Genomic DNA, 121896 nt, shown 5'->3' on the forward strand with positions numbered 1-121896 from the left:
GCTGATTTCACTGCAGCATCTCTTGAATACACCCCCTCCTCTCTCCTTGACACTACTACCACTCTAGAATGGACTCTTATCACTTTATGCCTGGACTATTGCAACAGCCAGTGGTGGGGCTTCCCACCTCAAATCTCCCCATCCTCCAGTCCATCTTGCTTTCTGCTGCCAAAGAGATTTTCCTAAAATGCATGTCTGACCTCATCACTCCTCTACTCAGTAAACTCCAGTGGCTCCATATTGTCTCCAGGACTAAAAACGAAATCCTGTTTGATGTTCAAAACCCTTCCTAAGTTAGCCTTCTCTTACCTTTCCAATTGTATTACACCTAACTCCCCACCACACACTCTTTGATCCAGTTACACTGGCCTCCTGGCTGCTCCATGAACAAGACACTTCATCTCTTGGCTCTGGTCATTCTCTCTGGCTGTCCCCCATGCCTGGAATGCTCATCCTACTGATCTCTGCCTCCTGGCTTCCCTGGCTTTCTTCACTCCCAGCTAAAGCTAAAACCTCATCTTCTACAGGAAGCCCTTCCTAATCCCTCTTAACTCTAGTGCCTTCCCTCTGTTAATTATTTCCTATTTATCCTATTTACTAGTCCCCTCCATTGTGAGGGGATTGTGAGCTCCTTGAGGGCAGGGACTGTCTTTTGACTCTTTTACCATCCCCAGTATTTAACACAGTACATGACAGATAGTAGGTGCTTGATAAATGTCTATTGGTTGACTAACTGAAATGTTATAAATACACACATACATACATACATACATATGTTGACATATACATTTACCTCAGTTGCTTCTGCTTCTCTGATTGGAAGACTAGAGGGCAGAACAAAAAACTCGTCCCATAGCTTTCCTTTATAGAGGGCTCAAAATGTCAGCCATCTATTCATTTGTCACCCACTGGTCTGCTTAGTTTTGACTTCATCATGCCCCCTTCCTCTGGCATTCCCCACCCCCTTTTTAACTTCTCTTTATATAGTCTTTCCCAACTGGATTGCAAGATCCTTTAGGGAAGAGACTATTTCTTTTTCTTATTTGTACGCATAACACTTATCACAGTGCCTGGCACATAGGAGACAATAAATGTTTATTATATATATTAACATGTACCTTGTAACATATATGTAATACAAATGTGTATTACATGTCTGTTTTTTAATAATAGAATTTCAGTTGACAGTGATCTATTCCAGAGGTTCCCAGCATACGGCTGGCCAAAACCCAACCTGGTCCAACAGGGAGCCCCTGCCTTCTAGTCATGCCTTCTTTTCTGGGCCTCTGTGCCATCTTAAATACCAGCCTAAAGTTCCCTCAAGTAACAGGAAAAGGGTTGACATGAGGCTCTGCATCGTCTGTGGGCTGGAAAGAAGGGGTTACGTATGGCCAGAGACTTTTGGCTTTTACTTCTCCCTGTAACTCCAAAGCATGTCTGACAGGAGGAGCTGTTTGGAACTCAACATAGTTAAAATATTGGGAGCTATCAGCCCACCCCCTTTACTGCAGTTTGGTGACAGTTTTCCTTGCAGTTGGAATTTTCCTGTATTTCATGCATTCCTTGAGAGCTCTTCCCCAGAGTTGTTCCACAACACACACAAAAATAGTGAGGGGCCTATGTTCTATATCAACTCCTTCATTTTATAAATTAACTAATGGGATCTATGTGGTTAGGTGATTCAAGGGGTCACTAGTTAGTGGCAGAACTAAGCCTGGAGATCCATTTATGCATTTCTAGTCCAGAATATATTTAAATATACCACACTGCCAAAAAAGACAGTTGTATGACAGAGACCAGAGAAATTTTATAAAACCTATCACTGTTCTACATACTTACATATTTCTGATTTACATGACTAGATATGTTTTATAAAGAAGAAAGTAAAGATACAGGAATTTTTTTTAATGTATCAGTATTTTTTGTTTCTATATCACCTTCATCTCCAAACATATCCGTCCCTCACCCCGACCCCCACTCACTGATCCATCCCACATAACAAAATATAAAAAAGGGGGATGAGGGATGGCGGGAAGTTCAGCAGAACACATCAACCAAATATCACAGTACATACAATTTCCCATATCTGTAGTCCTCTCCTTTTTGGGAAAAAGAGGGAGAAAGGTACATTTTCTCATCTTTTCTCTGTGCTTTGATCATCATAGTTATGCAGCTTTGTTTCATTTTGCTTCTATTCCCATTTTCATTTTTCATAATTGTTGTAGGGGAATTGGTCCCAATCCCCAGCCTCATATCTGATCCCCGGAAGCAAGGGGCTGACCAGCAACAAGGTACTAAGCTAACTGAAAAAATGTGGTCACAACCGATGATTCCTTTATGAAATGCAATCAAGTTCCTTGACTGAATTAAAAAGGAGGCCTGCCTATGTAGCTGAACAACGATTAAATCTAGCCCAGAGTGGCCCTAAAAGAGAGCTGAACATTCATTTCAAGGGAGACCAGGCAGGAGCCCAGCTCCTCATGGAACTAAAGAGGAAGTCCTAAGAAGCCACACAGAGCTGGGAAAAGCAGTACAGATCGAGGTAGCTGATGCGAGGAAAGCGCGCCAGGACTCTGAGAGCAAAGCTGTGTGGGCTAATAATGCACAAACCATACTGAAACAGAAGCCCGGCTACGGAAACCACCCCCTCCCCAGCCTACAATACACCCTCCCCCCAAGTCAGTAATTCTGTATTCCATTTTCCCCTTGGACTCCCTCATGGGCATCTGGATCGTCTTCCTCTAGGCGCAGGGAAAACGTTTCTTAAAAATTTGCCTTTTTTTGTTTTGCTTTGTTTACTCTGACCAGGTGGCACATCTGTAATCCCTGTTCCTGGGGCCGAGGCTGGTGGATGGCTTGAGCTCAGTTCTGAGCTGCAGTAGGGCTAACCTGATTGGGTATTTCCACTAAGGGCAGCACCAATATACTGAGCCCCTGAGAGTAGAAGGCCACCAGGGTGCCTAATGTGGGGCAAACTGGCCCAGGTAACTAAAAGGTAGCAGGTTAAAGCTTCTATGCTGATAGGTAATGGGATCTGGCCTATGAAAGACCACTGTACTTCCAACTTTGATGAGATAAAAAAAAATTTACTGTGTGTTTATAAACATTTATAAACACAGGCATTTGCTAGCCTGGGGATGCAATTTGAAAGAGATAATTAAGGGAGATCATCCCAGAAAAGGAAAGAGAATTAGAACAGCTGTTTCGTCAGAAAAATGTCTAAAACTGGGGGCTCTGAGCTAGAATGGAGAATTATAGATTCTGTTGCTACAACTTTTTATAGCAGAAAGGAAATGTTTTTACAGGGAAACCCATCTAAGCAATGAGTACCTATTTGTGTGGGTAAATAAAAGATTCAGCTAAACCTCTCTGCTTACCACTGTATCTCACCACTATTAAAAAGTCACATATATTGTTTTCTTGTTTCTACTTACTTCACTCTGCAAAAGTTCATGTGGAAGAGGACTTTCCCCCCCAACAAGGTCCACTATTGCCAACTCCTGTCTCTTCATCTATGATTCCAACATCAATATCTTTCCTAAGACGCCACCTATGACATAGATGGGTATTTGTCGGAGAAAAGTTCATTATTTGAAAACATGATGCTGCTTCCCTTCCTTCCAAATGGGTGGGAGGAAGAGTGAGGAGAGAAGGAATGAGGACTACAGGTGTGAAATATCATATATAGTCAGATGTCGGTGTCAGTGGGTTTTGCTGAAATTTTTTTTCTTTTTGTTTTTTAATTTTTGTTACAAGAAAAGACTCACTGAGTGGGGAAGGGAGAGAAGTAATAGATTCAGAAGTGAACTCGATGTAAGAAAAAAAATTAATAGACTGTAGGATAAAAAGGAAAAAACCACCATAACTCTATGCTGTCCTCAACTTTCTGTGGGATAGTCCAGATCAGGCATTCATACACATAAAACAAGGTTTTGAAAATAGAATATTAAAAAAACCTCTTTTGTGATATTAGGCTAGTGAATGAAGAGATTTTAACTCTAAAACCACTGGACGGAACCAACCTTGCCATTAAGAAAGGTTGCTTCCTCTTAGCTAATTCTGGAATCCAACTCCGTCTCATTCACGCCCCAAGATAAAGCTTATTGTTACTAGAGCTTGGAGCTGTTGTGGCTACTCTCTGGAGAGTTTCCAGTAGCTTAAGACCAAAATAACAGACCAAGAACTATGAATTGTTTAATCAGGTCATTATAATAACAAAGGTATTAAGAGACTTCATAGATACACTAAATGCTAGAGCTGGGAGGTCCCTTAGACTTCTAGTCCAACCCCCCTCTTAGATGTGAACACTGAGTCCCAGAAGAGTGAAATAATGTGGCAGAATCTGAGTTCATTAACTTCAGAATCTTGAGAGCCTCTCACTTTTTTCTCCATTCTTAGTTGTCTTTGTTTTATCTTCCCTGACCCTCTCCTCCATCTTTAAAAGGCCATAGGAAAGAATTGCCTCATTTTTGTCTTTTTTGTTGTTTTCTGCTAGGCAATGGGGTTAAGTGACTTGTCCAGGGTCACACAGCTAGTAAGTGTCAAGTGTCTGAGGCCAGATTTGAACTCAGGTCCTCCTGACTCCAAGACCAGAGCTCCAGCCACTGCAGCACCTAACTGCCCTTTGAATTGCCTCATTTTGAAAAGTCATTCATAGAATAGGGTTGTGTCCTCTAGTCAGTTCTAAACTGTGATTGCCTTTTGTGGCTCTTATAATTTTGATTCTTCTAAAACTGTGAGGTTCCCTGATTCAAAGCCCTATATCACCGGAAGAATGCTGATATTGAAAAGGAGGACTCTTGTGGTAAGCAAGTAGCATAGGACCATTGGAAATAATGCAGTTTCCCAGGGACTGTCCAACATGATTCTTATTCAGTTCTGGACCCGTCTGGAGAGTCTATCTGTTCTAGACATATATACTCAGTGAACTGTCCATCCAACTACACATCATCTGGGCATAGTAGGTGCTTCATGGTTATTGGTCCACATTGGATCTTCATCCATTTAATTTCTTCAGTATGCACAGCTAAGCAGATCTCTTTCAAATGATTATGCATTTCATCAAGAAGCCTTTATGGAATTTGGGGACTTGATTTAGTTAGTATAAATGTCAGCTAACAGAAGCATTTGGAGGACTGGAACGTCAGTGTGGAATCTCTCTTCTATTTGCTCTCTGTAGAGGACAATCTATGACACTGGCAACTGCTATAGGTGAGCACCTCTCTTTTGTCAAAATTAAGGTTATTTAGCAGATTGTTGAATCTGTCTTGGCATTTTGTGGGCTTTTAACATGCCCTGAACACCGAATAAATACTTATATTCCATAGTCCTTCTGTATGGACAAATGGCAATTGACACACACATCCCACATAACAATAGGAGATTCATATCACGTTGCTAAATCTGTACACTTATTATTATAGTTTGTTTTAATAAAACTATTCTATACCTTACATAATGCTTGTCCTGAAGAATCATGGAGCAGTAAATGGAGTGCTAGGCTTCTGGGTGTGAATCTTTCCTCTAATAATCTGTGATTCTGGGCAAGTCACTTCATCATTATGATCTTCAGTTTCTTCATCTTTAAAATGAAGTTAATAGCACCTACTTTACAGGGCTCTAAAGCTCAAATGAGCACATATGTAAAGCACTTTGCAAACCTTAAGAGCTCTATATAAATGCTAGCTATGACTTCTGTAATGGAAGCCAACACAGACCAATGGGTCACCATGGTATGGAATGAGGAAGCAGCATTTGCTACACTGAATAAAATCAGGGTTAGGTTATTGCAGTAACATTCCCAGTGGACTTCACAATTCACATCAGCATTATGAGACGCTTCTGGTCTTAGGCTTCAATTACATATAGGGCGCCCTTCCCCCACCCACCTCTTGCTGGAGGCTGATTATACATCAAGATGTCATAGCAGTGATTGATTTCTGTTTAGGCAGAGGTTGGCACAGCTCACCCCTGAGTTCTGTGGTCCTGTAAACTTTTCCACAAGAGAGAGCTCTTGAGAAAATTGGTTCCCAAAGAGGAATCAGTTTCCAGTCCTGGCTGCCAACAGCTAGATGTACGATCCTGGTTAAGACACTTAGCCACTCCAAGCCTCGGGTTCACGTTTAAATCAGAGATGACAATACTGAACTGCGCCTACCTGTGAGGAGTGTTTGGTCAGTTACTTGAGTGTATGCTCCTTGAGGACAGAGACTGTTTCATTTTTGTCCTGGTATCCCCAGCAGCTGATACAAAAAAACATGCTTAATAAATGCTTATTGATTGTAAAATTCTGAAGAAATGTGAATTCTTGATGAGAGAATATAATGTAGTGGAAAAGGAAATTTGAAGTCGAAGACCTCAGTTCCAATCCCAGTGTGGCCGCTTACCACCTGCTTTATTTTTACCACTGGTAAAACTGAAGGGGTTGAAGTCCATAGCCTTTCTCTGATCATATGCAAATTCTTTTCTCTTTTTGAAATTCTTCAAAAATTACAAAGTGGTCACTAGGTGGAGCACACATGCAATTATGCTTAAACTAGATCTGAAAGAGAAATAAGTAGTTACTTCCTGTGGATGGATACAAAAGTATGAGCTCCATTAAGTGCTTGCATAAACGAGTGTCCATCAGTTGGGAATGAAATAAATAGAAATAGAAACATGGCGCTCTCCCCTACCCCATCCCCAAAGTAGAAGCTTTTACAAAGGCCTGGCTTTAGTTCAGGAATGAAGGAGGGTTAAGGAGGAAAAGCTAAAGTTTGGCTGGATTCACAATCAACATGACCCTGGAACTAGGTCTTATGAATCAATTTTCATTTGTTAACATGAAGAACAGTGACTGTGGAGGGTAGGAAACTTTATCCTCCTTTCACAAAGCCCAGCCAAACGAAAGCTTAATCTAATCAAGGCCCTTCTACTATAACCTTTGCCAAGGTGTGATTTAACAGGCCTAACTCAGCAAAGTGGTTTCCTTTACATTCTTTCCACATCTCTCCTTTCCCCTTTATCTAAAGGGCGAGATACCTGGCCTAGTAGTGGAGCTGATAATGTTCACCTTTGGATATTCATGATTTTCACCAGATGAGAGGATGAGAGAGAGAGAGAGAGAGAGACAGAGAGACAGAGACAGAGACAAGAGAGACAGAGACAGAGAAAGAGAGAAACTGAGAGAGACAGAAATAGACACAGAGACAGAAACAGACAGACAGACAGAGAGGGTGACTGAGAGTGAGAGAGAGAGAGAGAGAGAGAGAGAGAGAGAGAGAGAGAGAGAGAGAGAGAGAATCACCTGTTTTGCCAGAACATAATCACTCTGCATGCAAACACAGAGGTCACATTCTTTGGAAGGGGAGGAGAAGGAAACACTGGCCTACGGGGATTAGTAATCTTAACCTTGGGTATTTTACTGAGTGGCCTGACTGCTGTGTTAAGACTAGTGATTGATTACTGGAACATTACTGAGTTGCTGTGGCCTGGACAGTTTAAAAGGATTTCCTTTGAGTAAAATATGGAAAGTACATGCATATATGTCCTATGCTATTCTCTCCTCCCCTCCCCTCCCCACAATAAACTCTTATTGTTTTTCAATTGCTCTGATTTAAACAAATGAAAATTGGCCTAGATTTTAAAAACAAACCAATAATAAATAGGTCTACCTGGTACGATCTCTGCAACTGACATGCTTCTATCTCTGGGGTGCTTACATGCAGGCAGCCTCTTAATTTCTTACAGACTCCTTTTGAACGTGGCAAGCAATGGCTTCTAACAACCAGTATGCAGAGCAGCGTAGCCCATGTGCCCAGGATCACAAAATCACTGATTTCAAGCTAGACAGGACCTTAAAGGACACCAAGTCCAATCCTCTCATTTTACAGCTGATGAACCTCAGTCCCAAAGTGGAAACTTACCCAAGGTCACCTAGGCGAAAAGTAGGAAGGCCAGGATCAGAACCCAGAGCTTTTGATTCTAAGGCCAGTACTCTTTAGTCAGGTGTGGCATTTGAAGCCTTTCATAAACTGGCCCCCACCTACTGTCCAGGTCTTATTTCCTACTTTTCCTGCCTTGGCCGTAGCCAAAATAAGCTATTTAATTGTTGACTCCCAGACATGCCTCAGTACACATTGGTGCCCTCATTCACTAACCTAGGACAAAACTAAGGGCAGTGGGTGAAAGTTACAAGGAGCACAATTTAGGCCTCATGAGATTCAGGTCCCCTCAAGAAGCAGTGGGTTTCCTCTCAATGGCCACCTTCAGGCAGAGGCTGGAGGACCACTTGTCCAGCATGCTACAGAAGCATTACTCTATATCTGAAATACACTTCCTTAATAATCTTCCTTAAGATGTAGCTCAGGCCTTTCCATATCTCCCCCAAATGCTACTTCCCTCCATGCCAAACAACCTTGTATTTAAATATTTTGCATATATTTGTATTTATTATCTTTATATTTATGCTGTGCATATAGTTATAAATACTTGTTGCCTCCCCCATTAGGATGCAGGCTCCTTTAGAATAGAGCCAGTTCATTCTTTGTACTGGTGCCTAGCACTGTGCCTGGCATCTTTAATAAAGGGATTGATTGGCTGATGGCATATCATCTTCCCAACTAGGCCATATATTCCACGAGTGGAGAGGGTACTGCCTTTATTGTCTTTTCATCTGTTACAGCTCTTAGCAGATGATCATGTTGGTTGAATTACTAAATAGTCTCTCTAGCAGGGCTTCTCAACTTTTTCCACTAGTAACACCTTTTCACATTTCAGCAGTGTTTGTTGGCATTGAGTGGCATGAAGGCATGCTCAGTGCGAAGTGTGCATGCTGTATATTCAGAACCAAGGCTGCAGTGAAGTTGCATGATGCAACATGGGTAAACGCTCCAAGAAACACCTTGGATTCATTATGTATTTGATTTTTAATTAATTTTTGGTCATTGCACTTTTAGAAACCTTTTACTGTTGCCAAAATTTTTTGTAACCCACAGTTTAAGAAGCACTGCAGCTTGAGCATAAAACCATGGATTTAGAGCAAAAAGGTAGTTTAGAGGCCATTGAGTACAACCTCATTTTTTCCCAAATTTTTAAAGACATTTTTATTTAAAGTTTTGAGTTCCAAATTCTATTCCTCCCCTCCCTGAGATGGTAAGCTATCAGATATAGGTTATACATGTGCAATTATGTAAAACATTTCCAAATTAGTCATATTGTACAAGAAGACGCAAATAAAAGAAAAAGAATGAAAGTGAAAAATAGCATACTTTAGTCTGTATTCAATCAATATCAGTTCTTTCTCCAGAGGTGGATATGCTTCATCATCAGTCCTTTGGGATTGTCTTGGATTATTGTATTGCTGAGAATAGCTAAATCATTCATAGTTCATCAAACAATATTGCTGTTACTATGTACAATGTTCTCCTACTTCTGTTCACTTCACTATATACATCAGTTCATGTAAGTCTTTCCAGGTTTTTCTGAAATCATCCTGCTTGTCATTTCTTATAGCACAATAATATCCCGTGCACAGCTAGGTGTCACAGTGGATAGAGCACCGGCCCTGGATTCAGGAGGGCCCGAGTTCAAATGCAGCCTCAGACATATAACACTTACTAGCTGTGTGACCCTGGGCAAGTCACTTAATCCCACTGCCTAGCCAAAAAAACCAAAAAAACCCCAATAATATTTCATTACAACCATATATACCACAGCTTCTTTAGTCATTCCCCAACTAATGAGCATCCTTTGATTTCCAAATCTTAGCCACCACAAAAAGAGAGCTGCTATAAATATTTTTGCATGAATAAGTTTTCCCCCCCCTTTTTTGGATGTCTTTGGCATATAGACCTAGCAGTGGTATTGCTGGATCAAAGGCTAGGCACATTTTGGGCATAGTTCCAAACTGCTCTCCAGAATCAACCTCATTTTATCAACAAGGAAACTGAGACCCAAAGAAGCTGTGACTTGTCCAGGCTCACAATCCTGAGACTGAATGAATCATAATTCACAACTCACAAAGTGGCTTGTGGGTAACGGGAGAACTACAACTAAGCAACCAGTAGGTAGTAGAGAAGCCAAACTAATTTAACATATCATATGTAAGGAGAAGAGGCACATTTTCAAGGCCTTTAAAAGCCAACAACAGCCTGAGTGGGTAGCAATACCTGTAACTTCCAGGGTTTTCCAGATGAAGTGTGTCACCATGGGAGGTGTGATACACTAGCAAAGTACTGATGCAGTGTGTACCAAACATTTGCAAGGTCCCAGATAGGCGGCCCTTCAACACGAGTTATTTTAACTACATGGCTGCTTAGGGCATGCCATCTTTGGAGATCATCTCTTAGAAAACATGGTGCTTTGTTGCTATATAACCTATACCTCCCCCCTCAATTGTGAGGCTCCTGAAAACTACACCAGGTTCAAGGCATACTTGAGTTAACATCCACTCTAGTCCACAGCTCACAAGCCCCCAGTGTTAGTTGTTGTTTTTTTTTAACCTGACTAATCAGAAGACACATTAGTTCAAAGCAGAAAAACATTTAAACAGCACAGCAAAGAAGATGACAGGAAAGTCCCACATTCCCATAGATTGCCACTGGAAACCACTTTCCCCTTTCCCTACTGAGATCTCCGGTACCTTTCCCCCTCCTGTTGCCTTTTCATACCATGGAAGGGAGCCCCAGGCCATTTATATGGGTTGCACCAGCTTCTCAAAAGCTTTCTGCCTTCTTTCCTTCTTGGCACTGTGAGAGTAGAAGAGGTCAGCCACCAACAAGAAAAAGGGGCGTGTGTATGGAGAGGGGGAAGGGGAAATGACCAAAAACCAAACAGTGGGAATCACAGCCCAAGAACTGCAGAGTACTGAAGGTAACAGTGTGGCTTCTGGTGACCACTGTCCTGCTACGAGGAAAACCCTCCTGCTGCTGGCCTAGACCATCTACAGTGAAGGAAAGAGCTTCCCAAAGGGTGCCCCGAAACCAGCTGCTGCTTCTCCTACTAGTCCTTCTGCAACTAGACTTGGCAGAGATTAGGTGTGGAGACCATTCCCTTTCTACTGATGCTGAAGAGATTTTTTCCAATGTGCTTTATGCGTACATTAGAACAGCGCTTCTTAAACTTTCTTAAACTGTGGGTCGCAACTCCATAAATTTGGCAACAGTAAAAAGTTTCTGAACACACAACCAAAAATTAATTAAAAATCAAGCACGTAATGAATACATGGTGTTTCTGGCAGTCCTTGCCCATGCTGCATTGGGCAACTTCACTGTGGCTTTGGCTCTGAACACAAAGCAAGCGCACTTTGCACTGTGCATGCCCTCAGGCCAAATAACTGCCAAAAAAAGTGAAAAGGGGTCTCCAATGGAAAAATTTTAAGAAGCCCTATTCAAATATAAGCTCCTCAAGCAATTTGGAACCATGCCCAAAGGGCTATAAAACTGTGCATACCCTTTGAGCCAGAAATACCACTACTAAGTCTGTATCCCAAAGAGATCACAAAAAGTGAAAAAGGACCCACATGTACAAAAATATTTATAGCAGCTCTTTTTGTGGGGGTTAAGAATTGGAAATTGAGGGAATGTCCATTAATTGGGTAATGGCTAAACAAGTGTGGTATATGAATGTAATGGAATACTACTGTGCTATAAGAAATGATGAGCAGGCAGATTTCAGAAAAACCTAGAAAGACTTAGATGAACTGATGCTGAGTAAAGTGAGCAGAACCAGAACACTGTACACAGCAACAGCAACATTGTGTGATGATTAACTATGACAGACTTAACTCTTCTCAGCAATACAATGATCTAAGACAAGTCCAAAAGACTCATGATGGAAAATGCCATCCACAGCCAGAGAAAGAATTGTGGAGTCTGAATGCAGATTGAAGCATATTATGTTCCCTTTCTTTTGCTTTTTCCCTTTTGTTCTGATTCTTCTTTCACAGCATGACTAAGGTGGAAATATATCTAATATGATTGTATACATATAGACTATATCAGATTGCTTGCCATCTTGGGGGGAGAGGGGAAGAGAAGGAGAAAAAAAAATTGGAACTCAAAATCTTATAAAAGTGAATGTTGAAAACTATCTTTACATGTAACTGGAAAAAATAAAATACTATTAAGTGAGAATTTTTTTTAAGTGGATCAAACAAATAAACAAAAAAAGCTCCTTGCCTGTAGGGGCCAACTCATTTGCTGTATTTGTATCCCTAGCACCTTGCTGATAACTGGCTGCTTCTGGCTTTGCCTTTTACCCTCCTTCAAAGCCTCCAAGACTCAGCCATCCCTCTACTACAGACCCTTGACTCTGACCACCCCTTACACATTGTGGTCTCCCTTTGCGTACAACTTTCAGAGCCCCAAAGCAACATGGAGGATGTCATCTTCAGTGCAGAGGATGGAGCAGGGTGAGGTAGCATAAGCTCTATACAGAGAATACATAGTCTGGGCCTACCTTGTCCTGCTGCACGGAACCACCTAGGGAAGCATAGAATACAGGATTGCAAGGTTCATATGGGCCTGGGTCACTGAATTCCATTTTTTGCTGCTTGTAGGTAAGCTTTGCCTAGGCAGGGGTGGGGAACCTGCAGCCTCAAGGCCACATGTGGCCTTCCAGGTCCTTGGGTGTGGCCTTTAGACCGAGTCCAAGTTTTACAGAACAAATCGGCCCTTTGAATCCCAACTTCACAGAACAAATTCCCTTAATAAAAGCATTTACTAGCTATGTGACCCTGGGCAAGTCACTTAATGGCTGTCTGCATCAGTTTCCTCAACTGGGGTAACACAATGATCATTTATTAAATGTGCCAGGCTGTGTGCCAAGAACTTTACAAATATCTCACTTGATCCACACAACAATGGGTGAGGTAAATCTGTTATTATCCCCACAGTAACTCTCCCATGTAGGTCATTTAAAGTTATCCCCATTTTGTAGATGAGGAAATTGAGGCTCTACACAAGGTTCAGTGGCTTGCCGAAGCTTACATGGCTATTACATTCCAGGCCAAGATTTTAAACAAGATTTGAAACACTGACTCCAGGTCGAGAGCCATTCTTCTCTATCAGAGGACATCATTCACATAATTCTTCTTCTCTGCCCTCAGTAAAAATGGAGAGTGGTGGGTCATTCTCTTCCACTCCTAGAACCTGCTTTTGCTCCTGGATAAACACCACTCAACAGCACCTCATGTAGTTTCTTTGCCAAGCCGTTAATAACTTTCTCACCTGGACATCATCCAGATTTTCTGCCTCAAATTATGAGGTCCCAAACAGGATACGGCCTAACATAATAAACTAATAATTCTTCAAGTGACTTAAAGGAACAGCACAAAATATTCCTTTAAAGAATTAACCCCTAACCTGGGTAGCACAGAGGGTAACAGAAAACTAGATGGGGTGGCATGAGCTTTGTGGACATCTAGGCAGCAGCAAGGTGGTCTTGGGGGTTTGCCTTGTTTGTAAGGAACCTTCTTCTCCTCCCTCAGAATATGTGGGGGGGGGGGGTTTCTTCCAGTGAGTATCAGGGCCTCCTGAATTTCCTCAGGTGAGTAACATTTAAAAGGGAAGCTGCCAGTCATAATTCACTTAACTTTGCCTTTTAATGAATAGTTTCTGGACAACACAGTCGAGGAGTTTATAAAACACATACTTGGCCATGATTGGTAATCGTTCTAGCTGTAGCACTGTGTGGTGGAGATGGGCCACAAGACTCATGTTGCCTCTTCTCTTCTGATGTGACCCCTTCCCACCAGAGTGTTTTCTGTCCCTCAAGAGTATGGGAGTCTGTGATCCAGGCAGGCATGCCTTAGAAGCAGCTTCTTGATCCTCTGCTTGTGAGACTGCTCTTTGGAGGAATCCAATCATATTCTTCCTTATTTATATTTTTTAAAGAATAAAAATAAGACACTTTGCAATTTTTTTTCAGGAGTAAAAATTCTAGACTTTCAGAATGCAGCATTAGAGGGAGCTGTAAAACTGAATCTCTTAAAAAAAATAATCCCAGCAACAGCGTAACAATTTCCTCTATCAGCACCAAATGAAATGACGTGGGTGAATCTCTTATCAGTGCCACCTGACAACATGTGGCCTCTTTCCCTCTTGATTTTCCATTAGTTCATCTCGCTCTTTCCCCTGATGTTTTGCTTCATAGCACTTAGCATTATTCCCCTATTTGGGTAGAAGCCTGAGGGACCAAAAAGGGATCTCTCTGATTTCGCTGTTCATTCCACCTTCACCTACTTTACTAAGAAACATAAGAACATAAATCTAGACCTTCAAAGGACCAGAGGTCATCTAGTCCAAACCTTTCATTTTACAGATGAGTAAACTAAGGCCCACAGAGACCAAGTAATTTGCCAGAGGTCACAGAGTTTACAAGTGGCAAAGTTGGGATTTGAACCCATATTCTAAGGCTCAAACACTTTGGACCTCCATTTCCCTATCTGTAAAACAGAAATAATAAATCCTTCCCTGACTACCTCACTGGCTTATGATAAGACTCAAATGAGACAAAGCACAAAAAAAGAGCTTTGTAAATGTTAAGTAGTAGATGAACAAAAGTTAATGAAGAAAACAGCCCAGGTCTGAATCCCTCAGGAGTCATCCTGCCTGCAATATTCCCAAATGGACTCAATTCTATGCCCTACCAACTGTAGGGCTATTTCACAAAGGCCCCTTACCAGCTTTCAGACAGTAATTACTTTGGGGTCATTACCATTTTGGAACAGATTAAAATTCATGACCTCAAGCAAGAAAACAACTCCCTACTAATCCCTATCAACTTTCCTATCCTAACTGGAAGTTTTTGAAATGAACATGTCTCACTTTCCAACTTATCTGAAAATAGTTTGCAATGGCTTCCCATTTTTAACGAAGAAATTAATCAACCCTTTCTCTCTCATTAGTACAAGGCCAAGAGCCCACGATTCTTCAGCCTGATGTCAGTTCTTCATTTGTCCAACATTTACAAGCTGTTTCAAGTATCTAAGAAAATACTGATAGTTATTCTCAGCAATACAATAATCCAAGACAACTCTGAAGGACTTATGATTAAAAATGCTATCCATCCCCAGAGAAAGAACTGATGGTGTCTGAATACAGACTGAAGCATACTTTTTTTTAAAAAATTGTTTGAAATGTAATTGGGGAAAAATAAAATTAAAAAATGAAGCATTGAGGAAAATTAAAAAGAAAAAAGAACATAGTGAACAGGAATTTCTATTCATCACAACATGGTCAGGTCCATTCTTTGGCAACTTTTATTCTGTTTAAATAAAAAGAAATCACACAAAAACAAACACTTGGGTAGAAAGAAAAAAAGATTTATTATCCAGGAGTTTACTGACCTGACCAGAAAACACAAGACGTCATAATTTCCCACTTCCTCCAATACTACTTACCTTTAGATCAAGACTAGGACCTTCCAACTGGCAGAGTGTGTTGGCTGGGGCTCAGGGAAATTGCTACTTAATGCAGTAACGACTTCGATTTTGTTTTGTCTGAGGTAGGGGGGAAGGGATCTCAGCCTTAGAAGGCTCAATGATTATGATTTCCATGTTAGAAACACTACTCTTGTGTCCTTTTATAGGAGGGAAAAATAAGCAAAATGCTCATAATAGAGCACTAGACAGAAAGTTAGCACTATTAGTTCTAGGCCAAGCCCTTTACTTGTTATGACTGACCTTGAACAAGTTCCCATGTCCCTAAAGATGAAGGCAAGATAAACCAAATCAATCAGAACTTGTGAGTAATTTTTCTATCCCATTCCCAGCACATAATCAACAACTTTGATGGGATTGTATGGTACTTGGGGGGAAGGGTAGGAAAGAGGTGGCAGGTACTACCTCAGCAGAAGAGCAAGTTAATATGGGTAAGGTTCAGTTGGCTATTAAACTAATCAACACTTTATTACGTGGAGTTTAATTTTATGCTTATTCATATGCTGTATCCTATTTTATTTCTCACTGTTCAACTCCAACTTAGGTCTAGTTCACTGCTTGTAATTAGACTGTGAGATTCTTGAGGGCAGGAACTGTCTTTTGCCTTTCTTTGTATTCTCAGGGCTTACTACAGTGCCTGGCACATAGTAGGCACTTAGTAAATGTTTGCTGCTTCCACTAAAGGTTATGGAAGGCTAAGGACAGGAAACTCAAGCCAATCAATTCTGCTCCTTGTATGAGATTCACAAAGCAGTTTCAGATTAAATTCCAGAATTCTTACTTCAGCACATTTTTCAAAATCATATCAAGACATCATAGTTAAGTTGGTTGGGGGTTTTATAAAGAAAAAATGTTTATGTGCAATTGGTAAAATAAGGGAGAAATATATGACCAGTTTTAAAGAATAAATAATATTTCAGCTATACCCAATAGAATCCTCAAACTCTTTTACTGAGTATTAAAGACCATTACTATTTAGTCCTACTTCATAGTTTCTTCTCCATTTAAAAACTATCTCTAGTAAACTGACTCTGGAACCAACAGAATTATTTTTTCCACTCCAGTCCAAGTCAAATTATTAAGTCATCTTCACTCATTTATTACTACCTGGTACCTTCAACTTCTTCCAGAAGAGGCGACTGGATCACTAGGATGGTTTGCCATCCTTAGCACAGTGCCTGGCACATACTAAGTGCTTAATAAATGTTTACTGATTGATTTGCCAAGATGGGTTGGTAAATTGTTTACCTTTATACATCTCTACGCCTAAGCTTCAAATTAAAAAAATGCAAAATCTGGACAGGTTACTATGCTGTTTGAACCTCTGTAGAGACAGTGAAATCCCAGATATGATCCCTCTTGTTTGGTGCCAGGTTTCTGAGGTTAAAGAAGGATGAATTAAATTATCTGTTCCCATTTTAAACGAAAGTAATAAAGTAAGGATATTCTAAATATGTGGAATCAAGCAAGATTGATGTTAAATGTGTGTCCTGGAAGTCATTTGGCCAACATGGATTAAACAGGATTTTCCAAAATATTTACAAGTCTGAATACTGACACATTACATAGAGTACATTATGTGAGTTTTGTTTGGATCTATGATTTTACTGGTGCAGGGAGCCCCCAGTACAGAAACCCTCTCTAGCAATGCACATTGGCAGATGTTTGCAATTTGGAGCCTTGGTGAGTCACCTGGTATAAGAAGAGGTTAAATGACTTGTCCAAGGTCACATAGTCAGCATGTGTCAAAGGCAGGCCTTGAACTCTCTGATCCTTTTTCCATTCCACCCCTCTGCTTCTCAACAATATTACTGTCCCCTGCTTGGTCATGTGTCACAAGGTCAGCTGTAAATGTGGGAGCACTTGGATAATCTCAGTTTCACACTGGCTATTCTCCTAGACTCATGGTCTCCAGATAAAGAACAATGAAATATACCTATGATTCAATTCCAAACTGCAAAATAAGCTTCTTCTAGAGATCAAAAACTTGCCAAAGTTTATGGCAAAAAAAAAAATTTGTGTATTCAGTCCCCAAAGCCTATCAAAGGCTCCCACCATGTTTCTAGAAGGAAAGTGACACCCCATGTGATGCTGGGAGCTTGTGTAAGAGTTAGGGCAAGACGAAAGGAAGGATGCACACACACACACACACAGTGGTCAGTGTTCTTCTTCCCAGCAAATGTCAGCATGTTCAGGGGCCTTCTGCTCAACCATCTTCACTGCCTACAATCACAGAGGTCATATTTTGGGTCCAGGCCTATGATTTTATTGGTGTGGGAATCTCCCATTAAGGAAATTCCTTCTGCCAGTGTTAACAGGCAAGTGTTCTTCAACTGAAAGTGGAGGAAAGTTGCCTGGGGGCACTCAGAAATGAAGTGACTCACCCAGGGTTAAACAACACGGATGTGTCAGAGAGGGAACTTGAATCCAGGTCATCTGACTCCAAGAACAGCTTTCTATCCGCTATGTAACACTGCCTTTCACTTGAGAACACAAGATCCCATTGGATCTTTCAAATGCCCAAGGGAATAACTTGCCAACCTCTGACATGTAAGCTCTGACAAGGGAAACCGAAAGGTTTCAGTGATCTGCCACTAAACTGGCTATTGGTGAGCCCATTGTCTCATTCTCCCAAATGGGAGTCATCACCACAATATGCCATCCTTGGATTTCCTTGAAGAAGAAAAAAGTGTGAATTAATACAGAGTGTTATGTGCCTCCTCCCTCTGAATGAAGCCTGATCTAAGACAACTCTTATTTATGTGATTAAATATCACATAAGGAATCTTTCTTATCTTCATAAGCAAACACAGTGAGACATAGGAAAGAATCTGATCCAATTAAAGCCCCATTATGCCTACAATGATTTATTCAAAATAGAGCACAATTCCAAGTATCTATTATTCCAAAGCCTACTAGATGTCCTATTATTCTTTGATTAAGAATACTGGACCATCTGAACTTGGTTCATTCAAGGCCATTCACCAACATTCCCATATTTAGAATGAACTAGGTCTGACTACAGACCTTGAATGTCACATTCACCAAAGACTGGCAAAAGGAAAAATGGGGCATGAGTACACAGCTGCCCCTCCAAACTAAAGGCACTTCATGTTTAAAAGACACAGCACTACAGAATCACACTGAGCTAAATGGGATCCCGCTGTCCCATTCTCCCAAGTGGGAGGCACAATCACAATATACCATCCTTGGATTTCCTTGAAGAAGAAAAAGTGCTAATGAATACAAAGTACTATGTCCCGCCTCCCCCAGAATGAAGCCTGACATAAGACAACTCTGATTTACATGATTAATATCCCACAAGGCTCACATATGTAAAAACATCTTAGCTAAAAAATAAATCTGTCATAGATTCTTCTTCTGAAATCAAAAGTCTTCTCTTTAAAGACTGCCCCCCAAAATAACAATAAAATTGCAGGTCTCTTCAAAGACAAACCACAATAATAAAACATTGGCTACTAACACCTTGTGTCAGTGATTGGATCTCGCAGGGAAGGAAGGGTCCTTTGGCTGGCAGCTAATGGGTGCAGAAACTACCAAAAGTTGGGCAATTTCATCTGACAAGAGATTGGTCACTTCAAAGCTCTCCAGGAAGCCCGGTGCAGGCTGGACATCATTCTTCTGCTGACTGGCACACGAGGCCTCCTCCCCTCCTTGACTTTTATCATGTATCCGGGAGACGGCTGGAGGCACAGCGGAACCCGAGGTTAGAAGCAGAGCTGTCTGGTGTGTTCTGGCTGCGGGCAGCACAGCGATACCTATAACAATAGGACTGAGCATAGAAAAAAAAGAAAGTCCATTTTTATTCTCTTTTGAAAGGCTCTAGACTGGCCAAAGCACCCACTCAGTAAAAAAAAAAAACTTAACACAAATACTGTTTTTATGTTAAAAAATACTTTTATCATAAAAACTTTACTTCTCTGACCCTTACCAAATATGAAAAAATTCTGAAACTCATCACACCCTATCATATATAGGAAGCATGGGCTTTAGGGATAAAAGAAGGCATTTAACCCAATTTTTCTTTGTTTTGCAGAAGAGGAGACTGAAGGCCAGTGAGGTCCACAGGTTTCCCATCAGACTGGCTAAGGCTGTCTAGCTAGTAAGGTGAAAAGCTAGGACTCCAACCCAGCTCCTTCTGACTGCCATGCCAATGCTTTCTCAATAATTCAGACACATTTCACACTTTAAGGCTTAGAAAGAGCTTTCTTCATCACAGCCCTCTGGTGATGGTAATGTATTATTATCCCCATTTGACAAGAAGGAGAAACTAAGCCTGAGAGCACAGTGACTTGCCTGGGTTACCAGGCTAATGTGATTAAGCTGGTGGCATTTTCCCTGGAGAGGGTGCTCTTTAGGGGAAAGAAAAAGAACACTGTTTGACAGAGGCCAACTTGGCAGGCATCCAGGAGAGAGGCTCATCCTTTGTCAGGAACACTGGCGTTTACATCCTGCCTCTGATATAGAGTGACTATGCAAACATGGGCAAGGTCTCAGCATCCCAGGCAACTCTTTAAAACTAAGTTATAGACAAGGCAGCTATCTGTATCAGTGGAGGGAGTTTCCACACCAGAAGTTCTTCATAAGGATGAAATCACAGGTCCACACCTGCAATTATATTTTTCTCATAATTATTTGACATTAAAAACCAAAACATTGACTAACTGCCAATAAAGCATTATTACATGTCTATTTCTTCCCTTCACCCTGAATTCATGACATCTTCTCCACCAACCTCCTACCCCTTTTACTCTTTTTCCTGGTCAACACCCAAAATAACGCCTCCAAATGAAAATAACCCTTTATGTAACCAATACATTTGTTTTTTCAACTACAAAATTGGGAGTGACTAGTGACCTCTCAATGTATACACATTTGGGGCTTTTGACTAGATTTAAAGTTCCTTCCTGTGCTAAAATTGTTCCAGTTGGGAATGCCAAGAACACCACCCTTCCACCACATGCTGAGAAGTTAAGTACAGGATTCAGATCCTGTGTCTGGATGCTCTTTATAGGTCAAGCTTCTAATTTAATTTTGCCTGTTGTCCCAAAGTAGAAAGCTCCCGCAAATTTGCATCAGGAGAGCAAAACACACTGATGCAGATATAATCTTCAGAGTCTGTCTTCTGACTCTTCCCCTATCGTCCATCCTACCATCACCTACTTAGTAATAATGCCCTTACTAATCACCTGGTACACATTTTGCATTTACTTATCTGTGCACAGGCTATATCTATCCCAGCAGAATATAAGCTCTTCGTGGACAGGATCTATTTCATGCTAGCTTTTGTATCCCTAATGTTCAGTCCACTGGCATGCACAGATTAAATGCTCGATGAATTGAACCGAAGCTTTAGGGCACAGAGCAGGCCTTTAAAGATAATAATAGCTAGCATTTACATGGCACTTTACAAACATATGACTGTATCCTCATAACCACCCTGCGAGGCAGCTGCTGGTGGTAGTGGTGGTGGTGGTGTTAGTCTCATTTTACAGATGAGGAAATTGAGGCAGACAAAGGTTAAGTGGCTTGCCCATAGTCACACAAAAAAAGGAAAATTCAGGTTTTCCTGATGCCAGGTCCAGCTCTCTATCCACTGAGCCACCTCAGGCCAGGTGCCACACTACCTCATCAAATGGAATGTGCCAGAACTTATACAGTAGGGAGAAGGGGAAAGATGTGAGATGTTCCCATAGAGGCAGAAAGAGCAAAATAGATACTGCACTAGCTATTAAAGTTACAATGTGGACTGAGATGAAGCCCAGAGAAAAAACACTTGAGATCTCTGAAAATAATGTGACTACAAAGGATAATCATTTACTGCATCAAGAAGAAAAGCTAAAAATGCACTCACTCCTGGGCTTTGGCCCCCTATACCATCGTCAGGCATTTACTGGAACTGGCAATAGCCCAAGAAAGGCAGCAGGTCTCAAAGGGGATAATTAGCAAAGGAAGCTACCCCCAGCCCCACTTCCCTTCCATGCTGGCTGGGCCACCCCTAACAGTGGTTCAGCATTTGTGGGCTAGGAATCTAGAGTTGGTAACATTGGGAGAGCCTAGGGACAAGAGGGACTCTTCTTGAAGTCAGGGATGCCAGGAATGCCCAAGGAGGCAGGCTGGGGCCTGGTGAGGCCTACTACAAGGGAAGAATGAGGCAATAATTCAACACCAGACAAAGTATCAGACATTGTACCAGTGGTATAATGGATCAGAACTTGAGTTTAAAACCTGATTGTCACATGTCGATTATTTAATTTGAGGTAAATCACTTCATTTCTTTGTGCACTTCAGTTTTCTCATCTGAAAAGTGGGCATAATAACATTCACACTACTTCATAAAGTCATTTAGAGGTTTAAATAGGATCATAGTGTAAAGTTTTTGACATCTCCAAAGGATATCTATTTTGTTCTCTCTCAATGATCATTAGCAGTTTCAGATAATAATTCAAAGCACAAATAAAAGGAAGGGCACAGTTTAGGGGTGTGCAAAAAGAATAGTAGAGGGAACAGAAAAAGCCAAGAGGATAGGTCCCAACCCAATCCTTCCACCCACAACTGTTACAGTGATGGGAGAAGCACTTTTAACCTAGGAGAAAACAAACTCAACTTGGAGTCTGAAGACCAGTGTTGAAGACACGACTTTTGTATTCTGGGCCACCAGATAACTCCTACAGGACCCTCTGATCCCACACTTCCCCATTGGTGGAATGCCAATAATAAAACATCTCACCCACCTCACCCCATAGCCACCAAGATCAAATGAGAAAATGGATGAAGGGGTTTTGTTGTTTTTAAGAAAGAGGAATGTATGACATATGAAGTACCATCAAGCATAAGGTGATCTTTATTCTCACTCCCAGAGGACCATGACTTGCAAGCGAATTGGATTTAAGTGAAGGAGGGCTGTGTCACAAATTAACAGAGGCATTTAAAACCCATGCCGGCCAGCTGAGGATCTAACTGTATACTATCTTACACTCTTACTACTGTTTTATGTTAATAGCTCCTTAACAAAACTGTAAGACTGCTCAGGGGCAGGGATCACATCCCAGGCCTCTTCTTTATCACCTACCACCATGCTGAGCACATAGTAAATTCTTTGCAAACAGAACATTTCAAAAGCTTCCAGATCCCTCACACTTTTATGAACTCCATCCCCCAAGCCTCCCATAACCTAAATAATAATAATAACTGACATTTGTACAGCCCTTGAAGGTTTGCAAAGCACTTTACATATATTATCTCATCTGATATTTATCGCCTTTTGAGCTAAAATCCCTGAGTTTGGCAATAAATCATTTTTCTTTTGCACCAAAAACATCTAACAATGAACTTGGCTCTCCCTTAAACAAGAGGTCATGAACACCATATGATACTGCACAGAGGAGTTATGAGGAAATTAACCTTGGAACTGGAAATCCAAGTTTTGTGAACTTGGATTTGTGAAAATAGGCCAAGTGTATAGGTTTAACAACTTCTCTCAGAAAAGTAGCACATTCCCAATGTTCAGAGAAATTACCTCCAAGGTTGACAGAGAAATTCTCTAGGGTAGGTACATCCCCCCCACCTACAAGCAGGCATGGTTACTGGAATCACATAATCCAAATTTGTTTCCGCATTTTTCCTATGGATGAGAAGGAATGCAATGCTAATAATTCTCTAACTAGTACAGGGAGAATGAAGAGAAAACGTATCTGAAAGAATCAAATCTAGAGGATATATTTCAAGGAAAATACTTGTCCTGATGTGCTACGAAACTCTCAAATGAGCAGAAGGTATGCCTGTATCTAAGTACAATGAAAGCCTCACTATCTTGCTACTCTCAGAGGGTTCTCATGGGATCACCAATAGGGATCTTTCAGAGTCTTGGTAGGCAGTATTGCATAGTGGGAAAACACTATGGTCAAGAGACCTGGTTTTCAATTTTGGCTTTTATACTTACTAGCAGTGTGATGCTGGACAGATCATTTGATTTCTCTTAGCCTCAGTTTCCTCATTTGTAAAACAGAAATAGTAGCCATAGCAACTACATCATGGGGTTGTTACAAAAAAAGGAAGCAAAAAAACTCTGTAAACCTAAAAGCCCTTAAGTATATGTGGAATTATTCTATTAGCTCTGTGAAAAGCAGGACATGTTATAAAGGCCGTGAAAACCAAGAAAGAAGTATGGACCTGTTACAGTAAGGCACAGGGATTTGGAGTCAGAAGACCTGGGTTCAAATTCTAACTCTGTCATGTACTATCAGTTTGACCTCAAGCAAATCACTTAACCTCCATGAGTCAGTTTCCTTATCTGTAAAATTGGGGGGGGGAGAGTCCTAGATCAGGCTTCTTAAACTTTTTCCACTCCCGACCCCTTCAGCACTTCTTAAAGCATGACCCCATATGGGGTCTCAACCCACAGTTTAAGAAGCACTGGTCTAGATGGCTTCTAAGCTCTCTTTCACTCTAAATCTATTATCCTATAAAATCAAGAAATACTTAGTGATATGACAATTTATTAGGCAGAATAGTTAACATGTACTATTTTATTACAATGTCCCTCTGAAATTATGTATATGGAGATATCCTGTCTCATCTGACCCACTTACCAAGACAAACTGCTAATTTTTCTAATTCAAATTGTTTCTCCCCATCTCTGTCACAATTATACATTGATGTAACCCCAGAAGATTTGTGAGACAATTCTGAGAAGCTGGAGCACATCCAAATGAAGGTGCCCCGGCTGGGGAGGGCACATGGCATGCAACGATTAGGGGAAGGAACCATGTTTAACCCTCAGGACAGAAGACTCAACAGGGAATAGTGAGAGTGGTTTCCAAGTGTGTGAAGACCTGTGATGTACAAGAACAATCCGATTTTTTAACGCTTGCCCCAAAAGGCCAGAACCTAAAGCACCAGGGAGAAGGCACAGATGAAGATTTGAGTATGAAGTAAGAAAACATATGGGGCTTGACGGAGTTCCCCCTTTCTAGAAAGATTCAAGTAGAAGCTAGATAACCACTTCTCAGAGACTGTGCGAAAAGGATTCCTATGCAGCTAGAGAAGGGATCTGAGAGCCTCAAAGGTCTTTGGCCAACTAAGCCAGCATCATGGCTGCCTTCCCAGACTTCCCGTTGGATTCTAATGAGTTCCTTATGGTGCTGCAAATACACGCATAAATGCAAAGCCCCTTTACTAAGCCACTATAATAGAAGAAGCTTAAAGCCAGGGTTGGAGAAGGCTTTTACTGAAGGTTCAGGCTGAGGGAATGGCCATGAGTTGACCCAATTTTATTATGGGCACATCCAAATCTACTGAATATTAGAAGAGGGCTCTACTGAGCTCTCTTGTCCACATGCCATCCTTAGGAGGCCACTCACCTAGAAGACAAATTCTACAGGAACCTAGAGGAGGAAGGCCTTCCATGATCAACTCGCCATGTTCTAAATGCAACCACTTCTCAAAATAACTTTCACAGTAAGCAAATAGTTTTTACCACCCTCAACTTCCAAATCACTTTTTTTTTATTTTTAGGGCAGGCCCATCACTGGGGCTTAAAGCATACTTTTTTTTTTAAGGCAATTGGGGTTAAGTGACTTGCCCAGGGTCACACAGCTGGTAAGTGTCAAGTGTTTGGTCTGAGGCCGGATTTGAACTCAGGTCCTCCTGACTTCAGGGCCGGTGCTCTATCCACTTCGCCATCCAGCTGCCCCTAAAACATACTTAAGACAATTTTTCTCACACATCTCCCAGCTGTCCTAATGTACATAGTCTTACAAGTTAAAAGACAGAATGGTGTGGTGAAGAGATTACTGGGCTTGGAATCAGGAAGATCTGGATTCAAATCCTGCCTCAGATACTTCCTCGTATGAACCTCCAACAAGACACTTAAGAGGGCACTTAGTATCATAGCTCTAAAGCCCAACCCTCTTATTTTAGAGGTGAGGAGACTAAGGCTCAAGGAAGTTCAGTGACTTGCCCAGGTAAGTGTATATACCTAGGTCCTCTAACCACTCCTCTTCCTACTGTTCCATACCGTCTCCCTTCCAAATCAACAGACATTTTCTGATTCAGTTTTGCTTTTTTTTTTTCTGTCACTATTTTGGGATCATGTGCAACAAGGCAGAGAATGCACATTCTCCATTTACTCCACCACTGAAACACAACATTCACTTACAGTGACACCCAATCAGCATGACATAATCCTTAGGTACCCACAGAATCACAGAATTCCGAGATAGAAGGGCCCTCAACAGCCATCTAGTCCCATGTATACCTCCAAAAAGAATCCTACCATAACAAACCCAGAAAATAGCTGCCTGGCCTCTGCCTGAAGACTTCCAACGAGGGAGAGCCGACTTCTTGCTGATGTGGCCTAGCCCACTTTGGCAGTATTACTGACATCAGGACTTAACTTAGCTCTTTGCAATTTCTATCCACTATTCCTAATTCTGCCCTTTGGGGCCAAACAGGTCAAGTCTACTCCCTCTTCCATGTGACAACAGTACTTGAATACAGCCATCCCCACCCCCTAGTCTTCATTTCACAAATCTAAACTACTCCAGCTCCATCAAGTGATTCTTGTACCCCATGGAGCAACACCCCTAACATCCTGACTGCTCTCCTCTGGACATGCTCCATTATCAATATCCTTCATGAAATGCAGCTGCTGGGGCTAACTAAGCGCAGTGCTCCAGATGTGGTATGACGAGGGCAGGAAGAACCGGCCCATGGCTACAGAAGACATTTCAATCACGGAGCCTAAATGGGATCAGATCAGTTGCTAAAACCCCTTTCTTCTCTTCTCTCTAGTTTTTGCTTCAATCTAAAAGATCATGAACTCAACTTATAAAGGAGGGAAGAAGTCTTGCTACTAATTCCTGCCAGTCATCACAAGAGAATCAGTATCCTCCCCTCCCTCTGCCCTCCTAACCCAACACTGGCAAGTGACACCACAAATCCATTTTCTAGAGATAAGTGGTTCACTTGAAATTCTAATCTTTGGCAACTAATGGATCAAGTAATTAAACAGTTACATGGCCTAATTCTGAATGTTCCCATTGTAAGCTTATGAGTGTATGTGGGGTTTTTTTTTAATATCCACTTTTAGCACAAGAAATGATTCTTTAGGATGAGAGGTCTTTGGGTACCTTAAATTGGGTCACTTTATTAATCATGAAAAAGGAGAGAAATTCATTCCAGCATAAACTTAATCAAAATAGTTAATTAATGTCTGACATTGATTTCACCTGAGCCAGATATTGGTGCTGAAAATGTGATCTCAGAGATGGAAGCAATCTAATAATGAGAATGGTCTACCAACAGCAGGGCTCAGAAGTCAGGCAGAACAACACACAGATAGCCTCATTTTTATGAAAAAGGCCTCCGTGCTAGAATAATTTTTAGGACAAGAACAGAATACAACACACACCCTTGACTCCTGGTAAGAAATCTGCAGCCTCTGACCAGAAAACATGGTATAGAAATATTTATTAGAAAATAGGGTGTGATGCAAGAGAGAGTTTATGCTGACTGACACAAGAGTTAAAGGTCATCACAGGGATTTACCCAATTCAATTCTATAAACATTAAGTGCCTACCAAGTACCAGGTACTATATGCTGTGGATACAAAGATAAAAAATAAATTCCTGCCCTAAAGGAGTTTATGTTCTATTGGATGATATAATATGTAAGCATAGAAGTAAATTTAAAACATTTTAAGGAAACAGAGAACGTTAACAATTGGAGGGCTCAGGGAAGACGACAAGCTTATTCTCCCATCTCTTTATCAATGTCTATTCATCTGGAGGAGTTATTTACAAAGATGAATAACCTTTAGTTTACAAAGCCAAATGGAAGAGGCAGAGACAGTCCTTAGGGATGGTGAGGTCTTCCAGATGCTCCTGTTAGTGGATGACACTGTACTGACTGATCATGCCCCAGAACATTACAGAACCTGATAAATGAGCTCAATGATCAAAAGTCAAAAGAATTTGGTTTATTGACATTGGAAAGCCCAAGCCAAAGAAGACTGGCAACGCAGCTAGACAGACAAACTTTACAATTCCTCCATTGGTGCATGCGTCTCCTCCAGACGCTAGGCATAGCCAATGAACCTGAGCTGGGAGGGGAGAGCTGGCTGGATTGCCGTTAGCAATTTCCAGTACTTTAAAAAATACAAAGCTTGACACAAAGCAAAGGGCCATCTTTTTAACATAATAACATGACAATATTCTTCCACTGATATTGCAAGTGCTATGATTATCAGGGCTATGAATATCACAGCCTCCGAAAAATCAGTTGATGGAGAAACAGTGGGCAACAGAGACAAGAGGCTGTTACACATTACCAACCTGAACAGAGGACAAGTTTTATTTAACCTGACAGAAGATTCAAAGTACTCGCACCTGAGCCCACAAGCAGTCAAAGATAACTCCTAAAATGGGTCCTATAAAGTTCACATGACTTTCAGTACCATTGAAAGAATATATCCAAGTAGCTTCTCTTTCAAGCATTGTCTCCCCTCCTAGAGGACCATATGGATTTGCAAATCTGTCTTCAGGGAACTATCACTACTATCATCACCACCACCACCACCACCACCACCACCACCACCACCACCACCACCACCACCACCACCACCACTACTACTACTACTACTACTACCACTACTACTACTACTACCACTACTACTACTACTACCACTACTACTACTACTACTACTACAAAAGTTATGATTGGCTTCTTCTGAATGGGACAAAGTAGATTTTGTTTGTTTACTGCTTATAGACTTCACTGAAATCTTTGGGATTAGAATGAGGATCTGACAAGGACAGTGGGTGCTCCTGGATGTCTGGGCTCAGTGCTTCTGCTCCTGGAGAATGAGTCTGTGTCTCTCCCCTGTGGGTGACTCTGTTTCTACAGTTCTGTCTCTCTCTTCACCCCTAAGTAGCACTTCATGGGAAGGTATTGGCTTTTCTTCCTATTGTAGCTACCTCTTTGGGGGAAAGATACTGTTTTTTGCTCTCCTCCCTACATTTCTTTTTCTAATGAGAACTCCTGACCCTTTTAAAGGTTCAGGCCTATGGCCAACTCAAATGAATTTCCATATCAACATGGTGTCACTTCTTTCTCATTGCTTCTCCAATTCAATTATTTCACTATGCTTTTCTTCATAAATTCCAGGGAAGAAAGTGAATTCACACTCTCCCAGAGAGCTTACTTTGCACAGGGAAAGGTCAAGTTCATACTGTGTCCCTCCTCTAAGGCATACATAGACACCCCATATTTCACAGAAACCCATCTGGAAATCCACCAAATCAGTCTAAGTACATATGTACATATAGCTTGTAGCTGAGGAATCCAAAAGCAATAAAGAATTCTGCAAGTGGGGAAGGGCAAGGAGAAAAATCATATGTGGACAGGATTTGGGAAAATGGTTTTATGATTCAAAATCAAAACAATGGATGTTCAACATAAAGTTTGTTGGCTACTACCTGATTTATATTTGTATTCTCAATGACATACTCTATAAACTTCCACCCAAATGAGTAAATGGGGAGGGAATTACTTGTTCAACAGCCTCCAGAGTACATTTGCCTTTTGGTGGGAACCTAAACCACAGCATATGACTATGAGCCTAGGGGAGAAAATATGTTAAGACCCTGTAACAAAGAGGAAAGCACCAAAATGTCAAAGAGTTGGCCCAATGATGACTCTTAAGTTTTGTTAGCTTCTGAGTGGCCTTATAACTTACTTGAGTACTTTCTGTATTTTCTGTTTTTGTTAATTGGCTCTTGTAAGCCCTCTGCATCTTCTGCATTTTCTGCGTAGTTTATTAAAGGCTGTCCTACTTGAGATGACTTTAGCTCCTAGAGTGCTTGTGCGAGAGCTGGGAGATCCTTTTATCCACATTTGAGAAACCAAGACAGAACTATAACTAAGTTTTATTTTGGAGATTTCCTTGGAATAAACTGTAGGCTGGAGGCAAAGGAAAAAGCAGTCTTTTAGGAGGTCTGACCCTATCTGTATAAGCCCTGAGATTTGAGGAATTCAGAGCCATAGATCACCAAGGTTTTATTATGAGACAGAATGGTACAGTGGAAAGAGCTAGCCTTGGAGCCAAAAGAATAGGTTAGATTCTTCAATGTGTAATAATTTAATTTTCTTATTCTGGATCTTACTTTCCTCATCTAAACAATGAGAAATCTGAGCTAAATAACTGTTAAGATCCTTTTGAGCTCTAAACCTGACCTAATGAACAGTTTTAGAACTAGAAGATTTACAGTATTCTTCCATGCATAAGCACTGCCTACATGTGGAAATAAAATGAAAAGAAATTCTGTAGGCAATTTAAAGAAATTAGGCTTATCTTCTTTTCTACTGAACTCACTCCCATTACCAAATCTCTCTCCTTAACTGGGAAAATAATATGGGCCATCCCAGGTTTCTCATGAGTCTTGGATCCTCTATCTATAAAGTGAGGACAACAACATTTGCATTATTTATCTACAAGTGCTGCTGTAAAGAAAGTACTTTTGCAAACAATGAAGCACTAAATGTGGGCTAGCATCACTTCACTTCAGGTCAAGTCACGTTCCAAATTCTTTCTGCCTTTGGCACATGCACCACAAGTTACTCCTACAAAGGAGCAGTTCTGTCATTGACAGGGTGAAAAAAAGCAAAGCAAAAAACCCAAGTGCAAACAAAAACCCACCACAAACCACGTAGGTTTCACAAGGCACACATTTTATACCTAGAATTATTTCAAAAGTTAAGCTAATGAGGGTTGCCAAAGTCTTCCACCCACCGTCTTTTTTTGTTAAATTCTCAGACTAATCCCAAAGATTTCAGTAGAATCTCTAGAATCTAGTAAACAAATACAATCTACTACTCCTATTCAGGGAAACCAACCATAACTTCTTTGGTGGTGGTAGTAATAGTAGTAGTAGCAGAAATAGTAGCAATAGCCAACACTTACAGAGAGCTTTAAGATTAAAAAGCACGTTTTGCACAATAGCCCTAGAAGGGAGGCAGTCTAAGCATTATAACTCTTTTTTTGCACATGAGAGTGGGCTAGATGACTTTCCCAAGGTCATTCAGCTAGTAAGCCCTTAAGTACATAAACTATTAGTAATGTACACTCATTTCGAATAAGTTTCTGAAACAGGACTGTCTCCAAATAAAACGAATAGAAGAGAAACGGTATCTGGCATTAATACGGGCAATCTTCTGTGTTCCTCTTCATTAGGCTCTCAGGACCTCCCCAGGCCATTCATAGCCTCGACTTTTGCATCATCAATCACATCCTCGTGGCTGTAACAGAGCCAGCTCAGTTTGGATGAGCAGCAGGACAGCTAGGCTGGGCTATTGTCCCTACATGGGAGTCAGTGCTGGCAACTCCACGAGCCTGTCTTGAAATACATGCATTTTCCCAAGTGACTTTTACCTTATGGCACATGTATGATCCTCCCTTCTTCACTCGGTCACTCCCAGACGGGGGCCCTTTCTGTGGATGGAGAGAGGACAAGATGTCAGGCCAGAAAACAAGACTGTCCGTCATCAAGTAAAGAGAGGGCACTCCAGCCCAACCACCCATTTCTCTTTCCCTGAAGCATATCACTCACATGGAGCTTTGGCTCAGGCTATTTCTGCTCCTCCTTCTCTCTGCCCCCAGACCCTGGTCACCGTTTCCTATGCTCCTCCTACCAAAATCCTATCAATCTTGTAATGCCCAACCTAGTACCTATTTCCTCTATGAAACCTTCCGTGATTGCTCCAACCTACCCTCCCTGTCTCTAAATTTCTCTTTCACTAACTGTTAACACTTAATCACTGGTCACTTTACAGCAATCACTCAGCCAGCAAACAGATACTAAGTACTATGCACTAGGCACTACCCAAGGCATTGAGGATAAGAAAACCAAAATTAAACAGTCCCTCTCCTCTCCTCTACTGGGGAGACAATACGAACATGTATGTGTGCTCTCATGCTCGCTCGCGCTCTCTCTCTGTCCCACACACACACATACCCCCCAAGGTAACTGTTGGACCGGGGGAGGGGGATAGAGAAAGGCCACATGTAGAAAGTAGCCCTTGAGCTGAGCTTTACAAGGAAGCAGGGATGCAAAGTGGTAGAAGTGAAGAGCAGATGCATTCTGGCACAGTAGGCAGTCTGTGATGAGTGACCTCATCAACCTCCAGACTTTAAATATAACACAATCTTAGATGAAACTCTAGCATTCAGAGTATTAAGGAGTGAAGGAAGTGAAAGACTACGGGCCTCGGACTGTCATCCAGGTTGTTTTTTTAACATCTCATGTATGAATATCTCGTCTCCTCATCTAGCTGAACTGTAAGCTCCCAGAGGTCTTGGACCCTTGTACATACTCAGCATACAGTAGTATACTGCAGATGAGCTGCCTGAGAAGGTCTTTTTTTTTTTAAAGGCAATTGGGGTTAAGTGACTTGCCCAGAGTCACACAGATAGTAAGTGTCAAGTGTCTGGTCTGAGGCCAGATTTGAATTTAGGTACTCTTGACGTCAGGGCTGGTGCTCTATCAACTGCTGAGGTCTTCAGATCTCATACTGGATACTTCTGGGCCAAACCAGACCCTGCTGGCCTGCTCCTGCTAGGAAGGGTGGGCATGGGATAACTGTGCCTTCATCACTGGGCACTGAATGTGGACATCCCAGAAGCTTAGTTGCCAACATGAGATTGTCATATTTGGGGAGCCAGTGGCAAAGCAGTCTACAAAGCAGATATAGCTCACACAAGCTCACTGTGTGGGGTGAGGTGGAAGCAGACACAAAGTCACTTTCTAATCTCTGTGCAGAAATGACAAAAAGAATCATGCAGCTGCCCACTTGTTTACTAGAAGCAAGAGATGCTTGGATTCCCTCTAGGAGATGGTCTCCTGTCTTGTCTATCACATACTGTTAAAGAGTTAGAAGAGTCAAAAATGTAAGGCACCACATGTATTCTAGGAACAGCTGCCACTGACTTTGAAAACTTCAATTCAGGGGAAAAGGTTTAGGAAAATCTGTGCTGATCTACTTAGGTGAAGAAGTATTCCCGTCAAACCTTTCCAGCTCCTGGGGAACTGCCTCATGTCAAGCAATATACTTCCTGTGGCAGGTGAGGCCCAGTTTTTTTAGCTTTCTTCACTGCTTAATGCTGCTACTAACAGAATTTCATCTAAGATCACAAATTGAATCTCATAAATTCTCAAAGGCTTAATTATAAAAATTAAGCTTTAATGCTGAGCTATTACTTAGTTCCGGACAAATTCTTTGCACCTCAGGTCTCCCACTGGTAAGACAGATACAAGAAGACCCTCAGAGGTAGGGAATTTTTAAAAAATAACTGAGCAGGCGTTTCCTTAACATACCTGATATGTTATAAACACTTCACTAGAATCAGCAAGGTAAGGTTCATAATTCTAATTCCTCAGCAACAAAGTAAAAATAGACTGATTTATAACCTCTTAGCTCCACCACAACACTTACTCAAAGTCAAGTACATTAAATGTGATGCAATTAAACTCATGTTTAATGAACACTAACTATGTGTAAGTCACTGTCCTAATTAAGACACACATTTCTTGCACTCAAGGAGCATATAAACTAGTTATAAAAAGGACATCTGTAAAAGAAGCTAGAATGCAAAATAAGTCCTTCCAAAGGATACAAATGAAGTCAAAAGGAAGGAGAGATTTTAGCTCAGGCAGTCTAGGCACCAGGAAAACTACATCGAGTAGTGGCAGATGGGACAGGTTAGACAAGGGAAGGTGAGGAGCCTACTAAGAAGCTACTGTAACAATCTAATGACTGGTAACGGAAGCTTGAACTGGGATGGTGGAAGTGTGGTGTAGTGGAAAGAACACTGGGCAGGGACACCTACCAGCTACGTAAACATGAAAAATTCTCTTGGCCTGCAGAAACTTCAGTTTACTTATCTGCAAAATGGGATGAAAGCACCTCCTCTACCAACCTCACAGGGCTCTAGGGACAAAACCCTTTGCAAGCGTGAGTTACAAGAAAGAATGAAAAGGAAGAAATGGATGAGACATATTAAAGAGGTAAAATTGCCAGGACTGGACAAACTGATGATGTTGTGGGGGGAGGGAGTCAAAGATGATGACGCATTTTCTAACATGAGAAAAGCAATTTCTGATGCCATAAATAAAAACAGGGAAGTCAGAAGAAGAACAGGATTTTGAGGGAGATTTGGACACTTGGGTTTTGAAGCACTGGTCCAGTCTATCCTCTACTCAGCTTTCAGATTAATCTTCCTACTGCCTAAGTCTGATCCCGTCACCCTCCTGTTCGCTAAACTCTACTATCACTTCCAGGATGAAATCTAAAGTCCTCTGTTTGGTTTTCAAAGCCCTTCGTAACCTGGCCCCCTCTTAAATCTTCAGTCTTCTTACATCTTACTCCCCTCCATGTCAGTCTGTGATCCAGAGACATTAGCCTCCATGCTGTTCCATCAACTAGACACACCTTGGTATCTCCCTATCTGAGCATTTTCAGTGCCTGTCTCCCATGCCCAGAATGCTTTCCCTTCTCATCTTGGCCTTCTGGCTTCCCTGGCTTTCTTCAAGTTGCAGTTAAAATTCCACCTTCTATAAGAAATCTTTCCTGATCTCCCTTAACACTGGTACATTCCCTCTATTGACTACCTCCAATTTACTCTCTCTGTAGCGTGTTTGTCCATGGTTATTTGCATGTTGTCTCCCCTATCAGACTGGGAGCTCCTTGAAAGCAAAGTTTTTATTTTCTTTGTATCCCCAGCACTTGGCTAGAATAGGTGTTTAATAAATGTTTGTTGACTTACTAGTGACTGGTGGGACATCTAGTGGGAGATGTCCAGTAGAGTATGAGCATTAGAAATTAAAAACTGGAATTCAATAGAAAAGTCAGAGTAGAAAATGCAGATTTAAGTCACTCACATGGACAAGCATTTCTTAAGCACTGACCAGGCAAAGGCTAGAAACGCAGGTAGTCATCAACCTGTAGGAGGCCTTGATTACCAGGCTACAAAGTTGGTATTTTACAAGAAGGAGCTACTGACGGGTTTGGGGCAGGAGAATGAATGACATGGTCAGATCTGTGCATTATGCTATTATTTTGTCAGCTATGTAAACAATGGTTTGGAGAGGGAAGAGTCTGGAAGCAGGGTGACTGGTTATGAAGTTATTAGAATTCTGATGAGAGGTAACAAGGGCCTGAACTAAGGTGGTGGCTATGTGAATAGAGAGGGGAGAGTTCAAGAGATAGGTTAGAGGTAAAACTGATAGGACTTGGCAAATGATTAAATAAGAGAAAGAGGGAGGTGGCAGCCATTAATGACTCCTATTTTTTAAGCCAGGGTATAGTGGTGCCGTGGACAGTAATAGGGAGATTAGGATCAGTAGGTCTGGAGACAGGAGTGATAAATTCAGTTTACGACATGCTAAATTCAAAGTGTTGTGAGACATCCAAGTGGAGATGCCCCTCTGAAATACGGAACTGAAGTGTGGGGTCAAGGTTTGGAAGAGACTTGGTGAAAGAATAAAATGCAGTCAAAGGCAAAGGTGAGATGTCAAAGTGAGTGAACAGACAAAGAAGAGAAGCGAGCCAAGGCCAGAGTCAACTGATCGACCATGTACCACTTGTGTGTTTGGGGCACTCCAGACACTCTCTGTGATCTCTGACCTCTCCATTGGGAAGGAGGTCATTGGTGGCCTTCAGAAAGGAGTTTCACTAGAATGGTGGAAGCAGAAACCAGGCTGTGAGGAAGCTGACAAGTGAGGGGGTGATGAAGAAGCAGAGGCCCTGAGGGGGGATTATTTTTTCTAGAAATCTGGCAATGAAGAGAAGGAAAGAGACAGAGTATCAGCTGAACTCTGAATTCAACAAAAATGTCAATTAACAGATATGAATTCTACCACGTACATTTGTCCCAATGGGACCACAGTAATATATATTATTAAAGCTTACATATATACATGTATGTGTGTGTATGAAAAAGCTTTTTTGTTTTTTTCCCAAATCATCTTTGCTTTACTAACTTTTTTCTTTTTTTATTATATTTTCTATTTTTTATACTTATATTTTTATTTTTTTATTTTAAATTTATTTATTTTTAGTTTTCAACATTTACTTCCAGAAGATTTTGAGTTCCAAATTTTCACCCCATCTTGCCCCTACCCCAACCCCAAGATGGCATGCATTCTGAATATCTCTTCCCCTAGTCTGCCTTCCCTTCTATCTCTCCCCCCCATTCTCTTATCCCCTTCCCCTTCTATTTGCCTGTACAGCAGGATAGATTTCTATACCCCATTTCTTGTATTTCTTATTTCCCAGTTGCATGTGAAAACATTTTTTTAAACATGTGTTTTTAAAAAACTTTGGGTTCCAAATTTTCTCCCTTCCTCCCTCCCCACCCACCCTCATTGAAAAGGCAAGCAACTCAATATAGGTTATACGTGTGCAGTTATGCAAAACAATTCCATAGTAGTTATGTTGTGAAACACTAACTCTATTTCTCTTAATCCTATCCCGCCTCCCCCCCCCATTTATTCTATTCTTTCTTTTCACCCTGTCCCTCCTCAGAAGTATTTGTTTCTGATTAGCCCCTTTCCCAATCTGCCCTCCTCTCTATCATTCCTCTGCTCTCTTGTCCCCTTCTCCCCCTATTTTCTTGTAGGATAAGACGTATTTCCATACCCAATTGAGTGTGTATGTTGTTCCCTCCTTAAGCCAAATCCTATTAGAATAAGATTCATTCATTCCCTCTCGCCTTCCCCTGTTTCACCTCCATCATAAGTGCCTTTTCTTTTTTGTTTTTTTTTGTGAGATAAATTACCCCGTTCTACCTCTCCCTTTCTCCTTCTCCCAGTATAATCCTCTTTCACCCCTTAATTTTATTCTTCAGATATGACCCCTTCATCTTCAACTCACCCTGTGCCCTCTATCTATCTATCTATCTATCTATCTATGTGTGTATATACATATATACATATATATGTGTATGCATGTATATATATACATATATATATATATATATATATATATATACACACACACACACACACACACACACACATACACACAGATATATATAATTTCTCCCTCCAACTACCCTAATACTGACAAAGGTCTCATGAGTCATAAATATCATCTTTCCATGCAGGAATGTAAACAGTTCAACCTTAATAAGTCGCTTATGACTTCTCTTTCCTGCTTATCTCTTCATGTTCCACTTTAGTCTTGTGTTTGAAAGTCAAATTTTCTATTCAGCTCTGGTCTTTTCATCAAGAATGCTTGAAAGTCCTCTATTTCATTGAATGACAGTTTTCTCCCCTGAAGGATTATACTCAGTTTTGCTGGGTAGGTGATTCTTGGTTGTAATCCTATCTCCTTTGCCCTCCGGAATATTATATTCCATGCCCTGCGGTCCCTTAATGTAGAAGCTGTTAAATCTTGTGTTCTCCTGATTGTGTTTCAATAATACTTAAATTGTTTCTTTCTGGCTGCTTGTAATATTTTCTCCTTGACCTGGGAACTCTGAAATTTGGCTACAATATTCCTAGGAGTTTTCCTTTGGGGATCTCTTTCAGGAGGAGATCTGTGGATTCTTTCAATTTCTATTTTGCCCTCTGGTTCTAAAATATAAGGGTAGTTGATAATTTCTTGAAAGATGATATCTAGGCTCTTTTTTTGATCATGACTTTCAGATAGTCCAATAATTTTCAAATTCTCTCTCCTGGATCTATTTTCCAGGTCAGCTGTTTTTCCAATGAGATATTTCACATTGTTTTCTAATTTTTCTAATTTTTCATTCTTTCGGATTTGTTTTATAGTGTCTTGATTTCTCATAAAGTCACTAGCTTCCAATTGCTCTATTCTAATTTTTAAGGAAGTCTTTTCTTCAGTAAGCTTTTGGACGTCCTTTTCCATTTGGCCAATTTTTCTTTTTAGGGCATTCTTGTTCTCATTGGCTTTTTGGACCTCTTTTGCCATTTGGGTTAGTCTATTTTTTAAGGTGTTATTTTCTTCAGTATTCTTTTGGGTCTCCTTTAGCAAGCTGTTGACTTGTTTTTCATGATGTTCTTGCATCACTCTCATTTCTCTTCCCAGTTTTCCCTCTACTTCTCTTACTTCCTTCTCAAAATCCTTCTTGAGCTCTTCCAAGCCCTGAGACTGATTCATATTTTTCTTGGAGGCTTTGGATACAGGAGCTTTGACTTTGCTGTGTTCTTCTGCTTGCATGTTTTGATCTTCTTTGTTACCAAAAAAAGATAATACAGTTTGACTCTTTTTGCGAGGTTTGCTCATGATCCCAGCCAATTACTTGAGTTATAAACTCTTTATTAAGGTAGAGGTCTGCTTCCAATGTGGAGAATGTACTGTCCCAAGCTTCGGGGGTTTGTACAACTGTTTTCAGAGATACTTCTAGAGACCTGTAAATTTTCAGTTCTTCCAAGGCAGTGTGATAAGGGGCGAGATGTTTACTCCTTTCCTGGCCTGTGCTCTGGTGTATGAGTGACCACAAGCCCTCTTTTCTGTCGTGGAACTGTGAGGAGGATTTCCTCTTCACTGCCACTACAAGCTCCACCATGCCAGCACTCCTCCACACCCCAAGACCACCCCTCAGAACTATGAATCAGATCCAAGCACGGGCAAAGCAAGAGATTCCTGCCTCAGCACTGGCAAAGAGATCCCTACAATCCCTCTCTGATCAGTCACTCAATTTCCCCTCAGTCTGTGGGCTGGAAGCTCAGGAAGCAGCTGCCACACTGGGCAGCACTCGGATCTGGGGGGCTAAAACCTAGCTTCTCTCTCACCACAAAAACAGACTTTTCCCACTGACCTTCTAAGTTGTCTTTGGTGTTCGTGGGTTGAGAAGTCTGGAAACTGCCACAGCTGCCCTCGATTCAGTCCTCTGAGGCCTGCTCCAGGTTCACTGCAGCCTGCGTGCCCACGCCAAACTACACTCCTCTATCAGCTTGGCGCAATATACCTTTCTGATCAACCATCCAGGTTATCTTGGGCTGGAAATTTGTTTCACTCTGTCTTTTTGTGGGTTTTGCTGCTTTAGAATTTATTTAGAGCCATTTTGATAGGTATTTTGAGGGGTTTGGGGGACAGCTCAAGCAAGTCACTGCTTTCACTCCACCATCTTGGTTGTGCCCCTCTGCAAAAGTTTTAACAATGTAAAACTGTACTAAAACTTTTGGAACATCCTGTATGCATACACATACAATATCATACATACATATACACATACATACATTTGTAAATAGTCTAATAGTGCAAAGAGCTTTACAAATAAAGCCATTTCCTTGGCAACAATATGACAAGTAATTACAAATGTCTAACAGGTTGTTTTGCTGAAAAACAGAAAAAATATAATTGAAGGAGAAAAGTCTCATCTCATACATGCAAAGGAAAGGGCAAGCAAATCACTGTCAAGGCTGCCTGCCCATCACTAGGAAGGCTGTGTCTGCAGGATGTATGAACACACTGCATTAGTACCTGTCTATCATGCCTTCCATTAACTACTTTATCTTTCTGCCTATGCAAAGAGACACATTGTAGACCCATCAGTTCACCCAGAAAGTTCAAGTAAAGGAAAACACCGAACATGGGGGCTTTTCAAATCACATAAAACAAGGAAACAGCCCTGAATCTTTAATGCTGCACTCAGATGTAACTGAAACACTTAGCAATATTGCTGCCTACGTGCTCTGAATATTTCCCTTCCATATGTAACCATATGGAATTAGTCAGCCTGGGATGGGGGGGAGAGAGAGAGAGAGAGAGAGAGAGAGAGAGAGAGAGAGAGAGAGAGAGAGAGAGAGAGAGAGAGAGAGAGAGAGAGAGAGAGAGAGTCTACATTGAGTACTGGGAACACAAAGACAAAAACAGAATCATCTTTGCCCTTAAGAAAGTTCTATTGTAACTGAGCAGTGAACAGACATTGACAGGGACACAATCTGAGGACGAATGGTAACAGCTTCGGAGACTGAGGAAGGCCTCCCCAAGTGGGCAGCAACTGAGCCAAGGCCTGAAGGTCGTCTACTGTACTTTTCCAGGGTCAGATCATACTTGGAGTTCTGTCCTCAGCTCTAGAAACCACATTTTAGGAGGGACAAAGAATCTGTCCAAGGATAGCAACCAGACTGAAGACCACTGAGTATATGAATCATTTGAAGGGACCAGTGATGTTTACCCTAGAGAAGTTAAGATTTAAGGAGAATGTGATATTGGTATTCAAGTAATTGAAGGGCTACCTTGTGAAAGAGGGGATTAGACTTTCTCAGCTTGGCTCCAGAGGAGAGAACTAGGTACAAGCTATAGGAAGGATTGATATATTCCATTTAAAAAACAAACAACAAACAACAAACAAAACCTTTCCAAACAATTCAAGTTTTTTCTAACGCGGGCTACCTGGAAGAGGGGTTGTTCACTGGAAATTTTCAGGATGAAGCTGGATGACTGCTCACTGTGCCTGCTCCAGCCCACATTCCTGTTCAGTGAAGAGCAGGGCTATATGAAGGACTTCAGAAGTCTCCTCCAACTCTGATATGACTGTGTGAGAATCCAAAAACAGTGACTGGACCTTGATGGACACTTGGGAGCTAAGCAACTGCAAAGATGTCACTTCATCGCCAGGCCTGTTTCCTCACTGATAAATTACTGGGCCGGCCTAGAGCCGTTTAAGTGGCTCCATGGCCTGTGTCCCCGGAGCACGGGACTTCACAAAGCACTAATGGCTTAATTATAAAAAGAGCTCAATGCTAATTATCAGATCTCCAAAAAAAGAATGCAATCATGAGTCCTCGGGGCGCAGGATGACAGACAGGAGCTCTGGGTGTAGCATTCATTGTCACTGGAGGGACACTCATGATCCATTTCAAAACAGCAGGAAATGGCGACTGCATAAAAGCCCTCCAACTGAAGGGACGCTGTGGAAAGTGCAAGTAAGTAAACCATGAAGAAGCCAGTTTGGCTTGTTTAAGGAAAAGTAAGTATGCAGTTGCAAATGCCTAACTGGAGCCTCACAAGATTAGCGTTCTGAGACTTAGCCAGGAGTGACAGTCTCTGACATCAAAAAGAGAAGAGACCCTTGCTAAAAGTAACAGAAGAGACAGACGGGAGCTCAGAGTGAGATAAAAATCCATCAACTCTAAAATACATGGGAATATGATTCAAAACACACACACACACACACACACACACACACACACACACACACACACACAAAGGCCCAGAACACAGTGCTTTGGCTCCATTCACAGAAAGAGAAAACTCTTATTATTAAAGATCCAGCACCATTTCCATTACCTTTCCATTAGGTCTTTAGTATAGTGATGAACCTATCTCTAAATATAACAAAGCACATTCCCTCTAGAACATTAAACAATGAGTTCTGGCCTCTGTCAAAGGATTACCACCACTGCACTAATGACATTTTTTTTTTTTACACAATGACTTCTGTTCAAAGGCACCATCAGCTTTAGAAAGAAAGCTACTTGATTCCAGCAGTACTCCTTAGTGTTCTTGGGTCCCTGCAACCACCCAAGGATTCTGGTAGAACCCCTAACAAGTTGGGAAACATGAACCTTCTCCCCTGGTTTTTCCTTCAAGTCCAAGAGAACCATTACGCAGCAAGCCAAAGGAGGAGCAACAACTTGAATCCACATTTTAAAAACCCAAACAAACAAATAAAACCCAGCACGCATGTGGGAATGGGGGCCAGGGGCTGGTCTCAAGGATGAAGCTGCTTTCACATGTTTTGCAAATTCCAAGAAATAAAGCAAAGCAAGCAGCCCCCACTCCAGGTCTGTATTCTCTCAGAAGCAGTAGACTAATACCAGACCATAGCAGAGGTGTGCCTAACCTGCTCCCTTCTCATTCTTCCTCCCCTTACACCTTCAAATCCCATTAATTAATCCAAAGGACTCAGTCACCATCTCACAAGACGGTCTCTTAGAAAACAAGAAACAACAATCTCTTGATAACTCAATTTCCCTGAAGGCCTCACCTGCTCACAGAGGCCAGATGGCTTACAGCCTTTGAATTCCAACATCAGAGTGACCCATCACAGTAACCATCTGTCCTAGTTTCTCAAAGAACATCCCTCAAAGCAAAGTAATGTCCTTGTGAAACATCACCTTAATTGTGAAACACCCAGACCCTATGCAGCCCTCTTATTCTTCAGATTTATTTGGACCCTACCCCAGAGGCAGCTCCAGTGCCAGGCCTCAAGCCAAGGAACAAGGGGCTATCCAAATTTATCATTCCGTCCAGATCCTGGTGGCCCATCTTTACCAACCCCAAAGTCACTGTCCTTCCTTCCTCAATGAATTCAGTGCCTGGCTCACAGTCTTTCTTTCCACTCCACTTCTGCCTTCATACTAGGGCACTTCAACATATATATCTCAACACACATCAGTATAAACTGATGCTTCCTCAAATAATCCACTCAATTCCTCTAACCTGCTCCTCCAGTCCATCTCAGCCACACACAGAGAGGGTCACATTTGGCCCTGCCATCACCCACAAGTGTTCCACTTCCATATCTGTAAACTTGAAAATTCCTTTCTCTAATTCTTATGCCTTACAGCTCCTAACCCTATTCTTTGTTCTTATTCTGACTTCCATTCTCTCCACGCTTCAGGTCTTTTCCAGGCCGTCACTCCAGCACTGGCTACGCTCTCCTCTCTTTCCAACAAACCCCTGGATGAGTTGTTTTAAATACAGCTTTGGGGGAGGGGTGGGGCCTACAAGTTCTCCTAGACCATCACCCCTACAGTGACTACACTCTCCTCTCTTCTTTATAAACCTCTTGATGAACCATGTGACTCCAAACTATCCTCTACTCTCATGCCCCTCAGAGTACTGGCACTCATGCCGAACCAAACCCCAACCCTGGACTACTCTCATCATCTGCTCCCTTTACTTCTATTCACATACTGCTAGAAGAAACCAGAAGAAATCACATACCTATGCAGAACCTACCTACTGGACTGTTTCTGGCCTTTCTTTTAGCACAGTACTGGGGCATAAAGTAAAGTGCTTCCGACATCTATGAGCCAACTGTCCAACAAAGCAGATCACAGCAGCTTGATAATGTCAGGGAAGCTGGCAGGAGAGGACATAAAGATGACCTTCCACCTCAATCTATCCTGACGCCGCCAATGTTGCCATCGGAGGGTTTTCAATCTGTTCTAGGAACTGCAGGAATCAGGGAATGAATTTCTCCTTGAGAAGCTTCAGCTGCTTCTGCCATCCACTATTCCACAGCTACCTTCAGAAAAGACCAAGATTTGTTATTTCAATTTCACCAAAACAAACAGACCTCATTTTCTAACATTTCCCAGAAAACCTAGCCATCTTGGGAACAGCTGAAAAAGGTTTTAAATACAACTTTTCCAATCTTTAGACAGGGGGCTACTCAACCCCAGTTCCGCACACAGCAATAATTACTCTGAAATATATTTAGAGGAACTTCAAACAGACCAGTAGTGAAAGTTCAGAGCGTCTTTCCCAAGGCACTAAAATGCCACAAGCCAAACCAAAACAAACAAGCAAACCCCAAACCACCTGAAGTATACCAAATCGAGCTTTGTCTTTAAAGGGCACAGGGAAATATGAAAGTCTGAAAGGTCACGCTGGGCCCCACCGCCATCTCTGTCTGTCTGAGAATAAAGGCATACTGGGACATGGAGTCAAAGTCTGGTCAAGCCTTCAACTTGTCAGATCATACAAATCCCCCACAGGTATAGTCTCTACAGCTGAAGCATTCAGGGAAAGGAAAAACAACAATTTTGCTGTGGTTTCATAGCAGCACTTTGTTAAAAATGAGGAAAGGGAAGGAGGAGGAAGGGAGAGAGGAAGAAAGAGGAGAAAGAAAAAAAAAGGGGGAAGGAGAAGAAAATCCTTCTCTTACTGGGCAGTGGCAGAGGACACTGTAGAAACTGTTATTACTGTCTGATTAAGAAGTATTTTGCCATTGTAAAAGTTCTGGAAAGCCACTTTCTAGGTGAAGGGTAATACCTTAGTTATCAAAAGATAATCTGGGAGAAGGAAAGGGAAGCTGGTTAACTAAACCTAATTAAGCCTGGAGCTCAACACCTGTTCATCATCTCTTCTCCACAAAGGAGCTGGAGGTATCCCCTCAGACTAGAGCCAGGAACTCCACAGGAAGTGCAGAAGGCTCAAGTTTTGAAACAGGAAGAAAAGCCTGTCTGTTCCTGAAGATAAAGAGGGAGCAAATGCAGCTCCAGGAAATGATGGCGCCCATCACTTTGGCCACAAGGCAAGAAGCCCCAGATGCTAGCCCAGAATAAGAGGAGGAAAATGCTCATCTCAGCCCTGGTTAGAGAATAAACCGACAGGACTGAAGGGAAGGAAAAACACAGGGGAAGAGGTGCCCCTTAAACTATGCCAGGCTAACCACTCAGCGGCTCCTGTGGTTGCCTCAGGAGAGGGTTTCTGAATGCTGGAAGAGTGCTAAGGTAACTTGAGAACCATTTCCAACCCAAACAAGATTCTCTCTTTAAAGCCAGCCTGTCCCAACATGGAGAGCTACCTTTTCGGTAAAAAGAAAACAGCATTTCTTCCACATTCCCCATTTCACTCCTGCTAAGTGAACAAGAGAGTTCCTGTCTCAAGCACCATTAATCTGCTTTCTCTCTTCACAATGAAATGGCAGGTGGCTCACCCTTTCCCTATGGACAACACATCTTGACATACCCCAGAGCAAGGCATTTCCCTCCAAAGTCCAGCATTCTCAAGTCTTTAATACCCAACACTGGCTCCACTGAGTTCTGGCTCTCCTGTGTGTTTTCCACATGCTCAATAAAATCCCCCACTTAAGACTTCTTATCTCCTTCCTGAAATTCACGTCTGACAAACCTACCTGAAGTTCATGAGTATATCACAGAAAACCACTGAAGCCCAAAAACCAAATGAGAGAGACAGTTATAAAGCAAATACATTCTTTAGCTTTCGAGGAAACCCAATTATTGCCTTTTTCTAAGCATATTTCTTTTTCCTAAGAGAATCAGCAGGGAATAAGAATGAACTTGCACTGCAAAGCACCTACATATGTATTTCATTTGAACTTCACCCCAACCCTGCAAAGTAAGAGCTCTTGTGTTACTTTTACAGATGAGAAAACTGAGGCTGAGAGACACATTAAGTGATTCAGCTAGGCTCACAAAGCTAAGTATCTAAGGCAGGATGGACTTGAACTCAGATTTTCCCTCCAAGTCCAGTGCCCTATTCACTATATAAGGGATAGAGAACCAGTCTAGAAGCCAGGAGATCTAGGTTCGAATCGCACATGTGACTCATTCTAACAGAATAACCCTCAGCAAGCCTCAGTGTCCCCAGACAACTCCTAAAACTCTAAAACTACAAAGAAAATGCTTGTGTGCTTTGGCAAGAAGCCTTTCCTCAGAGCTCCCCATAATAATCAATTCATAAACCCAGCCTCTACCCGTTTTTTCCCCCTAAAGCAAAAAGGTGAAAAAAAAAAGGGCTGCACTTCTCTCAAGCCTTTTGCAAAGGCTTTATTTCACTTGTTTAAAAACATGTTTGAATTCCACACCTACACACACACATACACCAAAAGGAGTCAAGGGAGAAGACCAGAGCTGGACAACAAAGAAGAGATGATAGCTAGCCCAAGGTCCTGGAAGATGCTGAACAGAACAGACTCAAAGGCTCAGGTAAGCAGAGCAGCCTTAGAAGAGAGTGGAACTTCTATGAATAGAGGGAAGGAGAGAACTGGTGGCAGTGCTGAGAAAGTATGAAGAGCGAAGGAGAGTTAAGTTACTCTCACCCAAGACAGTGATTGGACTCACTGGCGAAAACAAGTAGAACACAGCAAGATGCCCAGATCTGCTACAGCTAGAGGGTAGGTAGGTGAACATGAACAGGGATTATCATAGGATCAAAGATATGGAGCCAGAAGGGACCATACCAGCCAATGAGGACAACCACCACATTTTACATTTGAGAAACCTAAGGCTAAGAAGTTTAAATGACTTGCTCAGCACAGCTAAGGAAACATAGTAAGCGTGTTTCTAGGGCAGAATTGTAACTCAGATTGTCTCAACTGAAGCCCTCTGAGTGTTTAATTGTTTTAGACCTCTTCTTCCCTTGGTCACCATCCAATACATAGTGACCCCAAGAAACCAAGTGAGAGGAAAAAAGAAGGGTGCTTTTAGACAAAGCCCAGTGATCAAAGCACTATTTCTATGATGGAAGAAATATAAGAGTCAACCTCGGGTGAAGAGTTGTCTGCAATGACTAAGCCAACAGTTGACAGTTTTGTTGGAGTTTGTTTTCAAACAACAAAAGCCTGTGTCAAACCTGGCTGCTAATAACTGGTCTATTTTATTCCATACATGCTGTAATGTAGGAAGAAGCTATTAAGAGAACACACACTGGAATCCTTTAACAAAGTGAATCATTTCCCATTTCCTACAAATGATAGTGATTTTCTTTCTAAATGGAATTTCAAACAATGCAGCATGTTTCTACAATTTCAAAGCACTTCCCTGCAAACTTACTCTCAAAAGAAAAATGGCCCTAGGGCTCCAAACTGGGGTGGATTAGTTTGAAAACAGAGAGTAATCACTGTTTGCTCCACAGCTGTATCCTGGGTACAGCCTTATTCTAAACCAACATATTGACGGCAACAATAAGCAGAATCTCACCAAGAATTCCAGCTTATTGATTACATGTGCTTCAGGGATCTTTACAAACCCATGATTTATATGTCACAAAATAATGAAGGTGGAAAACGTCGTGTTACATACTCTAGGAATGGCTCCAAGCTGGGCTGGAATGGGGGAAATGAGGGAGGAATGATGACGGCCTGGTAAAGAAATCACGGCTAGAATTTCATTTTACTTAAGATTTAATTTAGTCTTATTTTTTGAGGCTTATAGTCTCCGCATTCAGCAATTCCTATCCATTAGCAAGTTATGGAAAGCTGAAGCAATAAACTTTTACTAAATTGCATCTTTAGTGAAACATTTTAAAAAAACCACCCACAAATGGCAATCACTTCAATATATCCTGAGGTTCCCCTGTGTCTGATAGTAGAGGGGTGCTGGGAATAAAAACCAAGGCCAGGAAGCTAAATGATACATTTGCTGTTCCTCAGTACTTTTCCCTGAATAGAATAGAATGTAAGTTCTTAAAGGACAGAGTCTATTTCATTTTTGTTGTTTAAACATTTTGTAGGTGGCAGAGTAGACTTGGAGTCAGGAAGAACTAAATTTGAATCCTGCCTATGGCACTTACTAGTTGTGGAACCCCAGACGAAGTCACTTAATGACTCTCTGCCTCAGTTTCCTCATCTGTTAAAAAGTGGATAATGACAATAGCTACCTCGCAGGATTGTTATGGAGATCAAGTGAGACTGTGTGTAAAGGCTTTGCAAAACTCAAAGGGCTATATGGCAGCTCTTTCAATCGTATTCCCAAGGACTAGCACAACCCCTGGTACATAGCAGACACTTTATCCATCATGGTAGAGACTAGCTTTTATGCACCTCCTTCCCTAAACATCAAAATAGGGCCTGTGAAAGGAAGAATTATTTGTAACTACAAGCTACCAGATGGACTGTGTTCATTTCCATGTCGCTAAAGAGGTGTTTTAAATAAAGCCACATATATAAACAAAGAGTTTGTAAGCTTTTTGGAATAAGAGATCATTGAACACATCATTTATGCCCCTCCTACCATGCTGCCATCAGAAAAGTAATCTTTCCTTAGTTCAAAAAGCACTCTCTATCACTCTTAATTCGATAGATGCTTCTCTCATAAATATTCTTGGGTGGGGGCAGGGTGGGGGCTGGGGAGTGGTTTATAATGACATCCTGACAGCATGTGGCCACTGCCACACACCGAATGTCCATGGTTCATTTCTCAGTCTCACTACATGACTAGTCCTTGTTTTTTCCAGTCATACACATTGCTGACAGCATTCTATTGGTTCCTCCTTCTTATATGATGACAGTCTAAAATACAAATCATTATTTAGCTAAAGTCTATTTGGGATATGTCAGTCCCCTTCCCCCCTCCACTAAAAGGCAAGTTTCACAAGGGAAAGCCTGTTTCTTAATTGTCTTTGTATCTGTCTCCAGACTTAGCCCAGTGCTTTGCACAAAGAAGGCACCTGAGAACTATTTTTTGAATAATGAATCTCAATCAGGATGGATGGATGTGTTAAATATATACGCATATGTATTTCATGGTATATTTTACTTTTCATCTGATCTCATCTTGTTGAACAACCACCTGTCTCTATACTATTGCCCAAACTTCACAGCATATGTCTGTGCACTCCCAGTGGTGCTGTAAACAATGAAATATCTAATCACCAGATTAGTCTAGTAAAAAAAAAAAACTTAACAGAACTATGTTTCAAATTTCCTGTCAATAAAATGACCTTCCCCAATGGCTTTATTTTATATTATAGGGAAGGGAGAAGAATATAGGAGATAACATTATGGAAGTTCACAAAAAGGACTCCATAGACACTTAAAGTAGTATTACATTACTGTTCTGTTTATCACTGCTTCCAAGTTCAATTTATTAAATCAATAGTGCTGAAAGTAGCTTAACTAAGTAAGGAAAGGGAAGAAACAAAATAGTGATACTAAAAAAGAACTCTAGAGATGACCTTCCGTGATCCACTTTATATCAAACTTCACAAGCAATTCAGTGCACATATCTGGGAGAAACTACAGCACTATATAACAGATCACATACCCTAAATCATTGTTTATTATTATAGCTTTTCTTTAAAGTGCCGTTTTGATGTGTGTACCACACTGTAAAATTCTATTATGTCAGAGTAAATGGTCTTGCATTTCCAAAGATGGGGCCTAGCCAATGCTGCCCACATCTCAACATCTAGAAACGTGGGTTCTAGACACAGCTCTGCAAATGACTGTGTGGTCCTGGGCAAAGTCACATGCACTCATCTCTACCTCCCCCGCGGCACTGCTATTAGGGCATGACATAAAAGAAAGAAGAGCATTATACACATTTCAAATGGGTGCTGTGCCTTCTAATATTGTTTCCAAGTCTAGCAGTGAAAAAGAAAAGAAAGAAAGAATGACAGCTGCATGGGAGAGACTGATCAAAAAGTCTTCTCTTTAGGAACAGGAGGCCAATTATGTTTGTGAAGCCAGTGAAACAGGATTAGAAAGGCCTGGGCTGTTCTGTTTTTATTCTTCCCAACTACAACCTAGAAGCCTGGACCTGACAGGAAGCTGTCAAATTATCCTATGCACCCTAATATCCACCCCAAAACACATTTTGACTCAGGTAAAATGATCACCAAGAGCAGCTTTGAAAGGCAAAAGATGTTTTACACATAGTAGGCCCTTAATGATGTCATTCAGATTTACAAAAGGGCAATGTGAAGCCTGAGAGCTATAAGAGGAGTTCAGGGGAGGTATGAGGGGACAGGGTCTTTCCAAGCAAGCAGGCCCAATGCATGTTTGTGAAGCCCTCCTGCCTCTTTAGCACCAGCTGGTGGTACTGTCTGCCTTGCCCTCCCCAGCTGCAGCCCAGTCTCCACTGAAGCACAGGCCTACAGCAGCTTCCTAGTTTGTTGTACCCTAGTGACTGTTTTCATAGACAAGGCACTGAAGCAGAGAAGAGTTAAGTTGTTTACATAAGATATCACTGCATTCTAGAAATACACCTGGGAAACACTAATGCACTGTTGGTAGAGCTGTGATTCGGCCCCACCATTTTGGAAAGCAATTTGGAATTATGCTAGGAAGATTATAAGAATGGCCATATCCTTTGACCCAGAAATTCCATTGCTAGACATATACCCCAAAGAGGTCAAAAACAGAAAAAGTCTCATATACACCAAAACACTGGTAGCAACAAATTTGTAGATGCAAATGTCTAGAAACAGGCACATATGTATCAACCAGGGATGGTTAAACCACTTGTGGTGCATGAATGGTATGATATTGCTTTGTAAGAAACAATAAATATGAAGACTATAAGAGTAAGGAAAGACATTCATGAACTGATGCAAAGTGAAATAAGTAGAACCAGAAAAATTAATGTGCATGTGTGTATACATACATGTGTATGTGTGTTCATACATATGGGTACGTATACACATGTGTGCATATATTTTTTATATATAGACTTTAACAATGTAAATGGACAAATTAACAAAATGTAAACAAATACTAATAGTGTTAATCAAGTTTAGTCACAAAGTAAAGGAGAAAATGTTATCTCCTTCCTTTCTTTGTAGAAGTGGGGAACCACAGGTGTGAAACATTGCACACATCATCAGACTTGGGTGACGCGGTTAATTTTGTGAATTGCTTTTTTCCCTTTTCTTTTAAATTCTTTGTTACAAGGAATTCACAATCTACTGATTCCCTGGTTCCCCACTTAATTACCAGTCTGTTATTGACCAAAATACAATATTAATCAAGATAACCAGTAACCACAGTGAGAAAGATGGTAATACAGTGTTGTGGGGGGAAAAAATCATGAGGCATGAATTCTAGTCCTGACTCTGGTTCTACAACCTTGAAAAGAAATGGAACCTCTTTGAATCTCAGTGCAGGGATTTATAAATAGGGGGAGGGGGAGGGAACAATATTTACACTAAAGAAATAAATCACAAGTATATAAAAGTCAAATGATGTCATATGTGCAAGCATAACTCACTAGATAAATGAGCTCTATTTGTATTAGAAGCAAATTATTCAGTCCTCAATTTAATGCTCCACCTGTTGTCCCAACCCATTTTGCTGGTCTACTGTTTCTAAAATGACCCAAACCTTGCAGCATATGGCAGCTCTTTCCCTATGCAGCTATAAACTCTGAAACAGCTAATAAAAATCTTTATATTGAACAAACCAATGTAAGGAGAACAATTTACAAGTCACTCACTAAAACCCCCAGCAAGTTATACAATAGAAATTCTCTAAACACCAAGCTCATGAAAGGAAGGAAAAACTAGACTTGCAAAAAATAAAACAAAATGTTCATTGTGGATTTTATGTTTACTTTCAGCATGAATCAGAAATTAGAGTAACAACACCTAGCCTTTATGTAGCACATAGAGATTTGCAAAGCACTTTACAAATAAATATTTACAAACTGAGGCCAGATTTGAACTCCAGGAGTCAGAAAGTACTGTGTTCCAAAAAGGCCTCAGACACTTACTAGCTGTGTGAGCCTGAGCAAGTCACTTAATCACTTCCTCAGTTTCCTCATCTGTTAAATGGGGTTAATAACAGCACCTCCCAGGGTTGTGAGCATCAAATGAAAAAATATTTGTAAAGCACTTAGCACAGTAGCTGGCACAAAATAGGTCCTATATAAATACTTACTACTACTGCTACCGCTCCGACATCTACTCCTCTTCCTCCTCCTCCTCTACCTCCTTCTCTTTCTCCTGACTCCAGGTCCAGCACTCTAACCACTGTGTCACCTAGCTGCCTCTAATTCAGGTTGGAAAAGAAAGCAGAAACTGCTATTAAAGAAAGAACATGTTGCAAGTGACTGAAAGCAGTCAGGGAACTTGACAACTATAAAATGTTGTTCTCTTTTCTCAAATCACATCGGGGAGTTTATTGAAGCTGGACCTTTATAATGGGATTGTGGAAGCATTAGCGCCTTTACCAAACCATTCTTATAAGGAATGAGAATAATATATTTAGCCAAACAGCTAAAGAAAAGTGAAGAACATAAAATAACGATTCATCCTCTTCAAAAGTTCCTCTTCATTGCTTCCCAGTGGCAGGGGAAGGCTCCTGAGTTTTCAAGGCCAAATCAGCAGAATTCATTTACTCTAACCCTAGAAAACTTGAGAGACTCAAGTACAGGCCTACTGTCAACTGGTCACAGAACATAATTTAGTTATGTTCAGAGAGGCCTATCAGCAGACCAGCCACAAGATAATGAATTCTCTGGCCATGTCAAGTCTTCAAAAATATCAAGTTACTTAGTGTTTACAATCTTCACTGATAGAAGAGTTATCCATGCTGAGGAAATCACAGATCCTCTAAAGAGAAAAGAAATAGCACTGGTGCTTTACAGTTAACAAAGTAATCCCAATCTGACCTAATTAACATCACTAATTTCACCCTGGCATTTTCCTTCTGGATTCTCAGAAAGGTCTCACTGAAGTAAAAAAACTACTTGAACTAACAAACAACTTCAGGAAAGCCGCAGGCTATAAAATAAATCCACATAAATCATTGGTATTTCTATATATTACCAACAAAGCCCAACACCAAGAAATAGAAAGGGAAATTCCATTTAAACTTACTGTATACATTATAAAATATTTAGGAGTCTACCTGCCGAAACAAACCCAGAACTATATGAACACAATTACAAAATACTTTTCACACAAAAAAAGTCAGATCTAAATAACTGTAAAAACACCTCATGGGTAGGCCAAGCTAATATAACAAAACAAAAAATAATAATAATAACAATTCTACCTAAATTAATTTACTTATTCAGTGCCGTAACAATCAAACTACAAAAAAATTATTTTACAGAGCTAGAAAAAATAGTAACAAAATTCATTTGGAATAAAAAAAGGTCCAGAATATCAAGGGAACCAATGAAAAGAAATACAGGGGAAGGTGGCCTAGCCATTCCAGATCTTAAATTGTATTATAAAGCAGCAATCATCAAAATTGCTTGGTACTGGCTAAGAAATAGAGTGGTGGATCAGTGAAATAGGTTAAGTATGCAATCACGGTAATCAATGACTATAGTAATCTATTATCTGATAAACCCAAAGACCTCAGCTTCTGGGATAAGAACTCACTCTTTGACAAAAACTGCTGGGAAAACTGGAAAAAAGTATGGCAGAAACTAGGCATAGATCAAAATCTCACACCATATACCAAAATAAAGTCAAAAGGGGTTCATGATTTAGATATAAAGGCTGATGATACTGTAAGCAAACTAGGAGAGCAAGGAATAGTTTACCTATCAGATTTATGGAGAACAGAAAAATTCATGACCAAACAGGAGATAGAGAACATTACGAAAAGCAAAACGGATAACTATGATTACATTAAATTGAAAAGTTGTTGCACAAACAAAGCCAATGCAACTAAGATTAGAAGGAAGGTAGAAAATTGGGAAAGAATTTTTACCACCACTTTTCTCTGATAAGGGTCTCATTTCTAAAATACATAGAGAATTAAGTCAAATTTATAAGAATATAAGTCATTCCCCAACTGATAAATGGTCAAAAGATATGAACAGGCCGTTCTCAGATGAAGAAATTAAAGCCACCTATAATCACATGAAAAAATGCTCTAAATCTCTATTGATTAGAGAAATGCAAATCAAAACAACTCTGAGGTACCACGTCACACCTTATCAGATTGGCCAACATGACAAAACAAGAAAATGATAAATGTTGGAGATGTGGGAAAATTGGAACACTAATGCATTGTTGGTGGAGCTGTGAAATGATCCAACCATTTTGGAGAGCAATTTGGAACTATGCCCAAAGGGCTATAAAAATGTGCATACCCTTTGACCCAGCAATAGTACTTCTAGGGCTATATCCCAGAGACATCATACAAATGGGAAAAAGACCCACATGTACAAAAATAATTATAGCAGCTCTTTTTTGTGGTGGCAAAGAATTGGAAATTGAGGGAATGTCCATCAATTGGAGAATGGCTGAGCAAGTTGTGGTATATGAATATAATGGAATACTATTGTGCTATAAGAAATGATGAACATGGGGCAGCTGGGTGGCGTAGTGGATAGAGCTCCAGCCTTGGAGTCAGGAGGACATGAGTTCAAATCTAGTCTCAGACACATGATACTTACTACCTGTGTGACCCTTGGCAAGTCATTAACCCCGATAGCCTCACCAAAAAGCAAAAACAAAAACAAAAAAAAAGAAATGATGAACAGGCTGACTTCAGAAAAACCTGGAAAGACCTGTATGGTCTGACGCTGAGTGAAATGAGCAGAACCAGGAGAATGTTATACACAGTAATAGCCACGTTGTGCAATGACTAATATTGATAGACCTAATCCTTCTCAGCAATACAAGCATCTAAGACCTCTCCAAAGGCCTCATGATGGGAAATGCTATACACATCCAAAGAAAGAACTACGGAGTTTGAATGCAGACCAAAGTATACTATTTGCTATTTTTTTTTCTTCTGTTGTATTTTGTTTCTTCTTTCTGGTGGTTCTTCCTATTGGTTCTAATTCTTACCTACAACATCACTAATGTGAAAATATGTTTAATAGGAATATATATGTATAGCCTATATCAGATAATGCGCTGTCTTGAGGAGGGAGGGGGAAAAAAATGTAAAACTCCAAAGCTTATGGAAGTGATTGTCGATAATTCAAAATAAATTAATTAAAAATTAAAAAAAAAAAGGTCTCACCCTAAAAAGTGCTGTCAGATATTCAAATGTTTGAAAAAATTTCCATTACTTGTGACTTTTTTTTAAGGGGGGGGTGATTACGGTCCAGATGCACCATACTAACCATGACCACTTGGAAACAACAAGATGGAAAAGAGCAGAGAGATAAGAGCTAGAAGCAATAAAAAGTCATACCCCAATATGGGATAAACCCAAGAACAAAAAATAGCCAGCGAAAGGACTCTATATCTGACAAGGACCCGGGGCAGTAAGGAAGGCAGTTAGGCAGAAATTTGGTTTAGACCAACATCTTCCAATATACCACAATGAGTTCCAATATATGTGAAATGACTATAAATGGTTTCATCATAAAAAATTAGAGATAAATCAAAGGAGGTACTTTCTACAACTCTAGTTACAATGAAGATTCAAAAACAAAATAGAATAATAAAAAGCAAAATAGACAATTTTGACTATATGAAATTTAAAATCTAATCAGAAAAACAAAATATAGCTCAAATATTAACTGTGATAGGAGAAAATCCTTACATTGTATATCAACATATATAGGGAATTGAAACAAAAATGTAACAACACCCATTTCTCAACAGATAAATGGCTAAAGTATATGAAGTTTTCTTTTCTTTTTTCCCCCCTGTTACATTTACTATTTGTTTTTACATCATATTCATTTCTGAATGTATCCCATCTCCTACCCAGTAACCATTCCTTATACCAAAGATTTAAAAAGAAAAAAAAAAGGCACTTCAGGGGGAAAAAAAAGTTCAAGACAATTAAGCAACATTTCAAAGGCATGTTCAACATTCCATATCCATAGTTCTTTATCTCTGCAATGAAGGGAAGGGGATGTATTTTCTTTCTTTTTTAAATAATTTTTTATTGATATCATTTGTTTTCATATAACCTAGCTTTCCCTTTGTATCCCTTCTCTTCCTCCAGGAAAGCCATTCTTTACAACCAATAATTTTTTTATTTCAAGAGAAGAGGGGAAAAAAATCAATAAAACCAACCTAAATATCAAAAAATCTGACAATATATACAAAGTTCCACACTCAGGAACTTCCCCCGACCCCCTATCTCTGCAAAGACACAGAGGGAGGTATCTTCTGATACATCTTCCTTGGGTCCAAGCTGTTTGTTTAGAATTTTATAACATTAATTTTCTTTCTATTAAAATAACTTTTTGTTGATATTTTTGGTTTTATATCACCTAAATTTCCCCAGGTCCTTCACCCTCCCCCCACTACTGCAGCCATCACATATAATTTTTTTTAAAAATTTTCTTAAGAAAATAGTGAGGAAGAAGAGGGAAAAAAACAAGCAAAAATATCAACACAAATACTGCACACCTGTGGATCCCACTACCCACCCTCCCCCAGCCCCACCTCTGCAAAGTATCATCTCATGTCTCCTTTGGGGCAAGGCTTATTCCTTGTAATTTTGCAACTCTCACGTTGATTGTTCTGTAGTTGTGGTTCATTCCATGTACACTGTTGAAGCCATTATGTAGTATACTGCTCTCTCAGCTCTCAGCTACTTCACTGTCCATCACTTCATCTAAGTCTTTCCATGCTTTCTACATAATAATAGTAACAGATAGCAATTATATATAGCACTTTAAGATCTGCAGAGTACTTTATGTAGATTCATCATATTCATTGTTTCTTATAAAAATAATATTTCATTATATTCATGTACCACAATTTATCTATTCCCCAACTGACAGACATCTACTTTGATTTTTCAGGGAAAAAAAGTGCTGCTACAAATATTCTGGTGTATTAGGGGACCTTCTTTTTATCAATAACTTTCTTGGGATGTATACCTAGCAGTGAAATCTATGGGTCAGAGTATAGACATTTTAGTTACTTTATTTGTATATTTCTAAATTGTTTTCCAATATGGTTGGACTAATTCACAGGTTCACCAACAATTCATTAGGATGCCTGATCTTGCGCAACCTATTCATTCCCATCTTTAGTCAACTTTGACAATCTGTTGGGTGGTGAGGACTGTTTAGAGCATTCTTTCATAAAGGTGTCAATTTGATATTTTTCTTTTGAGAACTGTTAGTTCTTTGACCATTTATCCATTAGAGAATGGCTTTTGGTATTATATTTTTCTATTAGTTGTTTATATATCTTGTATATCAAATCCATATCTGAGAAAATTAGTATAAATTTTTTTCCTAGTCAACTACTCTTTATTCTAGATGTATTCTGTTTATGCAAAAGCTTTCCAATTTCAAGAAGTAATTGAAATGACCTCTTTTATCTTTTGTAATTGACTCTATCTTTGTCATCTTTAATATTCAAGTCAGAGATTCATTGTGAATTTATTGTGGAAACTGGTGTAAAAGACTGGCCTAAGTCTAATTTCTGTCAAACAGCATTCAAATTTTCCTAGTTCTTATCAAAGGAGTTCATTTCTAAGAAATTTATATTTTCGGATGTATCATACACTAGATTATTGAGTTCTAATTTATATGATTCTTCCTTGTTTAGTGTATTTCACTGATATGCTTTTCTATTTTTAACTAGTACCAAATGGTTTTGATGACTACTGCTTTATAATACAGTTTGAAGTCTAGAAGTGCTATTCTCCTTTCATTGATACCTCTTCTCATTATTCTTAAAGATATTCCGGATCCTTTCCTCCTCTAAATGAATTTCTTTTATTAGTTTACTGAGTTCTATAAAGTTTTCCTTTACTAATTTGATGAGTATAGCATTAAAAGCATAAATTAAATTTGGAAGTAATGTTATTTTTATTATGTTAGCATGGCCCTGACGAGAGCACTGAATATTGCTCCTTCTGTATTTCTTCAAGGAGGATTTTGTAATTCAATCTCTACAAATATTGATTGAGCAATGGTAGACTGGGCCCCAAATTCTGTACAGATACCACACTGACTTAGTGCACTGCAGCTCAGAACTCCAAAGATCAAGAGATCTGTCAGCTTCAGCCTCCCAGTATTTTTAGGGAATTATAAACATAAGCCACCATGCCCAGCCTCCCTAAGATTTTCTAAATAAATCCTCATGTCATCAAGAAAATAGGGATGTGTTTTTCTCTCTTGCTTGCCTATCATTACATCTTTAATTTCTCATTACCTACTTTCATTTCTGGAATTTCTAGAACTATATCAAATAACAGCAAGGAGAGTGGGTATCTCTGCTTTCCCCTGCAATTACTGAGAAAGCTTCTAGTGTATCTCTCTTGCATATGAGTCTTAATTTTGGTTTTAGAAACTTTGCCAACAACTATTAAACTTATTAATACTAATCTGAAGACTGACAAGAAAGATGCCATATGTCTATTTGCTGGTTGAAATGAGATAATTCTCTTCCTTTTCTACTTTTTATGATATTTAGAAATACAACCTCCATGGCTATACTTTGTATGTTTTTAGCATAAATGAGTTAGACTTTGCCAATGTTTTTTTCTGCATCTATGGATATAATCATGTTGGTTTAGATGTTTTTGTTTTTAATATGATTAGGTTGATTGTTTTCCTAATGATGAATCATTTTTGCATTTCTGGTTAAAAACCCAACTAAGTTATAATCATTGATTTCTTAGATAAACTGTTATTGTTTGTTGGACAAGATTTAATTTAAAAAATTTTAATTAATATTCATTTATGATATTGGTCTATTGTTCTTTATTTTTCCCTGGCTGAGATATCAGGGCTATATTTGTCTTATAAAAAGAGCTTAGTAGAGCTGTCTTTATCAATTTGTTGAGAATAACTTGTATAGTAGTGGTACCACTTGTTCTTTAAAAGTGTTGAGGATGAATGTAATGGAATACTATTGTACAATAAGAAATAAGCAGGTAGATTTCAGAAAAACCTGGAAAGATATGTATGAACTGATGCAAAGTGAAATGAGAAAAATGATGCAAAATGATGAAAATGATGGCAAAATGAAATGAGGAAAACACTGTACACAGTGAAAAACAACACTGTGTGATGATGAACCATAAACGACTTAGTTCCTCTCAGCAATACAATGATCCAAGACAGTTACAAAGGACTCATAATGGAAAATGCTATCCACATCCAGAAAAAGAACTGATGGACTCTAAATGCAGATTGAAGCATACTATTTCACTTAACTTTATTTTTTCTGTGTGTGTTTTTTTTCCTTTTGGTCTGTTTGTTCTTTCACAACTGTGACTAATATGGAAATATGTTTTACATGATTGCACATGTATAACCTATATCAAATGGCTTACCATTTTAGGAAGAGGAGAGGGGAGGGAGGGAGAAAAACTTGGAACTCAAAATCTTGTAAAATGAATGCTAAAAACTGTCTTTACATATAATAGGAAAAAAATACCATTAAAAAAGTGTTGTAGAACTAACTCTCCTGTGAATCCATCAGGACCAGGAGTTTTATTGTTTTTTTTCTTTACAAACTGCTTTTCAGCTAGTTCTTTTTCTTTTTTCTGAAAACTAGATTATTTGAGATCTCTATTAAATTATTCTGTCAGTTTGGGTATTTTGCATTTTTAAGGCAATACTCTATTTCTTCTGTATGCTCAGTTTTATTAGCCTTTAACTGTATATACAGGCTCTGATAATTCTTTTAATTCCTTCTGGGCTTTTTGTAACTTCTCTTTGTTCATTTGCTATTATGTTGATTTAAATTTCTGCCTTCTTTTTAATCAGCTTGACTGAAGTCAATCAATAGCTAGTATTGTCAAAGAATCAGCTTTTTGTTATGTTTAATATTTCTATACTCCTTTTCATTTCCAATTTATCTATTTCTCTTCTAATTTTAAAAATCTCTTCTGTGCTTATTTTGGGTTTCTCTTTAAAAAAAAAAAGTATGCTCAATTCATTAATCCTCTCCTTTCCTACTTTATTTCCAAAGATCATTTATGTTAAGTTATATGGGAGGTCGGAGGTTTACTCTGAAGCCAACCTTGGTCATTATGATTATGTAGCTTTCAGTTTTAGCCTTTTTGTTCTGTTCTTATTGATAACAGAATAGTTTATTTTTAACTACAAAACGTGTGTGTGCACACATCCACCCACACACACACACACATACCCCAAAACAGTCCAGATCAGTAATAGAAAATGAAAATTAATAGAACTGCCTTAAAAAAATTAGTAGAACAGCCTTAAAAAATTGGCAAAGATAAGAAAAAATGAAAATGGTCATTGTTGGAAGGGCTGTGGAAAGCCATGCAATAGATCAAAGTTTCAACAAGCAAATTTAGGTTTTAACATCAGAAAAAACTTCCTAAAAACTAGAGCTGTCCACATTTGACAAGGATGAATTTTAATAAATTCAAAACATCAACTGTACAAATACAAGGTAGGAAAATGTGGTTCCCTGATTGATCATCAGTTTTATTGAGCTGATGAGGCAGAGACTGAAAAATGGACACCCCTCTCCTGTGCCCTATGATCTATGCAATCATACACTATATCCGTCTGATGCCTACATCAAAGAAAATAATAGGACCACTGCACTCTACAAAGCTGAGAATCTGCCTGGAGCACTGTATCTACTTCTGGGTGTGATATTTTAACAGATTCATCAACTCCCCAAAACATATCCAATAAAGTCAAGATCCAAAGGCACACCCCTGTTTGCAGGTGGGTAAAGGTCCCTCTTTACACTATTTTGTATCATGATGGATAGGCTTGGGGCCCAAAAACAAAGCACCCAATTTATGCCTTTTATCCTGATATCTCTCATTAAACAAGACTCAAACTTAAAATGGTTGTTTCTGCCACTTTTTCCTCCCACCCTGACCATAACCACAGATCACAAGCAACCTGTCAACAGCTGTCTGATGCTCAAATACTCAAATACTCATGATGCTAGATGAGGTTCTAGGGTCTAAGTTTTCATACTTGGAAACAGTAGGACATCATCACTAGTCAATTCAGGAAGCAAATGTAGGTATAAAACAATAGAGGCAGAAAACCACCTCTAACCAGTTACTGAGTAGTCTGTGACTAGTGAAGATAGAGAATATTTGAAAACTTCACATCCTTGGAAGAAACATACAGACAGAGAGCTAATACCCACTCAGGAACCAGATGGCCAAAGATATGGATTCCCACTATGCCAGAAGGCTGCTCTCCTTCCAAGCATACAGATGCTTTTTATCTGTGAAAAAAGGGAAAAACTACCTCCACGTCTGACTGCAAATAACCGCTGGTCCTACATCTTGCCAGTGGATGGTAATGTCTCCTGTCTCCTGGCTGTAGAGCCAGTGAGGATTTCATAACCTTCTATTCTCAGGGGGAAGGGTTATCTTTGACCTCTCTGTCTCCCAAAGCATAACAGAGAATCACAGTTCCTGAAGGAGTCCCTTTTCATCTTTAACCAAGGAAGCACATCTAAGACTTGGATTATTTATCAATAGCCCATGTGTTACACTCTCAAGAAAGGCAAGCACCACAAAGCAAAATTTATAATCACACCAAGAAACCTGCCTGGGGCACAAAAACCTGAGCTATGACAACCTCTACAAAATTTCCTGAGTGGCAAATGACAGCTGCTCACCCACCAGTGAGGAAATCTTGAGAAGTTATTCCTCCTTTTCCAGTAATTTCTCTTGCTTTTAAAAGGCCAAAATGTATTAAGTATGCCAGGTCCCTGTCTAGCTAGTATTAGCAGGAATAGAGATGCCTGAAGGTGGGCTGCCTAAATGCCTGGGCTTCTTATTCAAGGACATTCTGTATATGACTTTTCAATCTGTTCACACGATGAAATGTATTTGAGGATATTCTTTTTTAACAATTTATTATGGTTTCTTTTTAAAATGCTTTATTGTTGTCTTTTGTTACCATATCAGTCACTGGGGGAAGGGTGTTGGGGGAAGGGAAGAAGATTCTTCCCTTCACCCTGTCCACGGAGAACACTTTCCTCATGAAAAGAAAAACAAAAATGCATGCATAGTTACCTCACCTGAGGACATGTACAACATTCTGCCCTGGTAGTCCCCCGCCACCTCTCTACTATAAGGAAGCAATTATGTTTCATTATTTCTTTGCAAGTACCATCACTGGTTTTTCAATTACTCAGTTCAGCTTCTTTTGGAATGATCTTATTATTTATTTACATTGTTGTAGTCAGTGTGCATGTTCTTTTGTTACGGTTTTTCACTCTATATAAGTTCACATAAATCTTATCAAACTTTTTTTTAATTCTTCGCATTCATTTCTTACTACACAATAGTATTCCATTATATCTACATGCCAAAGTTTTTTCAGTCTATGAATGATGAATTTTCAATGTGTATTCATTTATTATTGTTCAGTCATTTCCAGTCATGACCCCATTTCGGGTTTTCTTGACAAAGACACTGGAGCAGTTTGCCATTTCCTTCTCCAGATCATTTTACAGATAAGGAAACTGAGGCAAACAGGGTCACACAGCTACTAAGTGGCTGAGGCCAGATGTGAATCCATAAAGATGAGTCTTCCTGACTCTAGGCCTGGCCCTCTATCCCCTGAGCCACCTAGCTGCCCCCAATGTGAATACATACACATATACAAATACACACACACACACGTACACATACCCTGCAGTCACAGATTTCATTTATTCTGCTACTTATTTTCTTTCTTTCTTCCTGCAATATCATATCAACTCTGAAACTCACACCTCTTGGGATCCTTGCTCTCTCTGACTGGAGAGGGTAGAGTGTGGACATAAGAGAGCTCCTCCCAGATCCTCCACTTAAGGAGGGGGCCCAGAGCAGCTCCCCATCATTTCCCACCTGCCTGTAAGACTTCAGCATAATGCCAGCCTGCAGGTTCATTCTCTCCCTCCCTTCCTGTCTCTCTGTTCTTCCCACCCCTATCCCACCACTCCTTAAGGTTTTTTTTATGTGTTATCTCCCTCCATTAGACAGTGAGTCCCCTGAGGGCAGGAGCTGTCTTTTGCCTTTCTTTGTATCCCCAGAGCTTAACACAATGCCTGGTACATAGTAGGCACCTAATAAATGTTTACTGACTGACCTACCCAAGGTGGTAAATCAGATGCATTCAATGTCCTTCCTCAACCACATTATAAGCAATTTGCAGGCAGAAACAGTGCATAATACTTCTATTGCCCTTTCCTATTATGCCTAGAAAATTGCTAAGTTTCTTAAATGAGTGCTTAGGAAATACTTTTCAATTAACTGAATGAACTGGATTGGAGAGTCACCTAATTCATCATTTAGAGAGTACCCCATCCCCTCACAATATTCTAGAAGGCTGCAGCCTTGTGCTTGCCTTCTAACCACAAAAATGCTTTTTTAACTGTGAAAAAAGGAGGCCTCCTTACCCTGGAACATCTCTGTGCCATGCCAACCCCCTTCTACCATTGGTGAGTTTCTCCTGGTCCCTCCATTTGGGGGAGGGGCCCAAGCCAGTCAACCTTTATTCTTCTCCTGGCTGTGATCCTGACTTTCTGAACTTCACCACATCTCAGCTGAAGTCACAGTACATAGGCCTCCCATCCAAGAACACCCATCCAGCCCTACAGCTTTCTCATCCTATAATATCTCCCCCCATCACCTTCCCATTGGTGAGTTCTTGCTAGTGCCTCCATTTTGGGAAGCGGCCCAAGCTAGAGAAGCTTCATTCCTCTCCTGGCTATGCTTCTGACTTTCCAGACTTCAACAACATGCCCCCCATTCAGGTACCTTCTCTACCCCTCCTAATCCCTGCCTCTTTTCAGCTCCCTTTTATGTACATACTTCTTCACTAGAATATAAACTCCTCAAGGGCAGGGCCTATTTTTTTGATTGTCTTTTAATCCCAGCACTTAGCACAGTACCTGGTACATAATAACTGCTTTAAAAATGCTTGCTATCTGCTTTGCCTGCCCACTGTCTTCTGTAAACTCAAGGTTACTAACCGAAAGCCTCTACTGAATAATAAAAATTCACATACTCCTCTGCTCCAAAATTTTCAATAGCTCCATATTATAGTCTGACTAAAATGCAAATTACTCTGCCTGAAATTTCAAGGTTTCCACAACACGGCTCATTTCTTTCCAGAATTATCTCCCACTCTGCACCTGTATTACTATATATGGGAAAGGAACAATGAATTTTCCAGCTGCAAGGAGCTCCCAGGGAGGACCTTCCTCTCCACTGCTGCTTGGAGCACTCTGCCCTGGGTCATAGAGATCACACGTGTCAGAGGTGGAACTGCACATCAGGTCCCCTTGGATCTAAGGTTAGTTCTCCTTTCCACCACACTGCCTATCAGAATACTCTCTAGTCCACCCAAACTAGATTAGTTACGGCTCCCCAAATACACCGCATGTCCTCCTACCTTTGCTCATGTACTCCTCTCAGCCCAGAATGCCTTACCCCCACAGATCAAAATTCTACTCAAATTCCAAAGCCCTATTCAAATGGCACTTGTTATGAAACAAATGTCATTTGTTATGTATCCTGCCCCCAACTCAACAGATGGTATCATTCCAGCCTCTTAAGTTCCAAAGTACGTGACTGGTCTCTTATGATACTCATGACATGTTCCACTGAATAATCATTATGTATCTTTATCTCCCACCTCCTTAAGGACAGGGACCAAATCTTTTTATGTACCCCACAGATCTTAGCTCAGAGATTTAATCATAATAGGTCCTTGCCTATGTACCTAGTACCAATGAACTGAATGGAACATCTTCTTGGCACACTCCCCCAGAGAAGGCAGATTATCCTACTGCTTTTCCCCCTAGACAGGATGTATACAGAGCCAGCCCAGCAAAAAGGTTCCAATATGGAACGCACCTTCAGAAAGGGTTACTTACAGGATCAAGGGTTTCATCAACAGAATGATGAATGGTCCACCAGTCTGAGGTCCACTCCCATGCATTCCCCACTATGTTGTACAGACCATACCCATTTGGAGGAAAGGCAGTAACCTATACAAAGTAAAGAATTTGTTAAAATTTTCATGTTTTCATAAACCCATTTGGCTGAAAAAAGCACTAAATTAGAGCTCTGGCTCTCCCATGTAAATATTAACATCCCTTTCATCAGTCAAAATATAATTTGGCCAACAAACATGAATGCAAATAAAGATGCATTTCCCAGCTTGGGGCCCTGAAGGGGAATTTATAAATCCGCAGAGAGTTTATACTTAATGTGGTATAAAATACCATTAAGTTATTTCTAACAGAAAAATTTATCACTGATCATAAAACAAAACTTCATCTAACAGAGGAGGGCAGGAGAGGGATGTTTACTCCATCTAAAACATAAAAATGAACTCGGCTGTGAATCGTCTCTGATCTCAACTGGACCCAATACAGTAATCTGAAAAGTCACAGGAGCTGGATCTTGCTGTCAACTTCAGCTCTCACAGCACAGACAGATAGTGCCCATTTCTGAGCCCTAAAGCCCCAGCCCCTAACCATCTCCCCAAACCCTCATCATGAGTGCAGGCTTCAAAGCCAAGGTCTCTACTTCTCCCAGGCACTGTTGCCAAGTTATGGAATAATCTTGGGGCTTTTGCTGACTCTCAGTCCCTAGGAGTCGGAGATAAATCACAAATATACTTTAAATACATTTCCAAGGCAGACTAGACAGTCTCCTATGCAATTTCACATAGATCCAAAATACTAAAGGCAACAGTTTGTTTTCTTAAGGAGAATGGGGGGGGGGATGTACCAAAATGGTAACATTTTATTAGCACAGGACATATTTAACAATAATTTACATTTTAACATTGATGTCTATGTCCATACACACATATACATCTACGTGAGTGCGAGTATATGTGTATGATGTTGTTTAGTGGTTTCAGTGACTCTTCATGGCCCCTTTTAGGGTTTTCTTGGCAAAGATAATGGAGTGGTTGGCCATTTCCTTCTCCAGCTCATTGTACAGATATGGAAACTGAGTCAACCAGGGTTAAGTGACTTGCCCAGGATCGCATGGCTATTAAATGTCTGAGAGAGGATTTGAATTCAGGTCTTACTGACTCAGCTGCTCGTGTGTGTGCGTGTGTGTGTGTGTGTGTGTGTGTGTGTATACACACACACACACACACACACACACACACACACATTCAATTCTTGGATGGAATTTAACAACCATTTCATATGTGTGCATCACAGAAGGCTTCAGGTGAGATAACACCTTGGAACTGGGACTTTACATCTACAAGTAAAGCTAACAGTGACAAACTGGGGGTAGGGGTATGGAATGGGGAAAGAACAAGCACATAACAGGAGCTGATATATTTCTAGCTGTCTGAGGTCTCCATAAAGTTTTTCACATATCTGATCCTTACAACAACCCTAAGAAGCAGGAGGGTGCTACAGATATTACTATCATCTTTGGGAAATCAATGAAATGGAGTCTCAGGGAAGCAAGACTAAATCTAGGGTTTGGGTTTGGGGTTTTTTTGTTCCAAATTCTGTTATTTCCATAAGACAGTATTCCTGGAGAAGGAAGATGATGAATAATAGCATGTGATGGGCACAAAAGGTGATCATGTTCAAAGAAGAACAGGGAGTCCAGCTGGCTAGAGCAGCAGGTCTCAAAATGTGGTCCAAGAGTCCCCTACCTCCTTTCAGGGGTTCTATGAAGTTAAAACTTTTTTTTCCTAATAATATTAAGAGATCTAATTTCCATTATGGTAAATGTTAATAGATAGAATCCACACTGACAAAAATTCTTTGGGGTCCCCAATAATTTTTGAAAGCATAATGGAATCCTAAGACCAAAAATCTCTGAGAAATGTTGGACTAGAGCACAGGGCAGATGACAAGTAGAAACAGGAGATAAAACTAAAAAAGACAACCTAGGCAAGCATGAATGAGCTTAAACAGTGGGCTTAGGAATATAGATTTTTATTAAAATAAACAGGAATAATTGAATTTTTTTTTAATAAAAGAATGACATTATCAGAACTGTGTTTTAAGATTACTGGATCAGTAAATGCATAAGATGGACTAAACAGCCAACAGACTGGAGGAAGGGAGACTAGCAGGGACATGACTGGAATAGGTTAGCAACAGTTCAGATAGGAGGCCTACGGACATGAGCCACCCAAGCAGGGTCATGAAGAGTCGGACATGACTGAAATGACTAAATAATAACATACATGTATGGGCACACACATATATACGTGTGTGTGTGTGTGTGTGTGTGTGTGTGTGTGTGTGTGTGGACACATAGACATCACTGTCAAAAGCACTTCCCAAAAACTGGGAAGGGAGAAGACAATACAGATTCAAGAAATGTTCACAGAAATAGGAAAGTCAGAAGAATAAACAGGTTGTGGAAGAAAGAGAATGAATTCTGTTCTGAACATCCTGAGTTTGGTGCATAATTGGAATACCTAAGCAATAATTTTGAACACCATCCTCACAGCTGGAATTTAGACAGCTCCTACCTACCGTGTGTCAGGCACTGTGCTGAGCATTTTACAAATATCATCTCATTTCATCCTCACAATACAACATAGGGAGGTAGGTACCCTTATTAGCCCCATTTTACAGTTGAGGAAACTGAGGCAGGCTGAGGTTAAAGTGACTCGCCCAAGGTCACACTAGTAAATGTCTGAGGCCGGATTTGAACTCAAGTCTTCCTGACTCCAAGCTCAGCACTCCATCCACTGCATCCCCTAGCTGCCCCTAGGCATGAAATCTCATACTATAAAATTACCTAAAACAAAGAGGCTCAACACATTTGCATAATATTTGGGAAGCAAAGGGGGGAGAAGCATGCTTCCACTAAGCATAGGAAACTCCCTCCACAGTTATGCACAAGCATCTCATCTGACATTTATCACATCCAAGAGCAGCCTGGGTCTCTATGTAGTTAAGTGACTTGTTTGGGGTCACATCGCTTATACTTTCCAGAGACAGAATTCGAACTCGGATCTCCCCAACTCTAAGGCCAATCTACTGCCTCCACAATAATGACAGTATTTATACAGGTCTTTAAGAAGTTTACAGAGCAAACTCTGACATGAATCTTTATTTTCTGGAAACTATCATCCTCTCAAGTAAGTTCACAGCATTTTAAAATCACTTAGTGTCATTCAATATCTTAAAAATACATGCAAAACTGCTTCCTGTCTTTTCCTTTGCCATCAAAAGGTGTAGTTATCTTCTTTGCCTTTATTTTTTGAGGCAGAAATAAAGAATATTTTTTAAAAGACAATTTTTAAAAATAATCTAGCAACTTCCTAAAGTAGTTACTCCCAACCAGTGAATTTCTCTCCAGGCCATTAAATAAAGACACCTCTCACGTCGTTTCATTAAAAGTGTCTGATCACTCACAGTATTTGCCACATGGGCAGCAAACACATGCCAAGGGAACAGAAGAACACGCAGGGAGGGCCCTTCTGCCTGTATCCAGCCCAAATACTCACAGGTGCCGTTCCTCGGTAGCCATCTTCACCAGTGTTGCTCACAGGGAATTCTCCTTGCCAAATGTTGGCATAATGTTGACCTTTTGGCTGCAACTTGTTGCCCCATGGATAAAGTCTGTCAGAAGAGACAGAGGCAAGAACCTGTCAAATATGCTCAGGCTTTTGGACTGAAATCCAGAAGACAGAAGAGTGTAACAAAAAGAAAGAACATGGCTACCGTGGTCAGACCAAGCTACATTTAATGGGATACTTTCAATGGGGCAGGATTGGGGGGAATGGGGAATGTCGGCAGGATCAGATCCTATGAAGCTCACAGCTTCCAGACCATTCAGGAGGACTGAAACCGAGGCTGCCTTAGAGAACTGCAACCATTCAGGCCACATCATGCACTTATATGGTAGCTTGGTCATGCAACATTACACTGGGACTCTTTTATAAATATTTCACTATTTTAAGTAGCCTTTTCCTAGAAGATTTAACCCAGGCTTCAATGCACTCCAAGTTTTAGCAACATGGAAATGTGTCTTAGTTTTAGAAGGTGCCTAAAAATAGGAGAATGCTGACAGGGAGAGAGCTTGCCAAGTCAATGTAAAGAGCAATGAGCATCTTTCTAATGCCCCAGCATTACAACCTCTGGGCCTTTCGAAAGCAGAAGGATTAGAACTCTTTTTACAATGCCAGGGAAAGGACTTGGTCCCATTTGTCAGTATGCCCCAAGTAACTCTGTTGAGATGAATTAAACACAGTGAGAAAAGAAAATAAGTAAGGATTTTTTTAAAAAATCCTCCTTGATCACTGAAAGATTCCCTGACGTTAAAAAAAAAGCCAAACATTACTAAGGTTTATACTCGGCAAGTACCTATTCTCAAGGCCCCCTCTGCAGCTATATTCCCATTCGGCTTCAGTGGGTAACCGCTTTCCAGCCCAAGTGCAGTATGCAACCGCGTCATTCCAGGAGACATGGAGAACTGGGTGATCCTGTCTGGTTAGTAACAAGAGAAAAATGGCACAAATAAGAATGCAAAAAAAGCTTGGCATTCAGTGAGGCTCGCTTTATTCCAATGAGCCCCACTCACCCCAACAGTATTACCACATGGTTGAAACAGACATGCCCAGATGTTAGTCAGGCACAAATTACAGAATCCTAGAATCTCAGCCCTGAAAGGGACTTCGTCTAGTCCAACCCCATAATAGAAACAGACCCTTCTTTACAACATCCTTGTCCAGTGGCTCTCCTTGAAGGCCTGCGGCTAGGAAGAACTCCCCACAGCAACCATTCCAAAATTTTTCATCCCTCCTCAAACATCCCCTGGCTCCCTCTCCTCCCACCTTTTCAGTAGAGATCCTTGACTCATATTTTACTGAAAAAAAAAATGCAGCCATCCACCACGAGCTCCCTCTTCTGCCACTCTCTCTCTCCTCCTTCATTCCTCTCTCATAATGAGGTGGCCTTACTCCTTACCAAGGCTAACTTCTCTCCCTGATCAAGCAATCCCATTCTATCTTGTCTTCTCCAACAGACAGTACCCACCATCATCCTCACTCTCTTCTTTATTTTCAAACCTCCTATCTACTGGCTCATTCCTTCCTGCCTACAAACATTCCCATGTCTCTCCCACCCTGAAAAAACCCTCACTTGCTCCTTCCTTCCCCATTAATGACATAATCCTGTATTTCTTCTGCCATTTGTAGCTAAACTCCTTGAAAAGGCCATTTACAACAGGTGCTTCCTCTTTCTCTCCTCTCACTCTCAACTCCTTACAATCTATTTTGCTACCTGATCATTCCACTGAAACTGCTCTCTCCAAAATTACTCTCAACTGCCAAATCCAAAAACCTTTTTTTTTTTTGATAGGCAATTGGGGTTAAATGACTTGCCCAGGGTCACACAGCCAGTAAGTGTCAAGTGTTTGGTCTGAGGCCGAATTTGAACTCAGGTCCCCCTGACTTCAGGGCCAATGCTCTATCCACTGCACCATCTAGCTGTCCCCCAAAACCTTTTCTCAATCCTCACTCTCCTTCATCTCTCTGTAACCTTTGACACTGTTGATCACTCTCTGCTCTTTGGTACTTTCTTCCCTCTAGGTTTTCAGGAAACCTCTCTTTCCTGGTTCTCCTTCTACTTATGTGACTATTTCTCAGTATCATTTGCTGGATTCTCATCCAGATCATGTTCTTTACCACAGGGTTTAGTCCTGGGCCCAATTCTCTTCTCTTGATATAACACCTCACTTGGTGATCTCACCAGCTCCCATGAATTTAATTAGCATCTCTATGCTGATGATTCTGCTGTCCTGCCCCAACCTCTGTTGACCTCCGATCTTGTATCTCCAACTACCTCTCGGACATCTTCAACTGGATGTCCAGCAGACATCTTAAACTCAACCTGCCCAAAACCAAATTTGTTATCTCTCCCCCTAGACTCTCCCTACCTTCCCTATTATTTTAGAAGGCAACACCATCCTTTCGGTCCCTCAGGCTCACAACACAGAAGTCATCCTCCACGCCTTACTATTTCTCACTCCCCATATCTAATCTGTTGCCAAGGCCTGCTGACTTCACCTTTGCAAAATCTCTTGAATATGTCCCCGTCCCTCTTCTAATTCTACCACCACTCTGGTGCACACCGTCATCACCTCACACCTGCATGACTGCAACAGCCTACTGATGGGTCTGCCTGTCACAAGTCTCTGCCCACTCCAGTTCATTCTCCATTCAGCCACAACTGATTTGCCTAAAGTGCCGGTCTAATCCTATCACTCCCCTACTCAATAAACTTCAGCGACTCCTTATCACCTCCAGAATCAAACAGAAACTTCTCTACTTGGCATTCAAAGTCATTCATAACCTGGCCCCCTCCTACCTTTCCAGTCTTCTAACACCTTACTCCTCACCACTTCTATTCAATCCAGTCACACTGGCCTCCTGGCTGTTCTATGAACAAGATACTCCACTTCTCAGCTCTGGGCATTTTGTCTGCTTGTCCTCCCTGCCGGGAATGCATTCATTCCTCTTCTTCACCTAATGGCTTCCCTGGCTCCCTTTAAGTCCCAACTAACATCCCATCTTCTATAGGGACTCTTTCCCAACGCCTCTTAATTCTATTAACTTCCCTCTGATAATTACTTCCGATTCATCCTGCACACAGCTTGTCAGTACATATTTGTTTGCACGTTGTCTCTTCCATTGGATGGCGCTCTCCGAGAGGGCAGAGACTGTCTTTTGACTCTTTTTATATCTCCAGCACTTAGCACAGTGCCTGGAACTCAGCAGGCACTTATAAATCTTTATTGACTGACCAACCAGATTACCATCTTTCACTCTGAACAGTGTGCCTCTGTGAATGCAAAGACTGGGATAGCTTGAGTGTCTGCCATATCACAATGCTGACTCATACTGAACTTTCAAAGAGACTAACTCCATCCCCCAAGATCTTTTCCAGAAGAATTTCTATTTAACCACATCTTGATCATCTAATACCTGCATAACTTGATTTTTTGAAGTGGGATGTAGATTCTTTGTCCCTAATCAATTTCTTCCCATTTGATTTGGTGCAAGATTCTAGCCCGCTTAGCTATTTTGAGATCCTAATTCTTTGATCCCATGTGTTAGCTATCTCTCCCAACTCTGGGTCAACTGTATATCCAATAAAGTATGCCACCTGGGCCTTCGTTCCCATCTCTGATCTACAGGGCATTCTAGTGAAGACAACCTTTCACACTGACATCGACCTATTAAGCACAACACATTTTTAAATATGTATAGAATGTTCGAAAAGCGCTTTACGCCCCACGTACGCTAAAATATTTTCTAATGTTTTGGTTAGTCTTGCTGAGCTGGCTTTTCTTCTTCTTTTTTCTGTGTTATAAGGGATGGCTCTCTAAGAGGTGGCAGGAGAAAGGATACGCTAGTAATCATAAATGATGTAAAAAAATCATAAATTTTTAAGATTAAAAGATATTTTTAAAAGGAAAGCACTTTACATACACTAATCTCCTTTCGTTTTCAAACAACTGTGTTAAGTTGGGTATTATAAGTATTATTTTACAAATGGGGAAGTGGGGCTCAGAAAATTTAAGTTGCTTGTCCAGGAACATATGGCCAATAAGCACCAGAGGCAACATCTGAATGATGTTTAGTGTTTTTTCTATTAAACTATTAATGGCTACTCTTTGGGTTTAGTCGCTTCACCAATCTCTGACTAATAATCCTAGGACAAATGGAAAGGAGGCAAGTCTGGCATGACCTGCTCTTGATGAAGACACATTGGTTCTTCGGGGTCACCACTTCATTGTGAAGAATTTCACAAGCCATTGCTTTAATGAGATGTTCTAGGATTCTGCCAGGAATTAAAGTCAAACTCACTGGCCTATATTCTTCACATTCTATTCTCTTACCTTACACAAAAATCTGGAGGACATTTGCCCTCCAACACTCTTCTCATTCTCCATGACCTTTCAAAAGTCACTCACGGTAGCTCAGCAATCCCATTGGCCAGATACTCCACTACCTAAAAATTAAGTTCATTCAAGGCTGGTACCTGCAACTCTCTGAAGGCAGACAGGCACTCTATTTTCTCCGTAATCTGAGTATTCACTTCCTACCTCTCAGTCATTTTTGCGCTGTCCTTTCCAGTTCAAAGATTATTCACCATGACAAAGAAAAAAAAAGCAAAATTCAAATTGTGTCCTTTTTTCTTCTCTTGTCCATCCCCCCAAGAGGCAGTCGTGAGCCCTCTTTGATCCTCCCTTCTCCCTTGATATTAAGATAATCTTCATTCTTTTTCTTAGCAGTCATCACTAATATAAGCTTATTCTAAGTCTTAATCATCCTGACACTGTTCTCATATAAGCAGTCCTCTCCTTTTCATTTTCATAGACATTATGAATGTTTCTTCTGTATGTCTTTTTTTATCTAAGTTGATAGGCTCCTTTTGCATCCACATCACTGTCTTCAGATCACTCCTTTTTGTATTCATCGGAACTGTTTCTTTTTGTGTCTCCTGAAATCAAATCATCACCAACTCTCTAATGGACATTTCAAATTCATTGTCTCAGAGACACCTCAAACTCAACATGTCCAAAACAGAATTATCTTTTCCCCAAAACCCTCCTCCTACTAAACTCCCCTATTTCTATCAAAGTTCCATTTTTCTGTTCCTCTATGTTGGTAACCTTGGTTTCACCCTTGATTCAGAACTCTCTCACCCCATGTAACCAACCAATTGCTAAATCCTGATGTTCCCACTTCCACAACTCTCACAACTGACCCCTTTCTCTTATTCATGCCCTTATCATGTCTCACCCAGATGATTACGAGGGCCTCTTATCTGTCTCCTTGTCTCCAATCTCCTTTCATTTCACAACCTCCTCTAGGCTGCAGCCCAGGTGATAATCCTTAAATGCCTATCTAACCATGGCACCCTTCTGCTCAATAAACTCCAGTAGCTCCCTGTTGCCTCAAAATCAAAGACAACCTCCTCTGGTGGTGCTTTTAAAGCCCCTCCCAACCTTGCTCCAACCTCACCAGTTACTTCCCTTCCCACTGAGCCAAATCTGGCTGCTTCTTCATTCTTCCCACAATCCTCTGTCTCCCAGCACGAGCTATCGCCCAGATTTGTTATATTCTCCTTTCTCACCTACGTGTCACAAAATCCTTCTCTCCCTACAAGATGCAGATCCAGTGCCACCTTCTCCATGAAGCTTTCCTGATCCCTTCAACTGTTAGTATCCTCTTTTTCATGCTATCTTGCATTCAATTTCTTCCTATTTATTTACATTTGTTTTCTTTATATTTATGCTGGACATACTTAGACATCCTTTGTGTTTACTCCATTGAAATGTGAGCATTTTACAAATGGGGATTGTTTCATTCATCGTATTTGTATTCCTGGTATAGTGCCTGGAACATAGTAGGACCTGTTGATTAATTTCAAAGAACTCCCCATTCTATCGGGTTGACTTCTCCCTTCTGGATTTTTATTCTATGAGATTCCATATCCTCTTTCTCTAAACATTTTAGAAATCTGCTTTCCCTAAAAATTTATAGTGTATGTCAGACAACTGCACTTTCCTTCCGTATCAAGAATCCAAAGATGAACTGGCTGTTTCCCCAGTGAGGTTCCCATTATTTCTAAATTTAGTAACCAGTTCTTCTTTGTTAGTCAGAATCTAGTCCATCCAGAATAGCAGATAATTGCTTTGCCAGTGCTTCAGAGACTCGATCAACTTGTAGCTTTGTGAGTCACCAATCAGATAGTGTTACTGTAGGATTCTTTTAAAAAGTATGCCAGTCTACAATTGGAAATAGTTTAAATCCTTAACCCTAAGCACACAGCTTCAGCAGTGGCCATCTGGCAAGACAGAATTGTTGATATAAGTAAACACTGATATAAGTAAACATTCCATAACCTGAACATTCCTCTTTAAAAGTAATTTCATGTTTCAAAAAGGCTTTAAAAGCCCACTATCAATGAAATACAAAAATAGCCATGGCATAAAATGGGAACAAAGGGTTAGATTTTGACAAACTCCTTGGGGTGGCCAAATTTGGGGGAGCTCACCTGAAGACCTTAAATTCATTCTATAAAAAGCACAACCACAAAGTCTGCAGAGTGAGAAAGAAGGCTTCAGTGCTGGGAAACAGCAGCAACACTCACCTGTGCAGAATAGTAGAATCAGGGCCTTCTGGATGTCTCCAATTAGCTCCTTTAACAGGCAACCACCATGGAGCAGCTGCAACCTTAAAGAAAAGCAGGCCAAGGAGAAGCCGTTACTGAGGGGCTTTAAACTCCCTAAGAGACCCTCTGGAAAACTAGGCATAAATTTAAGTGTAGCAGGGAGCTGCTCCATGATCTGTAAAGTTCTTTGAGGCAGTCTGGAAAACCATGCTCTTTCCTAACTTATCACAGAGCAAAAATGCATGTGAATACATTCTCAGTATATAAATGTTTCTTTTTTTAAAAACTATTGTAAAGATTGAATTTAAATGACATCTTCACAGGGTGCCTATAGCTAAGATATTCATAGAACTTAAAGAAGTCTTCCAGAAACTCAAGTAAGGCACGGGAAGAATCATTCCAAGTTTGTAGGTAAGGAAACAAAGGTGCATAAAGAGTCAGGTCTTGAAGATGCTTATCCACCTCCAGAGAAAGAACTGATAAGTACAAGTGTGCATAGCATGGTTTTACATGTATATTCATATTTATGTCTAATGATCACCTTCTCTAGGGTGGGGGTGGGAGGGAGAAAAAAATAAAACATGCATAGCAGAGACAAAAGAAAACTTAAAAGGAAGCACAGAAAAGCAGGATAGTTTTGAAAATGATGAGTAGTATTTATTACATAGTTGGGTGTTTTTTTAAAAGTAAACTGGTTTTATATTGAATCTTCTTTATGCTGTGCTGTGTATAGGGAAATGCTCTTTTCTGTGTCTTTTTGCATTTAAGTTCAAAATAGATTAAAAAAAATTTTTGGAAGGGTCACAAAAGAGTCAGCAATAGAGCCTGATGAGACACTCCAGTATCCTGCAATAAATGGGCCATAAGCCTCACTGACCTACCTGCTTAACTTCCTAGGTCACCAGCTCTCTTCCCTTCCAAAACTAGCCCAGGGAATTTTTGTTTGTTAGCCTCAAGGATTTTCACCTCTCATTTACAAAATAAAAAAAATCTTAGGATTGGATGGGACCTGAGAAAGCAATTAGCCCAACTTCATCCCAACACTATGAACCTGACCCATATTGGAAGCTGTAATGACAGGAAACTTACTACCTCATGAAGCATTTCATTCTATTGTTAAGATAGCTATGTAATTAAATTCTTTATAGTGAGTAAAAATCAGCCCACTTGTAACTTCTACACATTGCCAGAAGGGATCTCAGAGGCCACCTAATCTAGTCCAGTTCCTTCATTATAAATGAAGAAATTGAGGACAAGGCAAGTGATTTGGCCAAGGTTACACAGTAACCTTGCAATAAACATCACCAGCAACATCTGACCCCAGAGCTCCTAGATTCTCTCTACCGTGCATACTCTGCTCTACTGGGGAATTTAATCTGTTCACATCCAGGTTTGTGCTTTTCAAGTTTGTCTGTTATCAATTAAAATGAGTGTGCAGTATGTATTTCCTGCTCTTAAGTTAGCATTTCATCAGATGATTTTACTAACACTCAATTTAACCTGATTGCCAATTCCAAATCTCTTGAGTTTACTTTTTGTGTTATTCTCTTTTGTTCTCTTTCCTTTCCCAGCTCTGATAATTCTCCCTATCCCCATCTTCAATTTTTTTAAAATAACATTAATTTGTATTGTTCCTTTCCAAGAAGTTTTGCTGTCCTTCTGTCTGCTTTCTTGCTCCTTTTTCCTTCTAGGATAGCTTATGTTCTGTTCCCAGGAGTACTAATTTTTGCTGGAGGATATAATAGCAAGTATTAAGGAAGTAGTCGATCCTGATCTTTGTCATTTTTCTCCTTAGTCATCCCTTTAGATGCCATGCCAGTCTTTGAATCGATGGTATCCTGTTCAACCTGCTCTGGGATCCTAACTACTTCCTTCCCTTCCTTTAGTGGGAGTTAGTACCAAGGCTCCATTGTATAGAAGCCCATCTCCTGAAATGTCCAAACCAAACTCCAGCCAAGTTCATTGCAAGACCTCCCTCCTCTTTTGAGTCATTTTGTGATGCTGCTAGAGTTTTCCCTTTATTATGGCTGTGACCAACTCTCCTTCTATGATCTCCTTTCCCATGTAACATCCATACTTTCCCACCACTCCAAAGGTAGACTGAAAGTTGCTTGCCAACCTTTCCTTTTTGAGGAATGACAACTCTTTACCTGGGCACCTTTCTCTCATGCTCTTCTCTTTCTATCCAAAAGATATATCCAAAAGAAATTTCTCTATATTATCCCGCCACTTATAATACTGATTTCATAATGAAGAAATGATATGTTCCCTAAACTATTCACTTCTACTACCCTCCTATTTCCTGTTAATTATACCTTTTTTCTCCTTAGATTATTTTTTTTCTTATAATCCATTGATGGCTTCTTTCCCTTCTCAATGGGTCACTGTTTGGGTTTTGATGGCTCAGAGCACATGTAAATAGCAATTGTTTCTGTTCTGGCCAGAAACCCTGAGGGTCTTCCCCTCCTAGTTTGATTTTTTTTTTTCTGTGAGCAGGCAAACTAGGCCATCTTTAGCCTCATTTCTTACCTACCAGTAAATCACTGAATGGGAATCAGACAGAGACCCGGAAAGACCTTAGCTTAAAAAGGCCAAGGTCTTCCACTGCATCTGGGGTCATCTCCAGTCACCCTGATTTATGTCTTGCCAGTAGACTCAGATGACCCTGGAGGAGAGAGTAAGGCTCATGACTTCGCACAGCTCTGCCTCACTTAAATCCAATTCACTTGCAAGTCAAGACTTCACCCTCCTGACGTCATTGATCCTCTTCAAGAATGACTAACGGGGCAGCTAGGTGACACAGTGCATAAAGCACCGGCCCTGGATTCAGGTGGACCTGAGTTCAAATCTGGCCTCACATAAAAAAACACATAAAAATTAAAAAAAAAAAAGAATAACGAACAGCCAGCCTCAGTTCTGCCCTTACTTGACATTTTTTAGGACTCAACATTCAATTCAATAGACAATGTCCTGTCAGTCAGTAAGCATTTATTAGCACCTACTAAGTGCCAAGCAATGTGCTTAGTGCTGGAGATACAAAAAAGAGACAAAAGACAATCCCTGCCCGCATGAAGCTCACGATCTAATGCAGAAGACAGCACACAAACAAGTATGTGCAAACAACCTACATGTAGGATAACTAGGAAATAAGTCAAGGGAGGTGGCCCTAAGGAGCTTCCTGTAGAAAATGAGATTTTAGCTGAGGCTTGAAGGTAGCTTAAAGAATCCAGGAGGCTGAGATGAGGAGGGAGAGTGCTCTTGGCATGGAGGCAGTGCAAATGCCCAGCACAAAAAGAAGCTGAGATGCTTTGAGGCTACCAAGGAAACTACAATCAGAGGGGAAGAAATCAGAAAGCAAGAAATAGCAAAAATACAGGGGGAAAGGGAGAGAGAGAAGGAGAGAAAGAAAGAGAGAAAAAAAGAGAGAGATTACCAAAGATTTCAGGATGAAGAAAACACAAAGATTTTGAACATTAATCATAAGAAAACAACAACAGAAAGAAATATGGCTTCCAAGTCCAGTAAATAAGTTCAGGCATCTATGAATAAATACTGTAAAACAAAGAAAAATTATCCAAAACTTGTGAAACAGAGGACTCTGTGGAAATTGAGTAGTATATGCAACCAACACACACTGTTTCTAAGTGGGTTCAAAAGATAAATGAGAATTGTGAGAATGGAATTCATATCCTAAAGAGCAAAAATGATAGTCAAAATAGAAAAATAGAAAAAACTGAAATGTTCAATGATGCCAAGTCTTACCAAGAACCAAAAGAGAAAACAATAGATTAGGTATGTAAATACACAGATGTGAAGGACAATCAAGAAGATGAGCAAAAAATAACAGTAAAAGAAAATATGCTCACTAGGCAAGCAAACCATTGACCTTGAAGGCAGTATTTTCCCTTTGTTATGGCTATGACCAACTCTCCTTCTATGATCTCCTTTCCCATGTAATTTCCCACCACTACAAAGGTAGACTGACTGACGGAAGGAACTGAAAGCTTCTTGCCAACCCTTCCCACCAGAGACAACCTAAGGATCATAGGTCTCCCAAAAGAACATGAGAGGACATAAAGCCTTAACATCATAATGAGAGAAATAATAAGAGAACTGCCCAGAACTTCTGAACATAGAAACCGAAATTCCAATTGAAAGAATGTACACTTTGCCTCCAGAAAAAAATTCAAGGCTGCAAACTCCAAGACACAGAGTAGTTAAATTTTAACAATTCAATTCAGAAACAACAAGTTCAGAAAAAAGACCTTCAAATACAGAAGAAAGGATATTCAAATAATCCAAGACTACTCTGCCCCATGAGAAAACATAGGAAGGAATGCAATAACATGTCCTGAACAACAATGCAGCTCAACATAAAGACCAGAGTGTCCTATACCGCAAATCCAAACTTAATCATACGTGAAAAAAAAAGGATGTTCAATAATAAAGAAGAACTTGAAATATTTTTAGAAATACAACCAGAACTGAAGACTATTTGTTCCTCAAACACCCCAAACAATAAAAATGCAGGAAGAGTGATTTAAAAAAAAAAAAAAAGAAAAAGGACAACAGCAGCAACAGAATAACAACAGAGAGAATAGTAGGAAACTTTTTTCCTAAATGTATACGTGAAAATGACTGATGACAGAAGTGTGGTACAAGAAGCAGTAAAAACAGTGAACAGAGTTGGGGGGTGGGGTGGGGAAGAGATTATGGGCAGAACCCATAACATCCTGTCCACATGTGAATCGATATTATTTTGTGGGACTACATTCACAACATGGGAGAGTTGGGGGGGGGGGGTGAGATAATGTAGAGGAATGTGACATGACAGGTTCCAATCCAGGGCTAGCAATAAGGGGAGATAACTTACCTCTGTGGTATCAGAAAGAGGAGAGTTTACAAGAATAGGGGTAAGGAAGAAAGACTGACAAGGGAAAAAGGCAAAAGGCCTGATTTTAGTGGTGGCTGAGTGTACCACTGATGGAGTCTGTGAAAGGACATAAGCATCTTACACATGTGGCCTATGGAAATTTGGTACTCGAAAGGTCTAGTCATCCTACATTGGAGGTGGGAGGGACCTAGAAAACCCCTGGGGGCAATTGGCTCTAGAGGGAATGGAGAGCATGAACTCAGGGAGGAGACTTTTCAGGCAAATGCAGAAAAAAAGGTAACCAGAAGAAGGTATAGACCAATAGTGGACTACATAATCAGGAACGTGGTGAGGGAAGAGCCCTACCATGGGGCAGTGTCCTCCCTGATACCTGTAATAACTGGAATTGTTCTGGAACTGAAACACAAAGGAAAAGGGAAATCCACAGGGCAAGCACTACAAGACAGCACCAGAAAGTGCCTAGAGACACAAGCCTGGACTGGAAACCTTGGAGCTTTGATTTCAAGAAGAATATATATAGAAAAGAAAAACAGAGAATAAGGGTCTAGAGTAGACACAACAAGAGGACAGATAATGAAAAGAGTGAGAGAAATCCTCTTTGAAAAAGGATACAAATTATCTAAAACAATTCCAAAAGACTCATGATAGAAAATGCTATCCAGATCCAGAGAAAGAATTAAGGGATCTGAATGCAGTTCAAAGCATACTATTTTCTTTCCTTTGTTGTCTGTCTTTTCTTTCTCATGGTTTTTCCCTTTTGTTCTGATTCTTCTTTCACAACATGACTAATGTAAAATTATGTTCAACATGATCATATATATACACACACACACACACACACACACACACACACACACAGCCTATATCAGATTGTCTGCCATCTTCGAGAGGGAAGGGGGAAATTTAGAACTTAAAATCTTGTGAAAGTGAATGTTGAAAACTAAAAATAAATAAATAATTTTTGAAATTTGAATAAAATTCAGCATACCTTCAAAAAAAGGATGCAAAAAATGAAATTTAAAAAACTAATGATCAGGAATAATTGAAAGGGAAGAGGAAAAGGGGGAAATCTACTTGACTAAATGAGACAAAAAAGAATTATATAAACAGATAAAAGCAGAAGGGAAAAAAAGGAACTAATAAACAAAACCCCAAAGAAAATGGGATAACAAACAAGAGGGGGGAAGGGAGCCAGTAGAACAGTCACCCTAAAAAAAAAAGATTAAAGTAAAATAACTGAAGGACCATGATACTGTATTTAAAGAAGAGAAGAAAAGAAATCGTACCTTGAAAGAAAACCTAATATTAGAGACAGATGAAGGAAAATATAGGCTTAACTTTTATAGCTTTAAATGTCAATGAATTAAACAATCCAATAAAACAAAAAAGTGCCATAATGGACAAGAAAATAAAACCCTACAAGCTGCTTCCAAGAACCTCATTTAAAAAAACAAAGATATACACAAAGTAAAATTAAAGGTATGGGAAAAAATTTACTACGCATCAGATGAATCAAAAAAAGCAGAATTGCAATCATGCTATCAGACAAGGCAAAAAGAAATATTCAAAAAGGAAAAAACAAGGAAACTATATTATGCTGAAAGAAACCACAGACAACAAAGCAACATTAGTAACAAACTTATATGCTCCAAATACCTTAGCATCCAAATTCTTAAAGCAAACATCCAAGTTTCAGGAAGATGTAAAAATTGACAATGTAGTGAAAGGAGAGTTCATTATCACTCTATCAGCTTGGATAAATCTAACAGAAAGATAAACAAAAGGAAAAATATAGAACTGAAAAAAATTCTGGAGAAACTAGAGTTAAAGCTTAATGGAGTCTGTTAAATGGAACAGCAAAAGAATATACATATTTCTCTGTACTATATGAAACTTTGCAAAAAATGTACAAGGGCACAGAGATATAACAAACAGATGTAAAAAAGCAGAAATAGTTAATGTAACCTTTATAAGCCATACTGCAGTAAAAAACAGAAATTGGTTCAGGACCACAAACAAAAGATATACACCCAAATAGAGACTAAACAATGAAATCTTAAATAATGAATGAGTCACAGAACAAATCATTGAAATAATTAATAACTATGCAAAAGAAAATAATGATGAACCATACACCAAAATTTCTAGGATTCAGCCAAAGCAGTCCTCAGAAGGGAAATCAAATCCTTACAAACATACATTGACAAAATAGAAAAAGAGAGAATTAATTAACTGAATATGCATTTTGAAAAATTGGAAAACCAACAAATGAGCCTAAAATAAGCACAAAAGAGAAAACAGTAAACATTAAAGGGGAAATAAATTGAAAACAAAGAAAAAGACAAATGAAAGCAAACAGAAGATAATTTGAAGAGGGAGAGAATACTACAAGTAGGAGGGAATCAGGGAAGGCTTCAAGGAGCAGGTGGCACCTGAGATGAACTTTAAAGGAAGCTAGGGATTTTATAAGGCACCACATGACAGTCAGGATTCAAAAAGACCACACAAAGCAACATCAATGGGCCAAAGCAATAGGATGCAATTTTGTAAACTCTTAAACTTGAGTTAAAAAAAATCAATTTCATGAGTACAGTCAGTTCTTGCTTAATGTAAGAGGACAGTTCTGCAGAGCTCCCCTTCCTTTCGGGGCACCCAGCATTACTCCACCCCCTCAGCAGCTCTACAGCCCTGCAGCAGCCTGGGGCCCCTGAAGCCAAGCAGCTTCAGAGTCTGGAGCAGGTCAGGGCTCCACTGAGCCCCAGCCATGGAGTTGAATTTGTGTAATGCAAATTTATGTAAAGTGAGAACTGTCTGTACAAGACAGAAGAAGAAAGTCTGGCTACAGTTTCTCTGAAAAAAGAACCAAGGGCTATAGTCAAATTTACATACAATAAGAGTCAATTGTCTTTTTTTTTTAAACTTTATTATCATTTGGTTTTGGTCTATGTTTTCTTTTATATCATGGCTACTACAGAAGGGTTCTGCATGCCTGCACATGTACAGTCTATATCAAATTGCTTCACTTATTTGGGGAGGGGAGCGGTAAGAGAAGGGAGGGAGAGAATTGGGACTAAAATTTTTTTAAATGAATGTGAACAATTTTTGTTTACATGTAATTGAGAAAAACAGAACAAAAATTAAATGGAAAAAAAAACATAACTGCCTCAAAAAAAAAAGAGTCAATTGTGTGAAACGGCAGCCCCAAAAACTAATGCAATCTTGGCCACAGTATCAAGAATAAGGAAAGAGAATCCGACCATTGCTTGCCCCCTTCTGACCTGTTCTGGAGTAGCTGGTTCAGGTACAGGTACATTTTAGAAATGGCCCTGACAAATAAGAAGGAGATCAAAGGAGAGTCAACAAGAAGATGAAAGGAATGAAGATCATGGTAAATGATTCCTTGGTATTTGTACAGGTACCACATGAAAGAGGCGTTAGACTTTTCTGCTTGGTTCTGGAAGACAGAAGTAGGAGCAAAGATGCACACGCAGAAATACAATTTTAGGCTTGATGTAAAGAAAACGTCCCCAACAATTAGAACATCCAAAGCAGGATGGGCTGACTCACGAGATAGCAGGTTCCACCCTCACTCAAAGGCTTCCATCAAAACTTGCCTGACATGTCAGGAATGTGGTACAGAGGATTCTTGTTGAGGTAAGGACTAGACAAGATGGCTCCTGAGGTCCCTTCCAAAGCCGAGACTCTGGAATTCGGATTCCAAATCCCTCACTTTGGATATAATACCCTTCTTAAAATGGCCTAGGATAGCATTAGCTATTTTTGTTGCCATATTACACTGATGACTCATCCTGAGCCTGCATTCAATTAAATTTCCCGTATCTTTTTCAAGGGAAGTGCTGTATAGACCTACCTCCCAACATCTTCTACTTGTAAAGCTGATTTTTTAAAAAGCTAACTGTAGAATCTTACATTGTTTCCCATTAAATTTCATCCTATTTAATGTATCCCATCATGTTAACCAGTAAAAATGTTGTTGTATCTTCTTCCTCACAGCTTCATGCCACCTGCAAATCTGATAAAATGTGGATCTTCACCCTTACAGAGAGACAATCTGACTTCTCACTACTACCACTTATCCCTGCATCTACTCAATACATAGGAAGAAGAGTGGCACTAAAGATAACAATAAAAATAGCAAACTAGCATTTGTGTGGTATTTTATAGTCTGCAAAGCACTTAACTAATATTGTCTCATTTTATCTTTACAACAAGACTAAAAGATAGGTACTATAATGATCCACATTTTACAGATGAGGAAAATGAAGCAGAGATTGTTAAGTGCCTTGCCCAGAGTCACAAAGATAGTAACTATCTGTGGCTGGATTTGAACTCAGGTCTTCCTAATGCCAGGTCCAAAATTCTATCCACTGCTTCACCTCACTGCCCTAAAAGATTGAGCAATGGCAAGACATTCTAAAAGTGTATTCCAAAAAAACATTTATGAAGTACCTAATATGAGTAAAAAACTTTGCTAATCATTGGGAGAAACAAAGATTCAGTGAGAAAGATTCTGCCCTCAGAGTGCTTTTTTCTAATCTAGTAGAGGGCTGACAATGTACACAAATAACTAGTATACCAAAAACAAGAGTGAATAGTCAATAAATATTTTACTAAACATCTACCATGTGGGAGGCATTGTGCTAAACTGTGGGATACAAAATAAGAAAAAGTTCCTGTCCTCAAGGAACTTACAATCTAATGGGGTAAGACAATACACAAAAGGAAACTGAAGTGGGGGGGGGGGAGAATGAGACCCCTAGAGTCAAAACCAAACAGAACAACTAGTAGGAAATGAAGAGCTGGCAAGAAATTCTGAGCTCTCTATATGTAAAAGGAGGCTTTGGGATGAGTTTTATGCTCTGCCCTCCAGGCTTCTAAACACAGGAGACAGAAAAGGGGTTGAGTACCAAAGCTGAAGCAATCTCCATTACAAGGACATTCCTAGTGATGAGTATATCCTGGGGAAAGCACTAATGTAAACAAAAGCACAGTTTGGGAAATTCCCAAAGCTGAAAGTGAGCTGCCATCAAAATTCCAATGCAATAAGGGAGTTCCTCTGATAAATAATTACCCCCAACAGATTTTTTAAATTATTTGTATTGTCTTATATTGAGTTTCCATAGAAGTACAGCTATACAATGTGTAGCACTGCATAATCCTTCTTCCAGAGCATAACGTGAAGTGTCCTGGTTTTTATGATGTAGACAACATGAAAAACTTCCTGGTCAATGTGCTATAAATTGTGGTGCATGGGAACGCACATACACACACGGATCTCTCTCTCTCCCCCACCCCTTTTTCCCTCCCTCTCTCCTTCCCTCCCTTGCCCTTTCTGTCTCTCTCCCTCACCTCTAAAAAACTTGTCAAGGGTGAAGGGGCAATGAAGATGACAGAGAAAAGACAAGGACTCGGTTGAGCTCTCCCAAATTCCCCCCCAAACAACTTTAAGTTATGTTTCCAAAATGAAGTCTGGAGTGGTAGAACCCACAAAAGGATGGGTAAACAATTTTCTGGACCAAGACAACTTAAAGGGTTGGCAGGAAAGGTCTATCTCACTGTGGTGAGAGTGGAGCACGGTCCAGCACTGGCTCAGCAGCTGCCCCAGCACAGGTCCACCGGGGCAGGCCAGCAGCAGGCCTTGAGGACAACTGAATAGGCACCAGTGGCTTTCAGAATTCTCAGCCCTAACGGAAAGGGGATTGGAAAATTGGTAAGAAAGTGATAAAAGGGGTTCCTCTGATGGCACTGGGTTCAGGACTTGGATGCATTGCCCACATGTGGATCTAGGTCACAGTCTCAGGACAAGGAGAAGCACTATATACCAGAGTTTGCAGCCACAGGGGTGCAAGCCTGGTCACAATTCCAGGGCAGAAAAGAGTGCTCGTGCTCACTCATAAACTAGAGCACAGGCCAAGAGAGTAGTAAATACACCTCTCGTTAGATTGTAACACTTTGGAGGGCCTGAAAACTCACAGACCTCCAGAACTAGCTCTGAAGACAGCTGCACAAAAGTGTGAAGCTTGAGACAGTACCTCCTCTACTCCAGGAGCAGAGCCCAACTTTAACATAAAGTTAACAGTCAAGAAAGAGGCTGGAAAAATAAGCAAACAACAAAAAAAGAACCTGACCATAAAAAGTTACTACGGTAACAGAGAAGATCAAAACACAAACTCAGAAGAAGACAACTGCTTGACACCTAACAGATTGGCTAATATGACAGAAAAGGAAAATGACAAATGTTGGAGGGAATGTGGGAAAATTAGAACATCAATTGGGGAATGGCTGAACAAGTTGTGACACATAGTGGTGATGGAATACTATTGTGCTATAAGATATGATAAACAGTATGTCCTCAGAAAAACCTGGAAGGACTTACATGAATTGATGCCAAGTGAAATGAACAGAACCGGGAGAACATCGTACACAGTAACAGCAATACTGTACAAAGATCAACTAAAAATTATTTAGCTATTCTCAGCAATACAATGATCTAAGACAATTACGAAGGACTTACGATAAAAATAGCTATCCAGCTCCAGAGAAAGAACTGATAAAATTTGAATGTAGATGGAAGCATACTTTTTTTTAGCCTTATTTTTCTTGAGTTTTTTGTGTGTGGTCAGTTTTTTCTTTCACATAACAAGCAGAACTATGTTTTGCATGACTGCACATGTATAACCTGTATCAAATTGTTTGCCTTCTCAATGAGGGGTGAGGGGAGAAAGGGAGGGTGAGAATTCGGAACTTAAAATTTTAGAAAACAAATGCTAAAAATTGTTTTTACATGTAACTGGAAAAGATAAAATATTAAATAAATAAAAATACATATTTTTTAAAACTTAGCCTAAAATATAAAATCCTCCTTTTTTAGCTCACCAAAAATTAAAAAAAACAACTCACACTTTAGCATAACTCACGTAAACTCAATCACAATTTGAGAGCCAACATAAAAAAGAGAAATCTCATGTCCATTACTTGACACCATATCACAGTACTCTTTCACAGAGATGCCAGAAAAGCTGCAAGGCACATTTCATTTTTTTTTTTTTAGTTAGGCAATGAGGTTAAGAGACTTGCCCAGGGTCACAAAGCTAATAAGTGTCAAGTGTTTGGTCTGAGGCTGGATTTGAACTCAGGTACTCCTGACTTCAGGGTCGGTGCTCTATCCACTTCACCACCCCTGCAAGGTACATTTCAGACAGCATAGCATTCTCTTTTACTTGTAACTTGGTAAGAACTTTAATCTTGGGATGTTCTTACTGACCAGACAGTTCAATGTTCAGGTACCAGTGACAGGTAATTCATCAGATGTCAAGCAGAGAACAGAACAACACTTCAGTCACTTCCCTCACAAGCATTTGGCTCGGCTACAGCCTAGGCATTTGGGGACAGACTTTCCCCACTTCAAGAAAATCAACCATATTATAGGACCACAGATTTTAGAGCTTGATGGGATCTTTGAAGCTATCGAGTCCAACCCGCTAATTTCACAAATGAAGAAAGTGAGGCACAGGTTAAATATTTCACCCAGGGTCACCCAGCTCATAGTGTATGAGTCAGGATCTGAACTTGTCTTTCTGACTCCGACTCCAGTAGCCTATCCATTATCCATTACGCTGTGAAACAGAAGTCTACTCACTGACCCCTCCTACACATACACACACACACACAGCTGGAAGTCGTAGGGATGATTCACTTTCAAAAAAGGTTTCAATGCAATGCAATGGAAAGTATTCCAAAACATTTCAAACAAGATTCAGCTTGAACTTACCTTTTTGGATATGCCACCAATGGGCAAAGTGAAATACATGAAGTACAGATTTCCCTGGTGGTGCAGGGCTCTTCAAAATGCCCAATACATTTTCATTTGGCAAATTGTCAGATATCACCTTAAACATAAATGCTACAAACCGTGCAACAGAGGCAACATGATACATGATGGAAAGCACACTGGACTTATTTATTTTTCCTCATCTGTAAGATGAGAGGCTTAGATGACCTCTGAAGCCCCTCCCAGCTTTAAAGCTATGAGCTTCTGAGCCTGTGACTTTGGGTTCCATTCTCTCCTACATATCTTGGTAGCAGCCTATTTTCCCTTTCTCCCAAGTTCATCTTTCTGAAAGTTTCTTTCACTAACACCCCCATCCTCCTCCTCCAATGGAGGCTGTCATCTGTGCACAGCCTAACACCATAATCAAATAATTATCACAGGGCCCAAAAGCAGCCTTATACAAACCATAAAATGGGAGTGCTGAGCCCAAAGATTCTTCTACCTTAATGAAGACAGAAGCTAGAATTCAGACTTATCATTAAGAGTGACAATAAATGTATTTTCAAAAGTTCTGAATTTCATTTACTACACTCAAAAGCAGTAATGAATGCTTTTACGTTCATCTAGCATTCTGGGATGTAAGACCATCTTAGGGCTTTCATAGGATGTAATAGTTTCTAATCATAACATCAACATAATTATACCGGTATTTTCACTTTCTCACACACACACACACACACACACACACACACACACACACACACACACACGCCAAAGAACACACCCCCTAGCTCCAAAGAGCCAGATTTGGCCATTAAAGCTGGTGACTGGTTCCCTGCCCCTAGAGTACCCTCATTCTGAACATCCAGGAACTGTCAGTTATATGACAGTCACAACAAATACATTCTGAGAAACAATATGAAACATGGGTTTCCCAAGGACTCTTACAAAGATTATTTTGGCGTCACCCTAACCTCATGGAAAGGGTCAAAAAGCATCTCTTTTTGTAAGAAGAGGCTGCACCTGTATGAAGAGTTCCTGGTGGTCAAGCAAGTGTTTTTTACCTTATTTTCTTTTTCTTTTGCTAAGGCAATTGGGGTTAAGTGACTTGCTCAGAGTCACACAGCTAGTGAGTGTTATGTGTCTGAGGCTGGATTTGAACTCAGGTCCTCCTGACTCCAGAGCCAGTGCTCTATCCACTGCACCACCTAGCTGCCCCTTCACCTTATTTTCATAACACCACGTAAAAGGTGCTAAATAAATGCCAGTTTACTGATTTGATTCATACCCAGAATTAGAGAATGTCAGGATTTGCAGAGACTCCTATAAATCATCCAATTCAAGGGCTCTTAATATGGAGGCCATGAATTTTTAAAAACTTTTTTGATAACTATACTTCAATATAATTGGTATCCTTTATAATTTTCTGCATTTTATTTTATGCATTTAAAAACATCATTTCAAGAACAGGGTCTATAGGCTTCACCAAACTGCCAAAGGGGTCCAGGACACATTAAAGGCCTGGCCTAATTCAACTCCTTCATTTTATAGATGAGGAAACCAGACCCCAAAGACTTTAAGAGACTTGTCCAGGGTCACAAACCAACCCCTCAGCTATAGCAACCTGGAAAAGGAAGATCCTGAGAACTACCTCTTCTCAACCTCCAAACTTCAAAAAAAATAGGATACAGCCAAAGTTCTATCTCCCTCTAGGAAGCAATACAGACACCATCATACTGGTCCGGCTCAGGGGAAAATGTGATAATCCCCATTTTACTGATGGGAAAACTGATCTAAGTCAGCACCAGAGACAAGATCAAGGGGAAGATTTCATCATGCCTAGCCCAGTGCCTTCTATCAAAACACACTGTTTTCTCTAAGCAACCGATGACACTTTGTACTCAATTAACATGTGAGCAGCATAAATTGAACTCAGATTAAGATTCCATTCTTGCTAGGTGTGACACTACCTATTCACTTTTCTTTAACACCTTGAGCCAAGAATAATCTTTAGTTCTGTTTATTTACAATATATGTAAACAAAGCAATGAGGACATTCACATTATATGATGAACCTCACCCCAAAAATGACAAGGATTTTTTTTGTATACCTATAGCTTCCCAGTCAACTGAGACAGCTCCCAGAATTATGACACTCCCCCTCACATTAAAAAAAAAAATTGGCTTTAACCTGACCTATTTCTATTCAACCATCTCCACAGCAACTGTCTTGTGTTTAAGTTGAAAAAGCTGTACCTGACAGCAAGAGACAGATTATAATGTAAATAATAGCCATGTGAGCGGCACAGTCAGGCCTGGACCAGAGAGCTTTGCAGAGGAAAGAAGCGGCTCCCTATCTGTCTCTGGAGGCCTAACCAAGCTGTAGTAACAGCTCATGAGGCGGGGGGGGGGGGGGGGGGGGGGGGGGGGGGGGTGATTTTATTCTGTGGAGGTGTTAATTATACTCTTCAGAACATACACAATGCCTAGAAGAGGGGGAAATCTGCAGAGGAAATCAAAAAATTTATAATTCTGTAAATCAAATCTATAGAAAGATGTCAGTTTCATAACTGGTCTCCATCAAATTACATTTAGACAAGTGAATTTAAAAGCTGGTCATTTACTGTGAAATAGCATAAACATGACAACAGCCCCTGAGAGGATTTCTAAGGCGGCACTGTTAACAGTGAATGAGAAATTACAGACACGTCAAGGGTGTACACGGCATAGTAAAAATGGACAGAATAGGGAAATTCAAGGTCCATGCATTATACAGCAGCTACTAGATATCAAGTGAATTAAACACACAGATACCCAGATAAAATGACCTTACTCAGCACCCAACCAGTATATAATCATAAGAAGAATTTGCTTTATTAAAAGAAAAAAATCCGGTAAAAATAAATGGATGATTAAGTTTGATGGCTCATTTCCAAATAAGTCCTATGTCAAGGATCTTATACTGCTGAATAGGTATTTCAGTTTAAGGATACACTGGAGAGAGGCAGGAAATGGAATCCATTCCTTTATTCTATTTTGGCAAAAATCAAAATTAAATTCTAGACAGGCTTGAGGTTTTAGAATATTTTCCTTGTGGTTCTTACTTAAGTTTCTCATCACAATCCTGAGCCATGTTGACCTCTATAAATGTGGAGGAAAGCATGCCCTAATCCACTATATGCTAAAGTCAATGATCAGACTATGGGCCATTTGCAAAAAGGCCTTTTCATCTACAAAGTGACAGCCAGAACAAGATCAAGTAAAGAGAACAGTCTGATTTGAGCTTAAATTTTTAAAGGAAAAAAAGAAAAAGTAAAAGAAAAGTAAATAATAAAAGTTCAAAATGACACATTCAAAAATATATTCAAAAAATATTCGAATATAGACAGCTACATTTTGTACATGTGGGTTGTTTGGTTTTTTGGGTTTTTTTAACTGAGGCTTCACAATTTTTTAACCACATTAATTCAATAAATAACTACTGGTTCATTTGGTTCCTTAAAGTTGGTTTTAAAGCCTCCAAATTAAGTTTTGTAGAGCATCACGCTATTTAAAGTTGAGAGGATTTCAGTAGAAGGGCTCCAATCCAATCTCCTCATTTTATTGATGAAGAAACTGAGGTCCAGTAAGATTCAATGTTGCTTTGCACCTGGAGCAGATTTGCAGAGGGACTGGCCCATTTCTAAATGAGCTGGTTCTAAGATTAGAGTCTGAATTGCAGACACTTAAGGTAGAAATGTATGTGCAATGAAAAAGTAAGCTTCGAGAGAGTCAGACAGATGTCAAATCACTTTGTTTTTTTCCAAGCGGGATGAAAAATACCCCAAAATATAAAGTTAAACAAAAAGCCTATGAAACTGCCAATGGTTTGTTCACTGATTTTCTTATCCAATACCTAATCCTTGAAAGTTATAGAAAATAGCACAGAGGAAATATGTTTAGTATGATTATACATGTAGAATCTACAGCAGATTGCTCACCATCTTGGGAAAGGGGGAGGGAAGGGAGGAAGGGATAAAAAATTGTGGAACTCAAAACGTTGAAAAAAAAAAGAAAAAGAAAATAGCACAGAGGTTTCAATGTCCTTTGACTAATACAATTCAAGTTTTTCCAGTTTTACTTAGGGCTTGAAAGCAATAGAAGACTGAGAGAATAGAGAAGAAGGGGCTCTGAGTAAGGGCTAGGACCACTGTCAGCACAGGGCACGCGCCTAGCTAAGGAGAAAGGCCTCATAACTTTGAGAACTCTGGGACGCTGGCTGCCAACACCACACCAGGCAGAACCAGGCAGAAGAGTTCCAGTATGAAGAGAGAAGATAAATGGGAAAGGAAAGCCACATCTACCTCCCCTCTTTTCTCCTCCTTTGGGGAGGCAAACGTAATTTTAAATAGGCACAAGGAGTAGGACCAAGGAAGGCCCTGTGACCATAGTCGTATTTAGAAAAAGTATCCAATGGGGCAGCTAGGTGGTGCAGTAGATAGAGCTCCGGCCTTGGAGTCAGGAAGATATGAGTTCAAATCCAGCCTCAGACACTTGACATTTACTAGCTGTGTGACCCTGGGCAAGTCACTTAACCCTGATTTGCCTCATCAAAAAAAGAAAGAAAAGAAAAAGTACCTGATAGGAAGGCCAGTCCCAGGCAAAAATACAAGGTAAACAAAGTTCATCTCTGCTGGCTCTTTACACCAGGCATCTAGCACCTCCATGCTGCCAATTATCCCACACTGTGTGGCAGGGAGGGAAGAAGGAAGAAAGAGAGAGAGGGAGAGAGAGTGAGGGAAGATATTCCCCCATGCTGCCCAAGTCACATAGCTCTTCACACTACCTGAGAGGGGACACTCAATCAGCTGCCAAGGTTTATCCAATCTACCTGTAAAACCACCCCCAGGCCAGACCTTCATTGCCCATTCGTGATGAACAACGACCTCCTGATTAGCCTCCTTGCCTCTATTCTTTCCCTTTCCTATCTATCTTTCATACATCTGCCAAAGGAATCTTCCCAAGACACCTATCCAAAAGCCTTTGGTGGTTCCCTCAAGCCTCTAATCCAAGCACTTTGGGTACTCTACAATCTGGATCCAGGCTCACCCTCCTTCACACAATCCCTGGTCCAACCAAGCTGTCCTACTGGCTGGGCCCCAAGCTCAGAATGCCATCTCCCACCATTCACTCACACCATCCTCTGAGGCTACAATGCACCTTCCTCTTCTCCCTCTCACCAGATTCTTATCTTCCTACAGGCCAGCTCTCTTAGCAGTATCACTTTTTCTGTGAAGCCTACCCTGATCCCTTTAGTTATTTATGCTCCCTTACTCATTAAATTACTTTGTATTTCAGTTACCAATGTACATGTTGTTTCTTCCCATTAGAACATAAATTCTAGAGTGCAGGGATTGATTTTAGCACCTAATACAGCAGTTGAATGCAGTAGGTACTTAAATGTTTCTTGAATTAAACTTGTTAAAATAGAAGGCAACAAAAACATGCAAGTTACACATTCCCTAAATGCAATGTGCAGAAAACCTAAGTATGGTCTAAACCTGATGTTATTTTTTCAGAGCACACCGATGTATTTTTTTTTTCCTTTCAAAGTGACCTCATGTTAAGACTGCAACCATATTCAGGCAAATACAGTAGTATATTTTATCATAGGCCTTAAGGATGCAATACTTTAAACCAACTGAATGACCCTAATGATAGGACTTTTAAACACCATGGAAGTCTAGGAGAAAAGGAAACATTTGGGGCAAAGGGGCTTTGGGGATCCCTTATATCACACAATGTAGATCAATTTCTACCCTTATTCAACAGGCTAGCTTTGGTAATAATAGAGAGAGAGGAATACTTATCATGTAAGTAAACTGAGGGCTGAGATCCCTTTCTCCCACCCAGAAACCTCTTGTCTAAAGTTCACTGTCCAGCTGTGCACAGGGCAAGAAGAGTTGACTGCCTCCTAACACTGGGTCATCACAGGAGGCAGCAGATTGAGGGGGCCAGGCAAGACATGGAAAAGCAATTGTTAGATGGAGGAGAGTCGGGGGGCGGGGGATTCTTTGGCAATTAAAGAAGTCACAAGAAAACAGATGTCAGGGCACAGAGCAAGGCAGAAGGTAAAAAATACTCCAATGGTTTCTATCCTTGGTATTCCCTCTACCAATGGAGACTGCAGGCTCAGCAGAAGGTCAAAAATGCTATCACCTTATGGCCCATCTAGACGTAGCCAGCATGGTCCTGAAATGACGAACACGCAGTCTGTCACTATGCCCATATTCAAAATTTTCCCCACTTGACAGAAAATGCCAGGGCCTGCCCAGTGCCTTAAAAAAGTCAGGATCACCCACACATCACAATGAGGCATCAGAGTAGGAATTTAGCTGAAGAACAGGTAAAAATGCTGGGAAAAGCTAAAGGAATGAAGGCAAGCAGGGCGGGCAGGTAAGATACAGTCCCAACAGTAAGAGAAGACAGAGCTAAGGCAGTGACAAAGCCCTGGGGGTTTAGGGGAAGAGGCTCAGGAAGAGTCGATAGGGCAGCAGCCACAAAAAAAAAATGCGATGCCGGGCTGCGCTGAGAAGCACTCTATCTAGAAGAGAGGAGATGAAAGTCAAACTATATTGTGTCCTGGCCACAAATCAGGCAACATGAACAAGGGCAGAGGAGGACAATCACGGTGAGGCTAGACCTGAACCACAGCACATGAGCATCAGATGAAGAAATGAGGGATGTTCCTTCTGTCCAGGGAAGAAAAGACTGGGGGAGAGGGGGGAAGACAGGACAGGAGAACTGATGTGATAGCTGGGGCTGTCACGTGACACAGGAATTAGCCTTGTGCTGCTTGGCCCTGGAAGATAAAATGAAGACAGTGGGTAGAAGGTGCAGAGAGGCAGACTGAGGCTCAACATAAGGAAAATCTTCCTAACGATGGGGCTCTCCAAGACTGGCTACCTTGGGAAGCAAGAGGTTTCCCCTCCCCTTATCACTGTTTTGTTGTTCTTCAGTCATTTTAGTCTGTCCAACTCTCTGTGACTCCATTTGGGGTTTTCTTGGCAAAGATACTGGAGTAGTTTGCCATTTCCTTTTCCAGCTCATTTTACAGATGAGGAAACTGAGTCAACCAGGATTAAGTGACTTGCCCAGGGTCACACAGCTAGTAAGCATCTGAGGCCACATTTGAACTCAGGTCTTCCTAACTCCAGGCCTGCTGCTTTAGCCACTGTGCCACCTAGCTCTCCTCACCTACAGGGCTTCAAACAAACACTGGGCAGCTAACCATGTCAGCAGTGTTGTATGAGGGACTTGTGGTCTGGTACGCAGTAGAGATGATCCCTGTGGTCCTTTTTGATTCTGTGACCCGGCCCAATGGAATTTTCCTTTTTCTCTTTCACCTCAACAAGAAATGATCCCAAGAGATCCTGCCCTGGAAGGGACAAAAACTGAAAACTGCCAGCTGGTTAGTAAGCTAGAAAACCAACATAGCTCTTGGGCAGATGATTTCTCCCAATTCATCCTCATTCCACAGAAATCCTTTGAGTCCCACAAAACCCCAGGCCTACCCTAACTAAGCTGGACAATCTCTGATTTCCCGATAAGGAGCCACAGCTCAGCATGCAAGAATGAAACCTACTCAAAAGAACAAGTTTGAGTCTGGGGGGGCGGGGTGCGGAGAGGAGGGGGGAAATCTGGAAGTCAAAATCTCATGGAAGTGAATTTTGAACACTAAAAATAAATTAATATAAAAAGAAAGAAAGAACAAGATTGACTTCCTCAACATAAGGAAAGGTCTTTCCCCCATAGACAGCAGTTTCAACACTTTCTTCCCATCTCCAACATGGGACTGCTTATGCCCAAAATTAGATGAAAAGATATATTAAATATCCCATTTAGTGCTAAATTAAAATACATTAAAATAAAGCTGCAGCCTTTGCTGCAGCTCCCTGATTCTAAAGGTGACCTAAGGGTAACTTTGGAACAGGGTCAGCGATGTTCTATTATGGCTCAAGGTACAAGACACAAAGGTCACTTAGCTTCCTGTCTCAATTTGTTCCTCTCTGAAGTGAGGATAATACCGGTTCATCCTGTGGCTGTGGGAAAGAATAGCAAGGATCTCAGGCGTGCAGTATAAATACACAACCACCTCCACTACTGGCTTCCTCAGGCCAAAAGCCTCCCTCCCACATGGCCTTTCATCCTGCAGGGTCACCATCCATCAGGCTGCTCAATCCAGGGTGGCTGCACATTCCACAGAAGGCCTGGGCATGTTGTTAGTAGTGCCAACAGTGTTCCTGGCCCTCTGCAGTCAGAGACCGTGCGAATTTATTCTGTTTGCTGATCTGTGCTTTAAAAGGGGAGCTTGTGAAAGCAAACACAGAACAAACAAGGGGGAACTCCCAAGTGAAAGTCACTCAGGTATTAAATATACTTTCCAAGTCCTGTTGCAAGCTTGATACGTAAGACTTCAGGATCAGAATGTCATATCAAGAGGAGACCAGAAGGATTTAGGCTACATCCCAGAAAAAAACGATAAATACAAACTTTATAGTGAAGAAGCTGCAGAACAGCCTAGGATAGCAAAAGAGGATAGTGCACTGACAGTCAGGAAAGCTCAGTTCAAATTCCAGTTCCAGCAATTACTACAAAACCAGGGGAAAATCATTCTGGCCCTCAGTTTCCTCATCTGTAATATGAAGTGGCTGGCCTAGATGTTTGCTAAGGACCCCTCCACCTCTAAATCCTGTGAGCTCAGGATCACTAGTCTAGAACAGAGGCAGAACTAGAGGCCAGGGCTCCTGGGTGCCAGGGCAACACTCCTTCCATCCCAGCTTATGGCCTTTTGATCCTAGCAGAACATGACCATCGTGCTACAGCTATAGCTTCTTTTATGCAATCAATGATTTCCAGAAGAGCTGCATATTCTTTTTAAATTAATTGTATCATATTTATGGTGCATTAAAAGAAGTCTACAGTTATAACAGCCCATTTGTAGAGCCTTTTTTAATTAACTTTTTTTTTTCGATCAACAAAAACAGTCTTCTCTCCCTCCCACCCCAATTGAGCAGGAAAAACAAAAAGCCTTTTACAAACATGTATAGCCAAACAAGACAATACTCCCACTGGCCATGTCCCAAAATACACACACATCTGCACTGAGTCTGCTGCCTCTCTGCCCTATGGTGAGCAGCATGTTCCATCCTAAGTCCTCTCAAACTGTGGTTGGTTACCGTGCGGATCACAGGCCTACGGTCTTTCACAGCTGTTTCTCTTTACAACGCTGTCGCTATTGGATAAATTGTTCTCCTGGTTCTGTTCACTTCACTCTGCATCAGTTCTTCCCAGGTTTCTAAGAAAACATCAACTCCAACATTGCTTATAGGACAATAGTATTCTATCACATTTGCATAACATAACTTATTCAGTCATTCTTCAACTGATGGGCACCCACTCAGTTTCCTGTTCTTTGTCATAAAAAAAAAAAGCTGCTATAAACATTTTAGCACATGTAGGTCCCCTCCCCTTTTTCTTATCTCTTTGGAGTAAAGACCTAATATTGTTGCCACTGAACTGAAGGGTATGAACAGTTTAATAACTTTTGGGGCATAGTTCCTAAATGCTTTCCAGAATGGCTGGACCAATTCACAGCTCCAGACACAATATTAATTTACCTATTTTCCTACAGGTCATTTTCCTTTTTTGTCAACTTTGCTAATATGAGGGGTATGAAGTAGAACCTCTATAGTTGTTTTAATTTGCCTTTCTCCAATTATTAGTCATTTAGAACATTTTTTCATGTGGCTACTGATCACTTAGATTTCTCCCTCTGAAAAGTTCTGTTCATCTCCTTTCACTATTTTTCAACTGAGAAATGGCTCTGATGCTGATAAATTTGACTGAGTTCTCTAAATGCATTTGAAATGAGACCTCTATCTAGGAATCTTAATGCAAAGATTTCTTGCCATTTAATTATTTCTCTTCTAATTCTAATCACATTTGTTTTGTTTGTGCAAAATTTTTTAATTATGTCTAATCAGAACTGTCCATTTTATTTCCTGCAATCTGTCTCGTTTAGTCTTGAACTCTTTCCCTATCCATATATTTGAAAGGCAAGCTCTTCCTCGCTCCTCTTATTTATGATGGCACTCTATAGCTAAGTCATGTATCCATTTGGAGTATACTTGGTATATACAGCATGACATGTGTAGCAATGCCTTTTGTAAATCAGAATCATATCCTGAAGCTTACTTACTTAAAGCAGCACATTGTAAAAAAACAAACAAAAAACACTATCTTAATAGATGTGGGATAATAGGTAAGTCATTTACCTTTATGTCTTCAGTCCATTTATTTATAAAATGAGGTTGGATTAAATGAACTGGAGATGAGAAAACATGGGTTCTAATTGCAGTTTTACCAAAAACCTTGATAAAGTTGCAGTCAAGTCACAACCTTTTTAGACTAATTTCCTTATTTGTAAAGTGGAAGGTGTTGGAAGAGATGACCTAAGGTTTCCCTCTAGCTCTAAGTTTCTATGACTCAACATTTTAATTTGTATATAGGGTATTCTTAAGGTAGGTCACACATACATTTGGGTCATCCATTTGCTACCTACCAAATGACCTCTCTACCTTACCACAAGGCAGTTTCATGATATGAATCTCAGAATATTTTAATGACAGGAAGAACAACGCATGCTATTGCGCTTACTTAGGATTGATCTCCAATGACTCAAAGGCAGTGCCTTGAGGAAACAGGTAGGCTTCAGCAAACAAGAGCTAAAATCAGATTTAGCTCCCCGGCATGCCTCAGATAGATCCCCTCTGCTCAGATGTCTTATTCTGGAACACATAAAAAAGTGTGCCATTATCTTGCCACACTTGGCTCTTACCTTCAGGTGTTATCATAAGCACCCTTCTAAAACCTCTAAAACACACTGATTCCTAGGGTCAGGCAGACAAGTACTCTTTTCAAAAACACATAAAGGTAGCTAGCTTTTTAACAACTGTTCCCTCCTTATCTTATCCATTCACTCTTACCCAATCTACCTTCCTGAATAATTTAGTTACCACATACCTAGCAATTCCTGATGGCTAGCCTTGTTTTCTCTTACTAGAGAAAGTCTGGATTTACAACCTGAGAAGGGTCACATCAGGTCCAGGTCCAGGAAGTCATCAAGACCAGATACTCCAACAGATGATAAGTAAAATAGATTTTAAAAATGTCTAAGTCACAGTGGGGTATCGGGTAGCATTAAAAGGACCACAGCAATTATATCTGTAAGAATTCATTTCAACATAGAACACTGCTTTCCAAACTAAATTGGGCCATAGAACATTTAAGGCTTCAAATGAATTCAAGGAACCCTAAAATAGTGACTGGATATAAAATACCCAAAAAATAACAGAAGAGATTAAATCCATTACCCACTCAAAAAAAAAAAAGAACTGCAGCCCTAAAGAAGTATTTTTGACAGCCACTCGTTTGATTCTTATAACCATGCCCTAAAGTATTACAAGTGTAATTTTACAGAGAATGAAAACTGAAGTTATATAAGACTGTGACTTAAAACTCATAGAGTCATTGATTTGGAACTGGACGGGCTCCTGAAGACCACCTGATCCAATCTCATCTATTTACAGATGAAAAACCAAGAAGGTTGAGTGACCTGTCCAAGAACATATACATTAAGAAGTCCACAACTGAGGGCATGTCCATCAACTGGAGAATAGCTGAATAAGTCGTGGTATATGACTGTAATGGAATACTCTTGTGCTATAAGAAATGGGAAGCAGGATGATTTCAGAAAAACCTGGAAAGGCTTACACAAGTGATGCAAAGTGAAGGGAGCAGAATCAGAAGAACATTGTACATAGTAACAGCTATATTATATGATGACCAACTGTGAATTAATTAGCTATTCTCAGTCCTGCAATGACCTAAGACAATTCTGAAGGACTTATGATGAAAAATGCTATACATCTCCAAAAAATAGACTAATGAAGTCTGAATAGAGATCAAAGCATACTATTTTTTTACTTTATTTTTTTCCCTTAGTTATTTTTCTTGATCTGTGTTTTCTTTCACAACAGTACTAACAGGGAAATGTTTTGCATGGCTATACATGTATGATCTATATCAAATTGCTTGCCAGTTCAGGGAGGGAGGAGGAAACGGAGGAAGGGAGAGAATTTGGAACTCAAAATTGTAAAAAATAAATGTTAACATTACATGTAATTGGAGGAGGTGGAGGAGGAGGAGGAAGAGGATTATTTGCACCCAGGTCCTCTGATCCAAAGCCAGTGTTCTTTCCTCAACCACCACAGCACTTTGCAGAAAACCTAGCATTTTCCATCTGCATAGAACTATGGCCTCCAAATTAAAGAGAATGTTGAACCAGAAATCTTATTAATCACCTTATGTCCACATGGCAAAAACAAGCTATATGACACCAGTGAAAAGAAAAACACATTAAACAGCTCCTCTTTCTCATGAAATCTTCCTTTGATGGTACTGAAATGCCATTCAGTCTTGATAAATGTAAAATTCTTAACATATGCCAAGAGAAACAGAGAACGAAGGCTTCAAATGTGAATAAAGGAGTCAAATTGGACCAATGGGCAAAGATGACATTTACAAATATATTGATCCTCTAGGTAAGATGTACAGAGCTTAATGCCACTACAAAGAAACTCGTAGCAGAATATATTAATATACTTATTGTCATCCTGAAATCAAAGCTAAATGGAAGTAAACAATTAAAACTTATATGTATCAGTCTTAATTACACTTTCAGAACTGTAAATTCAACTATAATAGATTTGAAAAGCATCCTAATAAAATTTTATACAATATTGATGAAATACGGGGCCAGTCCCCCAAGGCAACTATAGCAACTTTGACACTTTCTTGCCAAAAAGGAGAAAAAAATCATTAGAACACAAGATAAACAGGTCACAACTACAGAAATACTTTCTGAACAGGCAGGTGTTATTTTACCAAACAGTAAAGGCTGAAAACAAATGCACGCCACTGGGTTTGTCAAATATAAATGAAAGTGCTTTACCTCCAGAAGACGCCTACAAAATGGTCAAGAACCAAGAATGCCTTGCATGAGTAACATCCAGGTGAACTCAGCCAACTATGTTAACAAAGAAACACTGAACAAATGTCTGAGTCATGCAGAAACAGTCTGTGGAAACAGAGTAGTTTAATGATGGCGATTCAGGACCAAGTCTTTGCCATCAGAAATTATAGCACAGTTCTCCTTGATAAATACAAACAATGCAGAGTATGCAAGGACACAGTGGAAACATCAGGGCCAGGTCCAGGAAGATTCAGTACCTCTCAAATAACAAGCAATACAAGTCTCAGTGGCTAGAATTATACATCAAAAGCCCACTATTTTTCTGAACTAAGAGAAGATAAATCTTCATACAACAAATACAGACCTCACAATATCCTGGAGAAATCAACCTATTTGACTGATAAGCTGTACTGGAAGTAGACCATTGTCACTGACTGAACTATTGCCCATGAATGCCCAGATATAACACTGATCCATAAAAAGCAAAGAACAATATTTTTAATAGATGTCACCATACCTAGTACTTATAATCTCCAAGTTACACAGAACAAAAAGCTTTGAAAATATACAAGCCTAGCAAAAGAAAAGATCAAAATCAAGTGAAAAGAATAAAGGCACTTATTGTCCCTGTCATCCTACATACTACTGGAATTGTACCAAGGAGGCTTTCAGTGAGTCCGCAGAAGATAAACTTACATCCTAATACTCTTAAATCAGCTACAAAAAGCATTTTATTTTTGTGAACATGGTTGTGACACCAACGAGAGAGAGAGAGGACTAGAAATTTTCTTTATTATCTACTGACTCAAAAAAAAATCCAATTATGTACCAGACACGGAGTGATTAAAGCTGAATCCACAGAAGAAGAAAGCAAGAAACCCAATAAGGTAACAGACTTAGGAATTAAATACTAATCACACTCACTCAGCACTTCCTCCCCACCAGCTTCTATACTCTGGCAATCCCACCTTAACTCTGTGCTTTGGGACCCACATAGGCTGATGCCCATTCCCCTCCAACTGCAATGAGAACATATGCTGATCCTGCCTAGCAACCTGGGGGAGGGCAGGGAAATCAGGCTTCCTTCCAACTGAGGTGGCCCCTAGGTTAGATAAGCCCAAAGGTGACAGAGACAGCTATGAACACGCAACTCCCAACCTCCAACAACCCTGAAAAAAGTGGCTAAAACTGACTCGGCCCAGCCATAAAAGGAAAGAATGAGAGACCCAGAGATGGTACTGGGAGAGGGGGGAGAGGCTACACTGGGCCTAAATAAAAGAGGGCTTAAATCCAGCTGTTTATCCAGAAGCTTTTTAGGGCAGTGACTAGGCTTCTCATAACTTCTCAATGTGGTAGGAAGCTGAGAGACACAGACACATCTAGAGACACACACATATGCATATATCCCTCCCTGTCCCTTAGTTTCTGATTCCTCCCCTGATAACTATGGGTATGTTCCTAGTGATGGACTAAAAAGCTACATCAGCTATAGACACATGTAGATTTATGTGTGTCTACGCACTCATATATGTATTTTTAAAAGACTAAAACCAAAGATTTCAAAAGGAAGAAAATTCAGTTAAAAACTTAGAGTGCACATAGACAAATTGAGGATACTAAGTAGAAGTAAGTAAAAGTAGAAAGGAAGACTGAGAAAGGAAGGAAAAGGAAAAGTAGAAGGAAGACTGAGTACTAAATCATAAAAAAGATTACTAATTTCTCTGAATAAAGATTACAATAAAAAAGAAATGAAACCAACACCTGATGAAACACAGAATTCTGTAGACTATCAAAATACATGGAACAGTAAGATATTCCAGAATGATTTAAAAGAGAAATGGAAAAAACAAAGAGCCCCAGTTAGGAAAGAACCAATGTCAGGAATTACAGTCTATAAATCAGAAGAAATCAGCAAGGGAGAAAACTTGAAGCAAGAGTATCAAGGACCTCCAAAGAAATGAAAGAAAAAACAACATATTTGGAATACAAATATAATGAAGAGGACAATCTGGAAAAAGCAAACAATAATAATGCTTAAAAAACTCATGATTTCTATGGAAGTAAAAATTACTGATATTGAAGACAGGATGACCAGAGACAGCTTTAGGGTTGTGAGTCTCCCAGAAAAACATAACAAGTAAAAAAACTGAACACCATTGTACAGGAAGTAACAAGAGAAAACTGCCCGAACTTCTGAATACAGGCAACAAAGCATTAAAAGAACCCACAGATCACCTCCAGAAAAGAAAAATCCAGAGTTAAAAATCCAAGACATGTTAGTGTTTACAATTCAAATTGTCAAGAAACCCTAGGAAAGACCTTCAAATTGTCAACCTGTGCAGTAGTTCACAGAACAATAAATATAGAGGAAAAGCAGCAGGATAGAAGCTTTAGTACAGCCATTCTGGAAAGCAATTTGGAATTAAGCAAACCAAGTGGCTAAAATGTCCATATCCTTTGACCCAGAGATTCCCCTAGTCATTGGCCAAAAGAAAGGTTCCAAGGACAGCAAAGTATTTACAGCAGCTCTTTTCGTGGCAGCAAAGAACTAGAGACAAAATCCACGGCCATCGATTGAGGATGGGTAAACCGTGATACATAAATATAATGGAACATCATTATAACATAAGAAATGACAAATAGAATGAATACAGAGAAGCATGATCTAATGCCAAGTGCAGGAAGTGAAGGCCAGAAAAGAGTATACATAATAACTAAAACACTGTCAAGGAAAGAACCATCACAAAATAATCACAAAGAAATGTCACAAAATTACATAGAACAAGGCTGGCCCTAAAGAAGAGACAGAAGACAACTCCCCACCTCACTCTTCTGCAGACAGAAAGGGGGAAGGAGGTCCACAGGGGTGGAACAGTTAGTGTATTGTTTAGTTGTGCAGGTTGTTTTTTCCTTTTGTTACTTTTTTCCCCTAAAAAAATAATCCCTTGTTATGAGAGACAACTGGAGGGAAGGGACCATAGGGAAAAACATAGGTGGCATAAATTTCAAAATATATCGATAAATTGTATTTTTAAAAAGATAAAGATGAGCAGACAATACACTACTAACCACAATGATACATCTAGTATATTAAAGTTTGCAAAAAGCTGGACATTACATCTGCCTGGAACCTTATGATCTTGCCCCTATGGAGCAGGTCTTACAGGAGTGTCTTCATCTGACAGATCTATATTGCCATTTAAGGTTGGCAAAGCACTTTACAAATATCACATTTTATCCTCACAGCAACCCTTCAATGTAGGTACTATTATTAGGTTCATTTCACAGATGAAGAAACTAAGGCACAGAGAAGTTAAATGACTTGTGCAGAGTCACATGGCTAGTGAGATCTCTCCTGACTCCACATGAAACACTCTATCATTATCCTGGACAACAAGACTCTAATCTAGTCTCCTAGACTTTACTGGACGACTTCGGACATTCGCTTAATCTAACTCTGCTTTCACTTCTTCATCTGGGCTCCAAACAAGCCTCAGATGGTTTCTAGTCTTAAATGTTGAAGGGAAGACATAGGTACCACGGATACATCAATCAGTCATCAAGCATATATTAAGCACCAAGCAACAGGGGCACAAAAGAAGAAGCAGACAAGTAGGCAATTTAAAAAATCTATTAAATTAAATGGGCACAGCTTTCTGTTAACTTCACTTTTGAGCTGAGGAACTGAAAGCTATTCTTATAACACGACCTATTTGTCTACTGGGGGGAGTCTTTTTTTTTCTCCTTCAAATCCTTTATTTAAAACTTAATTGATTTGTTTTTTAAATTAATTTTTAAGCTTTTATATCATGGACAATCTTTTCCCAAGGAACTTAGAATCTAAAAGAGAAGACAACACACATGGAAATAGGAACATACAAGATGCATACAGATCGGGACAGCTAGGTGACACAGTGCATAGAGCACCAGCTCTGGAGTCAGGAAGACCTGAGTTCAAATCCAGCCTCAGACACATAACACTCACTACCACTCTAGGCAAATCACTTAACCCCGACTGCCTCCCAAGAAAAAAAAGAGATGCATACAGATTAAATGGAAGGTAACCTTAGAGGAGAAGGCACTAGCCACTAGGAGAATCTGGGAAAAGCACCAGCAAAAGGGAAGGCTTGAATCTGGAAGGAAGCCAGGGAGTAAGAGGAATGAGAAAGAGCATTCCAAGCCAATGGGGGCAGCCAACACAAAGGCCCAGAGATGGAGATAGAACGGGGGGCCATCTAGGCCAGTAGTCAATAATCAATAAACATTCATTAACACCTACTCTGTGCCAGGCACTGTGCTAAGTGCCAGGGATACAAAATAAGAAAAAGGAACAGTCCCTGGGTTCAAATAATTTACAATTAATGGAGGAAAGACAATACACAAAAGGAAAGCGGGAGGGGGACTTCTGGCTACGATCTATCTGGAGGGAAGAACTAGTGTAGACCAAAGCACAGTTTGAGACATTCTCAAAGCTGAAAGTGAGCTGCCATAAATATTCTAATGCCGTAAGGGAGTTCCTTTGGTAAATAATTAACCCCAGCAAATTAGCTGTATTATTTTATATTAGATTTCCATAAAAGCACAGCTGTACTATGCAAGGCACAGCAGAATTCTTCTTTGATATCACTGTGCTTTGGGAAAAAATGAACAATCAGACCCAATGAATCACACTCCTAACCTTGGCCAGTCTGTAAATGTATGACCTTGCTCACTAAGGAGACCATACAGGACCAGAGCAAACTCATTTGCACCTTAGGAGGAAAAGAAAATCTATCCACTGCCAAGATCTCATATTTCCACGTGAAGCCAACATGGTCAGTGGGTGCAGGCTTGAGTGTAGATGTGGGTGTGTGTTGTTACACCAAAACAAAGTGAGTCCAGTTACTCTAGGTCCAAAGACAGCCGAACCATCCACTGCTGCAGTAAGAGAAGCTACTCCCTAAAATACTCAATCCATTCGAAACACAAACGGCAGCAGGTACAAAGTTGAGCACAAAAACACCAAATAATAACAGCTAGCACTTAGACAGCGTCTTATGGCTGGCAAAGCATTTTACAAATATTACCTTGTTTTACCCTCCCAACAATCCTGGGAAGTGAATGCTATTATTATCCTCATTTCACAGATGAGGAAACTGAAAGGGAGGTGAAATGTATGCCCAGGGTCATATAGCTAGCGAGTGGCCACATCTGACCTCAGGTCTTCCTGACTCGAGGTGCACTGATGCCCCCTGTGCCACTTGGATACTGCTGAAGCTCTCAACAAAGCAAAAAGGCCTGAATTTAAGTCAGTTTTCTTGCAGGCCAGAAAGAGAAGCAGATTGTAGTGTAGAGAAATAAAGAAGGTGCAAGACAAACCAATCCCCAAGACTCAGCTGTTGATTTAGGAAGAAAAATACTTAGTGATGCCACAGAGGACCCTCCCCAAAAATGAATGGGACTGTTAGTGAGCTGTTTGTTGAACCAATAAAAAAAAGTGAATGGGGTAGCTCCAAATACAATGCTGACTGATTCTGTCTGACAACTGTTTTGGCTTGTTTTTATTTATTTTTACTGTCCACTGAAGCATGCCATTCCAAAAACTTACTCTGTCTTGCATTACTGTACAGTTTAACCTCACTTGGATTTCTAAAACATTGAAATTATTTTATATTATTTTTTGGACAGAAAGATTTCTGTCAGGCCTTAAGGCAGCTCTCATTACAGTTTATGTTCTTACACATAATTGAATCACATTCCTAGCACTGAACAGTTCTTAGCCCAAGCTATAGAGTTCACTCATTTTTGTTTAAGTCACAGGGGTAGAGAACTCCATATGTGGCCTTCTAGGTCCTTGGGTGTGGCCTTTTGACTGAGTCCAAGTTTTATTAAAGGGATTTGTTCTGTGAAGTTTGGATCAAAGGGCCTCACTCGAGGACCTAGAGAGCCACGTGTGGCGTCGAGGCCACAAATTCCCCATCGCTAGAAGAAATAACCAAGGCATACTGACATCTTACTTAGCTCTTCCCCAGCACTGATCTCTCAAAATAACAAAATCCTCACCATTTCTTTGAGAAACATAGCTTTGTCCTGGGCTCTCTTTCACTCATAATGACTTCTTTATAACCTTAATGTCTTGCTATGTGTGGGATAAGACTGACGAGTTTCTTCTTTTGATCATGGAGGAAAATCTCAGAACAGAATTCTACCTTCCTGTATTCAGAGACAACTTTCTCAGGAATTTGCTTTTCTAAATTGTAACCAAGCTGGACCAGGCCAAACCACAAGCAAGGAGCTAATCACTGGACACTTGGGAAGCCTGCCAACAGAGGCAGAACACCCGTATCTTCTTCTATGCCTACCCCACATTTATTCCTCATGCCAGAGATTTGAGATATGCTAATAATACACTTTATTAAAACCAAAGCAAAGAACAGTCTCCTAATATTATCCTTCCCAGAGACAGAAAGCCACCCAAGATCAAACAATACAAAAACCTGGTCCCAATCCCACCTCTTATCAAATCTCTACTTCAATTAAGACCATTGCCTTTGCCTCAAAGTAACAAACAAGAAAAAAGTCAAGAACAAGCAATTTTTAGCTAATATCCTGAATATGAAAACAGATGATTCTTTGGAACCACAAGCCTGCAATGAGTACCAGTTATTCTAAAAAAACAAAATTGAATCTTAAATCAATGTATCTCCTCCCCATCCCCTGCCTTCAGGACCTAAAAAACAGAAAATCAGCTAGCAAAGAACGTCAATGAAACAGATTCCTTTTATGAGCTTCAGCCCTTTCCAAATACACTTAAAATGTTTGCTTTTCCATTAGGAGCCATTTAAGTGAGTGATCAATACTACAATCCAGTAACAGCTACTTGTCCTTGTCCTAGTTATGAATGCAGAGACTTCACTATTTACTTACCAGCCACATTCGGGAACCTGGCAATAATCTGTCACTCCCTTTACATCTAATGCGTATGGAGCTTCTCGAGTGACAGGAGGTGCCATATCTGCAAGTGCAAACTGCAATAGTAATTGCAGATGCATATTGGTCTAAGCCTAGTATCTTCAAACAGTATCACCTGATGCTGAGCTGCAAACACATAAAATCATCAGCTCTGACTGATCTCTAGCTTCTGAAGCAAACCACAAATACACAAGTACTTATTGTGCAATCTAATTTCCAAACACAAACTTGTAAGAAGGGAGCCAATTCTTGTCCACAAACAGTGCTAAGAACAGTTGTCATGGGGGGAGCACAGCTAAAAAGCTTTCCAGTTTTCCTAGAAATAGTTTGAGGACTGCGTGTCACCCTTCCATCAGTTTTTTCAACACTTAACATCTCACTCTCACTGTTCTGAGCAGAAAAGAAACGCTAGCTTGAAGGATTTCATTTTGGGGCACAACAGGTCCTAAAGGAATGGGCAGAGTAACATGAATATATAAAGATTCAGCTCTCACAGGAGTCAAACAAATAGTTGCTTAAAAAAAAAAGATAAGGATTATACTCCTCCATTTTGAAAGGCAACTGAATCACAGTCTCATTCTAGTCTTCTGACCTTTCAATTCCTTCTGTCTCCTTTTTTTCAGCTCCTCACCCTTCTCAAATTACGTACCTCAACTCCTATGCTTGTCACTAGGTGTGCCACTCTCTAAGAAGTCTACTAGACTGTAAACAAAAATAAAGGTCCCCCTGCCCAAATCATCCAAAATTGGTCAAATATCAGTGCTTAGAAGGCAAGGAGCCTGGCTTATCAGGATCCCCATCAAAAATAATCTCAAAAACCATGGAAAAGAAACAAAATTGCTAGAAAATTCCATTAGAAAATGACAACTCATCAAAGAGCTAATGAGCAAACTAAAGAAGGCCTCTGATGCAATAAAAATACCATGGGAAAAGGGGGTAATGGGAAAATATCAGAAGAAAAATACACAAAGCAGTACCAGAAGCTGAATCAGGTAACAGAAACACGCATTAAGTGCTTTAATAAAACACACGGAAAGAATTCAAGGAAGAACTGGATGGACAATGGGAAAAATGTCTCAGAAGATGAAAAAATTCAGCACAAGGGAAACGAGAGAAATCTGAAAATCCCAATGAATACAATAAAAACAAGATTAATACAATACAAGGGCAACTATTAGGCTGAAATAAAATACCAAGCTCAGAAAAGAGTTCAATTGGGTAAAGACTGGGATGTGATAAATACAAAAGAGATGGTTTGGAGGGTGGAGGAAGAAAATCTCTATTACTGAAATCCTATAATTACCAAAGAAGAAAAGAATTTGATTGGTATACCTTAGTGAGTCAAACAAGAAATTTTTTAAAAGACCTCGCATAATCTCAAGAGAGAAAACTCAAAATGCTCATATTCACCAGCAAACTTCAAATGTACAAAAACAAAGAAAAAATCCTCAAAACCATCAGGAACAAAATGACTTGTTGGGGGGAGAGGGGAACCAATCAGGGTCTCACAAGATTTTTCTCCAAAAGTCAGAAATGATTGGGAAAAAAAACTGGAACATGAGATGACTCCCTACTCTCAGCAGAGAAGTGATAGAGTATAGGTATGGAATGAGAAATATTTTGTCATACATGGCCAATGAGTGAGTTTATTTTGCTCATCTATATTCTGTCACTTCAGGAGGAGATAAGAGTCACGGGAAGGTGAAGCAATCATTTTAAGCACCATTTATTATTAAATGTGTATTTTTTTAAAGTTCAAAAGACATATTAGAAAACAAACAGATTAAACCATTATTGTTATTTTGCTGGAGCCTTTTCTTTTACTGAAAAGTAATAAATCACATATTCTGGCTTTACTTGGGACTTTACTCCTTATTTTATTTATTTCATTATTCAAATTTGCTAGGGTTGTTATTAAGTTTCCATGCATGCATGCACACACACAGACATACACACACATAACTACAATTAAATTGGTGTGGACAGAACAAGTCTCATGGCCCATTTTCAACAAAGGTACAAAAAGACTTGACTCACCCTACACATGGAAACTCTTTTTTAGAGTATACACTGCAAGGCAGGGATCTCTAGCTCAATATACAGAAAACTCAAAATTGAATCCTTAGCAAAAGACTCTTAATATTATCCTGATAAATTTTTTTTCACTGTTTGAAATTTAAGCTCTACCCCCAAACTGAACTAATACATGCTTATAATTTCTTATAGTTTAGAACTTATAGCTTCTTATAATTTAGAACCAAAATTTCTCGTTTGAATCATCCACTACAAACTCAGGATCATAAGCTACAAAGAAAACTATCAGGACCATGGATAGTAGTCAAGCTCCAATCTAAACTCAATCCACCGGGCTGTTAAGTAAGACTATGCATTGCTCATGTGAAAAAATGAGTCCAAATGATATCAACAATTACAATCATTTAGACTTGCACAGTGTTCTACAGTTTACCAGAGTTCTCTTCACAAGCCCTCTTGTGACACAGGCAGGACAGGCTGGTGTCTCTACTATACCAATGCATATTTTCCAAAGTGACTTTCCTAGATGACAGCTAGTAAGTGGCAGAGCCAGATCCGACATTCAGGTCACATACTCTTTATCCTCTACCACCATCTCTTACAATACTCTCTTAGGTTCAATCTAGGACTCAATCCATTTATTTTTAGTTAAATTTCATTTGCACTGACCCAAGTAGCTCATTATTCAGGGACATTCTTTTGTACCAATACTTCCTCCCTCATCTCCCCTCCACAACTGTCCCCACAAATGTAATTAGGTCAGCCATAGTACCCTATTGAATTAAACATCTCTTACTGCCTGATGGATGTCCCTCTTCACCTGATCACTCAACATGCTGTCGAAGACAAATGAATCGCCAAATTTCTCAGCCTAAAATGAAGGGGAAAAATAAAAATCTTTTAGTGGCTATACACATCAGTTTCTTCACAACCACCAAAATAATTCTTTGTGAGAGGCCTACACTTGGACTTAGGAAATTTGGGTTCAAGTTCCAGCTTGACTATTAGTTATGCAATCTTTGGCCATCCATTGAGCCTTAATTTCCTAACTGGTAAAATGAAAACTCTGCTTACTTACCTTACAGATGTGTTATAAAGATTTAATGGCATAATGTATTTTAAAACAAAAAGTTTATGCTTTCTCACATTTCCTCAGAAGACCCACTGGAAAATATCTACCCAGATGACATCTATTTGGTGCAACCAGTGAATTCACAAATTGAACTGACTGAACTCCTCCTAACAAAGGGCCTTGCACAGTGCTTGATAAACTGACAAATAATTTACCTTCCAGAACCACACAATTTCTGATGACAGAAAACCTTCCAAGCATCCCAAAAAAACACTACTCTGAATATGTAATACTATCCTATCCGTGGGATAACAGGGAATACAGAGCATTGTCCTCCCCACTACCCACCACACACAGATGTAACAGTATCTAAGCTTCGGGAAAACCTTCCTGGTGGAACTAACGATAAAGCCCACAGATGGAATCATGATGGAAGAAAATTGGACAGACAGAGATATGCAAATCATCTACAAAGAGGTGATAATTTAAATCACAGGAATGGATGAGATGACAAATGGAAAGAGAGAGAAGAGAAGGTAGCCTAGGGCAAAACTTTGAGGAATCTATATTTAAGAGGCAGGAAGGGGACAAGGAATCAGAAAAGATGTAGTCAAAAAAGTAGAAAGAGAAAAGAAGGAAACAAGCATTTATTAAGCACCTACTAAGTGCCAGATATTATGCTAAATGCTTACAAATATTATCTCAGAACAACCATGGGAGTTAGGTACTATTGTCCCCATTTTACAGCTAAGAGAAACAGAGGCAAACAGAGGTTATGTGACTTGCACAAGGTCACACAGCTAGGAAATGTCTGAAACTGGTTTTGAACTCAGGTCTTCCTGACTCCAGGTCCAGAACTCTATCCACTGTGCCAACTAGCTGCCTCTAGGGGTTGAGGGGAAAGAAGAAGGGAGAAAAGTATATCAGGAAGTAACTGACATTAAGAAGAGAAATTTTTTAAAAGGAGGGTAGGGGAGAAGGAAAGCCAGATTTAAAGTCGCAGGACCTAGTTTGAAGCCCAGTTCTAATACTTACTATCTGTCTGACTTGAGGTGACTAAGCATGTAAGCATGAGCCAAAGCTTCCTATCTGCCAAAAAGGGGATGGAATAACACATGTGCTATCTACCTAACAGGGCTGTTGTGAGGCAAGTGCTTTGAGAAACTCTGAAGTGAGCTATAATTATTGCTAATGGTATTATGAAAATTAATAGAATTGCCAAAGCATTGTGACCAGAACTCCTAAGTGACAAGCAACTACCCAAGCTTTACAATGTGCAGCTTGAAGCCAGAGACGCTATAGGGCCTACATAGAGGACCAAACTGAGCCTCTCAGCCCTTCATTCTTTTGCAGGAAAAGTGTCTTTCATCTCCAAAGGTCTCGAGATAGAAAATGCTATCCACATCCAGTGAAAGGACTATAGAGTTTGAATGCAGATCGAAGCATACTATTTGCTTTTTTTTTCTTCTGTTTTGTTTTGTTTCTTCTTTCTTGTGGTTCCTCCTATTGGTTCTAATTCTTCTTTACAACATGACTAATGTGAAAATATGTTTCATAGGAATGGAAATGTAGAGCCCCTATCAGATTGTATGCCACCTTGGGAAGGGAAGTGGGGAGGGAAAGGGAGAAAATTTAACACTCAGAAGCTTATGGAAGTAATTGTTGAAAACTAAAAATAAATTAAATTTTAAATAGTGTCTTTGTTTTATCCACTCTCTATGGCTCAGAAGCAGCTCAAGACAGCTAGATGACAGCCATCCCATTGTCTAGTTTTCCCACTCCAAAGAACTAAGGCACTTTAAAAGGGGCTGTAAAGAAGCAGGTACTCACCTCTGTCACATAGCCAGTGGAGTTCACGAATTTCTCAAATTCAGCATTACTGACTTCGTACAAATCCATGTAAAAGGAGTTAATTCTGACCCTTCTGGCAGGTCCTTCCCCATCCTGACTTATTTGAGGATCATCTGTGCCCATCGTAAACACACCCGCAGGAATGTGGGCCATCTGGAAAAGAGGTAAAAAACAGGGAAACGTTGTGCTGTTATTTCACTGTGCAGGAGGAAGAGGACTGGATTTGTCATCAGAACACAAGGGGTCTAACAACGCCTGACTCTGGAGCCTTGCAGTCCCTGCCCTTCTTTAGGCCTCAATTTCCTCAACCGGAGAATAAGGAGTTATACTTTTAGTTCTACTATGAATAAAAGATGAAAATGTCTTTCCTTCAATTAGTAACGTCATCTTAAACTCCACAAATCAGAAAAACAACTGTCCTTGAAAGTTACCATAGCCACTCTCTTAAAATCAATTCTTCCTAGAGAAATATATTCAATTCCATGTTTCCAAGTAAGTATTTCTATTTTCTGTAAAGGCATTGAAATGAGAATCAATAAGAAATATTCCAAAGAGCAAAGAGATCAATTCACAAAAAAATTAATATTAGAAAAGGCACATTTTTTCCAAAAACTTTTATTTTCTTATATTATTTTGCTCAATCCTTAAAAAATGAGTCCTTCCATTAGAACACTATAGGTTCGTCCTCAAAAATCCCCTACATGACTTAGAGGAAGTAAAACAATTTCATTCTTTCCCTGAGTCATTTCAAATATTTTATTTGTCAAATCTTTTAGGGTAATGAAGGAGTAAAGGAAAGGAATAAATGGTATATTGAACTAAATTGCTGGAAGCTTTCTAATACACCGTAGGGCAGGAAGGAACCTTACTAAGCCAGTCCAATCCCCTGATGTTACTGCTCAGTAAGGTGGGGGTGGCAGAGATTGGGCAGCAGGAAGAAGGCGAGTAAAAGGGCAAAGAACACAAAAACCACTCATCAACCAACATTTAACAAAAGGCTAGGATCACAGAATGTTGAATAAACCAGCTGCTAAGAGTTCAATTTCTACTTCTACTTACTCAGTAAACAATCAATTAATAGAAAGCATTTATTAAATACCAATCTACCAGGCACTGCGCTGGGACCTGGAGATAGCAAGATAAAAATAAAAACAATTCCTATCCTCAAGGTGCTTACTTTCCACTGGGAGAACACAGCAAGTTCACAAATGACTAAATAAAAGAGGCACAAAATAAGATAACAAATGTTTTGGGGGGAGGGGGTAAGACATCTGGAAAGGCTTTTTAAAGGAGGTAGCACTTGAGCTGAGCTTTTGAGGGAGGCAAGGAGGGTGAAGATTTCCAACATGAGGGGAACAGACTATGTATACAGAGGCAGAGGTATACAGAATATTATGTTCACCAAACAGCAAGTAGGGGAGTATGGAAGGAAGGGGAGAAAGATAGAGAGACACAGAGATAGAGAGAGAGAAAGAGAGAGACAGAGACAGAGAGACAGAGGCAGAGAGGAAATACATTGATAAGTCCTAGCAACTGATTGGAAACATGGGTTTAGTGAGAGTGAAGAGCTGCATATGACTTCTAAGTTGTGAACCTACGTTCCTGGAAAAACAGTGATACCCTGGACAGAAACTCAGGGAAATTAAGAGGAAAGATGGGTTTAAGTGGAAGGGAGGGGATAAGGGGGAAGATATCATTAATAATTCTGAAAAGGAAACAGAGAAAAATCAGAGAGGTATTCCACCGACTCTCAGATATGATATTTGGGTCCATCTACTCCATGTTTCAGCTTTCCAAAACACTTATATGTAAGACATTCAGGGATCTTTCAGAAATAGGTATTTAAAGTTAGAGTCAATATCAGAATCTTGTTCTCACATGATCTATCACAGTGAGAAATTTACCGCTAGATAAATCTGTCTTCAATGCCAAGGACAAGCAAGTACCTCAGTAGAATAAAATCCCCTAATTACACAGCTGTAGAGCACAGACAAGACCACTAGGTAGGTAAGGCAAAGCAGATTTAACCTTTTTTTAAAAACAAATTTCCTAATGCCTAGAGATAGCACGAAGTGTAACAGACCGCCTCCAGAGGCAGTGGATTCCCCAACACTACAGGTCTTCACAAAAAGATCCATATAGTGTTATCATGAGGCCCCAATATAAAATACTAGGTCTACAATTCCTTCAGATGTTTATAAGACTCTTCAATCCTTAGAAACTCAGCTTTCTCTTGCAATAACTTGATCTCTACTTGCCCATCTGTCCTATCAAAAAAAATGGGAAAATGTTATCCATAATATAAAAGTTTAAAAATTAGTTTAAAAACAAACCAGTGAAGTTTTATAAAGGATTTAAAGAAGGGGGGAAAAAATTTCCCTCAGCAGACACATTGGTCCTATTATTAGAATAGCTGTCAATTCCTCAGTTCAAAAGTGAAGTCAACACTAAGATGTGCCAATTTAATTTAATAGATTTTTTTTAAAATTACCTAGTTTTGTTCCCTTATCTTCTCCCGCCTGAACGTGAATAACAACAATTCTAAAAATTTCCATTGTGGACTCCTGTCCTAATTTTTTTTTCTTTTATTGAGAAAATAAGGCTACAGAAGACAATTTTCCATTCTAAAGGTTGTAGATAAAAATAACCTGTTCTACCCTGAATAAAACATGCTTCTCAAATTGAACTAATGAAGTGAATGTTGTCCCTTCTTACAAACAAAAAGTGTTCTGAACAGACATGACAAGCCACAAGTAGTCTTTGGCATTTGAAAGTCCCTTGGACAGCAAGGAGATCAAATCCGTCAATACTTTAAAAAATTAATTCTGGCTACTCACTGGAAGATAAATACTGAAGCTGAAACTTCAATATTCTGGCTACATAATGAGAAGATGGGACTCACTGGAAAAGACCCTGATATTGGAAAGATTAAAAGCAAAAAAGGGGATGGCAGAAGAATGAGCATGCACTTGGACAGACTTCGAGAGACAGTGGAGAATAGAAAGGCCTGGAGTGCCATGATCTTTAGGGTCATGAAGAGTTGAACACAACTGAACCACCGAGAAACAAAACATCTTTGCCATGGGGGCAGCTGGGTGGCACAGTGGGTAGAGCACTGGCCCCGGAGTCAGGAGGACCTGAGTTCAAATCTGGCCTCAGACCATAATACTTCCTAGCTGTGTGACTCTGGGCAGGTCACTTAACCCCAATTGCCTCACTTTAAAAAAAAAATTTTTTGCCATGGTCTGCAGCCAAGTCTTGCCAAGTGCAGTTGTAACAATGCACAGAACTCTCAATTCTTTCTTTCTGGGTCAGCAAGTCAGTAGTAACATTCCCCCAAAAATTCAAATGGGAAGAAAGCTCCCTCTGCCCACCCCTGGTACTCTTCATTCAAGTCAGGTTTATGAATGACTGAGGTAAGTGAAGAAATCATCCTGTTTTCCCATTCAAGCTTTATAGTGACTCAGAAAAAAGGATGCATAAATAACAATAATACTAGCAGCTCATAAAGTGCTTCCCTACAACTCCATAAGCTACGTTGTGCATGTATTTGTGGTGTCCATTCAACAGATGCAGAAACAACAGCTCAGCCAGGTTTAAGATTTGGTCTTAAGCAGCACAGTGAAGTGGTTAGAGTCCTAGACTCAGAATCACAAAGACCAAAATTCAAATCCTGCCAGACCTCCTAGCAGCTTGGCTATAGGAAAGTCACTTAATCTTCTTCAGTCTCCCCAAACTCTAGAATACTTCAAATGGTTACTGATTGGTTATTGCCAGTCTCACACATCTGATAATTATGAGAGCTGGGACTCAAACCCGAAGCACAGACACTTCATAAATCTCACCCTTTTTCTCCTCCTTCCTCTCTCTCAGGATGCATGGCGTGAGGGCTGCTCATTCACCTTTGGCATCCCCCTGGCACTCAACTCTGACCTGTGGCTCCAAGAAGCTGTAGCACGTGCAGTGGCCACACCCCAGTAACACCGTCTCAGCAGACGGCTAAACCAGGCTGAGGGTAACCAACAGTCCTCCAACCTGTCTGTGAGTTAGCGGGGATATCTACCCCAAGCACGTGAAGACTTCCATTGGAAGAATGGGTGGATGAGAACAATTTGTGTCAACGGCCATGAAGGCAGCTGAAGTAGGTGCTGTGGAGGTTTAGAGCTTGGTCAGACATTGAAGATGCCAAGCCACCCGCTGCTTCCTAGACCAAACTTTTGTCCCACCCTGGACTTCGATGACTCTGGAAGAGAGAGTGAGGCTGACGACTTGATGCAACTCTGCCCCGATTAAATCCAATTCACTCACAAGTCAAGACATTATCTGTGATGTCACCGGTTCTCTTCAAAAATGAAGGAGAAACAATATTCAGCATCAGCAAGAAAAGTAGAGAAACTTGACTTTAAATGTGTTATAAGAGGAACATGTTCAGCCATTTAGCCTCTAACCATTCTCTCCCTCCCTCTCCCCACACAGAGACAATGAACACTAACCTCTTTACCTTATCGCCACTTTAGAGGGATTAGCAAAGCATAGACTATCTTCAGCAATATTAAAAAACAGACTAATCAAAAATTCAATTAGCCTAGGACCAGAGTGAACAAATTATTTTATTAAAGGGATTTGTTCTGTGAAGTTTGGATCCAGTCAAAGGGCTTCACTTGAAGACCTAGAGGGCCACATGTGGCCTTAAGGCCACAGATTCCCCACCCTTAGCTTAGAGTCTATTAGGAGAATAAAAAAATGCACAGAAAAAACTAGAGTAAAATGCAATTATGTTTAAGTTTGGAGGAATTCAAAGGAGAGACTATCCCAAAAGGGAAAAGTTCAGGGAAGATTCATAGAGCAAGTTTCATTTCAAGACAACTTATGGGTAGGGAAAGGGGCAGTATCATTGACTGTAAAATCTGGTCTGAATTGCACAAAGTGCAACCATTCATATAATTTTATTGTCCTCAAATTTTGTCCCTTAAATAGAGCTGTTATGCTAAGAAATTTCTTAAGGTTGAAACTGCAAAAGGGAACTGTTTTGTTTCAAAGTACTAGGATTTACAGTCAACTCAAGATCATTTTCACAAAGATAAACTTTCATCAAAATGGATTTTCAGCCTTACTTAAAACGAAGCTTTCAGTTAGAGCCTTCTGATGTTTTCCTCCAAAGTTTCCTTTTAAAGCAAATTGGCATGTTGTTGTTGTTCAGTCATTTCTCAGTTGTGTCTAACTCTTCCGCACCCTATTTGGGTTTTCTTGGCAAAGACACTAAAGTGGTTTGCCATCTCCTTTTCCAGATAATTTTTACAGATGAGGGAACCGAGAAAAACAGGGTTAAGTGACTTGCCCATGGTCACAGAACTAATAAGCTCTGTGATATGATTTGAACTCAGGAAGATGTCTTCCTGATTCTATGCCCACTGCTCTATCCAATGCCAACACCAGTTGCCCCAAGTTGGCATATACAATGCCTTATGTTCCAGAACTCTCCTTACATGTCAAGCTAGCCTATATATGGCATTTCACAGGTTACAAAGTACTTTTCCACCATTCAAGTTTTATTTTCTTTTCCCCTCACTAGTATTCTCTTAATACATCATAAATACTAACACAGTACTATCAATGATTTTACTAATGAAAGGACAAATGGAAAAGTCTTTATCTTGTCCAAGTTCTTACTTTTGAAATAAAAAGCTGAAAAACTCAGGTATTTATTTTTTCCATTAAAAAATTATCCTTGTATTCTGAATATGATTTACTACAGATCTTAATGTGTAATCTTTTAATATCATGATGATCCACCAGCTGGTTGCTATTTTTGTTGAAGGAATGAATCAAAGTCCATGCCTTATATTTCCAATAAAAGTACTGGTTCCTTTAGGGCAAGAGCAGCACCTTATAAATCCTCACATCTTTTGTACTGCACTTATCACAAGTACAGCATTCAATCAAACTGAAAAGGATACCACCCCTAGACCAAGTGTTCTTAACCTTTTTTGTGATATGAATCCCTTTGGCAATCTGGTGAAGTTTATGGACCCTTGCACAGAACAAGATTTTTAAGTAATTGCTAAATTTAAGGTATAGGTTAGTAAAAATAAAGATTTTTTTTTCCCATCCAAGTTCATGAACCACCCCCTGAAATTATAACCACAGATCCCTTGGGACAGACTCCAGGTCATGAAGTCCCTGGTGTTATTTCATTGCATGTTAGGATCACAGGAATAATCACAGGTTACATAAGGATTTAAACTTGGAAGAAACTTTAGAGAAATGTCTAGTACAAAAGAGATACCCACCAAGGACACTGAGACAGATACATCTGACTCATTGAAAGTAGGATAATAGGCAGTAGAGCAATTTTCAGAGTAAGCCCACAGTAACCTTACAATGGACTAATATTTATAGACAAAGGAAAACGGGGGGGGGGGAGTACTTTCTTTCAAGCAATCTATATTAATACTCTAGACAAGCTGCAGCCTAACTTCCCTGAACCTCCATTGCTTTATCTATAAAAGGGGATAATACCAGGAGTGCTCACCTCACAGAGGAAATATCGGTGAGCACATCACAAACCCTAAGGAATGGCAACTATTACCAAAGACCAGTAAGTTAGACATCCTTGAAAACTTGAGGGTTGAATAGTCTTCAACTCCCACTTTGAAACACTAAGGAAATAAAATCCAAAACTCTCAAATTAATAATGGATAATGCTACTTCCCCATTATGACAAACATTAAGAAGTCTAAATTCCTACAAAATCCCTTGAGGACATCCTAAAATAATTAGGAAATGTATTTTAGAAACTCCATAGGGGGCAGAAGGACACAGGAATCTTTCACTTTCAAGGTCCCTAATGGTCTAGAAAGGCTACAACTGCTATGGAAATGACTGATCCAGATAAATATTTAGACAAACCACTTGCATGTTATAAAATGATATCATGCAGCCTGTTGAAAACGTCCTAAGCTACACTTAAAACTCCACTAAGGCTTTTTATATTTATATTTATTGTTATATTTATATTCATATTATATTTATATTTATATTATATTTAGAGCTGGATGAGACTTTGGGGGTCCAGTGCTCACCCTGATCCTCTAACTCCAAATCCAACACTTCTTCATCTATATCATGAAATCCCTCATTTTACAGGTAAAGAAAAATGAGGCCCAGAGAGGTTAAGCAACGTGATGAAGGTCACACAGCTAGTTAGTATCCTGAAGCTCCATTAGAATGTGAACTTTTTGAGGGCAGGAGCCAAGTCCAGGCTCAGCTGCCAGCACAGTGTTCTAACACGTGGTAAGCACCGAATGCGGGTTGAAGCAAGAACCTACTAAAGTCTCATCCAACTAAGACCAGAGAAATCTCAGCTGTACCTCCTCCTCCTGGTAACAAGGTACAAGTCCAAACACTGGAAAAGATTAAATCAGTAGACATTCATTAACTGAGTCAGGAGAGCACCACTTCCAAGCTGCGTGGGATCAAGCCTCAAGGGTAGGGAAAGGGGCAGGATCATTGACTGTAAAATCTGGTCTGAATTGCACAAAAATGCAACCATTCATATAATTTTATTGTCCTCAAATTTTGTCCCTTAAATAGAGCTGTTATGCTAAGAAATTTGTTAAGGTTGAAACTGCAAAAGGGAACTGTCTCACGAGCTTGAAAGGAATCTGAGAAATCACCTCCAACCCCTTTATTTTACAGATGAGGAAACTGAGGCCCAAAGAAAAAGCATCTTGCCCACGGCCACACTAAACAGGCAGTTAAAAGCAAAACTGAGATTTGAAATCAGGTTGTCTGACTCCAAATCCAGAGCTCCTTCCACGAGGAGATGGTATCTCCCCAGACCGAATGCAGCCGGGCCACTCCGAACGCATCAGCCACAGGCCAAACCCGCCTAACCCCAATCCGGAAGCACCGGGGGGGGGGGGGGAGAGGGAGGGAGAGAGAGAGAGAGAGAGAGAGAGAGAGAGAGAGAGAGAGAGAGAGAGAGAAACCTCTGGTCCTCCCGAGTCTCTCCTACGTAGCAAGCTCCCCCCAGCCCGTGCCCAGGGCCCCCTCCCCCCTGCCGCCGACCTGCGGGGGCAGCACCGGCCGTTCGAAGGAGGCCCGCTCCACCACATTCGCCTCCCGGGAGTATCTGTGCGCCGCCGTCCCGGGGCGCTGGGGAGAGCCGCAGCCGCATGTCCCCGCCGCGTGGACCGCGTCGGCTGCGGCGGGTCCGGCCTCGGAGCCCAGGCCCCGGGCCGCCCCCACTGCCCCAATGATCAGCGGCCGCAGCAGGAGCAGCAGCAGCGGGACCCGGCGTGGCCGAGTCAGCCCCGAGCCGGGCGCAGCCATGTTGTCTGAAGAGCCATGTGACCGCGCGGAGTCACGTGAGCCCGGGCCCTCCAAAGGAGCCGCTGGAGCGCATGCGTGCGCCCGCTTCTCAGCCCTTCAAAGGACTGGGTGTGGGAGGTCTGTTCTCGGCGCTCTCGTCGGTGCTTCTCCCTGTTTGGTCAGAAACGTCGTTTGTGGCGCCCGGAGTAGATGCCCAGGAAGTATATACATATATATATAATACACACACACACGCACACACGCACATACCTGCTAGTTCTGTGAACCTGGGCAAGTCATTTAACCCTGTTTGCCTCAGTTTCTTCATCTGTAAAATAGGCTTGAGAAGGAAATGGCAAACCGTTCCAGTATTTTGCCAAGAAAACCCCAAATGAGGTCACAAAGAGTCTGAAACAATTGAATAACAACAAATGTGCCAGGCACTGTGCTAAATGTTGGTTACATAAAAAGAAGAAGAAGACAATCCATGCCCTCAAAATCTCACTCAAGATTAGGTGAATTTTCTGTCTATAATGTGGTGCCTCTCCTTCATCCCTTACAGAATATGAACACTCATTCCACTGCATTCATATAACTTAGTTTGTGAAGGCAGTCCCCAATAACAGGAACATCTCTTGTTTTCACCTTTTTGTTATCACAAATGATATTGTAATGGACATTTTTTTTCTGCAAGGCAGTTGGGGTTAAGTGACTTGCCCAGAGTCACACGGCTAGTAAGGTGTTATGTCTCGGAGGCCTGATTTGAACTCAGGTCCTTCTGCCTCCAGGGCTGTGCTCTATCCACTGGGCCACCTAGCTGCCCCTGTAATGGACATCTTTATACGTTAGTCTTTTCTTGCTGTCACTGACCTCCTCAGTATATAGTCTCTGAAGTGGGATCTTTGGGTCAAACAATATGAACAATTTAGTGACTTTTATTTTACAGGATCATAGGTTTAAAGTTAACAGACACCACAGACATCATATAGTCCAATTCCTATATTTGCCAGATGAAGAAACTGAAATCCAAAGAGGTTAAGTAACTTGACCAAAGTCACGTGGATAATGAGTTTTGGAATCCAGATTCAAAACCAAGTCATCCAACTCCAAATCCAGTGCTCTTTCTACTGTCTCTTGCATATTCCAAACTATTTTCAAGATAATTCACAGCTCCTAAAGCAGTGAAATAGCATGTCGGTTTTCCCACAGGTCACAACAGGTTTCCCCATCACTGCTAGGTTTGTTAGCACAGTGCGCAGCACATAGTCAGTGTTTGATCAATGCTTATTAACTAACTGATGAGGGTGAGGTGATTTTTATTTTTTCTACTTTGAAATTCTTAATATGAATTAAAATGAGTACTTCCATATATAGTAGAACAGAAAAAGATGAAAATAATTTCTACTACATAAAGCTTGCCTTTCTTTTAAAGCATATAATAAATTCAACATTACATTCAAAGCTATCTTGCTTGGTGATTCCTTCTGACCTTCCTTCTGTTCTCTATGCATTTCCCAAACATTTCAATAACTCTTTTCTTTCTTTTTTTGGGGGGTGGGGGAGAGCAACCCTACCCCTTGCTTCCCTTTTACACTCTACTCCTCTGCACTAAGGGAAAAAAAAAGCAAAACCTTTATAACAAATTTGCCTAGTCAAGCAAAACAACTTCCCCATATTGACTGGGGATGAGGCAATTTTTAATTTGCATTTTTTAGCTTCTAGTAATTTTGAACATTTTTTCAGGTGGTTATCAATAATTTCTATTTTCTTTAAAACCATTGATGTCCTGTGAGCTCTTGTCTACTAAGGAATAGCTCTTAATTTTATATATTTCTGGGATATACCTATAGATATTGTAAGTCATACTCAGACTTTTTTCCCAGAGATATTGAATGCTAATTTTTTTCCAAATCCATATCTTTTCTTTTTAATCTAGTTGCATTGATTTTATTGGTACAATTTTTTAAAATGTTGTTATCATTAAGATTGCTTCAT

General features: G+C 40.2%; 1 protein-coding gene across 2 annotated transcripts; it reads right to left on the reverse strand.

Annotated features, from left to right (window-relative positions):
- Positions 1 to 18272: 18272 nt before the first annotated feature.
- Positions 18273 to 119952, reverse strand: SUMF1 (sulfatase modifying factor 1). 2 transcript variants are annotated; one of them, XM_020968446.2, is made up of 9 exons: positions 119659 to 119952; positions 111568 to 111741; positions 109462 to 109536; positions 73899 to 73981; positions 68100 to 68222; positions 67241 to 67355; positions 63663 to 63776; positions 30874 to 30933; positions 18273 to 19214 (listed from the first exon to the last, which is right to left on the reverse strand). In XM_020968446.2, exons 1-9 carry the CDS (start codon positions 119920 to 119922, stop codon positions 19107 to 19109), a joined length of 1116 nt encoding a protein of 371 aa, XP_020824105.2. In that variant the 5' UTR covers positions 119923 to 119952; the 3' UTR covers positions 18273 to 19106. The 2 variants fall into 2 exon arrangements, with proteins under 2 accessions (XP_020824105.2, XP_078008284.1); XM_078152158.1 differs by lacking the exon at positions 109462 to 109536.
- Between the last annotated feature and the right edge of the window lie 1944 nt (positions 119953 to 121896).

This window comes from Phascolarctos cinereus, unplaced genomic scaffold (assembly GCF_003287225.1).
Source record: "Phascolarctos cinereus isolate Bilbo 61053 unplaced genomic scaffold, phaCin_HiC Scaffold_4;HRSCAF=312, whole genome shotgun sequence".
Taxonomy (NCBI): domain Eukaryota; kingdom Metazoa; phylum Chordata; class Mammalia; order Diprotodontia; family Phascolarctidae; genus Phascolarctos; species Phascolarctos cinereus.

Excerpts from the sequence above, each read along its gene's own strand:
- SUMF1 (XM_020968446.2), bottom strand. The coding sequence starts at position 119,922 with ATGGCTGCGCCCGGCTCGGGGCTGACTCGGCCACGCCGGGTCCCGCTG. Across the intron at positions 111,742-119,658 it reads GGCCGGTGCTGCCCCCGCAG|ATGGCCCACATTCCTGCGGG; the intron begins GTCGGCGGCAGG and ends CCTCTTTTCCAG. Across the intron at positions 67,356-68,099 it reads AGAGGGGGCCTTGAGAATAG|ACTTTATCCATGGGGCAACA; the intron begins GTACTTGCCGAG and ends CTCTTCTGACAG.